The 128,461-nt window shown below is 37.5% G+C and overlaps 8 protein-coding genes and 2 pseudogenes across 12 annotated transcripts; 5 read left to right on the forward strand and 5 right to left on the reverse strand.

The window, feature by feature from the left end:
• The first annotated feature begins 20,875 nt into the window (after positions 1 to 20,875).
• Positions 20,876 to 21,302, forward strand: LOC109126327 (defensin-like protein 8 pseudogene; annotated as a pseudogene). The gene is made up of 2 exons (XR_015565613.1): positions 20,876 to 20,974; positions 21,133 to 21,302. The product of XR_015565613.1 is annotated as a defensin-like protein 8 pseudogene (transcript).
• A 2,018-nt stretch (positions 21,303 to 23,320) lies between these two features.
• LOC104714883 (asparaginyl-tRNA synthetase family) lies at positions 23,321 to 35,519 on the forward strand. Its single transcript, XM_087464254.1, has 3 exons — positions 23,321 to 23,341; positions 34,774 to 35,004; positions 35,082 to 35,519. The coding sequence occupies exons 1-3, from the start codon at positions 23,321 to 23,323 to the stop codon at positions 35,517 to 35,519; spliced, it is 690 nt and encodes a 229-aa protein (XP_087320380.1).
• A 394-nt stretch (positions 35,520 to 35,913) lies between these two features.
• LOC147937546 (uncharacterized) lies at positions 35,914 to 37,404 on the forward strand. Its single transcript, XM_087464255.1, has one exon. The coding sequence runs from the start codon at positions 35,914 to 35,916 to the stop codon at positions 37,402 to 37,404; it is 1,491 nt and encodes a 496-aa protein (XP_087320381.1).
• A 9,688-nt stretch (positions 37,405 to 47,092) lies between these two features.
• LOC147937547 (asparagine--tRNA ligase, cytoplasmic 1 pseudogene) lies at positions 47,093 to 47,826 on the forward strand (annotated as a pseudogene).
• A 4,235-nt stretch (positions 47,827 to 52,061) lies between these two features.
• On the reverse strand, positions 52,062 to 54,648 carry LOC104710111 (protein RGF1 INDUCIBLE TRANSCRIPTION FACTOR 1-like). The gene is made up of 4 exons (XM_010426651.3): positions 54,309 to 54,648; positions 53,469 to 53,732; positions 53,110 to 53,268; positions 52,062 to 52,542 (listed from the first exon to the last, which is right to left on the reverse strand). Exons 1-4 carry the CDS (start codon positions 54,315 to 54,317, stop codon positions 52,306 to 52,308), a joined length of 669 nt encoding a protein of 222 aa, XP_010424953.1. The 5' UTR covers positions 54,318 to 54,648; the 3' UTR covers positions 52,062 to 52,305.
• Positions 54,649 to 72,508: 17,860 nt separating this feature from the next.
• On the reverse strand, positions 72,509 to 76,163 carry LOC104710112 (receptor-like kinase TMK3). The gene is made up of 2 exons (XM_087464826.1): positions 73,471 to 76,163; positions 72,509 to 73,316 (listed from the first exon to the last, which is right to left on the reverse strand). Exons 1-2 carry the CDS (start codon positions 75,770 to 75,772, stop codon positions 72,772 to 72,774), a joined length of 2,847 nt encoding a protein of 948 aa, XP_087320952.1. The 5' UTR covers positions 75,773 to 76,163; the 3' UTR covers positions 72,509 to 72,771.
• A 2,131-nt stretch (positions 76,164 to 78,294) lies between these two features.
• LOC104710113 (histidine kinase 4) lies at positions 78,295 to 83,810 on the reverse strand. Of its 4 annotated transcripts, none has more exons than XM_010426653.3 (11): positions 83,484 to 83,810; positions 82,276 to 82,814; positions 81,818 to 82,054; positions 81,560 to 81,729; positions 81,204 to 81,422; positions 80,884 to 81,122; positions 80,551 to 80,780; positions 80,374 to 80,472; positions 79,580 to 80,289; positions 78,949 to 79,458; positions 78,295 to 78,846 (listed from the first exon to the last, which is right to left on the reverse strand). In XM_010426653.3, exons 1-11 carry the CDS (start codon positions 83,515 to 83,517, stop codon positions 78,606 to 78,608), a joined length of 3,228 nt encoding a protein of 1,075 aa, XP_010424955.1. In that variant the 5' UTR covers positions 83,518 to 83,810; the 3' UTR covers positions 78,295 to 78,605. The 4 variants fall into 4 exon arrangements, with proteins under 4 accessions (XP_010424955.1, XP_010424956.1, XP_010424958.1 ...); XM_010426654.3 differs by having other exon boundaries at positions 82,276 to 82,819; positions 83,484 to 83,806; XM_010426656.3 differs by lacking the exon at positions 83,484 to 83,810 and adding an exon at positions 82,954 to 83,461 and having other exon boundaries at positions 82,276 to 82,819.
• A 19,491-nt stretch (positions 83,811 to 103,301) lies between these two features.
• LOC104710114 (putative xyloglucan endotransglucosylase/hydrolase protein 27) lies at positions 103,302 to 105,865 on the forward strand. The gene is made up of 4 exons (XM_010426658.3): positions 103,302 to 103,979; positions 104,080 to 104,180; positions 104,351 to 104,559; positions 105,168 to 105,865. Exons 1-4 carry the CDS (start codon positions 103,796 to 103,798, stop codon positions 105,673 to 105,675), a joined length of 1,002 nt encoding a protein of 333 aa, XP_010424960.1. The 5' UTR covers positions 103,302 to 103,795; the 3' UTR covers positions 105,676 to 105,865.
• A 2,710-nt stretch (positions 105,866 to 108,575) lies between these two features.
• Positions 108,576 to 117,860, reverse strand: LOC147937548 (uncharacterized). The gene is made up of 13 exons (XM_087464658.1): positions 117,723 to 117,860; positions 117,402 to 117,524; positions 117,149 to 117,286; positions 116,809 to 117,006; positions 116,560 to 116,697; positions 116,352 to 116,461; positions 116,125 to 116,251; positions 115,899 to 116,022; positions 115,614 to 115,826; positions 115,259 to 115,522; positions 112,246 to 112,475; positions 111,743 to 112,155; positions 108,576 to 108,629 (listed from the first exon to the last, which is right to left on the reverse strand). The coding sequence occupies exons 3-12, from the start codon at positions 117,191 to 117,193 to the stop codon at positions 111,919 to 111,921; spliced, it is 1,686 nt and encodes a 561-aa protein (XP_087320784.1). The 5' UTR covers positions 117,194 to 117,286; positions 117,402 to 117,524; positions 117,723 to 117,860; the 3' UTR covers positions 108,576 to 108,629; positions 111,743 to 111,918.
• Positions 117,861 to 124,875: 7,015 nt separating this feature from the next.
• On the reverse strand, positions 124,876 to 125,403 carry LOC147937549 (serine/threonine-protein kinase/endoribonuclease IRE1a-like). Its single transcript, XM_087464264.1, has 2 exons — positions 125,219 to 125,403; positions 124,876 to 125,119 (listed from the first exon to the last, which is right to left on the reverse strand). The coding sequence occupies exons 1-2, from the start codon at positions 125,401 to 125,403 to the stop codon at positions 124,876 to 124,878; spliced, it is 429 nt and encodes a 142-aa protein (XP_087320390.1).
• Positions 125,404 to 128,461: the final 3,058 nt, after the last annotated feature.

Below are 128,461 nucleotides of genomic sequence, written 5' to 3' on the forward strand. Positions count from 1 at the left end.
AGAGGTAGAGGTAGAGGTAAAGGTAGAGGTAGAGGTAGAGGTAGGGCGCCTAAAAATCCTACTGCTGCTGTTGTTGCTGCTGGTGTTAAGCCGTTGAAATTTGTACTACCTGGAGAAGCTGGTGGAGAAGCTGGTGCAGAAGATGGTGCAGAAGATATTTCAGACGAGTTTATTGTTGAAGCCAACTCACTTGAACCTGAATTTGAGGATGATGAGGAGGAAAAGATTAGGCTTGATAGAATTAAAGCTTTAAGGCTGGAGAGTGTTAAGCTGTCAGCGGATGGGAGTGCATTGAATACACAACAAGATCATCCAAGCTGGATTTTCCCTAATATTGGAGACAACGGACTGACGTGCATGAGGAAGAACTGTTCACCTGGACCTGGAATATATGATCCTCTGGCACCTGTTGATCCGGTCAAGTTGCAGAAACTTTTGGAGTACCTAAAGAAAGCCGAGTATGACCCTTTAGACCCTTTTGCTTAACAAGTTAATAACAGCTTGTTAACATTATATTAACTTGTGTTTATTTGTTTGTTAGGAATATTCCGTTAGGCGAAGGCGGAATCAAAATTGAATTCTATAAGGAGCTAATCACCAAACGAAAGGACTGGCCAGTGAGGCCAGAAGAATATGGTAAATATGGGTGGCTTACTGATGAAGTAAGTTTATCTTAATGTCTTAGTTATTGTTGTTGTTGTCTGAATTATATTACATTATGGCTGCGTTGTTGTTTACTACTCAGTTTTCTATTGTACAGCACATGGGCGCGTTTATGAGAGTCCTTAGGTGTAGGTACAAACGAGATCCCTTTCCATTCCACAACAAACACATTGCGTTTGTAGGCCCGTGGTTCACCAATGAAATGGTTCAGCGTCATTATCCGATGTTCTTGATGAGTCCCAAGTTTTTTACAATGACTGGCAATGGTTATGAAGAATTAGTTAAAGGTTTGATTCCATCAGATGAACAAACTAATTTGAAGTGGATAGAAGATGTGGATCACCTGTATATTGCTCCACAAATTGGAGGCGATCACTGGGTGGCGCTGCACGTGGATCTCAACAGAAGGCATATTGATTGCTATGATAGCATCGTGGGACAAGTAACCAATGACAGTGAGCTTAGAATGCTGAATGCTTGTAGGGCGTTTACGCGGATGATTCCAGCAATGATGAACGCGAACGTTCCTCACGAAATTCTTAAACCTACTTTCAAACAGTTTACCTTCAAGAGGAGGACAGTCTCCAAGGTCTCGCAAAACGTACAGATTGGTGACTGTGGCATGTACGCTTTAAAGTTTATAGAATGTCTAGCTCTTGGTGTGTCTTTCGATGGAATCTGTGATCAAAACATCCAGGGTATACGTGTTAAAATGGCAGCAAAAATCTACGATGAGTCACCTGATTTTATGAATCAGTTCACGTAGAAAACATTTGTATTTCTTTTGGTAGGTAGGACTTGTACTTGGATATGTAAAAAAACATTTGGATTTCTTTTGGTAGGAATTGTACTTGGATATTGGAAAATTTTGGATTTCTTTTGGTAGGAATTGTACTTGGATATTGGAAAAATTTGGATTTCTTTTGGTAGGAATTGTACTTGGATAAGAAAGTCCTTTGTTTAGTATCTTTTCAATGTTACGGCTGAGTTATGTACTTCACACGGCTGAGTTATAATTAAATATTAAATAAACATATATGTTATGGCTGAGTTATATATTTCGAACGGCTGAGTTATATACTTCGTACGGATGAGTGAGTTATGGCTGAGTTATGTACTTGGTACGGCTTCGTTTAGTCTTTCGTGCCATGCCTCGATATTACTAAAAGTGTTGTTGGGGAAGCCCAAACAATAATTCTGTGCCTGCTCAGATCCACAGGCGTAATCAATTTATAAAGTTAGCTTTTTCACAATATATTATACAAAATAATTAAAAAATTGAACTCAAAATTCGAATAAAAAATCTTAAAATTCCAATAAAGTGACTAAGTGATTGCTGAGTTATTGACTTACACGACTGACTTATAAAATATTCGTAAATTTACATTATTATAACTCAACATTTAAATGTAAAATTGAATTATGAATATTACAATTATTATAACCAATAAAAAGTAATAATTATAGAGAAAGATTGATTTTTACACATTCTCACCAAGGATGTGTAAAACATACAACACATGACGTTTAGGGGTTAGGGTTAGGCTTAGGCTTAGGGTTGGAGTTTAGGGTTTGAGATGTAGGGTTCAGATTATTTGATTTTTGGATTTGGTTCTAATGTGTTTTAATGTGTATGGTTTAAGGTGGTAATATGGATATAATACTATTATTACCATTTGAATATTTTTTTAAAAAATCAAAAAATCAAAAAAAAATTTGGTTATTTCCGGTTATGGGTCGGATATATTAATATCTAACAATAAATAACCCAAAATATATTGTAATTAAGTAGATTAGCCTAATATAACTGAAATTAAGCCGAATATATCCGAAATAAACCAAACATACCAATTTAAAAATATCAAATTGGAAAATTTATTTTATCGGTCGGTTCGGTTTAGTCGGTTATTTAGTCATTCTAATTTGAGGGTTGGCTGAGATATCGTCTATTGACGGCTGAGTTATAATTAATAAGCGAGATTCTCGGGACGCAGCGAAAATCTCGCTGCACTCTGATTGGTGGATTCAGCGGCGGTTACTTCCCATGATCCCGTATAAATAGGTTTGAGAGCCTGAGAGATTGAAATATTCCAACCTCCACTACTTTCCAAGATATAGAGAGAAAGAGATGGTGACTACCCGATCTGCGTGGCTGAGACGGGCTCGAGAAAGGATAGCCGCTTCGGCGAGCGGTTCCAGCCGAAATGAAATGTCGAATAATCCCTCCGCCCAAGAGGGCGTGGAAACGTTCCGCGTTCGCACACCTGTTCCGCATGTCGATATGACGGGTGCAGAAGGGAGCCTCGTATGTCAGGAACTCCGAAGGTATCGAGCTCGCCGCTATAGGGTGGGGGCTCACCTTATGGCGAGACGCCGTAGATTGGTCGAAGTTTGTCGGCTTTATCGTTTGGACGGGACTATTCGGGTCCTGAACGAAATAATCGCCAAAGGTTTCTTCTTAGAGAAGTGGCGTATGACCGGGCTGCTCGCCGCGCATGCGGCATGCCAAGAGCTGGTGGCGAGTATGGAGGTGCCTGTCCTTTTTGAGGCCGACTGTCAACCTCTCGAAGATACCGCGCTCCCGTTTACTGTGGATATCTGGGCCTACCGGGCTTCCATAGAGAGATTAAGGCGGTACGCCAATTTCCTGGAGTCGGCCGGCCCAATTTTCCGTGAGAGGCACTTGGTCGAGGGCCCGTGTTCCTCTTTGGAAGACTTGGCGTCAAGAGGCGTCGAAGTTCCGAGGGAGAGACTGGAGAACCTAAGGCAAGCTCGTCAGTTCTGGCGAACCGAACTGGACAAGGTAACGGTGGAGGAACCGCTGGCAGACGATCTATCAGGTCCACGGCCTCCACTTCGTCTGCAGGACCAACCCAGACGGTGATGGTGAAACCCCGACCGTTCCGGACTTAGAATTCGGACGGTTTTTTCTTTTTCTCATCTAGGACCCTGAGTCGTCGAAGGGGTTTTATTTTATCGGTCGGTTCGGTTTAGTTAATTAAACATACCAATTCAAAAATATCAAATTGGAAAATTTATTTTATCGGTCGGTTCGGTTTAGTCGGTTATTTAGTCATTCTAATTTGAGGGTTGGCTGAGATATCGTTTATGACGGCTGAGTTATAATTAATCATGACTTAGTTATAATTAATCATGACTGAGTTATTAAAATAGATTGATAAAACACCACAACATAGAAAGTTCATATCAATTCCAAAAAAAAAAAAAAAAAAAACAACGGAGCTTGACTAATCTCACAGATACTTGTTCAAGCTCTCAAACTTCTTCTCCAGCGCGTCATATTTCTTTTCCAAATACAAGATCATTTCTTCTTGAATCTCGATGCGCTTCTTGGATGCATCCAAGTCCTGCTTCATCTCATTCTTCTCCTCCTGAATAACCCTAAACTCTTCACGCACTGCATCAGTCCACCACTTCCTGAAACCGCAGCCTTGACCGGACCCTTACAAATAGTACATAATTCATATTAGACTAAAAAAAAAAGTCAGAAACAGAACACAAAACTCAAAAATAAGAGTACAAAAATCTTTACATCTGTGATGTCATATGGACAACTGAAATAATGTTATCCTCTCGTGGTAGGATCATTAGAAGTGGCAACGAGAAGCACCACACCGCAATTACACCCAATTGGAACGCCCTTGTCTCGCCTCCGGATTTCGCCGTACCTCATTTTCATATTTATTTCATTACGATTCAGCTCCTACAGTTCCACAAACACAATATAAAGATAATGCTTTGAGATTTCAGATAGTCCAGAGATCTACCTCAGCTAGTGCTTCAGAAGCAGTTTTCTCATCAGCCCTGGAGTTGCCGTCGTAGATATCTCTATTTGCCATCATCTTGACTCGATCTCGATTACTGAAGCAATAAATCACAACAAATCCCTTAATTAATACTAAAACAATATATCGAACGACGTCATTTGACAGTAATATACTTGAAGGCTGAGTTGTGTTCTTTACACGACTGACTTAGGATAGTCAGTTAAATTAACAACTTTGTTATGGCTGACTTATGCAACGGCCATAATAATGGTGTTACGGCTGAGTTATCCGACGGCCACCCTATTAATTTATTATATACCCGCTCGGAAATGCAAAAAGGGTTGTTGGGGAGACGCAAACAATAATTATGTTTCTTGTTATTATCCATACGCTTAATAAAAATATTTTAAACGATTTATTATTAAAAATAAATTCAAAAATTTGAATTCAAATTTTTTATGTATTTTTATTTATTATTAAAGAAGGGGCCAGTAATTTGACTAAGTAGTGGCTGGGTTATTGACTTAAACGGCTGAGTTATGAGATATTTGTAAAATATGGTTATTATAACTCAAAATTAAAATTTAGAATGGCAAAATGAATATTACTATTATTATAACCAATAAAAATAATAATTATAGACAAAAAGAGTGATTTTTACACATTCTGATCAAAATGTGTCAAACATACCAAAACATGTTGTTTAAGGGTTAGGGTTAGGGTTAGGGTTTAGGGTTTAGGGTTAGATGAGGTAACATTATTTGTTTTTAATATAACAGTTTGGTTTTGGATATAATGTGTTTGGATTAAGGTGGTAATATGGATATACTAATATGAGTACCATTTTGAAATTAATTTTTTAAAATTTTTTTTAAAATTTTGAAATTAATTTTTGGTTATTTTCGGTTATAGGTCGGTTAGATGAATATCTAACAATAAATAACCCAAAATATATTGTAATTAGGTAGATTAGCATAATATAACCGAAATAAGCCGAATATAAGAAAACTAGGCAAACATACCAATACAAAAATACCAAATTGGGAAAAATTATTTTTTCGGTTCGGTTCGGTTTAGTCGGTTATTTAATCATTCTAATTTGACGGTTGGCTGAGATACCGTTTATGACTGCTGAGTTATCTTTCCAGCATCAACAGTTACAATGAGAGGGAAAGTGAACGGTTTTTAAACTCTCTGTCCTTATCGTCGGCGAAATCTAACCCAAATTCTGCCGGCGATAATCTGTCTTTTTCTACTCTCCCACCGTCATCTTCGGATGCTATTGTAACCGGTAATGATTTTATGTTTGAGTTATCTCGTTATAAGACGGCCCGGAAATACTCATACACAGCCTCCCTTCGCTATCCTGACAGCCCGCTACTCCCTTCACCCGCTTGTGCTGTGATGTGTTATATAGATAACGGTCTCCATCTTCTCAACGGTTATCAAATAATGTGCTAAAACTGTTACCTTTGGTGGTTGTCCCTCAAAGTCGCTGAGATCCTTTAGGGTTTCCAGTAGTGAATTCCAGTTTTACCTTATCAACTCGTGACTCTAAATTCTGTTTATTTTAAAATAATTATTATCCATTTCTTAGGCGAGTATCTTTTTTCATGTATTAAAGGTCCCTACACTATTTTCCACATTTTAGTATCTCCTCTCATTTATCGGCTGAGTTATAGTAAAGTTATGGCTGAGGTATCACAACAAACCATCTGAAAGCAAACGACTGATTTATACGAATTTATAGCTGAGTTATGGTATTTAATGGAAAACGAAAGGTCTCGTCGACTCATATAACGGCTGAGTTATAATGATTTATAAATCCGTAATGGCTGAGATATCTTAATACCGGCTAAATTATAAATCCGTAATGTAGGATTTTTATAGACTTATAGTGATTTTTACACGTTCTATTATTTGGTTAACTTATGGTTTCCCGCCAAAATATCGCTTTACGGCTGAGTTATAATTTACGGAAAAACGAAAGGTCATGTTACGACTGAGTTATATTGAGTAATGGCATGAGTTATCGAAAGAACAATATGAAAGTAAATGGCTGATATTTACGGGAAAACGAAATTCATCTTCCCAATAATTTTCTTGTAATCTGGTCCAACCAAATAATATACTATTATTCCATCTCTGTATATATACAAGTATTCCCGTTACTTTAGTCTATTACCTCTCAACTACAAACTAGAATAAAATTATATTTTACAACACTATGTCCGCTTTAGCACCCAAGATGCCGGAGCTCCCCGACGATGTTTTCATAAAAATCGTTTCCCTTGTTGCAGAAGATGCTGCAGAAGATCGATGGTCCTCACTTGGTTCTATTTTAAGGGCTGGTCATAGGGGGAAAAATGCAGTATACAGTGATGAAGTTCTAAAGACAGCTTCTATATATTGGCTTTGTACTGATCCATCAGAAATCAACACATCCAATGCCCCTGATGGTGGCCTCCAAAATGAAGGGCGGCACAGGCCTTTCTTCGTCAAATGCTTTGAGGCCGGCAACCCCATTGCCATTTACTACGAAGGGCTAAGGGTTGTGGCTGAGGATAGAGATATCCAGCGTGGGATTGATATTCTCAGTCGTATTGTACCGGCCGATGCTTATGCCACCTTAGCATGTGGGGTACTAAGTATTTGTCAAGGGAATGAGGTTATGGCCGTCCATTACCTCCAGCTGTTTGATGCAAATCATTATCCTCTGATGTCTTTGGATGCCATGGTAACCGGTAATGGTTTTATGTTTGAGTTATCTCGTTATAAGACAGCCCAGAAATACTCATACATAGCGTCCCTTTGTTATCCTAACATCCCGCCACTCCCTTCACCCGCTTGTGCTGTGAGGTGTTTACAGATAACGGTATCCGAAATCTCGACGGTTATCAAATAATGTGCAAAAACTGTTACCTTTGGTGGTTGTCCCTCAAAGTCGCTGAGATCCTTTAGGGTTTCCAGCAGTGAATTCCAGTTTTACCTTATCAACTCGTGACTCTAAATTCTGTTTATTTTAAAATAATTATTTTTCATTTCTTAGGCGAGTATCTTTTTCATGTCTTAAAGGTCCCTATTTTCCACATTTTAGTATTTCCTCTCATTTATCGGCTGAGTTATAGTAAAGTTATGGCTGAGGTATCACAACAAACAATCTGAAAGCAAACGACTGATTTATACGAATTTATGGCTGAGTTATGGTATTTAATGGAAAACGAAAGGTCTCGTCGACTCATATAATGGCTGAGTTATAATGATTTATAAATCCGTAATGGCTGAGATATCGTAATATCGGCTAAATTATAAATCCGCAATGTAGAATTCTTATAGTGATTTTTACACGTTCTATTATTAGGTTAACTTATGGTTTCCCGCCAAAATATTGCTTTACGGCTGAGTTATAATATTTACGGTATAACGAAAGGTTATGTGATGGCTGAGTTATGATATTGAGTGATGGCTTTGATGGATGAGTTATGATATTGAGTGATGGCTGAGTTATCACTAGAAACAATATGAAAGAAACAATCTGATATATATGACTTTATGGCTGAGTTATAATATTTACGGGAAAACGAAAGGTCTTGTCGATTCATGTGACAGCTAAGGTATAGTGATTTATAAATCCGTAATGGCTGAGATATCGTAATACCGGCTAAATTATAAATCCGTAATGTATGATTTTTATAGACTTATAGTGATTTTTACACGTTCTATTATTTGGTTAACTTATGGTTTCCCGCCTATTATTAGGTTAACTTATGGTTTCCTGGCAGTAGAATCAATGGGGGTTGCGTTCCAAGTTTTAGTATAAATAGGGAAAGGGTTGGAAATGTTCAGAGCATTCCAAACTAGAATGAAACTAGCAAAGATGCCAATGACTACCCGATCTGCATGGTTGAAACGGGCCCGAGAACTGACAGCCGCTGGAACTAGCGGTTTCGATCCGAAAGCGTCGCATAATTCCCCCCTCAAGAGTCTCCGTCTCGATCCCGTTACTTTAATCCTTTGCAAAAGGAACTCCGGATGTACCGAGCTCGCCGCAAGAGACTTGGCGCTTATATTAAAGCATTTCGTCTTAAATACGAGCAAGTCTTTCGGCTCTGCCGATTGGAAGAACTATCCGAGTCCTGGATGAGCTCATCGCCGAAGGTTTTTTTTCTGGCGAAGTGGCGCATGACTCGTCTACTTGCTGAGCATGTCTCTTGCGTAGAACAGGTCTCCCGTATGGTGGTGCCCAACTTACCCGAAGGTGATTACGAACCTTTGGGAGATTCTGACTTCCCGCACAATACGGAAGTCTGGGCCTACCGAGCTTGCCTGGAGAGGCTGAGGCGGTACGTCAACCACTTGGTGTCAACGGACCATTTCTACCGTGAAAGCCATGACGTAGAAGGTCCATGTGCCTTCTTGGAGGAGATGGTGTCCAAGGGCTCCGAAGTGCTGATGGAAAGGCTTGAATCCTTAAGGCGGGATTGTCAAATCTGGCGATCTGAACTGAGCAAGCTGGTGGTGGAAGAACCGTTGGAGTCCGATCTATCCGGTCCGCTCCCATCCTGAGAATTCAGGACCGTCCAGAATGCTAGAGACGATAGCCTTCCCATGGGAACTAGTTCGCTAATATGATGCTTGTCGCTTTTTTGTATTTTTTTTGTATTTTTGGCGAATTGTAGAACTGAATTTAATCAATTCGAATTTAATGGAAAACGAAAGTTGAGTTATAGTGAGTTACGAAAGCCATGTGACGGCTGAGTTATGATTTAGTTATCACAAGAAACAATTTGAAAGTAAATGAGTGATATATATGACTTGACGGCTGAGTTATAATATTTACGGGAAAACGAAAGGTCATTTGACGGCTGAGTTATAGTGAGCTAAGGTATCTATTTTTGATTATACTCCTTTTTATTTTAGCAACTCAATATTAGGACTCCTTTTTTTGCAGCAACTCAATAGTTTTTTAAATAAATTTTCTTGATAATGCAGGTTGTTTTCATCACAAGAATTTGCCACCCAAATGTATCAGATAGGGGAGGCATTCACCTAAAAGTTTTGAAGCGCGACCGTTGGACGCCCATGCCCATTGTTAAGCTTTTCAAGGAATTAGTGGAGAAGTTGAATGAACCAGAGGTCAATGATGAGGAACAGACCATTGAATATCTTGCCAACCTCTACAAATCTGATAGGAGAAGGTTTGAAGCCATGGCTAGAGAGATGACTAATCAATACGCTGGGAGAGGAAACTGAAATATGAACTGAAATAGTTCATATCTATTTTTAAGAACTCTTGAATAATTTATCTTGTTTTTGTTCTTTTTAACAAAATATTTCAGTCTCTGGTGTTGTAAGGTGTTGTAAACTCCATTTTAAAATAATATTTTATTCAGATTTTACTGTTTTAAAACATTAGAAACAACTTGTAAAGCTTTTAGAAAAGCAAATCAAATTGATATATATCATTATAAACAATTTGTAAAACCTTTTAAAACTTTCTAAAAACCAGATATACTCTTGTAAATGAATGATATATATAACTTGACGTCTGAGTTATAATTTTTACGGGAAAACGAAAGGTCATGTGACGGCTGAGTTATAGTGAGTTATGGATGAGTTATCACAACAAACAATTTGAAAGTAAATAAGTGAATAAGTGATATATATGACTTGACGGCTGAGTTATAATATTTACGGGAAAACGAAAGGTCAGGTGACGGTTGAGTTATAGTGAGTTATGGCTGAGTTATAGTAAATTTTATTGCTGAGTTATTTAAAGAGATTGATTAAACACCACTAACAACACAACATTAGTTTGCTTGGAATCCATAACCATTAACAACAACATTATGGAAACATAATCCCATCATACACTAGCTCATCCTGCTATCTTAATTAGACCAAACATGATCATATAACCAAAAACTATCACAACTATCATCATCTTCATCCTTGCTTTCAATTCTGATTTTGCATCTTCAACCCTCTCAAATAGCTCTTTCTCAAGCTCCGTTTGCATCTTCTTCTCAATCTCCATTTCCATTTGTAGTTTTACAGTTTGAAGAGAGAAAGACTCTACCTCATCCAACAGTGCCTCATCGACCCACTTGAAGACGTGGTCATCATTCATAAGCTATCAAGGTGATGGAGACAACAATTGGAACAAGAACAGATTCAACATAAACCAACAAGAACAGATTCAACATAACCAAGAACAGACTCTACCTTCTTTGCAGCTGCATACCTACAAAGGAAGTATCGTTGACAAGGATTTGACTCCGATTTCGAATTTTTGGCCACGATTGCTTCTCCACACCAACATCTCTTAGGTACGCCAACAACTGTACCTCGTCCTCTCTCTCGGACATTTGATGCACAACTCGAATCTCCAGATACATTGCTCATGATTTACGAGAATTTGATTTTTTAGGGTTTAAGCATTCGACATTTGGGGATTTTCGTTTTGAAGAAGAAGAACATCACTCGGGTAACCAATTGAATATTAATATTATTAGGTTAACTTATGGTTTCCCGCCAACAATTTGAATATTAACATTATTAGGTTAACTTATGGTTTCCCGCCAAAATATCGCTTTACGGCTGAGTTATAACCATTACTGGAAAACGAAAGGTCACGTAACGGCTGAGTTATAGTGACTTATGGCTGAGTTATTATCACAAGAAACAATTTGAAAGTAAATGAATGATATATATGATTTGGCGGATGAGTTATCATATTTACGGAAATTCGAAATGTCTCACCGATTCATTTTACGGCTGAGTTATAGTGAGTATGGCTGAGTTATCAAAAGAAACAATATGAAAGTAAATGGCTGATATATATGACTTTACGGCTGAGTTATAATATTTACGGTTAAACGAAAAGTCACGTCGATTCATGTGACGGCAGATTTATCATCATACCGGCTGAGTTATATTCATATGAAACATTACAAAAAGAAATAAAAATAAAACAAGTTCAGAGTTCTTAAAGAAGAAGATACGACATTATAAGGGAATTCACTTCTAAAAACCGATTAAGAGGAGGAGGAACCATGAGCTTTTAGTTAATCCCAATCAACAGGAGGAGGAACCACACACAGGTCAGCATCGGCCTCCGCAATCTCTCTCATCTCCTCTAACTTCTTGTTCTCCGTCCATAGCTCGGCTATCAAAATAAAAACAACCGTCACCAACTGATAGGTGCAATGATCGGAAAATATGCAATAGATTGAGAGGGGATGGAGAGGAGACTTACATATGCAATGATCGAAGGATATATTGATATTGGTTGTAGAGGAGATTTGTAGGTGCAATATATTGTGAGCGGAGAAGAAGGAAACGATACAATGAGTAAGAAACCAAAACGATACAATTAATTAAGAGAATTTAAAGGAAAAACAATAGGTTAACTTTTGGAAAAACGAAAGGTCACGTCGATTATTAGGTTAACTTATGGTTTCCCGCCAAAATATTGCTTTACGGCTGAGTTATAGTTTTACGGATTCATGTGATGGCTGAGTTCTAGTTATCAAAAGAAAGGTCGCGTCTATTCATAGGTTAACTTACTGTTTCCCGCCAAAATATTGCTTAACGGTTGAGTTATAGTTTTACGGGAAAACGAAAGGTCACGTATATTCATGTGATGGCTGAGTTATAGTAAAGAAGGCTGAAATATATATATGACTTGACGGCTGAGTTATCACTAGGATTATTAGTCTATTACAGGAATAACTTATGGTTTCCCGCCAAAATATTGCTTAACCCTAAAAATATTAGTCTATTTATTACCTATCAACTACAAATAGACCCTCGTGACTGAGTTATAATATTCCAGTTTTTAGTCTATTACCTCTCAACTACAAACTAGAAAAAAATTACTTTTTACAACACTATGTCCGCTCCACCCAAGATGCCGGATCTCCCCGACGACGTTTTCATAAAAATCGTTTCCCTTGTTGCAGAATATGGTGCAGATTATGATCGATGGTCCTCACTTGGTTCTATTTTAAGGGCTGGTCATAGGGGGAAAAATGCAGTATACAGTGATGAAGTTCTAAAGACAGCTGCTATAAATTGGCTTTGTACTGATCCATCAGAAATCAACACATCCAATGCCCCTGATGGTGGCCTCCAAAATGAAGGGCGGCACAGGCCTTTCTTCGTCAAATGCTTTGAGGCCGGCAACCCCATTGCCATTTACTACGAAGGGCTAAGGGTTGTGGCTGAGGATAGAGATATCCAGCGTGGGATTGATATTCTCAGTCGTATTGTACCGGCCGATGATTATGCCACCTTAGCATGTGGGGTACTAAGTATTTGTCAAGGGAATGAGGATATGACCGTCCATTACCTCCAGCTGTTTGATGCAAATCATTATCCTTTGATGTCTTCAGATGCCATTGTAAGCGGTAATTATTTTTTGGATGATTTATCTCGTTTTGATACGGCCCGGAAAAAATCATACTCAGCCTCCCATCGCTATCCTGACCGTCCGCCACTCCCTTCACCCACTTGTGCTGTGAAGTGTTCCCGTTCTCTCCGCTACGGAGACTTTGAAATCAAGTGCAAAAACTGTTACCTTTGGTGGTTGTCCCTCAAAGTCTCTAAGATCCTTTAGGGTTTGTAGCAGTGATTTCCAGTTTTACCTTATCAATTTGTGACTCTAATTTCTGTTATTTTAAAATAATTGTTTTCCATTTCTTCGTATAGTTTCCCATCTTTTTCATGTACTAAACGTCCCTTTTTTCTTCGGCTAATTCTATGTATCCACCTTTCATGCTTCCACATTTTAGTATCTACTCTCACTTTGAGGCTGAGTTATAGTTTTACGGGAACACGAAAGGTCACGTCGATTCATGTGACGGCTGAGTTATAGTGAATAATGGATGAGTTATCAAAATGAACAATCTATATGGCTGAGTTATCAAAAGAAAGGTCGCGTCTATTATTAGGTTAACTTGCCAAATATTTCTTAACGGCTGAGTTATAGTGAGTTATGACTGAGTTATCGAAAGAAACAATATGAAAACAAACGTCTGATTTATACGACTAATCTATATGGCTGAGTTACAGGTCATGTGACGGCTGAGTTATAGAGAATTATGACTGAGTTATCATTATAAACTATTTGAAGAAATGACCTTCGTTTCTAATGATAACTCATCCATAATTCTCATCGATTCATGTAAGTAATGGCTGAGTTATCAGTAGGAATAATCTGAAAAGGTCTCGTCGATACGTCTATCACAGGAATAACTTATGGTTTCCCGCCAAAATATTGCTTACCAATAAAATTAGGTTAACTTAACTTAATTTTATTGTTTAGTTTCCCGCCAAAATATTGCTTTACGGCTGAGTTATAGTTTTACGGGAAAGCGAAAGGTCACGTCGATTCATGTTATAGCTGAGTTATAGTTTTACGGGAAAGCGAAAGATCACGTCGATTCATGTCATGTTATCAGTAGGAATAATCTGGAAAGGTCTCGTCGATGCGTCTATTACAGGAATAACTTATGGTTTCCCGCCAAAATATTGCTTAACCCTAAAATTATTAGTCTATTTATTACCTCTCAACTACAAACTAGAAAAAAATTATTTTTTACAACACTATGTCCGCTCCACCCAAGATGTCGGAGCTCCCCGACGACGTTTTCATAAAAATCGTTTCCCTTGTTGCAGAAGATGCTGCAGAAGATGCTGCAGAAGATCGATGGTCCTCACTTGGTTCTATTTTAAGGGCTGGTCATAGGGGGAAAAATGCAGTATACAGTGATGAAGTTCTAAAGACAGCTGCTATAAATTGGCTTTGTACAGATCCATCAGAAATCAACACATCCAATGCCCCTGATGGTGGCCTCCAAAATGAAGGGCGGCACAGGCCTTTCTTCGTCAAATGCTTTGAGGCCAGCAACCCCATTGCCATTTACTTCGAAGGGCTAAGGGTTGTGGCTGAGGATAGAGATATCCAGCGTGGGATTGATATTCTCAGTCGTATTGTACCGGCCAATCCTTATGCCACCTTAGCATGTGGGGTACTAAGTATTTGTCAAGGGAGTGAGGCTATGGCCGTCCATTACCTCCAGCTGTTTGATGCAAATCATTCTCCTCTGATGTCTTCAGGTGCCATGTTAACCGGTAATTATTTTCTGGATGATTTATCTCGTTATAATACGGCCCGCAAAAACTCATACTCAGCCACCCATCGCTATCCTGACATCCCGCCACTCCCTTCACCCGCTTGTGCTGTGATGTGTTGTTTGAATTATGGTTTCCATTCTCTCCGCTACAGAGACTATGAAATCATGTGCAACAAGTGTTACCTTCTGTGGTTGTCCCTCAAAGTCTCTGAGATCTTTTAGGTTTTCTAGCAGTGATTTCCAGTTTTACCTTATCAATTCGTGACTCTAATTTCTGTTTATTTTAAAATAATTATTTTCCATTTCTGAGTTAAACGTCCCTTTTTCTTCGCCTAATTCTATGTATCCACTTTCCATGCTTCCACATTTTAGTATCTACTCTCACTTTGAGATTGAGTTATAGTTTTACGGGAACACGAAAGGTCACGTCGATTCATGTGACGGCTGAGTTATAGTGAATAACGGATGAGTTATCAAAATGAACAGTCTATATGGCTGAGTTATCAAAAGAAAGGTCGCGTTTATTATTAGGTTAACTTGCCAAAATATTGCTTAACGGCTGAGTTATAGCTTTACGGGAAAACGTAAGATATAGTCGATTCATGTCATGGTCGAGTTATAGTGAGTTATGACTGAGTTATCGAAAGAAACAATATGAAAACAAACAACTGATTTATACGACTGATTATATGGCTGAGTTATATTTTCTGACGGCTGAGTTAGGAAAACAAAAGACGCGTTTCATTAAATGTGTTGCACGGTCTTTTATAGTTATTCTCGGGACACAGCAGAAATTTCGCTGCAGTCTGATTGGTGGACTCAGCGGCGGTTACATCCTATGACTCTATATAAATAGGGTAGAAAGTTGGGGGAATAAATCATTCTAACTTCCACCAGCGTAAGAAATAGAAGGATGCCATCAACAACTCGATCCGCCGCATCCGGCAATCGGGAGCCGGAAAATCCCATCCCACAGGAGGTCGGAGAGACGTCCTGATCTCGTGAGGTCGCTCCAAACTCAAATACTGTCGACCCTTGTGTGTCTCCCCTTCAGCTAGAACTCCGAGAGTACCGAGCTCGGCGAAAGAGGATGGGCGCGTATATTCGGGCGCTTCGGCTGAAACTTGACCAGCTCCATCGTTTTTACCATTTAGAGGGAACCATTCTAGTCCTGGAAGACCTTATCGTCGAAGGTTACTTCTTGGCACACTGGCGAATGGTCCGTCTACTTGATGAGCACAAGGCGTGCAAGGAACTGGTCGATCAGATGGATGTACCTGATCTCCCGAAAGGCGATTGCGAACCCCTGGGGGAAACCGCCTTCCCATTCGTGACGGATGTCTGGGCCTATCAAGCTTGCTTGACTAGGTTAATCCGATACGTCAATTTCCTGGAGTCATCGGGTTAAGCCTTCCGCGAGCGCCATCTTCTTGAAGGCCCATGTGCCTTCATAGAGGACATGATGTCCAGAGGCTCCGGATTGCCAATCGAAAGGCTAGAGGCCTTACAACGGGTACGAGATTTCTGTCGAATTGTGGTGAATAAACTCGCAGTGGAGGAACCATTGGAGACTGACATATCTGGCCCAGCTCCCGTCCTGCGATTGCAGGACCGTCCAGAACGCTAGAGGGTTGGTGGCGAAACTTTTCGATCGGGCTCCCCCGCCCAGAGATCTGCCGTTTAGGCGTTGTTATTATATATATTTTTTTTTTGTTGTTGTTTGGATGAAGTGTAATGGAAACTAATCAAAACGATTTTAGCAATTTTAGCGATTTTAGCGAAGTGTAATGTCATAGCTGAGTTATAATATTTACGGCTGAGTTATAGCTTTTACTGGAAAACGAAATATATAGTCGATTCATGTCATGACTGAGTTATCAAAGAAATAATATGAAAACAAACGACTGATTTATACGACTGATTATATATATGGCTGAGTTATATTTTATGACGGCTGAGTTATCGGAATACGGCACAAAATGTCTCGTCGATTCATGTGATGGCTGAGTTATAGTGATTAATAGCTGAGTTATAGTGAGTTATAGCTGAGTTATAGTGCGTTATGGCTGAGTTATAATACTTGACAGATGAGTAATAATACAAAATAAAGTTATAATACTTGACAGTTGAGTAATAACACAAAATAAAATAAATCTCCCTAACTATAGAGCACAAGTTTTCGCATTGTGCCCAACTTGCTTACATCGCGAACATGTGTGTTGCTTCCTAGGGCGTTTATTTTCAGTGGCAACTTCGAAAGATGATTTAATCCTACGCTTCTTTGGTCTTCCTGGCTGGTTCACAACAATTGGAGGCAAGCACTTCTGATTATCCACAACTTCAGGAGCAGGGAATGATTCATCTGGAGGCATGATTGAACCAGCCCATCCGTTAACCAAATCGACACTCCTAAATTTCGGATCGCACAAGGAGATACGACAGACATGCATATGCTCTGCAGCTGCGATTGCATGGATGCATGGTATTTTCTCGTGGTCGAAACGACGGCATGTGCAACTTTTTATTTCTAAATTTAAAACATGCAAAGATGATCCATATTTCACTTGCACACGTACAGCATCAATCGTTTGTACCTCCATAAGTTTTGCTGCAGTGACACAGTCCTATTATGAAAACAATTACGTTTTAGACACGGTCCTATTAAAAAAAAACGGTTTAGGCTGTCCCGTTATGAAAACAATTACGGCTGATTTATTGAAACAACAATGGCTGAGTTATGAAAACTATAATGGTAATGGCTGAGATAAGGAGACAATAACGGCTGAGATATTATAACTGTTATGACTGAGTTATCAACATTGACGACTAACTTATGTAAACTTACCTGTAACAGTTTCTCAACACCTCGAGTGAGCGTTGTTAGCTGCGATTTTGCATCCTCTCTCCGTTCAGAAAATCATCTGGTCATCATATCCCGTATCGATTCTAGAAGTCGAACTATGGGAAGACTTCTAGCATTTGACAGTGCATTGTTCATTGATTCTGCAATATTCGTTGTCATTAAATTGTACCTTTCACCCAGGAAATGAACACGCGCCCACATTCAGACACCAGCTCGTTGGAGGTATCCATGTAGTTCGGGATGACGTGCTTCAATCTCATTGAAAGCCTCATTAAAATCAGTTAGCCTAAAACACTTTGCCGCTTTTTTCTCCAGAGGGAACAAATGTTTTCCTTTGAACTTCACCAAGATGTTCTTATACAAATGGTAAGTGCAAATTCCACGCGAAGCCAACGGATACACTTGACCAATCGCTTTCCCTATTGACTTATGTCTGTCGGAGATTATCGCAAGATCCTTTTCGTCTGGAATGGCAACTTTGAGTTGTGTAAAGAACCAACGCCAAGACTCATCATTTTCAGTGTCAACAACAGCGAAAGCTAATGGAAAATTTTGAAAGTTACCATCCTGAGCTAGGGCTGTTAGAAGTGTCCCTTTGTAACTACCATGGAGAAACGTTCCGTCGACAACAACAACTTTGCGCATGAAAGCAAACCCAGCAATACTCGCACCAAAAGCAATAAAAACATTTTTGAATCTATCTTCATCACCTATTTGAAGACGCGTGACTGTACCCGGATTTTCCCTTTTTAACTTGTATATGTAAGAAGGTAATTCGCTAAAACTTTCCTCAGGAGTTCCCTGGTCGATCTGCCTTGCATTCAGCAGCGTTCGATATGCCTTCCAATAACCCAACTGTCGACACCAACAAATTAATAAATCAGCCATAATATATAAATAACTCAGCCGATACATTCGAATAAGTCAGCCTTAAATAATCAATAAATGAGCCGTAAAATGTAAATAACTCAGCCTATACATACCTATAACTCATCCATTGTTATCAATAAGTAACTCAGCCTATACATACCTATAACTCAGCCATTATTATCAATAAGTCAGTCGAAACATAGTAATTACCTTTAGACTAAATTGCTTATTAAAAATGACTCCGACACTTTTAGGTTTAACATCCGGACCAAGATCACCAAGATAGTCCCTGTAAAGACCTGCCAGTACATCAGCTGTTGATTGGCGGCATCTAGTAGAACGTTCCGTCACAGAACATGTGTGTTCCGAATCGTATACACGAACATGAAAATCCGGGTCATCCCCTTGTACAGATGCACAAACTCTCCAAAGACATCCTTTAACCCAACACCTAAAAACCACTTGTCTTGGATTTGAGAATGGTACATTAAAATCAAATCCATCCCTAACCGAAATAAGTTTCACGTGATTCCTGAACTGCTTTTTGCTACTGTATCGTTGTCCTACAGCAATTTTTAGCTTTGCACCTCCAACCTAATAGCCTCCGGATTCATCTTCGATCCGGCAAAGTTATCATCTCTATGAGCTTTCTTCTGAGGAGGTGGAGTAGGTGGGTCTTCCACTTTACTCTGAGGCTCGCCCAATACAGAAAACTTCTCGTCATCAGACGACTCACCATCGGAGTCGTCGAAAACATCAAATCGGGTTGAAAATTCATCGTCTTCTTCTTCGTCAGATGCTACTTCGACAGCTTCTTCTTCGTTTTCTTTGTCAACGATCTTACCATAATCAAAACAAGTGCCTTCAAATCCCCCACCGCACACTTCGTATGTAGATGCTGCTTTCGAGTCTCTGCTTCGCCGAATCATACTTCCTCTAGCTCCACTAGTTTCTGTAGACTCTTTCGCCGAAAATTCTACACATAGACGTAGCTGATCGGTTTTCCATAGCCCCAAAAAACATTGCAACTGTCGATCATTGGAGACAAAAACTGGTGGAGTATCATGCGCCATATGTTTCATTGCCTTGTTCGAGAACATGTAGCTCAGCTTTAGCTCATGTCTAAACGAGTCCAATCCGTAGTCTTCAAGAACAAGCTTGTCGTGTGTTGTGCCTCCATCTATCTGCACAACTATACACCCTCTATCATCGGAGTTAAATACATATCTCTGTGTCTTTATCCACTTACCGGACACAACTAGTACCGGCACTGGATCCATGAAAGATAATGAAGAACAAGGTGGAGAAGAAGTAGAAGAACAAGGTGTGAAGAAGAAAGTGAAGAAGAAGTAGCAGAACAAGGTGAATAAGAAGGTAAATAGTTCACTTATTAACCAGTTGAAGAACCAGAGTCGAACGACGTTTCGTATTTCCAGAGAAAAAAGATGATGACATGGAATGCTGACATGGATGCTGCGTCCGACGTGGCAAGTCAGCCATGAAACAATACCATAACTCAGCCTAACTAAAACTCAGCCACAACATGAAAAACATTACAGTAATTAAAAAGCAAAAAAAAAATGCTGCCAAACTCAGCCGCTTCATTAACTGAAAATATGTAACTCAGCCGTATCGTTTGATAAGTCAGCCGTAACTGAAAAACATTCTAGTAATTAATCTTTTGCTAATAAGTCAGCCGTCAAACGGCTGACTTGTCGATAAGTCAGCCTATGACGGCTGAGTTATAATTTTTTTTACCATAACTCAGCCATAACAACATCTCATAAGTCAGCCGTTTTTCATAACTCAGCCGCTCGGAAAATGGTAACTCAGCCGTGTCGTTGTAATAACTCAGCCAAAATTTTGACAACTCAGCCGTGTCATTGTAATAACTCATCCAGAAGTTTGACAACTCAACCATCAGGTGATAACTCAGTCGTCACTAAAACTGAGTTATGCGCATAACTCAGCCAAATTTAATAAGTCAGCTGTAACGCTTGGCTGACTTATGAGCATAACTCAGCCAGATTTTAATAAGTCAGCCGTCCGCTCTTACTCAAATGTTTTTCCGATAACTCAGCCTCAACATACCAATAACTCAGCCGCAACATACTATGTATCGCGTTACTGCTGAGTTATGGTTACACGTCAGTGATTTCTGACGTGGCGTCTGACGTGGCAATGACATTTTTGTAATTACGTTTTTTCCGGTAACATAAAACAGGGGCACGCTGGGTATTTTGAAAATACCCGAAACATTCTAATAATAAAAAAGTTTTTTTGTAGATTCTGGTAATATTACCTAAAATGAGTAACGTTTGAGTAATTCACCCTAAAGATATATTACATGTTCTTTTTAGAAAAGACATGTCAAAAGGAGGTATACATATATATATATATATAATAGGATAATTTTTATGAGTTGGTTATCAACAAATTTAAAATATTATGCAAGATATTAAATCATTGTTGCCTATATATATATATAGTGCCACCAACAACAGTTCTTGTTCCTACACAACAACTAATTAATTCCAACTATCTCGCGAGAATATTCATTCCCTCTCTCTCTCAAAAAAAAATGAAACTCTCAAACCGTGTTCTTTCATCCCTTCTCCTGATCTTTTTTATCTTTCTTGCTGCCACTACAGGTTCAATACTCATGTCATTATATAGTATCTAAATTATAATACATTCCAGTATGTGAATTTAGTTGTTATATCACAAATAGTATACATCTTTTATTATAGACATTAATTTCTAAGTAACACGAATATGCTCAAATGTGTATATATATATATATATATAGAGATGGGTTTGGCGGATAAAATATGCAAGACACGGAGCTACCGTTTCTCAGGTGTGTGTTTGAAGAAAAACAATTGTGCAATCATCTGTAGACAATTCGAGAAATTTGAAAGCGGTCACTGCGAATTCGTCGGAGCCTTCCTTCGTTGTTTATGCACCAAAGCCTCTTAAAGACTATCATAATATTATCAAGGACCAGTTGTATTTTTAATTTTTTCTATGTGGTTGTTGTAGAATATATCTATATATATATATTGAGTTATAGACACTCTTTGTTAAATTTATGTTTTTATCTTCTCTTTTTGGATTTATTTGTTCTTGAAAATAACTAAAAATAATGTAAATTTACTATTAATTAAATAATATAGTCATTTAAACATTAAAATAAAATTTTCTTTTAATTTTAATCAATGTTATATTCAAAACAAAAGCTTATATAGATGCTTTCTTAGACTAACTTGTTGTGTTAAAATTATTACAAAGTAAAAACTGAGGATCGATCTAACGTCCATGATAAATATATAGAAAATTTGGTGATACCACATTTTATAATATCTTTTGCAATTCTTCAAAATATAATTCAATGACACATCATATTCTAATAATCATATACTGATTCCGCATAATATATATTTTATTTTTTGGTTATAAACATATTACATAGCCAAAAGCATATATAAGTGTAACGCATCTGCATTAATCAAAATTAGGAACATAATTAGGCTAACCACTTTTGTGTCAAGTGAACTGGCTCAGACTTCACCAATCTGACGTAAAATTTGTGCCTCAAAAGAGATTCCAACCCGGGAAATCAAGCAAAAAAATTTATATCTCCACTATATCTCGAGTCTCTTAGAACCATACTCTGAACATAAGTTGGATGTCTCTCTTAAATACTGAGCTCCATATTGGTCAAAACATTTTGCTGGACTAGTTGGCTGCAAAAAGACAGATAAGTAAATAAGGACAATAATGGAGATCGAAATGAGAGTGTGGATATATATATATATATATATATATATGGAAGATTTGTACCATTATATGGTGTGACATCCTGATTTGAGGGACATGTGGGGAGGTTTAAATAAATTGATTTGGTTACCTATATCACCAAAGTGCCAATTATCTTTTTGGTCAAGGGTCCTAAAGATAACTCTAGAGTTAAAGCGTGCTTGAGCTGGAGTAGTTTCAAGATGGGTGACTTTCCGAGAAGTGATTGTCGGAATTGTACGAGTGAGGACAAAACACAGAGAAAAATCATGTGGTTATTTGTATGGACGGTAAACAAGTCTTTAAAGCCTCCCAGACGTAGCAAACCAACCGTCGGATATGGGTGGACCTGCAGGCTTAGCGAGAGAATTTAAGGCCTATTTAAGAAAAGTAGATCCATGAGCCGGGAATAGACATGGGGCCCACTAAACAAGGTGTCGGTCGAGACGTTACACATGACCTCCAATAAGGGGCTGCAAGCAATCCCTAGCTCAAAATTTATTATCTAAACTTTTATGAGTACATCATATTTAACTTTTTTATTTAAATGAAGGGAATTTGGCAGCAATAACTAAAAAAAATCTATAATTCACTCCATAACTACACTAACCATTAAAAATTTATATTAGCTGTATTTTATATAATAATTACCAAAGTAACCCTGTTGCATCATCTACAGTTGCACAATCAAATGACATCCCTCTCTCCTCTTCTTGCACACGTACACACGTCTATACACATGTGTGTTCTTTCCATTTTTTCTTCTGTTTTTTTTAACTAGAACTCTATTTTTATCATATTTGCTTTGAATATTTTTTAAAAAATAAATATTCAATGTTATCATTTATACTTGTTCGGTGTTAAGTTTGACAGTTTGGGTTGTCAATGTTATGTCTTCAAGGGTTTAGTGTTCCTTCTTCATCAAGCGATTAATATGAACCATTCTCTTGTTCACATTCAATTTGGGTATTTTTTTTGTATCTTATGGTTTTAATTTGTCTTGTCTTGCATAAATTATAAGTTGCAAAAATTAATGAGTAATTAAAAATAGTAATTAGAAGTTAAACAAATTACTAAGTATACATATTTCTATTCTATTTTCAAAATTTTTAAAATAATTGGACATGTTGTTACTATAAAACCTACCAAGATAGACTTCCCACGTCATCACATCACAACTCCTGGCTAGCAGCGCGTACATGTCACGCTGGGCTCCTTTGGTAATTTTGCAATGGGCTTTGGTTACTGACTTAATTTTCATCATTAATATGCTATATTCTTCGTTTCATTTGTAGAATTGGTCATGTGGCAAATTGCCCCTTAAATGAAAAGAAAAAAAAAAGAGAAATAAATCAGGTTAAATAAATATGTAAAGGAAACACTATTTCAAAGCAATATGTAATAGAGGAATCTGCTTTGATTAGAATAATATCATAAAATAATATCTAATTATAATTTCATATGAATTATGTTTATTAAAATACAGAAATACATTTTAAGAATATATGGCATATGTGATAAAAAGACAAAAAAAAATATTGGAATGATTTCTATCTTACAGCTATTTTTAGTTTAAGATAATTTGCTTTCAAAAGAATATGTTTTTTAGATATAGTAACATACTTCAATCAAATCAAATAGATAAAGATGTATTAAAAGTTCTTTTTAGAAAATACATGTCAAAAAGAAGTATATATATATATATTATAGGTTAATTTTTATAAGGTGGTTATCAACAAAATTAAAATAATATGTAAGATATTGAGTCTTTGTTGCCTATATATATATATATATAGTGCCACCAACAATAATTTATGTTCCTACACAACAATTAATTAATTCCAACAATCTCTCGAGAATATTCATTCCTTCTCTCTCAAAAAAAAAAATGAAGCTCTCAAACTGTGTTCTTTCATCTCTTCTCCTCAGGGGCGGACTCAAAAAAAATTATTAGTGGTGGCAGATTGTCACAGGTGGAGTCGAACTATCTAACTTAAACAGATTTTAGCTTGTTCTCAAGCTATTTTGCCACTAAACTTCTTTTGCATAGTGTAAAAATTGTAGGTTTTTAAATATTACTGATGACAGCTGCCACCACAAACCATAACATGGGTCCACCACTGCTTCTCTTTATCTTTTTTATCTTTCTTGCTGCCACTACATGTACAATACTCATGTCATTATATAGTAACTAAATTATCATACATTCCAATATGTGAATTTAGGTGTTATATCATAATTAGTATGCCTTTTTATTATAGACATTAATTTTTAAGTAACACACATATGCTCAAATGTGTTTTTGTATATGTAGAGACGGGTTTGGCGGATAAAATATGCAAGACACGGAGCAACCGTTTCTCAGGTGTGTGTTTAAGCAATAACAATTGTGCCATCATCTATAGACAATTCGAAAAATGTGAAAACAGCCACTGCAAATTCGACGGAGCCTTCCGTCATTGTTTATGTACCAAAGCCAGTTAAAGACGTGTAACACCCGCAACCCAATTTTTGGTATTTTGGTAAGTGTGTCGATCGACACCTTCTAGTGAGGCATCGATCGACACCAGTTGTGGCCGGTTTGGTCGGTTCAATTTTAATTGTCCGGTTTGCGTGGTTGGTTTAGGAAACCCCTAAATCGAGTGTAAAAGAGGGGAAACGACCTAGGGTCGTGTTTTTGGGGTTATTTGGCCGCTTTTAGAGAAAAAGAAGGAGAGAAAAGTGTTCTTGAGCTTTTGGGAAGAGATTGAGAGATTCCTTGCTGTTCTTGGGAGATCTAAGGCTGGGAAGGTGATAGAAGCTTGCTAGGAGTGAGGGAATTCGTTCTTGTTGGTCAGAATCTTCTTGAAAGAGGTGAGTGCATGACCATGGCTTATCTAAGCTAAGATCTCTAGATTCTATGTGATTTGGTGCTTATGTGGTTGTTTCTTTGAGTTTCCTATGGTATTTCGTCGCTGTTGTGGCTGGGTTTGGCTTCTGGGAGTGCAAGGAGCGGATTGGAGAAGATTGGAGGCGAGATTCGGAGTTTCTGATCGAAGGAAATCGCTGCTCGGCAACGGTGTCGGTCGACACCAGTTGGGGTGTCGGTCGACACCAACGCGAGGACGGCTCGGGACTTTGGCGAGTGTCGATCGATGCCATGTGGAGGTGTCGGTCAACACAAACTAGGGTTTTCGGGAGTGTCGGGCAGGGTGTCGGTCGACACCAGATTGTCAGTGTCGATCGACACCATCTGGTGTCGGTCGACACCCTTCTTTCAGCTACGATGGATCGTTGTATACTTTGTATATTGCCTGGTTTGTTTTATTGATTGTTGTTTGTGGCATGTAGAGATCTTATTGCTTGTGTGTATAGCCCAGTAGATGGGAGGATTGCCTCACTGAGTGTTTATCAAATACTCATGCATCTCAATTTGTGTTTGTGGTGCAGGTAAAGGCAAAGTGTGATCGTGGAATCAAAGGCAATGAAGAGGAGGATGTTCTAGGGACTTGATTGTATGGTTACCTGGCATTGTTAGGTTGCTAGAATTGAGTCTTAGAGCATTGTTAGGATTGCTGGTTATTTGATTTATGATGTTTGGAATTAATGCTGGATATTATTTATTTGGTTATTGGTTATTGTTTTATTGGATAATTATTGGTATGTTGTTCCGCTGTTGGATTGTGAATGTGGTTAGGTGGCTAGTGGGTATGGGACCACTAGTTGTAGTTAACTATTATATTATTATTTATTATTTATTTATTAAAAAAAAAAAGGTCGGTCGTTTCATTTTGGTATCAGAGCCCTTATGGTTCTAAGTTTGGGTTCACTAGGTTTCTGTTGTGATATTTGGGATTGCATGTCTTGATTGATTATGTGAGTTAGTCAATTGTTTGTGGCATGGAGTCCTAGAACATCCTCTTCGACCCTTCAATGAGATTCCACGGTGAGTTATTGTTATGTTTCTTTGTGTGGTATTGATTTGTTTTATGCTTGTTAGCCTCTGTTCTTGGAAGATCAGTGGTTAAGGTGTTTGAGTTGTTTGTCGTGGACGGGGACGTGGTCGTGGTCATTGTCGGGTGGGTCTCGAGGCCAGCGAGTGTGTGGTCTAGAGTTCCACGAGGAGGTACGTCAGAGGGTCGCAAGCGTATCAGGAGGGACCAGAGGGGGTTAGCCGGTGAGCGTGTCGGTGGTGCTGGGAACCCATGTGTGGGGTTGCAGCAGGTGGAGCCCAGGGTCGAGATGATCGCTTGGCGGATCGGTTGGCGTGCTGTTGGAGCGGTTACCGAGAGGGGTACCAGTGTAGGCTTTAGTTGTGTCGCATGTGGCGTGGTGCAGCCGAAGGCTGCGGATGTTGAGGACTTTCCACCTTATGTTAACAGGATGGAGCGGTTATAGATGACCGGTATGAGATTATTCTCAAGGGGTATCGGACCTAGAGAGGCGGATAGGTGGACATTTACAGTTGGAGCAGATATTTCTCTGTTTGGGGGTTAATCCAGTTGGATATTAGAATTTTAGTGGGCAGGTGTAACATTGCAATGTTATACTCGGACCACAGGAGGTACTTTGTGTCGAGAGATGTTTATAGTCGTTAAGGATTGTTGCTCCTAAGGGGATGGTGATTCCCCTGAATACCGATAGCTCGAGGGGCTGAGGGCTCCGAGAGTGGCAGAGGGGATGATTTTCCCCTGAGGGGATGAGTAGTTCCCCTGATACCGAGATCTTGAGAATTGTGGTCCAAGAGTGAGATGGTATAACTCAAAGATGCTGGTCTGAGAGTGAGATCGGTATGGCTCAAAGGTTGCGACCTAAGAGAGGAAGAGTTGGGAGCAAGCAATGTATAGAACGTGAGTATGAACATAACGACGGAATGTAGACCTCGAGAGTGATGATGGTTTAATGTTGGATTTTTGGATTATGTTGGCCGGTGGGCCAGGGTTTTATGACCGGAGCGGTCAAGAATGTGTGGCTGATGTGCCATGATTGAGTGGCCGGTGGTGCTAGAGTCCCGAGAAGGAGAGCTGTAGTAGATACGAGCCGGAAAGGGCATGGTTGCCAGGTACATAAGATTCACGAGAAGCCTTCATGGCAGGATAAACTAATCGTTGCGATGATGTTGGATGAAGTTCATTGGAGATGGACAGGATTGCTAGATTCAAGGTTTTGGTAAGCTGGTTGGAGGGAATAAGTCAAGTGGTTTGAGTTAGCGGCCTGCAAAGCATTTGAAGCGGTGAATCAGAATATGCGAGCGTATGGTACTTGTTTGTTTTATTACGTTCGTATTGATGATTTGCTGTGGAGAATTGCCAAGCGGAAAGCTATCTTTGGAATAAGCTAACTTGTGGAAGTTTTCCTAACTGGCAAATTACTAGAGGTTTTTGGAGGAACAAGAGGGTTGATATTCAGGTGGCGGCGAGTTGATGTCGGCATACTTGAGTGTTTGTTTAGTTGAGCTGAAGAAGTAACTAGAGGATTTATGGAGCAAGGGATTCATACGTTCTAGTGTATCACCGTGGAGAGCACCGGTGTTGTTTGTTAAAAAGAAGGACGGAAGTCTCCGCTTGTGTATAGATTAATGGGGTTTGAACCGGGTTACTGTGAAGAACAAGTACCCTCTTCCTAGGATTGATGAGTTGTTGGATCATTTGAGGGGTGCTACTTGGTTCTCTAAGGTAGATCTGGCGTCGGGTTACTATCAGATGCCGATAGATGAGGCAGATGTGAGGAAGACTGCTTTCAGGACGAGGTATGGGCATTGTGAGTTTGTGGTGATGCCTTTCGGGTTGACTAACGCGCCAGCAGCGTTTATGAGATTGATGAACAATGTGTTTCAGGAGTTTCTAGATGTATTTGTCATCATTTTCATCGACGATATCCTGGTATTTTCTAAGAGTCCTGAAGAGCATGCAGTGCATTTGAGAGCAGTTCTGGAGAAGCTGCGGGAGCAGAAGTTGTTTGCTAAGTTGAGCAAGTGTAGTTTTTGGCAGCGTGAGATGGAATCTCTAGGTCACATTGTTTCTGCAGAGTGAGTTTCTGTAGATTTGGAGAAGATTCAGGCTATCAGGGATTGGCCTAGTCAACAGAATGTCACTAAGATCAGGAGTTTCCTTGGTTTGGCAGGTTACTACAGGACCATGAGATGAAGTCTCTGGTAGGAGAGATCAGTGCGTTGAGCTTGTGTGTGGTTTCTCGAGAACCATTAGGTTAGGTGGCGGCTTATGGAGCGGATCTTCTGAGCAGGGTGTGGTTGGCTCAGGAGAAGGATTTGGGGCTGGTGAATATCTCTAAGGATATTGATTCAGGGTATCAGGTCTCAGCTAATGGTACTATCTTGGTGCGCGGTCGGATTTGTGTGCCCAAGGATGAGGATTTGATATGGGTGATCTTGAGGAAGGCTCATGCGAGCATGTTTTCTATTCATTCAGGAGCGACTAAGACGTACCGTGATCTCAAGAGGTACTATCATTAGGTCCGGATGAAGAAGGTTGTAGCTAGTTGGGTCGCGAGGTGCGACGTGTGTCAGCTGGTGAAGGCTGAGCATCAGGTTCCAAGCGGATTACTAAAGAGTCTATCCATTACAGAGTGGAAGTGGGATATGATCACGATGGATTTTGTAGTAGGATTGCCAGTGTCACGGACCTTTGATGCTATCTGGGTCATTGTGGACTGGTTGACTAAGTCAGCACATTTTCTGGCCATTAAGAAGACTGATGGAGCAGCGGTCTTGGCTAAGAAGTATGTGAGGGAGATAGTCAGATTGCATGGGGTGCCAGCAAGCATTGTGTATGACAGAGATTCTAAGTTCACTTCGGTGTTCTGGAAGGCAATTCAGGCAGAGATGGGCACTAAGGTGCATATGAGTACAGCTTATCATCCCTAGACAGATGGACAGTCTGAGAGGACAATCCAGACGCTGAAAGATTTGCTAAGGATGTGTGTGTTGTATTGGGGTGGCCATTGGGCAGATCATCTGAACCTGGTAGAGTTTGCTTACAACAACAGCTATCAGGCAAGTATTAAGATGGCTCCTTATGAGGCTTTGTATGGAAGGCCATGTCGTACACCATTATGCTGGACTCAGGTGGGGGAGAGGAGCATGTTTGGTGCTAGTTTTGTTCAGGAGACCTCTGAGAAGATTCGGGTTCTCAAGCTGAACATGAAGGAGGCTCAGGATAGGCAGTGGAGTTATGCAGATAGGAGGAGGAGAGATCTTGAGTTTCAGGTAGGAGACAGAGTGTACCTCAAGATGGCCATGTTGCGGGGTCCGAACAGGTCATTGTCAGAGACTAAGTTGAGTCCGAGGTATATGGGTCCATTCAGAGTGATTGAGCGGGTCGGACCAGTGGCATATAGATTGGAGTTACCTGAGGTGATGCGTGCATTCCATAAGGTTTTCCATGTGTCTATGTTGCGGAAGTGTCTCCGTGAGGAAGAGGAGGTGTTGGCTAAGATTCCTGAGGATCTTCAGCCTAACATGACTTTGGAGGCGAGACCAGTGAGGGTTCTCGAGAGGAGGATCAAGGAACTTCGGAAGAAGAAGATTCCTTTGATGAGAGTCTTGTGGGACTGTGATGGTGTTGAGGAGCAGACTTGGGAGCCTGAGGCAAAGATGAAGGCAAGGTTCAAGAAGTGGTATGAGAAGCAAGCCGCGACTTGAGCTTGTTTAGCCTGGGCCCATCTGTAATCCGTGGCTGGAGCGGGAATGGAGTATTCCAGCCCATCTCTCTTGTTACTCGGTCGCTTGGGGTGGTTGGTTGTGCGACTCAGTAACAAGCTGAGGTGGTGTTCGGGGTACAAAGTTTTCCGTGAGGCGGGGTTTTGGAAGAAAGTTTCCTGAAATAGAAGTTTCCAAAAGTGGAAAGTTTTCCAAAAATGGAAAGTGCTAAATATGGAAAGTTTTCCGGGAGTTGGAATTTGTCCATTTTAGCGGTGGAGAGCCTTAAAGGGGGCTTGTGTGTGGCCTTAGTGGCGGACTTTTGAGTCAGTGTGCCGTGTGTGGCGGTCTTTTTAGACAATGTGTGGTCTTTGTGACGGGCTTTCTAGCCAGAGTGTCTTTGTGACGGTCCTCTTTAGGACATTTGTGTGGCCTTGGTGGTGGTCCTTTTTAGGACATTTGTTTGGCCTTTGTGGCGGGCTGTTTAGCCAGAGTGTCTTTGTGACGGTCCTTCGGGACAGATGGCCTTTGTGGCGGGCTGTTTAGCCAGAGTGTCTTTGTGACGGTCCTTCGGGACAGATGGTCTTTGTGACGGTCCTTCGGGGCCTTTGTGGCGGGCTGTTTAGCCAGAGTGCCTTGGTGCCGGTCCTCTTTAGGACATTTGTTTGGCCTTGGTGGCGGTCCTGTTTAGGACATTTGTTTGGCCTTGGTGGCGGTCCTCTTTAGGATATTTGTTTGGCCTTGGTGGCGGTCCTCTTTAGGACATTTTGTTGGCCTTTGTGGCGGCCCTTGTGGCGTGTATATGATCCTTGTGTGGTCATGAGGTATTCCAGTGAGGGAATATGTGGTTGGTAGGACATTGAGATGTTTTTACGCGAACCACGGGAAGGAAACCTGGATAGGGATAGGACTCAGACGTGTTCAGAATCGTTTGCTCGCGACTCTTGGGGGACTTAGGTTCTCCTAGTACTGCCATATTCAGAGACTTTGTGGCTCGGGAGTATGGTTGGTATATCGACTTTGGATGACGATCCGGGGGCGCGCTGTAGGGTGGCAACCCGAGAGACGAGTTTGGACTTTTCCTTATATATTATGGCATGCAGGCATCGGCCTAATGAGGAGCCAACATTTGGCATGCAGACTTAGGTCTGATGAGGAGCCAATAAAAACTCAAGGTTTAGGCCTATGAGTAAAGGAAAGTCCAAAAAGTCAAGAGCAAATGACGCCTGGAGCGTGAGTCTATCGCCTAGAGGTGACCTTCTGTAGATCGGTCGGAGGAGTGCGGGCCGTGGAGACGGTTGCACGGGAGTCCTTGGCTGATGTTTGTCCGAGATTCGAGGACGAATCTAGATTGGTGGGGGAGAATTGTAACACCCGCAAACCAATTTTTGGTATTTTGGTAAGGGTGTCGATCGACACCTTCTAGTGAGGCATCGATCGACACCAGTTGTGGCCGGTTTGGTCGGTTCAATTTTAATTGTCCGGTTTGCGTGGTTAGTTTAGGGAACCCCTAAATCGAGTGTAAAAGAGGGGAAACGACCTAGGGTCGTGTTTTTTTGGGTTATTTGGCCGCTTTTAGAGAAAAAGAAGGAGAGAAAAGTGTTCTTGAGCTTTTGGGAAGAGATTGAGAGATTCCTTGCCGTTCTTGGGAGATCTAAGGCTGGGAAGGTGATAGAAGCTTGCTAGGAGTGAGGGAATTCGTTCTTGTTGGTCAGAATCTTCTTGAAAGAGGTGAGTGCATGACCATGGCTTATCTAAGCTAAAATCTCTAGATTCTATGTGATTTGGTGCTTATGTGGTTGTTTCTTTGAGTTCCCTATGGTATTCCGTCGCTGTTGTGGCTGGGTTTGGCTTCTGGGAGTGCAAGGAGCGGATTGGAGAAGATTGGAGGCGAGATTCGGAGTTTCTGATCGAAGGAAATCGCTGCTCGGCAACGGTGTCGGTCGACACCAACGCGAGGACGGCTCGGGACTTTGGCGAGTGTCGATCGATGCCATGTGGAGGTGTCGGTCGACACAAACTAGGATTGTCGGGAGTGTCGGGCAGGGTGTCGGTCGACACCAGTATGGTGTCGGTCGACACCAGATTGTCAGTGTCGATCGACACCATCTGGTGTCGGTCGACACCCTTATTTCAGCTACGATGGATCGTTGTATACTTTGTATATTGCCTGGTTTGTTTTATTGATTGTTGTTTGTGGCATGTAGAGATCTTATTGCTTGTGTGTATAGCCCAGTAGATGGGAGGATTGCCTCACTGAGTGTTTATCAAATACTCATGCATCTCAATTTGTGTTTGTGGTGCAGGTAAAGGCAAAGTGTGATCATGGAATCAAAGGCAATGAAGAGGAGGATGTTCTAGGGACTTGATTGTATGGTTACCTGGCATTGTTAGGTTGCTAGAATTGAGTCTTAGAGCATTGTTAGGATTGCTGGTTATTTGATTTATGATGTTTGGAATTAATGCTGGATATTATTTATTTGGTTATTGGTTATTGTTTTATTGGATAATTATTGGTATGTTGTTCCGCTGTTGGATTGTGAATGTGGTTAGGTGGCTAGTGGGTATGGGACCACTAGTTGTAGTTAACTATTATATTATTATTTATTATTTATTTATTAAAAAAAAAAAAAAAAGGTCGGTCGTTTCAAGACGATCATAATATTATCAAGAACTAGTTGTATTTTTGACTTCTCTCTTTAGTATTTTCTATGTGGTTGTTATAGAATATATATATATATATATATATATATATATATATATATATATATATATATATATATATTGAATTATAGACACTCTTTGTTAAATTTATGTTTTTATCTTCTATTTTTGGATTTATTTGTTCCTGACTATAACCTCGTTATTAGCTGTTTGATGCTTGTTGTTTGAGTTTGAAAAGTAGAATTGAACCACACCTTGAATACTTATATACCTGCATTTGAAACCTAGTTTGAAAAGTATAAATGAGTAAATTAGCATTCATCCATAAATATTTCATAGCTCGTTAAGAAAAATAAGTTAATATTGAATTTAGTTTATGTACATACATGAAAATTAGCATATATCTAAATATATTTTACTTTTATTTTTTTTAGTTTTTCTTTTGATATTAAAGAAACTAAAACTTTAAAAAAATAATATATATATATATATATGTAAATTAGAGTTGACAAAAAAATGTAAATTCGTAAAGATAAATAATTCTTATTTAGCTTTGAAATACATAATTTATATATATATACATATATATATATATCTTATTATATAAAGCTTGATGTCAAAATTACTAATTAACAAGATTGTGACATGTGTCAATTGTATTATTCAGATGTTGACACATGTCAATTCTACATTTATTAAAAATTTTAAAAATAAAAATATAAAAATTCAAAACTTACTAAAAAAAAATTTATATAAAAGTAAAATAGAGAAAAAATACCTAATAAATAGAAATTTGAAATTCGAAATTATAATCGTCTCATATTTTTTTCACCAATCAAATAATTTATTCAAAAAGACTGTTATTGTATGAGTATGTAAGATTAATGTATGTGTTTTTGTAACTATAAAAATATTAAAGTAAAGAGATATATAGTAGGTTATTTAATGTGTTCATAAATAAAATCTGTTGGTTGTAGTAAAGACTAAAGAGTATATTTTACAAGTAAAATATTTTTGCATGTACAAATACTTTTTAGTGGTAATGTTGATAGTATATTTGTAAATGGATATACATTAGTGTATTATAGCAAACAAAAAACAACTATTTTCTATAACTAAAAGTTTATCTCTTTACTTTTATACATAGCTTTTACTTACGAAAAGAATTAAATACATAATATTTGTTAAATTTCATTTTATTTTAATAACTTTGAACTCATCTACAACTATTTTCTTTAACTAAATGTGTATCTATTTACTTTTTTTTTTCAACCAAACAATAAATTAAAAGGAAATTCCTCAGTTAGTTGCCCAAGCCGGAGAGAAGGGGTTTATTAAAGAAACTTCAGAGATAAGAGAACGTGAAACACATGTAAGATACTCCGCCTTCGTATTTGCTGCACGCGGGATCCAGGAGATGAAGAATAGTAGGAAGGACTCCAGCGAGTTAAACTCATCGAGCAGGTTGGAGAAAGACGGGTAATCTTGGACTGCACCATAGTGAGTAACTCAGCACAATCAGTCTCAAAATATTGACAAGTGATTCCTACAGCACGTATCCGCTCTGTGGCCCACAACAACTTTTCTAACTCCAAACACAGGGGGAGAGGCTCCGTCTTAGACACGAGGTGAAAAACATGGACTTGCGAAGATGGAGATGGAGCTGAAATGACTACCATAAAAGAGAGCGCCTCTTCCTAGGCTAACTTATCGCCCAAAGCCTTAGCAATTATATCATTTGCCTCAATCTCTAAACCTTGAAAAACTTTTTTGTTTATGGCTTTTCAGATTGCCCATAAAATTCATGGTAATTGAAGAAATTGATCAGGATCACCCTTTTGAGAGGCACCCTTCCAGAAGAAAAAAAAATCCAAAAATTCGATTACACCGACTCATATGTAAAACCCTCTGACGAGACTAGAGTCGGAGATAAATCCCAAACTTCACACGAGCGAGGACATTCAAAGAAAACATGATTAATAGTCTCAACCGCATAGTCGCACTTTTTACACCAAATGTCACATTGGATACCTCGGTGTATCTATTTACTTTTATAGTATGATTACTAAAATATTTACTTTATATTCTTTTAAATTTAATTTTATTTTTAAAAATCTAAACCCGCACATCGGGCGGGTCCTAATCTAGTATAATATATTTGTCGACATCATCTTTTTAAGATTTTTTCACTTTATAAATTAATTTTATTATACATCGTAATCGTAGTATCGTACTAAGAGGAATTTTCTAAAATCCATTTTCTTCTTCTCGTAGCGAAGGAAGGAGAAAAACCTAAATCTTCTTACTACCTTAACCTCTTTAGGGCTTACGAACAATGAGTGATATTGATAGGGTACCTTCCCGGACAAAGATGGAGCCTCTTCATCGACGGTGCAGAAATCCCCCTTTTCGAGTCGGACCCGTATTCGATGGATTGTGGATCGACCCGACGACGGAGCTGGACTTGCAGGTCAGAAGGTCCAAATCAGTGGATGGGTTAAATCGGGAAGGGAGCAAGGAAAAGGGACTTTTGCTTTTCTTGAAGTGAACAATGGAACCTGCACAGCGAATCTTCAGGTCAAGGTTGATGTTTCTGTATACTCACATCCCTCCAAGTTGGTTGCGACGGGACTAGTCTGACCGTTGATGGGTGTTTGAAGCTTCCTCCACAAGGCAAAGATACGAAGCAGAAGATTGAGCTCAGCGCCGAGAAGGTGACTGATGTTGGAACGGTGGATCCGGTGAAGTACCTGATTCATAAGAAGAAGCTGACTCTAGAGCATCTGAGAGACCATACTAACTTTCGTGCAAGGACCACCACGATGGCAGCAGTTACAAGAATCCGACGTGAGATTACTCTTGCAGCCCACCGTGTCTGTTATGAACATGATATATGTCACATTCACACTCCTATCATCACAACAAGTGATTGTGAAGGTGCTGGTGAATTGTTCCAAGTGACTACCTTGATGAAACAATCTGACAAGTTGGAGAGGGAAGCTGCCAATTGCTCATTGTCAAGGAGGAAGCTGAAAGCTTGCCAAGCAAGCAAGCAATGTTGGATAATTCCAACTTGTGGAAGAAGCTATCTCCTATGAAGTTGCCAAAAGAGATAGAATAGGAAAAAGGAAAAGTTCCTAAGATTAATAAGTTGTAATATGTTAATTCTAATAGGTTTAAGAAAAGTTAAAACCTATAAATATAAGAGTCTATGGAGAGGTGTTCCATAAGACTTGAGAGAGAGATTTAGTTTTTGAGAGAGTTTTCTAAATCAATAATATAAGAGAGGTGTTCTTATTCTTCAAATTTGTTCTTAGATTTGGTAGTAGAGCTAAGGTTGTAGCTCCGATCAAAGGTTGTGGAAGGAGAAGCTGTTCATAACCAAGTATGGGGGACAAATCAAACCCATCGCCGCGAACCAAGGACCTTGGATCACCGTCCATCCAATGTCCGATGTTAACATCGACAAACTATACTGTTTGGTCGATACGTATGAGAATTACACTTCAAGTTAGCGAGGTGTGGGAGACTATTGATCCTGGATCCACCGATCATAAGATGAACGACGTGGCGACTGCTCTTCTGTTTCAATCCATCCCCGAGTCACTCATCCTGCAAGTTGGAGATCAAGGTTCGGCTAAAACCCTATGGGAAGCCATACGAGCACGTCACCAAGGTGCGGAACGTGTGAAGGAAGCGAGGCTTCAAACCCTACTTGCAGATATTGATCGGGTGATGATGAACGATACCGACTTTGTTGATGATTTTGCTGGCAAGATCTCAGGCCTAGCATCGCAATCAGCTTCTTTGGGAGAGATCATTGACGAATCAAAGTTGGTAAAGAAGTTCTTACAAGAACTTCCAAGACACAAATATATTCATATCGTTGCATCGTTGGAACAAGTCTTAGACTTAAAGAAAACCGGATTTGGAGACATAGTTGGTCAAATAAAAGCCTATGAAGAGTGTGTAGGGGAGGAGACCCGGAGTGAAGACCAAGCAAAACTTATGTTTTCAAATTCAAACAATCAAGGAAACTATGGTGGATATCAAGGAAACAGAGGAGGCTATAACAAAGGAGGTTATGGTCGAAGAGGAAGCAGTCGAGGAGGATATGGTTGCGGTGGATATGGTCGAGGTGGTTTTGGTCGTGGTAACTACAGTGGAGATATTTCTGGCAAAGGCAGGGGACGAGGAAGGTTCAATGGCCAGAATCGTGGAGGAGACACTACAGATCAAGTACAAAACAAGAATCAAAACCAGAACCAGAAGAAAGATCTATCTAAAATAATTTGTTGGAGATGTGATAAACTGGGTCACTACGCATCTTCATGTCAAGCGAAAGAAGTTTCACATCAAGAGACAAATCTGAATGAAACTCATGAAGCTGATGCACTTTACGTTCATGAGGTGGTGTTCTTGAATGAGAATAAGGTGTTTCCCAAGAACTATGATACTAACAACGAAAGTATATGGTATCTTGACAACGGTGCTAGCAACCACATGACGGGAAAGAAAGAATTCTTTTCTAGCCTAGATATGAGCATCACAAGGAAGGTTAAGTTTGGTGATGGTTTGTTTGTCAACATTGTTGGAAAGGGATCGATTGTATTTGTGGGAAAAACAGGTGAGAGGCGATCACTCAAGGAGATTTACTACATTTCGGACCTGAAGCACAACATTATCAGTCTAGGACAAGTGACTGAATTTGGATGTGAAGTGAACATGAAGGGAGACATCTTAACTTTAAGCGATCCTGCTGGGCAGTTGTTAGTAAGAGTCACAAGATCATCGAACCGCTTGTACAAGACGCCAATGGAGGTTGAGTATCCTAAGTGTCTTTATATCCAAGACAACGACACTACTCTAACATGGCATGCACGGCTGGGACATGTAAGCATTGGAGTAATGAACAACATGGTAAGACAAGGTATGGAATGCCACAATCTGTTCATGAGAAGAATGTGTGCACTGCGTATTTAGTCGGAAAACAGACGAGAGCTGTGTTTCCTACTACAACATCTTTTCGAGCAGCTCAAGCTTTGGAGCTGATTCATAGTGATTTGTGTGGACCGGTCTCTCCACCAACACCAGCTAACAACCGGTATGTCTTTGTCCTTATTGATGACTGTAACATCCGTGAACCGAAATCCTGGTTTGGGAGTTGCATCGGTCGATGCAGATGTTGTATCGGTCGATGCAAGGTCGAGTTCCTGCGTTTTGACTTAAGTCAAACGCTACGTTTTGGGTAAAGGAAAACCCTTAAGCTCGTGTTTTGTCTCATTAGGCATGTTAAGCCGCTTTTGAGAGAAACGAAAGAGAAATAGAAGTGTTCTTGGTGTTCTTGGTGATTTCTGGAGATTTGAGGCTGTTCCTGTAGAGATTTGTAGCTGGGATCGTTGTAGGAGCTTCCTAGAAGCGTTTTCTTCTTGTATTTGGGTTCAGATTTGTCTTGGCAAAGGTAAGTGCAGGACCATGGCTGATCTAAGTTAGAGAACTCTTTAATCTACTTGTTGTATGATGTTAGACTTGTTAGATTGATGCTATGGACGTTATGAAGCTTTCTTGTGGCTCGGGATCGAGTTTTGTGGTTGTAGGAACGAAGATCCAGCGAGAAGCTTCCGAGAAAACACGATGCTCGGCATTGCGTCGGTCGATGCATATCTTGCGTCAGTTGATGCAAGGGCGAGGACGGCACGTAAAACTCTAGGGTTTTCGTGTTATGTCGAGCATGCGTCGGTCGATGCAGATTGGGTGTTGGTCGATGCAAGTGTAACATGCATCGGTCGATGCAGCTTCTGTGTTGGTCGATGCATCCCCATGTGGTATCGGTCGATGCATGTTGGTGTCGGTCGATGCAGAGTCCTGGTTTGTTATTTGTTGTTTGTCGATTGTTGTGTGATGGCTAAAGATACTCTATTGCTTGTGTGTATAGCCCAGTAGATGGGAGGATTGCCTTACTGAGTGTTTTTAAAATACTCATGCATTGCAATATGTGTTTGTGGTGCAGGTAAAGGCAAAGTGTGATCGTGGAATCAAGGTAATGAAGAGGAGGATATTCTAGGGACTCGATTGGATGTTGTCTGGCATTGCTAGGTTGCTAGAGTTGAGTCAATAGAAACATTGCTAGGTTGTTGGTTTCATGTTTTCTGATATTGGTTATTACTGGATATTTATTGGTATTATTATTCCGCTGTTGGTTGTGATTGTGGTTAGGTGGGTAGTGTGTATGGGACCACTAGTTGTAGTTTATTTATATATTTATTATTTATTATTTATTATTATAAAAAAAAAGATCGGTCCTTTCATTTTGGTATCAGAGCCCTTACGGTTCTAGGTTTGGGTTCACTAGGTTTCTGTTGTGATGTTTGGGATTGCATGTCTTGATTGATTATGTGAGTTAGTCAATTGTGTGTGGCATTGAGTCCTAGAACATCATCTTCGAGCCGATTGTGTGATTCCACGGTGAGTTTATGTTTCTGTGTTTAAATAGTAATTGTTTGCTTAGTCTTCTGTTCATGGTAGTGCAGATGGCTAGAGAGGATGCTGTTGCTGGTCGTGGTCGTAGACACGGACGTGGTCGTCGACACGGACGTGGTCGTCGACACGGACGTGGTCATGGTAGGGGCAGAGTCCCAGAGGTTAGTGAGACCGAGGACCAGAGTGTGACAGCTGAGGGTGTTGGCGAGTCGCAGGGTGTTCTGGGGGATTCAGTGAGTGTGGCCGGAGGGGGCGGTGTTGATGCTCCAGTGGCCGGCGATGCTAGGGTCTTGGGTGTGGGAGTCCCAGCGGGTGGAGTCCCTGGTGCTGACTTTGTGGCTATGCTAGCACAGGTGTTAGAGCGGTTACCACCAGTGGTACCAGCTCAGGCTCAGGTAGTGCCACAAGTGGTGGCGGAGGAGCGGCAGCCAGTGGCTGTGGATACAGGAGCACATGGACGTTATTTGTCCATGCTCAAGGAGATGAAGGGTCTTTTCACTGAGAGGTTTTCGAGTGGTACAGACCCTACTGTTGCGGATGCGTGTGGAACGTAACTTCCATACTCTGAGATGTCCTGAGGAGTTTTGGGTGGACATAGGGGTCTACTATTTGAGTGGTGATGCTGAGTTGTGCTGGAGATCAGTGGCTGCTAGGAGAGTGCAGCTGGAGATGACTTGGGCTGACTTTGTCTTGGAGTTCAACCGTAAGTATTTTCCTAGAGAGGCATTGGATCGGTTGGAGGTGCAGTTCCTTCATTTGTCTCAGGGGACACGGTCAGTGCGGGAGCTGGACTTGGAGTTCAGTCGACTTCTATGTTATGGGGGTCGGGCTATGGAGTCTGAGGAGGCTCAGATCAGGAGGTTCTTGAGGGCTCTACGTGATGATTTGAGAGTTTACTGTAGAGGGCGGAGTTATGCTACGCGTGCAGAGCTGGTTGAGACTGCCGCAAAGATTGAGGAGGATATCCGGGCACAGACAGTGGCGGCTAGTCCAGCAGTTCAGCCTAGTAAGGCTCAGCAGCAGGGTGGTTCTAGCAGGGGTGGTAGGCCTGCAGAGGGAACCAAGAGGAGGTGGGAGGCTACGCAGAGGCCGAGTGGTGCGAGTTGCTTCAGTTGTGGGAGCAAGGATCACAAGGTTGCTAGTTTTCCCAAGAGGAGTGCTCCGACGGCAGGGCCTCGAGTATGTTATCATTGTAGGGGACAGGGCACATCAAGCCTTTTTGTCCCAAGTTGCAGATGCTCTGAGTCGAAAGAGGGTAGTTTTGGCTCAGGAGCAGGAGATGGAGTCTCTGGTAGGAGAGATCAGTGCTTTGAGCTTGTGTGTTGTTTCACAAAAACCGTTGGGTTTTGAAGCAGTAGATAGAGCAGATCTTCTGAGTAGGGTGCGGTTGGCTCAGGAGAAGGATTTGGGGCTGGTGAATGCCTCTAAGGATGTGGATTCAGAGTATCAGGTCTCAGATAATGGAACTATCTTGGTGCACGGTCGGGTTTGTGTGCCCAAGGATGAGGAGTTGAGGCAGGAGTTTCTGAGAGAGGCTCATGCGAGCAAGTTTTCTATTCATCCAGGAGCGACTAAGATGTACCGTGACCTCAAGAGGTACTATCACTGGATCGGGATGAAGAAGGATGTGGCTAGTTGGGTTTCGAGGTGCGATGTGTGTCAGCTAGTGAAGGCTGAGCATCAGGTTCCGGGCGGTTTACTGAAGAGTTTACCCATTCCTGAGTGGAAGTGGGATATGATCACTATGGATTTTGTTGTAGGATTGCTAGTGTCACGGACCTTTGATGCTATTTGGGTCATTGTGGACCGGTTGACTAAGTCAACACATTTTCTGGCCAATAAGAAGACTGATGGAGCAGCGGTCTTGGCTAAAAAGTATGTGAGAGAGATAGTCAGATTGCATGGGGTGCCAGCGAGGATTGTGTCTGACAGGGATTCTAAGTTCACTTCGGTGTTTTGGAAGGCATTTCAGGAAGAGATGGGCACTAAGGTGCATATGAGTACAGCTTATCATCCCCAGACAGATGGACAGTCTGAGAGGACGAACCAGACACTGGAGGATTTGCTGAGGATGTGTGTGTTGGATTGGGATGGCCATTGGGTGGATCACCTGAACCTGGTAGAGTTTGCTTACAACAACAGTTATCAGGCGAGTATTAAGATGGCTCCTTATGGGGCTTTGTATGGGAGACCATGTCGTACACTGTTATGTTGGACTCAGGTGGGGGAGAGGAGCATGTTTGGTGCTAGTTTTGTTCATGAGACCCCAGAGAAGATTCGGGTTCTCAAGCTGAACATGAAGGAGGCTCAGGATAGACAGAGGAGTTATGCTGATAAGAGGAGGAGAGATCTTGAGTTTCAGGTAGGAGAATAGTGTACCTCAAGATGGCCATGTTGCGGGGACCAAACAGGTCATTGTCAGAGACTAAGTTGAGTCCGAGGTATATGGGTCCATTCAGAGTGATTGAGCGGATTGGACCAGTGGCATATAGACTGGAGTTACCTGAGGTTATGCGTGCATTCCATAAGGTTTTCCATGTGTCTATGTTGCAGAAGTGTCTTCGTGAGGGTGAGCAGGTGTTGGCTAAGATTCCTGAGGATCTACAGCCTAACATGACGTTGTAGGCGAGACCAGTGAGGGTTCTCGAGAGGAGGATCAAGGAACTTCGAAAGAAGAAGATTCATTTGATGAGAGTCATGTGGGACTGTGATGGTGTTGAGGAGCAGATTTGGGAGCCTGAAGCGAAGATGAAGGCAAGGTTTAAGAAGTGGTATGAGAAGCAAGCCGCAACTTGAACTTGTCTAGCTTGGTCCCATCTGTAATCCGTGGCTGGAGCGGGAATGGAGTATTCCAGCCCATCTCTCTTGTTTACTCGGTCGCTTGGGGTGGTTGGTTGTGCGACTCAGTAACAAGATGAGGTGGTGCTCGTGGTACAAAGTTTCCGTGAGGCGGGGTTTTTGGAGAAAAATTTTCTGAAATAGAAGTTTCCAAAAGTGGAAAGTTTCCTAAAATGGAAAGTGCTAAATATGGAAAGTTTTACGGGAGTTAGAATTTGTCCATTTTGGCGGTGGAGAGCCTTGGAGGGCTTGTGTGGCCTTAGTGGCGGACTTCTGATTCATTGTGCCCGTGTGTGGCGGTCTTAGACATTGTGTGGCCTTTGTGGCGGGCTGTTTAGCCGTGTGTGGCCTTTGTGGCGGATTGTTTAGCCGTATGTGGCCTTTGTGGCGGGCTGTTTAGCCAATTGTGTGGCCTTTGTGGCGGGCTGTTTAGCCAATTGCATGGCCTTTGTGGCGGGCTGTTTAGCCAGAGTGTCTTTGTGACGGTCCTTCGGGACAGATGGTCTTTGTGACGGTCCTTCGGGACGAGTGGCCTTTGTGGCGGTCCTGTTTAGGACATTTGTTTGGCCTTGGTGGCGGCCCTGTTTAGGAAATTTGTTTGGCCTTGGTGGCGGTCCTGTTTAGGACATTTGTTTGGCCTTGGTGGCGGTCCTCTTTAGGACATTTTGTTTGGCCTTGGTGGCGGTCCTCTTTAGGACATTTTGTTTGGCCTTTGTGGCGGCCCTTGGGGCATGTATATGATCCTTGTGTGGTCATGAGGTATTCCAGTGAGGGGATATGTGGTTGGTAGGACATTGAGATATTTTACGCGAGCCACGGGAAGGAAACCTAGATAGGGACAGGACTCAGATGTGTTCAGAATTGTTTGCTTGCGGCTCTTGGGGACTTAGGTTCTCCTAGTACTGCCATATTCAGAGACTTTGTGGCTTGGGAATATGGTTGGTATATCGATTTCGGATGACGATCCGGGGGCGCGCTGTAGGGTGGCAACCCCCGAGAGACGAGTTTTGGGTTCTTCCTTATATATATTAAGGCCCGATGAGGAGCCAACATTGGCATGAAGACTTAGGTCTGATGAGGAGCCAATGAAAACTCAAGGTTTAGGCCTATGAGTAAAGGAAATTCCAAAAAGTCTAGAGCAAATAATGCCTGGAGCGTGAGTCTATCGCCTAGAGGTGACCTTCTGTAGATCGGTCGAAGGAGTGCGGGCCGTGGAGACGGTTGCACGGGAGTCCTTGGGTGATGATTGTTCGAGATTCGAGGACGAATCTAGATTGGTGGGGGAGAATTGTAACATCCGTGAACCGAAGTCCCGGTTTGGGAGTTGCATCGGTCGATGCAAGGTCGAGTTCCTGCGTTTTGACTTAAGTCAAACGCTGCGTTTTGGGTAAAGGAAAATCCTTAAGCTCGTGTTTTGTCTCATTAGGCGTGTTTAGCCGCTTTTGAAAGAAACAAAAGAGAAAGAGAAGTGTTCTTGGTGTTCTTGGTGATTTCTGGAGATTTGAGGTTGTTCTTGTAGATATTTGTAGCTGGGATCGTTGTAGGAGCTTCCTAAAGGCGTTTTCTTCTTGTGTTTGGCTTCAGATTCGTCTTGGCAAAAGCAAGTGCAGGACCATGGCTGATCTAAGCTAGAGAACTCTTTAATCTGCTTGTTGTGTGATGTTAGACTTGTTAGATTGATGCTATGGACGTTAGGAAGCTTTCTTGTGGCTTGGGATCGAGTTTTGTCGTTGTAGGAACGAAGATCCAGCGAGAAGCTTCGGGGAAAACATGATGCTCGGCATTGCGTCGGTCGATGCATATCTTGCGTCGGTCGATGAATATCTTACGTCGGTCGATGCAAGTGCGAGGACGGCGCGTAAAACTCTAGGATTTTTGTGTTATGTCGAGCATGCGTCGGTCGATGCAGATTGGGTGTCAGTCGATGCATCCCCATGTGGTATCGGTCGATGCATGTTGGTGTCGGTCGATGCAGAGTCCTGGTTTGTTATTTGTTGTTTGTTGATTTTTGTGTGATGGTTAGAGATACTCTATTGCTTGTGTGTATAGCCCAGTAGATGGGAGGATTGCCTTACTGAGTGTTTTAAAAATACTCATGCATTGCAATATGTGTTTGTGGTGCAGGTAAAGGCAAAGTGTGATCGTGGAATCAAGGCAATGAAGAGGAGGATGTTCTAGGGACTCGATTGGATGTTGTCTGGCATTGCTAGGTTGCTAGAGTTGAGTCAATAGAAACATTGCTAGGTTGCTGGTTTCATGTTTTCTGATATTGGTTATTATTGGATATTTATTGGTATTGTTATTCTGCTGTTGGTTGTGATTGTGGTTAGGTGGCTAGTGGGTATGGGACCACTAGTTGTAGTTTATTTATATATTTATTATTTATTATTTATTATTAAAAAAAAAGAAGGTCGGTCCTTTCAATGACTTTTCGAGATACATGTGGACAATGCTATTGAAGGAGAAAAGCGAGGCTTTCGATCGGTTTAAAAGGTTTAAAGAAGGAATTGAGAAGCAGACAGGATTGTCTATCAAAACCTTTCGCACCGATAGGGGAGGAGAGTTTACCTCGCTTGAGTTTAACCGGTTATGTGAAGGAAGTGGCGTCTCTAGACATCTAACTGCACCATATACTCCTCAACAGAATGGTGTAGTTGAAAGAAGAAACCGCACATTAATGGAGATGACAAGAAGCTTGCTTAAGGCTATGAAACTGCCGAATGAACTATGGGGAGAGGCCGTACGTCATTCAACATATCTGATTAATCGAGTTCCTACCAAAGCTTTAGTGGGTAAGACTCCATATGAAAGTTTCACGAAGAGAAAGCCTAACATCAAGCATCTACGAGTGTTTGGCTGTGTTGCTTATGCTAAGATCATTGGACCACATCTTAGAAGTTGGATGATAGGTCGAGAACTTTGATCAATCTAGGGACAGAACCAGGTTCGAAAGCTTATAGGCTATATGATCCAGTTACAAGAAAGGTGTTTGTAAGCAGAGATGTTGTGTTTGATGAGACAAAAGTTTGGGATTGGTCGGCTGTAGAAAACCAAGCCAATGGAGAACTAGGAAGGTTTAAATTATCTCATGGTGGGTTTGTAGAAGAAGGAAACGAATTTGAGAACAGTCAAGATGACAATGTTGAGCATCAAGAACCGGATCAAGAACCTGCAAACCAAGAAGAAGAGATAGAAGATGAACAAAATGAAGAAAACGTGGATAAAGAAGGCGAAAAGCAGCAAGTTGTCACCAGATATGGACGTGTTATCAACAAACCTTGATACCTCAATGATTATGTTTTACTAGCTGAACTAGAGAGTGAACGACTTCTACTTAGCATAGATGGTGAACCAGAGTCTGTTTCTGAAGCATTAAGTTTACAAGAATGTGTTAAAGCGATGAAGGCTGAGCTGGAGTCTATCGCTAGAAATAAAATGTGGGAGCTAGTTGAGAAGCTGGATGGTGTTAAACCAATAGGGTTGAAGTGGGTGTATAAAATCAAGAAGAAAGCGGATGGATCATTGAACAAGTTCAAAGCAAGACTTGTGGCAAAAGGTTATGTACAACAATAAGGAGTGGACTTTGAAGAAGCGTTTGCACCTGTAGCTCGAATGGAAACTATTCGACTACTCATTGCTATCGCAGCTTTGAAGGGATAGGAGATACATCACCTTGATGTGAAAACCGCATTCTTGAATGGTGACTTAAACGAGTTGGTTTATGTGTGCCAACCCGAAGGCTTTGTTAAGAGAGGACAAGAGGATCGATTGTACAGACTACATAAGGCGTTGTATGGTCTACGTCAAGCTCCAAGAGTTTGGAATGTGAAGCTTGATCATGTTCTGACGAAGATGAATTTTAAAAGATGCATAAAGGAGCCTACCGTGTATCTCAAGAGTGACAAGAAAGACAGACTGGTAGTGGCAATCTACGTTGATGACTTGTTTGTGACAGGAACTTCACAAAGAATCATTGATCAGTTCAAAAGGGATATGTCAAGAGAGTTTGAGATGTCAGACCTCGGAAAATTGACATATTATCTTGGTATTGAAGTAGTACAAGGAGCAGATGGGATAAGAATAAAACAAGAAGGTTATGCTCAAGGTATTCCTATCGACACTAAGATGGATCCGTGTAACTCAGCGCACATACCAATGGAGCCTGGTATGGAGATATCAAAGGCTGAGAAACAACCTGAAATTGATGCTACAAGATATAGAAGAAGGATTGGATGTTTAAGGTATCTGCTTCACACACGACCCAACTTGGTGTTTGCAGTAGGAGTCTTAAGTCGGTAATGCAGAGTCCAAGAGAGGTACACGGACAAGCTCTTAAACACTTGTTAAGGTACGTGAAAGGAACCACCAACTTAGGCTTGTTTTACAAGCGTGATGGGTTGAGTAACATTGTTGGATACAGCGACAGCAGTTACAAAGCTGATATCGATGATGGAAGATGTACGGGAGGTCATGTGTTCTATCTTGGTTCATCATTAATCACTTGGACCTCACAGAAACAACACACAGTGGCGATGTCATCATGTGAAGCGGAATTTATGGCAGCTACAGAAGCGGCAAAGCAAGCAATATGGTTGAAGGAGTTGCTAAGAGAAATACTTAGTCTAGATGAGAAGATCTTACTAAGGATTGACAAAAACTCAGCCATATCTCTAAGTAAGAATCCAGTGTTTCATGGAAGGAGTAAGCACATACTCACAAAGTATCATTTCATTCGTGAGAGTGTGGAGAATGATCAGATAGAAGTGGAGCATGTTCCTGGTGAGGAACAGAAGGCGGACATCCTTACTAAGCCACTGGCGAGAATAAAGTTCAGAGAAATGAGGAATTTGATTGGAGTACAAGAGATCGAAGCACCTGGAGTTCAAGTTGGAATTAAGGGGGAGAATGTTGGATAATTGCAACTTGTGGAAGAAACTATCTCCTAGGAAGTTGCCAGAAGAGATAGAATAGGAAAAAGGAAAAGTTCCTAAGATTAATAAATTGTAATATGTTAATTCTAATAGGTTTAGGAAAAGTTAAAACCTATAAATATAAGAGTCTATGGAGAGGTGTTCCATAAGACTTGAGAGAGAGATTTAGTTTTTGAGAAAGTTTTCTAAATCAATAATATAAGAGAGGTGTTCTTATTCTTCAATTTCTTTGTTCTTAGAAGCAAGAGATCACTGAAGAAAAGGAGGAGACTTTAGCTAAGGTTGAAGAGAGGTCAATGCTTAAGTCTGGAGGATTAAAATTTTATTATTCCCAAGATTTCTTTGGTCGGCAGGCTTTCTTGACAGTTTCTGGTCAGCTACACGCGGAAACCTATGCTTGCAGTATGGAAGATGTGTATACCTTTGGCCCCATATTCAGGGCAGAGAAGTCTCACACCACAAGGCATCTTGCTGAGTTCTGGATGGTTGAGGTTGAATTAGTTTTTGCCTGTGTAGAGGAGGCTATGAACTGCACAGAGGCACTTGTCAAAGACATGTGCAATTCGTTGCTTGATAAGAGTGGTGATGACATGCAACTTATGGCCAACAATGTCGACGAAGACTGCATTATAAGGCTAGAATCGGTTGCCTCTACTAACAAGTTTGATCAAGTAACATACACGGAAGCGATAGCCTTACTTGAGGAAGTTGTGGCTCAAGTAATGAAGTTTGAGAACCAAGTGAAGTGGGGAATCGACTTAGCATCTGAGCATGAGAGATACTTGACAGAGGTCTTGTTTCATCAAAACCCTCTTATTGTCTATAACTACCCGAATGAGATCAAAGCTTTCTACATGAGGCTCAACGATGATGGAAAGACAGTGGCTGCATTTGATGTCCTCATTCCAAAGGTTGGAGAACTCATTGGTGGAAGCCAAAGGGAAGAACGGGTGGAGGTCCTCATGGAAAGAAGGGAGAAGATGGGTCTACCGCTCGAGCAATACAAGTGGTACATTGACTTGAGACGTCATGGAACAGTGAAGCATTCTGGATTCAGACTCGGCTTGGAGCGTATGCTTCTCTTCGCTACAGGAATGGACAATATTAGAGACGTTATTCCCTTCCCTCGCTATCCTGGAAGAGCTCAGGTTTGATAGGAGGCGTATGTCAACCAGTCGAACCAAGAGTGTACCAAATCGCAAATACGTGACGTGACAAGATCGGTTTTATTGAATTGTTTCAGCTTATTAAGAAGACTTGGTCTGTATCTTTTTCAGTTTTTTTTTGTTAGCTGGTCTGGTCTTGGATTTTTTTAACTTTGGTTTATCTGTATATATGAATCTTGTTTTATGCAGTAAAAAAAAATGTTGATTGTGACACTGATATCGATTATGGCTTTCACTCCTATATATGCAGGTACAAATAAATATTTCATTCGATTCTTATCAAAAAATTTCATCGTTTGGTCTAGGCCTGGGCATTTGGGTGTTTGGGTCGGGTTCAGGTTCGGGTAATTCGGGTTCGGGTTTTTTGGGTTTACTAATATAGGATCCGAACAGGTGTTTATATAATTTCGGGTCAGGTTCATGTTCGGTTCCTATCGGGTTTGGGTTATTTGGGTACTGACTTTAAGAAACCTGTAATGTATCCAAATTATATTCGGTTATGGATAGTACCTACTCGAACATATCCAAAGTACCCACAAAAACCTGAAATGTACCCACAAAACCTGAAAAACCTGAAATATAATTGTACAACAGTTGTATAATCTAACAAATTCAACAAGAAACAATGAACTAAACCTTAAACAACTGAAACTGAGCATACCATGAAATCTTAAACAAATGAAACTGAGCATACCATGTCTCGCAAATCAATTCACAAGGATTCGAAGAGGGAGATTAAGGCAAACGGTTTTATGAAATCAAATCATATGTGATGGTATAATATCATGTATAATTGTTCTCGGGTATAAACAGGTATCTTCGGTTCCTCGGGTTCGGTTCGGGTAATACCCGATACCCGTGGTTATTTGAAAACAAAAACCTATTGGTTATTTAGACAGAAATAGTTTGGGTCGGGTTCGGGTATTTTTAGGTCGGGTTCGGATTGGTTCCTCGGGTTCGGTTTATTTGCCCAGGCCTAGTTTGGTCTATTTGGTATCTCTATTAATTTGTCTTGGAATAAATTGTACGCTTTAGTGGCTGAATTAGTCTTTTTTGGAACTGGATTTCAATTTTAAAATCCTTTAACAAGAAGTTTGTCTTAGTGATTGAAGATATGATCATTGTCATACAAGTTCTTTTAGTGGAGATTTGGCTGTGTGACAACTAAGAGGGCTGTTACCTAGAACGAACAAATCGTAATGATATCGGCCTTGCCTTTTGCAATCACTAATGTGTTCCGAATGTTAACGCTAGATAGGATGCCGACATTATCTATTTATAATTGAGTTCTATTTAATCCAAAAAGAAATCTTAAGATCAACATTGTGCATAATTGTGACTAGCTCACTCGTTCTACATGCAATGGTTCAAAGAACTGTGTAGAGATCCATTATGTTATGTTAAATGTATGTTCAAAGAAGCAATTATAAAACGATATGACATTAAATATTTCAAAGACATATATGTATAAACAACTCTGGACTGTTGACTGCAACTGCAAGACTTTGAGTTCACGACGACTGTCTATCATTATAAAAGAGATCTTGACAACGATTGAAACTATTTTCTTACATCACGGTAGATAGCTTTACCCTTGCACCACAATAAATGGACTTCCGATAAACTTATCTCTCTATGAATTTACAATAATTTACGTATTCTACGACTAGAATTCTAAACCTTATGAGAAAACACTAGTTATAACCTTTGTTCACTATTTTTTATATATTCTTTTGACATTTAACATTGCTAACCACTAATTTGGGACGACAGCTTATATACACACGTATAGTTACATTTTATTGAGCGTTTTATCTAGTTTTTATACGAAATTATTTAGAATATTTTAATTTTTTGTCTCGAATGAAATTTGTTTTGGATCCGCCTTCGATAGAATAGTGAGAATATTTTTAGAGAGATGTGAGATTACATGACATGTGGAACATGCATAAGATTGAGATTAAAGAAGCACATGCATTATTCTCTACTGCTCAAATCTCTCGTCTCCTTCTTCAGTTAAATCTGTCATATCCTCTCCAATTGGCTCACAACATTCCTCTTTTATTCTTTACTTTTTGTCTGCCATAATCATACCCATTTAATTGTTTTTTTTTTTGCATTACTTTTACTTCTATTTTGATATTCTAATTTTCGAAAGTGGATTTTGCTGCCAAAAACATTATGACCATCATTCTTCTTTTTTCTATCATTAATTTTTTTTTTTTTTTTTGAGAATAAGGCGAGTCAATAATTAACAATAACAGTGATCCAACCATAAGACGAGGAAAATATTTTTATTTTGTTGAGTTGGTTTAGAATATTGTTGTAGTTTTGATTTTGTTTAGTCTTATTTTTGTTCGAGACAAAGATCGCGACAAAGGTCTTTGGCCCAATAAACGCGCCATGTTGTTGACTAGTGAGCCCCAGGTGGTCAATTTTTTTTTTTTTTTTTTCTTTATTTGTTTTCTAAAGTTTTTTGTTATTTCTAACTGACATAATAAGAAAATTTATAATTCAATAAACTTTTAGGAGTTTCACAAAAATGAAACTAGTATATATATTCAAATTTCAACTTACAGTATATATAAAATTTCATCTATCAACTTAGAGAGTTTAAGTTTTGTAATTTATATTTATTATGTTGCCCTTAAATTTTAGATATTTTATAAATTGTAGCATGCCAAAAAATATTTGAGTTAAATCAATATTATGTATCACAATCGTGCTTCCTCTTTTTGTCATTCGGTTCTGTATATCTCTTTAGTTATGAATTATTAGCATTACTATATACTATATTATATAATAAAGAGAAGAAATGATAATGATGGGTAATACTATTTTAATTTAGAAAGAAAGTTGTCTGATATAATCATATAACAACAAGTTGCCGTAGACCCATTTTATCAATGATCAATATTTGTTATACATCTTCGTAAGCTTGCATATACCACCAATGAATTTGTAAATACTTTCTCTTATCTATTTGATAGACAGGGAACCGTGTCTAGAGATATAGAGGCTGGAGGCTGTACTAAAAATATGTCTTCAAAAAAACTAATTTCGTTATCTTACAAACAAATACTAAAGTATTACAAGTCTAGAATTTTAAACTGATTCTAATCTATAATAACTATCGGTGTATCATTTATAAATTTTAAATAATGTTTTGTTTATTATGAAAGAATAATAATACTAGATGAAACCATTTATAGTGAATTGTATACTTACCAATTGATTATGCATTTGTTTTATTAGTTTTTAATTTTTTATATAATAAAAACAGAAGAACCAAAATGTAAGACTTAAATTACATATATTCCAATTAAGAAGAGGTGAAGAGATTAGTGTGTAGTCATCCTAATTTATCTTCCATATTTTTTGTTTAGCTACCATTTTGCAAATCTTCATTAAGTCTCTCTACTCTTATAAAATTAAAAATATGCATCTGACTGCATTTATGTTTCTTACAAAAATATAAAGTCGGAGGCGAATGTTTCATTTTAATACACATAGGCACGGCTTTGGATAGACACGATTACGACTCTTCAATCGTTTTCCTACCCAAAAAACGGACTCTTAGATACAAAAAAAAAAAAAGAACTTTAAACTTGCAAAAATAAAATATTATGTGATTTGGGTAGTTATAAGTTTGCGCCATCAAAATCGTTGAACACTTCAAATAAGATTTTTGGAGATGTTAGATTTTTTTGTTTTATTATTTTGGGGTGATATTTTTCTATATATTGGAACAAAATAATGATTATGCGCCAAGAGTTTCCAACTTTCATCGTGCTCAGTTATTTGTAAATGATAGACAATATACGTATGTAACACCTTTGTGGACGGTGGTTGACTGGTTGTGGATGATGGCTGACTATTAATCTATTATATACATAGTAGGCGATGTGGACATTAAGACAAGTTAAAACGGTCGTAAAAATGTGTCTTGAGTATTTGATGCATCAAAATCTGTTTAATTTTGTGAATGTGTATCGGAAGAACTATTATGTGCAACTTTCATAGTTTTTATGTTGGTGCTATAAAATGACAAATCCGTAGAAAATTGTATGACTCAAGAGTCTCTACGAGGAATGGATTCCAGCATACATATTTGTCATCAGAACCTGTATCTATCAATTTATCCCCCCAAAAAGTGTTAAGAATATTGCATATTATATTCACTTTTTCTTATTTTATGTTAGTTAAATTTGTGGGTTCCAGTGAATCAACACAATCTCATGAACACCAAAACTTTTTGGGCCCATATCTCTCTTTTCTCCATGATGAATAATAAAATAAATCCCTCATACACCATTACACATCACTATTATTATTTTTCTTTGATCTCCTCACTATTTTTTCTCTTTAAAAACTTATTAGCTTTTAAACATAATATTGATACCCGATATTCAAATATAAAATACACAAAATGTATAGTTTTGATGAAAAAAAATCCATTAAAAACAAAGTCAATAGAGAGGAGATCTTCGAGAAATTCCTTTTCTCTTGAGTATCCTCATGAGTGGTCTCAATGAAAAATTACTCAATAAAACTTCAGAATCTTCGGAAACATCAGTGAGGGACGATGATGCGCACGATTTTTTTTCTTCTATGCTTCCTTCTTGATTAGAGTTTTCCTTCTCCAAAACACCTTGTTCCAGTCTTGGAGAAAAACAAAATTTATGCTTTTTTGAAGGAGCTGAAATCTGCAACAATAAAAAAAAGTATTAAAGCATTCTCTAAACTCAAAACAAAAACAAAAATTCCTGTATTCGATTTCAAACGATATAATGCCAAATGTAACGTTTTAAAGCGTGCTTGACGTTTGTTACAACTCACATAATAGATAAATTTCAAAACTAATTTTACTAATAAATGATACTTGTTAATGTAGGTTACGTGTCAAAACAGTTTAAAAGTGTCAATAAAATTATTTCAAAAATATAGTATATATTAAAATAAAACACTTCATAATAAACATTTAGCATCTTCCAACTTGAAATAAATGACTACATATATTAAAATGTAGTACTGGTGAAGATGTGTACAAATCAAATCATGCATAGTTCTCCTATATGTTATGTCAACAATGTATGACTCCTTCATCTACTAAAGGCTAACTTTTTCTAGTATTTCAAGACCACTGTAAAACATTGTTTACCTTTCATAGATAACAGTTCCAATGTATAATAATAAAAAATTAGAGAAATATATAGATAACTACCAAATATTTTGGGGAATATAAACTGAAAAAAAAAGAGAGCATAATTTACCTTGCAGGAGATAGAGCAAAATCGATTAGGACGATCTTGAATATATCTTTTACAAGTCACACATGATGCTCCATTCTTGGATTTTGTAGAAGGTCTTGCATCTTTTGCTTGTGGCCTTGAATTCAAATGTATTGCCTTTTCTCCATTTATTTTATATGTCTTTTCCCATACAAAAAAATTTATTGTCATTCAATGCCATAAACCAGAAAAAGAAAAGCAATATTTTTAAAAAATAATTAGGAATTTATGGACTCTAAAACAAGAATTAAAGACTCAGCTGGCATCAAATGATTTTTTTTTTTTGAAAAATAATAATTATTGAAAATGATTTCTTAGATAAATAAAAAATTAAAAGAAACCTGAATCTCGGAACAGTCGAAGTAGTGTTGGATATCGAGGAGACGAAGAACATCTTGATAAACGTATTTGCAGATCTGAAGACGACGATGGAGGACATGAGCAGCTTCTGTACTACAACAATGTCTACAGATTTCGACATTACAGTCAATGCAAAACACATTCTTCTCGTTCTTTCTAAGATACTTATGATTCATACATATCCCAAAGAACTCTGAGTTCAGTAGTGTATCAATCCAATCTTCATCACTTCTTCTCTTCTCACCCTACAACAATCATTATTATTGAAAATTTATACTTGCAAAAATTTAATAGAGATTTGTAATGAATTCATCATCATACATGAGTTATATGAAGAAATGAAACAAAAAAAAAAAAAACATGAATTAAAAGGAATATAATCCGAAAAAAAAAAATCTGTAGAAATTTGAAACTTTATTGACTTTTATTTGTAGGTTTTATATAGGAAATGAAGAAAATTTGAATTACTTATTTAAAACTAATATTACTTTTTTGAAAGATTATGAATCTGCAGAAATTTGACTCTTTATATCAAAATTTATAATGAATTTATATATGTGTTCTATGTAGAAATCATAAATTTGTATTTTAAAAGGATAAATTCTTCTGAAATTTTCTTGTTTCTTATAAATTTTGGTTGAAACCAAAAACTTTAATCTAATGGATATTTTTGCAATTTTACATTAAAAAAAAAAAGACACAAACTGCAGAAATTATTAAACTTATCTGAATTTTATGATAAAACTGATATGAACAAATTAAAAACAGGGGATACATACACATGAAATATATCAGAAACCATATAAAAGAAAGGATTGTACCAGATTCATTTGGCTATGAGAAACCGAGTTCCTTTGATCGATCAGATGAGCAGATTTCAAATTTCTCTGATCAAAATCATCAAAAAAATCAGAAAATGTATTTAGGGTTCTTGGGAGAGAAGAAGAAGAAGGCGAAAAGCAAAAAGAAGAAGAGAAGAAGAGATTGTGTAGTGTGTGAATAAATAGTAGAACAAGGCAAATGAAATAAAATAAAATAAACGATATTAGGAATGTATCAATTAATTGTATATCATGTTTTGTGAGGAATAATAAATTAAAAAAGGAAAACAAATAGCAATTTTTGTTAAATAGTAAAAATAAAATAAGGGAAAAATCAAAAGTCCACAGAGTCAACAATAACTGTGGCTCTTTTATACCTAAAATGGACTTCGCAGGCGGGAATATGAAACATGTGTGACTCTCTATTATTATCTCTTTAACTTTTTCTTATAACCTTCGATTTTTTTTTCATTTTTATTGTTTTTTTCTAGATAAATAAATAAATATACAACTATGTAGCTATGTTTTTGATACAAATGATATCCACTAATGAGGTCATTAATATGAAATTATTATTATAATAATTTAATTTGGAGTGGACATATAATTTGACTTTGAGGTGCTAAAAGGTAGTCTTTACAATTTTTAGATGGTGCGATAAAGGTAAGCAAAGCTTCCTATATTTACTCCGAAATTTCCAAGGAAACTAGCTTCTCATTTTTAGAATTATATCATAATATCATAAGCCTAATTCAAACCCAGCACATACACTATGCTTAATTAAGTGATTGGTGAAATTATTACTTTATGTCCCGCATAGAAAATTGGAATTTAAAAAGATTGGTAAAATTTGTTGCAGATTTAGTTAAAACAATAGGATTTGCTAAGATATCCTAAGAAATATATTATTGTTTGTATAGGAGAATGCTGAATTGAAGTCAATGATACAGATTACAGAGTATATATACAGCTAAATAGTAGGGTTTAGCTTAATACTAATTGCAAGTATATCCTCATTATATACATATCATAATACCCCTCAAAATGGAGGGAGAATCTTCACTCCAATCTTGTATAACAAGTCTTCAAACTGTGGTCTTGGCAACAACTTTGTGAGAGCATCGGCGGGAGGGAGAATCTTCACTCCAATCTTGTATAACAAGTCTTCAAACTGTGGTCTTGGCAACAACTTTGTGAGAGCATCGGCGAGCTGGTCCTTGGTGGAAATGTGTGTGACAATAACACACCTGATTGTATAAACTCACGAACGAAGTGGTAGTCGAGAGCCATATACTTCATCTTCGAGTGGAAAACCGGATTTGCACAGATATACGTTGCACCGACATTGTCACAGTAAAGAACCAGCGCTACCGGTAACTAAACACCCAATTCAGTCAACAAGGAACAGATCCAGCGGAGTTCAAAGATTGTATTGGCTACATCCCGATATTTCGCTTCGGTGGACGAACGAGAAACACTTCATTGTTTCTTTGAAGACCAGGAAATGGGACGACCGCCAAAGTAGATGATACAGGCATTGCTCGACGTGTATGTGTTCTTATCACGGCCCCAGTCTGCGTCCGAGAATGCATGAATCGTTAGTGGATCATCAGCTTTAAGAAAAATTCCATGTGACCTCATTCCAGCTAGATAACGCAAGACATGCTTAGCAGCCTGCCAATTCTTGTCTGTCAGCTGATGCATGAACTGTGATAACTTGTTGACAGCAAAGGCGATATCAGGGGGTGTGAAGGAAAGATATTGAAGACTTTTGATCACAACGCGGGATTCCTTGGGATCAGGAAGCGGTGAACCAGACTCAAGAGTGATATTAGGCGATGACGCCATAGGAGTGAAAACAGGCTTCACATTAATCATACCGGTCTTGAGCAGAAGATCCGTGATGTACTTGCGTTGTATCAAGTGTAAGCCTCGCGGAGAACGGGTGGCTTCAATCCCCAAAAATTATTGTAGCGGACCAAGATCCTTCAGCGAGAACCGAGTTGAAAGTACAACATTGAAGGCTTTGACCAATGCAGGATCTCCGAAAATGTTTATATCATCCACATAGACCAAGACATAGATGAAGTCGGAGCGGCACTGATTTATGAATAGCGATGTATCTGCAAGAGAATTCTTAAAACCAGTCTGTAAAAGAAAAATTTTTAGTTCCTGGTACTACGTTCTCGCTGCTTGTTTGAGACCGTAGAGTGCTTTGTTTAGACGACAAAACATTGTGAGGATGATTTTTGTCAACAAAGCCGGGGGACTGCGTGACATAGACCTCATCCGTAAAGGTACCCTGCAAAAATGCTTTATTGATGTCAACTTGATAGATATGCCAGTTTTTCTTCACCGCAATTTCAAGGACAATCTGAACCGTTATTGATTTTATAACCGGATTGAAGGTTTCTGAACTGTTGTTGATTTTATAACCGGATTGAAGGTCATGCCTTTTTTAAAAAAACGAATACTAAACACACATAAATAATAAAGGTATTTTTCATAATCAAGGACAAAGATAGCATTTATATATTATAAAACTATAAATAAAAGACGACAATAACAAATAAAGAAATAGGCCTACTCTTTTAAGATCGATTGCCAAGAGCTTATTTAGATGACAGTTATTTCTAAGTGGTCTGTTTTTACTGCAGTCTTGCTAAAAAAATACGATCACGAGGTTCTATCTTTATTTCTTTACCCGTATAAGCTCTTTTACACTAGGCTAGTTCTCCCTAAGAGAAACCGTTTCTTTATGGTAAAAAAACAAATAAAAAAATAAAATTAAAATTCTAAAGAAATAAAATTAAAATTCTAATCTTAGGGAAATATTTCTATAGTATTTTTTCCTATTCGAGGTAATACGTACAGCCCACACATGAATTATACATAAAAATGGGATGGGGAAACTCTGATCTCATCAACTCTTCTCATCCAACGCATAGATAAACAAGTTTGAAATAGGATATCTTCCATTTGTGACCAAGACAATATTCTTTATATTGTTAGGCTAATTCTATGTTAAGAACTTTCAAATGCTGCATTTGATGTAAAAAATATTTTGGATAAATTTTACATTTTATTTGAAAAAAGACTAGATTAGGACTCGTGCTAGAGCACGAGTTGAAATTCCTTTTATTTATACTGTAATTTTTATATAAAATATAATTTATGTGATTGTTTTTAAAAATTGTTGTGAATAAAACATTATGCAATAAAATCATATGCTAAATATGAGGACTTGATTTTGTTGCTAGTATAATCGAAAATTACTCTTAATCCGTGGAAAAATGATTAATTTTTGAGATTTTTTTGCCAATATATGATTAATTAAATATTTTAGATTTTATTTTATTTTTTTGGAATATTTTTTTAAGAGGATTTGAAATATGGTTACAACTCATATAACCTATACCTATCCAATCAGATAATTAATCTTATAACTCATATTATATAGTTTACAAAAAAAAATTGTGTACTTTCGTTTTATCATATAGGAGATATATTATACATAAAAGTAGTATTGAACGTTATACTGATTTTTATGTTTTAACGTTTTGGAGACGTGATTTCACCGAATATTCTATTAATTATATGGTCCAAAGCCACATCGTAAATTGGAGTGTGACAAGAACTCTTTAACGCGTTTTCAAATGTGAGAATAGTCTAGAAAAAACAATGGTACACAAAGCAACAATGGTGAATGAGCGATGGCATGAATATGATCATCCTCTTATTGCTCAACTATATAGCCATGTAATCCTCTTACTGCTCAAACTATATAACCATGAGTCATTACAGCCATAAACAAGACATAGAAACTAGTTTAGAGAACTGTCAACTGTGTGACATAATGGCTCTGATACTGTGTGTGTATGAGTACATGAGGAAGGTTTTCTATATCATTTAGAGAACTTTCATCATGTTATGACTCATGATTGTATAATTTAAACCAAGAGAAATCAATCTCAACCATAAACAATAATCTCATGTGGCTCTGATACTGTGTGAGTATAATTTAAACTAAGAGGAATCAATCTCATTACAAGCTTTAATTTATTGGATAGAAAATGAGATTGAAAATAAGTTAATATTTTTTTTTATGATGAGCTTTATTAAGGTGCAAAAAACTAAAAGATATGAATTCTTGTATAGAACAGTAAACATGATTCGATTGATATTTCATATAAGATATCATACAATCTTTGCAAAACCTTTTTAAACCGGTAGAATCATGATACTAGTACCAAATATTTTCCAATAAATATTAAACATGTATGCTACATAACGATCTTAAAAAGAAATATCTAGGAGGAATCCCAAAATGTCCATTTTGTCAATACTAATTTTCAAAAATGCTCCCTCTCTAAAATCTTATCAAAAATGTCTCTAAAAAATGATTTGAATACGTATACGACTTTATAAAAGTATACAAAAATTATATCTATATGTAAAATCTTCTGAATTTATAAATACTTTATAAATACCTTACAAATACCTTGTAAACTCTTATAGAATCTTTGTAAGACCTTATATATATCTTGCAAAACGTTTTTTTTACATTTTCTTGTAGAGTTTTAGGCTGAGAAGAGAGAAGAGACCAGGCAGAGACAAGGAGATAGTTCGGAGGAGTTTGATTTTGAGGAGTATGCATGCTCTCAAAAGCAACCAGTAGGAGTGAGGGAAGCTCACAAGAGAATTGGCTGGCTGAAGAAAATGACCAAGTTTGATATGAGCACCGGATCGGACATCCGACCAGGAACACTCGCACAAGACCCGGACACCATTGGAACACTCGGACCACCCGCAGGACAACTCCGGACCAGCATGCCTAGGATAACTCCCGGTGCAACCACTCGATCGAAGAGCTCGGCCAGAACATCCAAGCACAAGATTAACCACTTCGTCCAAGCTTTCGTCCAAGAAGACCAAGAGATCGACTCGGACAAGGCAACCATCAGCGAGACCGTCCGTACAGCCTTCGTCCTTAGTCAAGGATGAGGGCGCCAAGACGTCAGGATCATGACTCATACTCTTTTCCCTTACTTCGGGTTTTTCCCATGAGGTTTACAGGAGAAGGTTTTAACGAGGCGACGAGTCCTGACGCACAACGCCGCGTTTTGAAGCCAGTGACGCGGTTCCCGCGTTCAGCCTAAGGACGTGGCCTATTTTGTCTTTTTCTTTAAGCTTTGCGTTTTGAACCTTTTCTAGATCCTTCCCTTGTGAACGTTGGAATAGTGTGACGTGTTCACCGTCTGTGGAGACGCGTCAAGGGCTACGTGTGCGGTCCATTATGAGTCCGCGTGCCCTAGTTCCCTTTAAACCCTTACGCTATTTAAGCGTCCAACGCCACTAGCTTAGGGGCAGACTTGAATAAAATATAACTTTTCCCAAAGAGAGATTCTTTGTGTTCTTGTCTCCCCTCTCTTTCACGCATCTTAGTCCGGGACTGGCTTGAAAGAAACCCTAGAAAGACCGATCCGGGATCGATCTCTCTAGACGGCGTACGACGCTTTCCACCGCTCGTGTACACCGCCGTTCGAACCATATCGTCTCTATCGCACCGCGGTCAAACCGATCGTTGGTTGTGTTTCCCTTTCACCCCCATCTCTTCCTAGTCAACCGAGGTCGAGTTTCTTACTCGGTTCGCTAGCCATCGTTCGTCCCCGACCGTCCGTCCGTAGTGTCCGTCCATCCGTGCGACTCGGCAGACGACCGCGTCCGGTGTTCACATCAGCTGGTATCAGAGCTCTAAAAGCTCCTGACTCAAAGGTTGTGTCTTTCTAACCCAGAAACTCCTTCCTTTGTTTAAAGCTTCGATCTTTAGCCTTTGTCTTAGTCTAGATCGCTTAATCTTGTTTCCGCTTGCTGAGTTAGTCTTTAGTTTTATTTTGGTGTTTGTGTTGTGTTATTAGACGTGTGCTTAGGTTGTTTCGTGTTCTTCCTGTTCTTCTTTTTGTTCGTCGTTGTTCTTGTCTAGGACTCCTTAGATCCATAAAGTAGCGCGTTTGCTTTTGGGTTTGTGTTGTGGTCCCAAAAAGTTTTGCTTTTTGTGCGTGAGTTTGCTTTTAGGCGCGTGTAGGTTTCTTTTTGTTTAGTCATAGGTTGTATAGCTTTGCTGTCTTCAATCATTGACTGTCCCAAATAAATATCTCATCCGCCAGTTTTAGACGCATTATACTCACGAATATTCGTTTTGGTTTGGACGAGGTACGTGACTCTTTCGGCCAGCGCATCGCGTACGGACGAAGTCCACGTCATCGTTTGAGAATCATCTCCCGACCGTGATATCTACCGTTCTTGACCCGAAGTCTGTCCGAGATATCAACCGTTCGAGTTTCCTGTCAATCCCTCGGCTCCAAGTACCGTATCTCCGTCAATCCGTACGACCACCATCCGTACCACGGACGCTATGGCTGCACAACAACAACCGGAGATTCCATTACCCCCGCCGGAGATCGGTGCCACCTTAACGGCTCTTCGTAACGGCATAGAACATCTAGCCGAACGTTTAGCCCGACTTGAACTTGCCAATCCTCCGAGAGAAGATCCGCCGCCCGTGCGACGACGTAGGCAAGAACCAGAACCGAGTGACCAGTCCGACGACGAGTATGAACCGCGTCTAAGACAACGATACCGACGCGATGACCGGTACGAACCAGGGCACAAGTTGTCACCTCCGACCTTTGCCGGCAAGTCCGACCCCGAAGCGTACCTCGATTGGGAAAGCCGGATGGACCACATCTACTCGTGCTACAACTATCCAGAGTTACGCAAAGTTTCTTACGCCGTGGCCCAACTCACCGACCATGCACTCACATGGTGGGATCGTTTGGTCGCTGATGAGCGTCGCAATCATGACCGACCGATCACCACTTGGGAAGTCATGAAAACCGTCATGAGACGTCGTTATGTTCCACCACTTTACCATCGCGAGCTCCAAAAGAGATTTAGGAGACTCACGCAAGGTTCGCGATCCGTGGAGGAATATTACGAGGAGTTCGAGCACCTAAGCAACCGACTCCAAGTAGAAGACTCCGAGGAGTCTCTCATGGCTCAGTTCCTTGATGGATTACAGGACCGGATTGCGCGTAAGGTCGAACGCCAACCATACCAGGGGTTCAAAGAGCTGCTGCACTTAGCAGTGCAAATCGAAGCCCAAGTCAAGAAGAAGATCGCCACCACAAGCCGGACCAGAGCCCAAGGTGTTCCCAACTGGTCGCCAAGCGCATCACCGTCCAACCGGCCACAAGAGAAGTCCCAAACGGCCGTCGTCGACTCGCGATTCAAGTCAAGAGAAACCACCAAGGACAGCCGACAAGATCCTCGCAAGACAACCAGCGACGCGCGCAGTCGGGACATCATCTGTTTCAAATGCCAAGGCCGAGGCCATTATGCCCGCGACTGAATGCCCGCACCATGATCATTACCGAGTCTGGAGAACTCGAGTCCGAAGGAGAAAGGTCCGAGGCAAATGACCAAGACAATGCGGACTTGGAGGAAGCCGTAGCTGAGCCCGAAGTTGGAGAGCTGTTGATGATCCGAAGAATCCTCAATGCCAGCCAAGAGCCGGACGACTCCAACCAACGAGACAACATCTTCCATACGCGATGCACGGTAAGCGGGAAGGTGTGTGGCTTGATCATTGATGGAGGCTCTTGCACGAATGTAGCGAGCTCCTACATGGTCAAGAAACTTTCCTTGCCCACCACATGCCATCCCAAGCCCTATAAGCTGAAGTGGTTAGACGATAAGACCGTGATACGCGTAAAGGACCAAGTCCTCGTCCCATTTAGTGTCGGACCGTACAAGGACCAAGTCCTATGTGATGTAGTACCGATGCAAGCTAGTCACCTCCTACTGGGGAGACCATGGCAGTTTGATAAGGGAACGTCACATTGCAGACGCACCAACCAGTATACGTTTGTACACGATAACAAACGTATCAGTTTAAAGCCTTTAACACCGACGCAAGTCCGCGAAATGCAATCCAAGCTGTCTAAGGATTCGGACTCTAAAATGAACTTCCTGATCCAGTCAAGTGACGTTAGAAAGTCCCTTAAGGACTCCAACCAAGTGTTATTGATGGTTTTTAGAGATTTGTTGGTTGAAGGAACAGGAGACTTGGGGGATACACTCCCGGACGATATCAAGGACGTGCTTAAGCGATACTCAGACGTGTTCCCAGATGAATTGCCCGAAGGTCTACCACCTCTTCGAGGAATCGAGCATCAGATCGACTTGCTTCCTGGAGCCCAACTGCCGAACCGTCCCGCATACCGAGTAAACCCGGAGGAGGCTAAGGAACTGGAGCGGCAAGTATCCGAGCTCATGTCGCAAGGATATGTCCGAGAGAGTCTTAGCCCCTGCGCCGTCCCTGTCCTACTTGTTCCGAAGAAAGACGGATCTTGGCGCATGTGTGTCGATTGCCGGGCCGTAAACAACATCACGATCAAGTACCGGCATCTGATTCCGCGTCTTGACGACATGTTAGACGAGCTCAGCGGATCAACCATCTTCTCTAAGATCGACCTCAAAAGTGGATACCATCAAGTGAGGATGAAAGAAGGAGATGAATGGAAGACCGCGTTCAAAACCAAGCAAGGTTTGTACGAATGGTTGGTTATGCCATTCGGTCTATCTAATGCACCTTCGACTTTTATGCGTCTAATGAACCATGTGCTTAGAGCTTTTATCAACAAGTTCGTTGTGGTCTATTTCGATGATATCCTCGTTTATAGCTCTTGCCTATCTGACCATGTCGAGCATTTGGAACTTGTTTTAAACACTCTCCGCGAAGAGCAATTGTACGCTAACTTGAAAAAGTGCGTCTTTGCTGCTAATGAACTTGTCTTCTTAGGTTTTGTTGTCAGTGAACAGGGGCTTAAGGTGGACGGCGAGAAGGTCCGAGCCATAGAGGAATGGCCAACACCTACCAGCGTCTCCCAAGTCCGATCGTTCCACGGGCTAGCCAGTTTCTACCGATGGTTCGTGAGAGACTTTAGCACGGTCGCCGCACCCCTTACCGCGGTGATCAAGAAGAATCAGGAGTTCAAGTGGGGAGCCGAACAAGAACGATCCTTCCTGGAACTCAAGAAGCATCTCACTCAAGCTCCTCTCCTTGTCTTGCCCGACTTAAACAAGACCTTCGAGGTGGAATGCGACGCATCCGGCGTCGGCATCGGAGCCGTTCTCACGCAAGGCGGCAAACCGGTGGCCTATTTCAGCGAGAAGCTCAGCGGGGCCACTCTTAATTATCCCACTTATGACAAAGAGCTATACGCGTTGGTCCGAGCCATGGAGACTTGGCAGCACTACTTGTTAGCTCGGGAGTGCGTAATCCACACGGACCACGAGACTTTGAAGTATTTGCGCGGCCAAACGAATCTCAAGAAGAGGCATGCGAAATGGCTGGAGTTCATCGAATCCTTTCCATACGTTATCAAGTATAAGAAAGGAAAGGAGAACGTTGTCGCTGATGCCCTATCCCGAAGACACGCCTTAATCACCACCATGGACGCCAAGGTTTTGGGGTTCGAGAGCATCAAGGATGCGTACGCAAAAGACGCTGAGTTTGGGGAATGTTTCAAGAATTTCGGTAAAGGCAATTATGCGGAGTTCTATGTGTATGAGGGCTACTTATTCAGAGGTCGGCGCCTTTGCATCCCAGCCGGCTCTATCCGCGACCTATTAATCCGAGAAGCGCATAGTGGAGGTCTGACCGGACATTTTGGCGTGGCTAAAACTTTAACCATGCTTCAAGAACACTTCTTCTGGCCAAAGATGCGGAGCATGGTCGAGAAGCATTGCGGCCAGTGTGTGGTGTGTCGAGCCTCAAAGTCAACCACTCATCCCCACGGACTCTACACACCGCTACCAGTCTCGACAGGTCCTTGGGTCGACTTGTCCATGGACTTTGTCCTCGGACTACCGCCTATACATCGGAATGATACTATTTTTGTGGTGGTCGATCATTTTTCCAAGATGGCGCACTTCATCCCATGCCATAAGAGCAACGACGCAGTGCGCTTAGCCAATCTGTTCTTTAGCCATGTAGTCCGTCTTCATGGCCTTCCGCGGACGATCATCTCGGACCGGGAACCGAGATTCCTTGGTCACTTCTGGCGTACCTTGTGGAAAAAGCTGGGCACGAAGTTACTCTATTCCACTGTCGCGCATCCTCAGACCGACGGACAGACCGAAGTCGTCAACCGGACACTTGGCGCATTACTCCGAACGGCCATTGCAAGCAACAAAGGAACCTGGTTAGAATGCATTCCTCTCATCGAGTTTGCCTACAACCAAGCGGTTCACTCGGCCACCAAGAAGTCACCATTCGAAGTCGCCTACGGATTTAAACCTTTAACACCGATGGACTTGCTACCATTGCCACCGGACGAGACCGTTTGTCAAAATGGAGCCACTAAGGCCGAAATGGTTAAGCGTTTGCACGAAGAGGTCCGAGCCAACATCGAGAGGAAAAACGAGCAATACGCACGCTTTGCCAACAAGGGCTGAAAGCCAATGCTCTTTCAACCTGGCGATTGGGTCTGGTTGCACCTACGGCCGGAGCGGTTCACGCAAAAACGGAAAGACAAACTAAGCCCCCGAGGCGACGGACCATTCCGGATCGTCGAGAAGATCAACGACAATGCCTACCGCCTCGAGCTGCCCGGTGAGTACAATACGTCCACATCGTTTAACGTTGCTGATCTTGTTCCGTTTGATGCAGGTGATGACGAAGATGTTTTGGGGACAAAACCTTCGCAAGGGGGAGGGAATGATATGAGCACCGGATCGGACATCCGACCAGGAACACTCGCACAAGACCCGGACACCATTGGAACACTCGGACCACCCGCAGGACAACTCCGGACCAGCATGCCTAGGATAACTCCCGATGCAACCACTCGATCGAAGAGCTCGGCCAGAACATCCAAGCACAAGATTAACCACTTCGTCCAAGCTTTCGTCCAAGAAGACCAAGAGATCGACTCGGACAAGGCAACCATCAGCGAGACCGTCCGTACAGCCTTCGTCCTTAGCCAAGGATGAGGGCGCCAAGACGTCAGGATCATGACTCATACTCTTTTCCCTTACTTCGGGTTTTTCCCATGAGGTTTACCGGAGAAGGTTTTAACGAGGCGACGAGTCCTGACGCACAACGCCGCGTTTTGAAGCCAGTGACGCGGTTCCCGCGTTCAGCCTAAGGACGTGGCCTATTTTGTCTTTTTCTTTAAGCTTTGCGTTTTGAACCTTTTCTAGATCCTTCCCTTGTGAACGTTGGAATAGTGTGACGTGTTCACCGTCTATGGAGACGCGTCAAGGGCTACGTGTGCGGTCCATTATGAGTCCGCGTGCCCTAGTTCCCTTTAAACCCTTACGCTATTTAAGCGTCCAACGCCACTAGCTTAGGGGCAGACTTGAATAAAATATAACTTTTCCCAAAGAGAGATTCTTTGTGTTCTTGTCTCCCCTCTCTTTCACGCATCTTAGTCCGGGACTGGGCTTGAAAGAAACCCTAGAAAGACCGATCCGGGATCGATCTCTCTAGACGGCGTACGACGCTTTCCACCGCTCGTGTACACCGCCGTTCGAACCATATCGTCTCTATCGCACCGCGGTCAAACCGATTGTTGGTTGTGTTTCCCTTTCACCCCCATCTCTTCCTAGTCAACCGAGGTCGAGTTTCTTACTCGGTTCGCTAGCCATCGTTCGTCCCCGACCGTCCGTCCGTAGTGTCCGTCCGTCCGTGCGACTCGGCAGACGACCGCGTCCGGCGTTCACATCAAAGTTCCTGGTGAAAAAGGTGAAGGATCTTGCCGGTTCAGTGAAGGTAATGGGAGGTCAGATCAAGGAGTTGCAAGACAAGGCAAGCTGTGCCTCAGCTCCTACCTCGGCACAAGCACCTACATGGATGGGGAGAAACGGACCACTAGGAGGAACTCGAGGACTGCCACCTCTGGAACCTCAAAGAGCATCATCATACGAGCCCCAAGCTGAGGAGGATATCACCCGAACAGAAGCATCGAGGAAAAGCCACTCTGACGCTTACCCGACACTCAATCCGATGGGGTACACGATGCACTATCCGATGCACCCATCGAGCACCCAATCGAGTGATTATGCTAGAATTTTTCCTCCACCGTACCAGATGCAATACACGATGCCGTACACGATGCACCCTGCGAGTGGATACACCGGTGATCATTCTGGGCCTCTTCCACCATTTCCATCCTACTACCCGATGCCCTACCCGATGAGCTACGCGATCCCACCCTCGATCAACACCTCGGATGCTGGTCCAAGCAAGTCGTCTGTACGCATATCTGAGCTCTCTGACGAGCAAACACCGGCACCTGCTGAAGCCGGAGATGACCCTGGCTATACGTTGGCAAGCATGGAGGCTGCTGCAACCTCCTTCTTCACCAACCCATGAGGTACCAATTTCATCCAACACTTGTATATAACATTGCATTTAGTTTCATCTTATTTTGTGTGCTTCTTGGATTCTTTTCCAACTTTTATTTACACAGGGACTGTGTAATTTAAGTTTGGGGGAGGGTCCTAGAATGTATTTAACATTGTGTTTTATTTTCTTATTTTTATTATTTCAAATTTTTGCATGGTAGTTTTATTCATTTGAGTTTGCATCTATGTGCATTAAAAAACCCAAAAAAATTGAAAAAATTCGAAAAGAAAAAAAAAATAATAATAAAAGAGTGTTCATGTAGTTGCATTTACATATTAGGATTGAGTCTAGTTTGTTTCATATAGGATTGTTGCATATGCATCTTAGGGGACAAGGATTAAAACCACCTTGTTTAAAATCAAACCTTAGGATTGAAGCTATAGCCCTTAATCACAGTTCATTGTTGCTAGATCAGTCTTTGGAAAAAAATGAAAAATCTTTTCTTAGACCCTTTGTGTCGATTGAATGCTTCCTCCACTTGCTTGAACATTAGAACATCTCTATATTATTGGATTTAATTTGAACTTTAATTTTCTTGCTTATGGAACTTGAATACTTGCTCATGGTAACTCTAAACTCGGGTTAGCACTCCACTTTCTACCAATCTTTTCGTTGAGTGAGGCCTTTTTCATTGTGCTATAGGTTGTGAAACCTTGAGAGTATTGAGAACGACAAAGAACTGCCTCTTGATTTAGCTAAGTTAGATTTGAACTAGCTAATAGATTCGGTTTTGAAAGATAGGTGGTTAGAATGTTTATTTGGGGATGGGTTGTGGAATATAAAAAAAAAAAGAGAAAAGTCCCTAAGGTTAGAATTAATTAGCTCTAAGTCTCTAAGTTAAAAAAAAAAAAAAAAAAAAAAAAAAAAAAAAAAAAAAAAAAAAATTCTTGCTATAGTCTCCTAGAAAGAAAGAAAAAAAATATATATGTATATTAGGAGTTTAGCAAAGAAACAAAAAAAAAAAAAAAATAAAAAATAAAATAAGAGAGATTAAGAGGTAGAATTTTAAAGTCTAAAAGTCTAAACCTTAGGGAGTAAAAAAAAAAAGAGTTAAAATCAAGGGTGTGGGTAGTTAAATTCTAGGAGGTGTAAAAAAAAAATTCATTATGAATGTATGAGAAAAGGGTAGATCATCAAGAGTTAAGCTTTGTATGCCCAAATTGTTCTCAGTCTTAGATAGTTTTCACGACTGTCTAGCATTCCACTTTTTGAGAGAAACCACCTAAAGAATTTGTTTGAAACCACCTTATCAAAAAGCCTTACCCTTGAAACCGATTGAGCTTGATTCACCTTCCATTTGCAAGAATTTGCCAAACACTTAATTGAATGTGAAAGAGATGTTCCTTATCTTTACTTGGAGGTTGAGCTAGATCGATACATGGCAATAAGCATAGAAAAATATTTGTAAGTATGTTGAATGATCTTAGCACCATTAAACTATCTTTAAGTACTATAGCTTGCATCCTTCGGTTAGCATCTTAAGGTTATGAGTCCCCACTTTCAAACTGTACCTTCTTACTTACTTGCTAGAGGACTAGCAAGATTTAAGTTTGGGTGTCTGATAACACTCTAATTTACATGTTTTTAGCATCCCTTTTTGTCCATATTTTGCATTGTTCATACCTCTAACTTAGCATTTTTAGACCATTTACTGTAGGAATCAAGTTTTAGAGCATTTAGGATGTTGCATTTCTGCATTTGCATATATTGGATGAATACATGTGCTAAAGAGCCAAAAATGGGAGAAAACAAGGACAACTCGAGTATGTACCCGAAAGAGCCATCGAGCTACAAGAACAAGTCTGAACCCCAACACTTTGTTCGAATCTTATAAATACTTATAAATACTTATAAATACTTTGTTCGAATCTTATAAATACTTATAAAATCTTATAAATACTTATAAATACTTTGTTCGAATCTCCATAGTTTTAATTACCATCCAAAAGTATCTTATAACTTTATCAAACTTAATAAACTATCCATATGTAATGAAAATATTTTTAAGACATTTTTTTTAAAAGCACTAGATATGATCTACGTAGTACAACACAGAGAAATATTTACGTAAGTTTGGTTTTATTAGTTACAAAATAATAGTATAAATTTATTTATTTTATATATTTTATAATGTTAGATATTTAGTTTCCTTAGTTTCATACGTCGATTTAGACACATAGTCAATACCACTATTTTGCTTTGGGTACATTATCAAATTCGGTAAAATCTATAAAAAAAACCCCCCAACAAAATATGTATTGTCCTGTGATTCAGTATTACAAATTGATGTGATCGTGTTTAGAACTTTAGAGATCTTAATATACCAAATTTACAATAGTGATTGGTGTTAATATTAACCTCATTGCAGTTATTGATATAACATGTTAGTATATATTAAATTTTTACACCAAATTTACAATTAGATTATATATATGTATTGTCAAAAAATTATTTATAGGTTAAAATTCTCTGTCTAAGATCAATACATTCTTTTATTCATAGTGTAAAGATTAACACACTCCAATAATCTTTAATTGTCCTACACCAATCTCAATTCAGTAAACTCATATTTATATTGATTCAAATATCTGAAAGATTTTGTTGGATTTGATGTTATTTGCTTCTTTATTTTGTATGAACCCAAAACCCTTTCGAAAACATTGGGCTCCATGTTGAATCTGGGCAATATATATTTGTAGAACCAAAAATAAGAAAAAGGAACAAGGTAAATTTGCTCTCTTTTTTTTTTTAATTGTCTTTGTAGATGTAGAATCTGTTAAATAATTTCATTAGTATTATTTTATTATTTTATAAATCAATATAAATTTTTCTTTTGTTAGTTATTAAATTAATTAAAATGCAATGATATTTTTTTCATAATATACTACATCAAAACTGGATAAAGTTCTATCAAGCTTAAATAAGTATTTAAATATACCAAAAGAGACATTTCATGAAAACCTTCCAAAACTCTGACCCAAATGATTTTAGTTTTCATGAGATTTTAAATAATTTTGATGATTTTAGGGAAATTGATATGATTTATTGTAAATTTTTTTAAAATCCCACCTAAAATAATGAGATTTGGATTTCTGTATTTTTAACTTAAAAAATCTTCTCAAATCCTCAATCCAAAAAAACTATTAAAATCCATATTTACAAACTGTTTAATTTAAACTGGATTTTAAATTAAAATTTTTAATCATTAATTCAATAATAGTAAATTTTATGAGATTTTTAATAGCTAAATAATTTCATAAGTATTATTTTATTATTTTATAAATCAATATAAACTTTTCTTTTGTTAGTTATTAAATTAATTAAAATGCAATGATATTTTTCATAATATACTACATCAAAACTGGATAAAGTTCTATCAAGCTTAAATAAGTATTTAAAGATACCAGAAGAGACATTTCATGAAAACCTTCCAAAACTCTGACCCAAATGATTTTAGTTTTCATGAGATTTTAAATAATTTTGATGATTTTAGGGACATTGATATGATTTATTGTAAAATTCTTTAAAATCTCATCTAAAATAAGATTTAGATTTCTGTATTTTTAACTTAAAAAATCTTTTCAAATCCTCAATCCAAAAAAACTATTAAAATCCAAATTTACAACTGTTTTGAATAACACTGGATTTTAAATTAAATTTTTAAATCATTAATTCAAACATAATAAATTTTATGAGATTTTTTAAGATCTATAATTAAATAACATAAGATTTATAAATTTTTCAAAAATTACTTAAATTCAAATTGAATACACGCCCACAATTTGTATGAGTCTATTGGATTAGATTTGACTCTCCAACCTAAATTGACCACTCTACATGAAGTAAATATTCAAAACACACAAAATTACACAAACATCTATGTTTATTACTAATTCGAGTTAAAATAATGCAATCGGATTTTCCGTTAATTTTTATATAAACGCAATGAATTTAGAATATTGTTTGTATCAGCTTTTACCATTTAGGAGTAGAGGAAATTGATTTTATTAATAGTTAAAAAGTTTGAATACATTAAAATATTAAACAGAAAACTAAAAGTTTTTTTTTTTTTTTATCAAACAGTTGTTATCATTCCATTAATATAGAAGGTAACAAACAAAGCAGAGAATGTTTTCAAGGTACAACATAAGAGGGTCTTGCCCAAAGCATAAAACAGTAAAAGAGATACAAGTAGATAGAAACAATCGATGGTAGGAGCTTGAGAGCTATGAACCACATGCTGGGGAGCAAACTGGAACCTGTGAAGTCAAGGCAAATCGATGTTGACTCCATCAGCAGGTCAGTGGAGGCGTAGGTGGCCATTGTCTTGGATCGAAGACTATGTGGCGATGAAGATAGCAAAGCTGGGTGCCTCACGGGAGTGAGGGGAACTACTCTGGGTAGAGCTTTGACAAACGGTTGAGCAAGGATAGAGCTCTGGAAGCTGATCACTACAAAGGTAGTTACGGTTCCATGGTTGGGTGAAGAGAGCTTAAAGAGATTGTGGTAATCACTACTACTTTGAGTAGAGGCCATAATGCCACTAGTCTTCAAGTTTACATAAGAGGGCTTCATAAAGTAGATAACTTGCGGTTTGGAGGTCTTTGTAATCAGGCGAGGTGAAGGTAGGAGACTGGTTAAGCATCGGTAACCCCAATTCTGTATAGGTGGGATCATAATGCCAAGCTTCACCAAGATTTCTCCATCGAAGAAAACATCCCTAGGAGATCCGACAAACACGGTTTTCAAAGGACTCTTATACCATTCTAATAATATCGGTGGCTTAAGGATCATAAGCAGTCTTCAAACTAATGATACCACTAAGCAAACCAAACGTTGACTAGGGTGGGAGAGAGTGGAATTTAGGTCAAACCAGGATTCACACTGAACTCGACACAAGATGTTCTCAAGCAAAGTAGAAGATACCAATATTCTGCTATCGAGGAAACCTCGTCTTGACCAAGCAGAAGACAACAATACTATCCAAATTGACTTTGATATAAGGCAGTTATAATCGGGTCTGAGTAACTTCTAGTGTAGGGATGAATCATAGTCTAAATAAGATAGACTATCTACTAGGGTTCTGTCATAAGAATGGGGATCAAACCTGGGCCAAAGGGGTATCAAGGTTGGGACAGAGCAAGCTGGGGTTATGGTTTTCTTCGTCAAGATCTTCAATGGCTCCGGCGTCAACACAGAGCTCCCGTCCAGCTGCAACCAAGCAAAGCACTTGGAGAGAGGATATGAATCCGAGGAGCGGAGAGATGTATAGGTTGACTGTGGAGAGGACCAGATCGAGAGATAGACGCCATTGATACCGGGTCTATCGTGGGGTTGAGGGTTAAACTCAAGCGGCTGGAGACTCATGAGAGCAGCCTCGCCGAGAGAGGGAGACGGAAGTGGAGGCGAGAGGTTAAGGAGATGAAGCTAATGCATTAGCGGATTTGAGATCTGGGCTCTCAGGGAGCCTTCGGTGGAACTAAGAGCGTACACGAACGAGGTTTGCAGACAGAGGAGAGAACAGAGATGGCAAAACCAGAGCCCAGCGACGCCGATCGGCCTCGGCACCGCCGGGAGATAAGACCTCGGTGGTTGTGCCAGAGAGAGTTCGGTTAGGGCGAACTTGGTGGTGTGAAACTAGAAGTACTAGGATCGATTTTTCAGCTACAATTTGGTTAAATATTGAAACGTTTGAACAAAAAAAAAACGTGTAAGACGCTCAAAAGATAGAAAGAAAGAGCTTCATATGTAAGAGACCTCTCAAAGATCGTTATCTTTGCATAAACACTACAAAGTAGATAGATAGATAGATAAATACACTAACCAAAAGCTTGCAGTAAATAAAAACGAAGTCATAAGTAAATGCTTCAGAGAAAATAAAAGAAGACAAAAAAAAGAGAGAGAGAGAGAGATTTATCACACAATGCTTCTTCTACTAAAACGTTTTTAACAGTTCCAAGGTAATCAGAAAACGCAATCTTGACTTCTTCAACGTCCATCCACAGAAGTGAACGAATCAGCAAATCCAGATGGACGAGTTGGGATACTTGTCTGCGTATTGTCTTTGCTTCCATAAACCGAAGAGGAAGATCCCGAGTCATCCGCAGTCTGGCTAAGTCCTTCGAAGGCTTGCCATTTCTTGAGCACCTGTGGAAGTGGCATATCGTAGTCTATCCCATAGACGTCATCGGGGTCAGTCTCAGTGGGTTTCCATTGGACGGTGAGTGAAGAAAGAACGTTGACAATGTGAGCCATGTCTGGTCTTTGGTAAGGCTCACGGGCACAGCAATGACCAGCAAGCTCCCAGACTTTTTCAATACTGGCTACAGTTTCGTCATCTAGGCTGATGTTTGGATCGATTGCGTTTTTGAAGGCATTTTCGTCCTTGCTGGCTGCTACCCGACGGAACCATGTGACTAGATGGACGCTGTCTTCCGGTTGTGTCTCGTCTAGGGCTTTACGACCAGTGATTAGCTCCATAAGTATGACCCCAAGGCTGAAAATGTCTACTTTAGTTGTCACTCTTCCCGTCACTGCCAAAACCAGAGTATAGAGCAGTTACAAAACGATCAAAGGATGAAACTTTAACACTTGGGTAAATACAAAACGATCAAATCATGAAACTTTAACACTCGGCCTAAGTATGAAACTGTAACATATTTGGGTAAGTTCAAAGAGATTGCAAACCTGCGTATTCTGGGGCAAGATATCCGAAAGTCCCAGCGACACGAGTCTCAATGGAGTATTTGCCATCAGGAGCTAAACGTACTAACCCAAAGTCAGAGACTTTAGCGCGCATATCATCACCAAGAAGGATGTTTGATGGCTTTAGATCCCTATGGATGAAGCTCTGATGCGCAAGTGTGTGCAGATACTCAACACCTCGAGCTACATCCAAAGCAATCGCCAACCGTCTAGTCCAGTCTAGAGGTTTTAGCCCTCGCTCTTTCCATTGAAACAAATGCTCACTCAGTGTCCCCTGCGGCATGTATTCATAGACAAGAAGCCTCTCATTCCCATCAAGGCAGTACCCGAGAAGCGCAACGAGATGACGATGACGCATTTTAGTCAGAACAGTGATCTCAGATTTAAACTCAGCAAGTCCCTTGTCACTCACAACCGAAGACTCCATTCTCTTCACAGCTATTTTTGTTCCATCGTGAAGTTCACCTTTGTAAACTGTCCCAAAACCACCTCTCCCAAGAATATTCTCTTCGCTGAAGTTATTCGTCACATTCCTCAAAACCTGAATCGATATAACCAAGTTCCCAGCTTCCACAACGTGAATATCACTCCCCCCACTTCCGCTGTGACTGTAGCTATCACTTCCTCCGCCGCTGTTAAGACTAGAAGCTGCAACAGTGAGTTTAATGTCATCGTTGTCACCCGAATGATGCGGATGAATCACCATGTTGCTAGATGGACTCTGAACTCTAGCAGGTCGCTTCCTTTTCTTCGCGTACAGACACACGCCGAGCCCAACCAGACACAATGCACCAACAACTCCACCGACCACAGGAACAATAATTTTGACATTGCTTGATTTCTTAGAAGTTTCACTGCCACCACTTCCTCCTGAAGGTTTATTACCTCCTGGTGAAGCTCCAGGAGTACCACTCGGTCTGCTAGGTCCATCCTTCCCGATGTTAGCATTCCCTGTAATCACCACATTCACAGTCTCCCTAAACTTTGGCGGTGTTCCAAAGATATCGTTGTTAGACACATCAAGTGTCCTAAGCTTAGGCAACGTTGTAAGCTCAGCCGGTATAGGCCCGGAGAGATCATTATCAGAAAGATTGATGGTCTCCAATGAAGTAAGATTGGCTAAACTCGGGGAAATTGTACCAGAGAGTCCCTGTTTCCTCAGATTAACCACCGTAATGTTACTTCCAGAACAAGTAATCCCAACCCAATTAACACACGGATCGTTTCCTTTCCAACTGTCAGCAAGCTTCACTGGATATCCAAATGATTCGGCTACAGAGAGCAAAATATCGACACGAGTATCACACGGACCACCAGGTGCATCAGTACAAAAACTATTCGTCTTCTTAAATATATCAACACCAACGGATTTACCAAATAACGGAGTAGGTCCTTGAAAATGGTTATTGGTTAGATTCACAGTAGCAAGCGTATTCATACGAATCAAAGACTGAGGGACAAGACCAGTAAGCTGATTCTCTCTAACATTAAACGAACGGAGAGATAGTAAACCAGAGAGATCAGGAATTGGACCTGAGAAGTCATTTCCTTGAAGAGAAACCTCAACGAGCGAAGTCATGTTACTCAATACCGAGATGGATCCGTTAAGCTTCGAATCACTCATTTGACCGTTCAAGAACAGAGTCTGAAGCGAAGTACCAGCAAAACTCTGAGGTAAGCCTCCCTGTAAACGGTTCTGAGACAATTTAAGATTCTTCAAGCTTGGAAGTGAGACAGAACCGAATAAATCTGGGATCTCCCCAAAAATGCTGCAATTGGAGAGTGTAAGATTCTGGAGAGAGGTAGCTTCTTTGATGGTATCCGGAATTTGCCAAGGTGATAAAGGATTGTTCTCGAGATACACTTCCTGAAGAGAGTTCATACCAGCGAAGAGGTTCTTAGGAACGGAAGTGAAGAGATTGTCGTGTAGGTTAAGCGTCTGTAAACGAGAGAGACCGGAGAGATCAGGAATGGGACCAGAGATTCGATTGAGGAAGAGCTCGAGAATAACCAATTCAGAGAGGTTTTGAAGATCAGGAGGAAGAGTACCAAGGATGCCTTTTTGTTTAAGCTGAATCTTAGTGACACGGTTACTCCCATCGCATTCAACAGAAACCCATTTACAAGGGTTAGGGTTAGACCAATCGACGTCTGATGTGAGATTCAGACTCGATTTGAGTGCTTTCATAGTCGAATCATCGACACCGTTCTGAGAAACTGAGAAATTGAGAAAACCCAGTAAAGATATGAAGAAACAGAGGATACCCAGATGAGAAGTCATCATCTTTTCAGTGAGAAAAAAAAATCAAAACTTGAGCTTAAAGCAGCCGCCTTTAAGAATTTTGATCTAGGGTTTTAAGGAGGCATTGAAGAAGAAGAAGAAGAAGAAGAAGAAGAAGAAGAAAAGGTTTTTTTTTTTTTTTTGGTAACAGAGGAGAAAGGGAAAGACAAAATTAAGACGATGGAATCGGCGGAGATCGAGGAAGATAGAAGAGAATACAGAAAAAAAAATGTAAAGTAAGTTAATGAAGAAGAAGAAAGGATCATAAAAGCATGACCTTTTGTTTTTGCTCATTCAAAAAGTAAATACAAAATATTTATTCTTCTTCTTAAGAAAAAAAAAAAAAAAAAAAAAAAAAAAGGAATGAACCATATTTATTAAAAATGCAAAATTTAAGTTTTGCCCTTTCTCTTGAGTGTTGTGTGTGTGAGAGAGAGAGTAGTATACAGCTGGCAACACGGCATAATTAAGTGGTAAAAGACTATTAGTAAAAAAAAAAAAATCAAAGAAAATGAGATTATCTACTATGTTTATAAATTATAATTATAACTTTACATACACGGCTAAGAAAATGAGATTATCTACTATGTTTATAATTTTAACAGCGTTAAGATCTGACAATATTATGCAAAATTCTATTTTAGGTAAATATATTAACAATTGATTGTGTCAAAAATCAAAATTGGTAAGAAAATTAAAAAACAATCTACTGAAGATAAAGAAAAGGATATGGTGTTTGATTTTTTTTTCTTTTTCTTACATGTATAATTGAGTCGATTTCGGCATTAATCGGCTAACTACTAATAATATCGATTTGTCTTTCCAAAAAAAAAAAAAACAATTAATTTTTGTAATAGATCTTGGATTTTTCTTCACATTATTTCCATTTACTTCTATAAAAGAAATGTATATTATTCCTTTCTTATGAAAATTGTGTGACATACACATACTCCTAGCTCCTACTACTCTTCCAAATGCGTGAAACTTATCTGTATTTACATAAAAATTGCATTTAATACGGTGACGGTGGTGGTGAGGTAATCTAAATTATTTAGTGGTCATCGTAACGTGCTAATGACAGTTTTAAGATATAGATACAGCGTTTTCATTTTTAATTAGTGTTTTTGACTACTCATGAGAGTCACGACTTCGTGATTATAAATAAAGAAAATTTAGATAATTAAAAAGAGTGATTTATGCATGGTCTTTACTCTTGTAATTTGACCAACAACAACAAGATAAATGCGAATTTGCAGTCCCGACAAAAAAAGTTTTTAACTGTTAGAGACAGACGCCGTGAAATCCGGAGCCTATTATTAGCCACACATTATCTACGATTCGGCTGATTTTTTAACGGTCGTTCTGACGCCGTATTCTTTTTTTTTTCTTTCTTTTTTTTGTCTTTTAACGCCGTTTACTTTTTTCATTATTAATGTTCGTTAGGTTCGGAGTTAGTATTAATTTATTTACTTTACTTACCAGTTTTCACACTAATCTAGAACTGTTCTTTTCTTATGGTATTGAATGTCTGTTTCGTATTCACTAATTATATATTTTTAAAAATATGAATCTAGTACGACATTTATAAAATACTAGATGAAAGTAGCTAAAGACGAGTGCGTATTATATGTGTACATACGCACCAACCATAATTTAAACTGGCACGAAATGTAGGTCGAACACTTGTATTGTATAAGGTATCAACAAACAAGATATTACGTGACAACAACAACTAGTCCACTCTCCCACATTGTGTTCGCTGCTGCTGCGGTCACACATCAACCACATTTATTTCTTCACTTCTTTTTTTCTCATTTCAATTCAATCATCTGAAATTCTCAATAAATATGTATAATCAGATATTTTTTGATTCGTACTTGGACAAGTCCTACTACGTCTTCACATCCTTATCGCACAATTGATTATAGACGATTAGTCTTTTATCAACAACAACAACAACAAAAAACAGACTAATGTGGATGTGTAATGGGTGGATCCCCACATGCTTGTCCAAATCACTTGATGCGCTCTCATGGGTACAATCTAGATTCTTCCAAATTTTCCGGTTAGATTCAATCGACATTTCCGGTTTATCCCCTTTAGATGTGTTGAAGACGTGAAGTTGGTCGTTGATTGTCTTTGGTTATCTCACTCGGTTTAGTAAGATCGGAGTACCAAGAAGTTGATTAAAACGCAGTCTGTTTCTTCGGTTTGGAATCTCAAGTCAACTGAGAGCTAATGAAGTGGCAGTCGCAATCTCTTAAAGCCGGTTAAAGGTGCCATGCGATAGCGGCTACGTCAGTTACAAGTGGGAGTGAGTATATAAGCAATGAGATTCAGGTTCTTATCAAGAGAGTGATTTGTTTCGATTTCTTGCTTAACCTCTTTCTATGTTCGTCGTTCCATCGGGATTGTGTGAGGTTTCTTGAGTGCAACTTGGTTGTTAAAGGACCTCAAAGGTGAATCGAAATCTTCTAGTCTCAGGTTACTCTACAAGATGTTATAAAGAAATAAAGAGATTATTAGAAAACTACACGAAACTGATGTTTAAACAACTAACCAAATCTGATACAGTACAGACCCATTCCTGTGGAATTAATACTTAGGCTAAGATGAACACTGAACCGTCGAAAGTTGTCATTAAACAACATACATACTGGCCATACCAAGCTACATTACTTAGAAAAAGAAGAAAAAAAACCTTACAAAATCTCTGGACTGTGAACCTATATTTACAGCAACCAAAATGCATATATAATCCCAATGAATCAGCAGAATCAGTCCATTCTCCGGCTCCAGAGAGACAAACAAAAAAAAGACTCGCCGGAAGATTGGATTATGAAGAAGAAGAAGAATCTGAGATTGGATTAGGTTTGAATGATTTGGCAACGGATTTATAAAGATTCTCTTCTTCAAAAGGTTTTGAGACGTAACCATCCATTCCACTCTTCAAACATTCTTCATAGGTTGCATGAATCACATCCGCGGTCATCGCCAGAATAGGTAAATGCCATTCGAGCTTCGTCTTCTCTTTTGCTTCCTGCTCCATCATCCTTATCTGCCGAGTCGCTTCAAATCTGATAACCAAAAAGACAAAAAAAGAAAACAACAAAATCCAAATCAAACTATAGTAACGTTATGTTTAGGCGGCAAACTAAATTCGGTTAATAGTTAGTTACCCGTCCATCTGTGGCATCTGAATATCCATGAAGCAAGCATCAAAACTGTGTGGAATCTGAAGCAAACCCAAAGCAACTTGACCACTCTCTGCACAAACCACCTCAGCTCCAAATTTCTTGAGAGCTCCTGCAGCTACTCTCCGGTTTACAATATTATCATCAACCACAAGAATCTTTTTCCCGGTAAGCAAGCTTTTGAGTGTTGCCGGAGATGATCCCTCAGGATGTTGTTGTCTCGTCTTTCTCAGCTCAAGAACTTGTTGCAGACACGCGCCGATCATGCTTGCTCTTAATGGTTTCATTATTACCGTATCTGCAAACCCTGCTGATTTAGCTCTGTCGAATTCTGAATTTGTAATGTTTGTTGCGAATAGAGCTAGTTTTGGTGACTTGTGTTGAACGTTTCCATTACTTCTTGAGTTCAATACACGCATCTCTGAGTCTATATCTTCAGTTGAAATCCATGAATCTTTCTCTACTAAGATCATATCCAGCTGCGGTTTTGTTGTTCTGTGAAAGGCAAAAAAAGAGTTATTCAAGTAGTTGGCATATATATAAACTGATATGTTACCAATTTTGTAACCCTCCAAATCAATTTAACCAAATATAAAATAAGCTTTCAATGTTTTACCCGGATGGGAGAGGAGAACCGTTTCTTCCAAAAGCAGCAGCAGCAACAACAGCAGTTTTGAGACTTGTCACGACATCGACATTGATTCCAAGTCTTTTCATATGGTATTTAGTCACGGCAGCTCTAACGGGCTTAGCATCAACAACTAAAGCTCTCATTCCTTTAAAAGTAGAAGGCAAGTGCTCAACGTTAGGTTTCTTCAAATGGTTAACCGCACTGCATTTATCGCATTTCTCTAACACAGCCGTGAACCAGAACGTGCTTCCAATGTGAGGTCGGCTTATGAAACTTATCTGACCGCGCATAAGTTCAACAAGGCACTTGCTTATACTCAAACCAATCCCAGTACCTCCATAATTTCTTGAAGTTGAACTATCCGCTTGCATAAACGGCATAAAAACACGGCCTTGCGCAGCTAAAGGGATTCCAATACCTGTGTCTTCAATCGAAACCATAAGCCTAACATTGCTGGAAATGTCAAAGTCTGATAACAACTGCTCCTCAGAGACCAAATGCTTGAATGAATCCCAGCTATTCCGACCATCAGCAGCTTCGTAACCGCTCAATGTGTTGTAACTTGACGGTTTAGAGGCAACGATCATTTCTTCTGAAACTCCTCCTCCATTCAATATTGCAGTTTTTGGTTCAGCTTCATCTTTTAATTGTTCCGCAAGATGGACTTTAACAAAGATATGTCCTTTCTCTGTGAACTGTCAATAAGAAGACAACATCTTGATCAAACAAGAATCCAATATCGATGAGAAACGAAAACACTTTATGATAAAAGAACTAACTTTAACCGAGTTTCCAACAAGGTTTATGATTATCTGTCTGAACCTCCCTGAATCTCCTTTGACTATCTCTGGTACTTTGTCCGAAACGAATACCGCAAGCTGCCAAATTTGAAATCAAGAAATCAGCAGCAACAACTCCAAAAGGATGTATCTTTTTTCCATGGATTGAAAACTCACCTCAATGCCTTTGTTCCGTGACTCCTCAGAGAACAGAGAAAGGACATCATCTAGTATTGAACGGATATCGAAAGGTACAGATTCTAGTTCCAGCTTTCCAGCTTCAATCTTGGCACGATCAAGAACTTCATTTATCAACGCAATCAATGCTTTGCCACATACTTGAGCGGTTTGAGCGTAGTCTCTCTGTGTTGAGCTAAGTTCTGTATCTAGCAGCATAGCAAGCATTCCTGCAGAAAGAAAAAAAAAAGACAAAAACCAAAATCTGTGAGTCAGTTTGAGAAACTAAAGATGAAAGGCAACAGTACTGAAACTTGTTTGACGATATGGTACCAAGAATGCCATTCATTGGTGTCCTGATTTCGTGAGACACGGTGGCAAGAAACTGCGATTTAGCGACATCAGCAGCTTCTGCTCGGACTTTAAGCTCTTGCATTTCATGGAAATCGTCTTCGACTTTTACTATGTGCATAGCTGCACCATACAGTATATAACCAACCAAGAAACCAATCGCAAAGAACAATGGCACAGTTGTGAGGACATTCAATGGTATTGGTGCCTTTTGGTGGTACCTGCACTCGAAATTGTTAAAACAAGACATCAGGTTTTATATATTAGGAAATGTTTTAGTTTAAAGATCTTATGTTTGGTACCTGCATATCATCTTATGTTTCCTGAAGGGGTCTCCGAAATCAAGCTTGCTCTCATGGGACAGAGATGTGTCACCTTCTTCATCTTGATTGCCGTACATGACAAGTGGATCTGATGCATTGGTGATATCATACACATGCACAACTATTGCTTGGTTACCAGCAAGCTGACCAAGTAAATTCTCGACTAGAGACTCCACATCAAACGCACCACCAAGGTACCTGCATTTCAAACTCAAGCATCAATCTTCACATGATCACACACATAAACTAATCTTGAAACCTCTAAATTTCTTTTTACTTGATCACAGGCAAAACCAATCTTTCAATCTCAAAAAATTTGCTTCTTATAACTTTACCCTGCAGTGGCTGCAATACGCTCTTGGACAGTTGGGTTTTCAGGAAGAGAAGACTTGTAGACAGGGAATGTCAACACAACTCCAAGATGGTGAGTTTCCAGCAACCTAAAAGGGCTAGTCAAGACAGCTTTGCCGGTTTCTCTAGCTCGCAAAATGTTCTCACGATCCTCCTGCATATCAAAAGCTAAATTTAAGAAGCTGCATGTAGGTAGATACAGAACTAAAACATCAAAACCAGAAAAATGTTTATATTATTACCTCGCCTGACATCATATCGAGTGACTCAAGGTAAGAGACACTATCTTGAGAGAATATGACAGGAGCATACTCGTCCCTAACCGGTGAAGGCTCTCCTCTGTCCATTGTCTTTATAACCCAATCGTGCTGCCTCTCAAACATCTCCCTCTCAGAATTCTCAACTTTCTCAGCGTAAGCCACTCCACTTAGCAACGGTCTCTCAAACGCTGTTCTTGCTGTATATTCCGCAAATGTCTCCTGCAAAATTTCACCACAAAACCACAGAGCAAAGATTAATAAATTTCCGTATCCTCTGACAATCAAAACAAAGAAACAAACTTTACCTTCATTTACTCAACAGCAAAACTTAAATGAGTAAATTCAAAGACAAAAAAAAGTCAACTTTGCATTAATGAATCTACCAACTCCAAAAAGTTTCCCCAAAGCTTTTGAGCTTTTTAATGAACTCACACACTAACCTGATCAATTGCAGATGGATTCTTGTGGTAATGAAAAGTGGAGACAAGAATAGCCAAAGCATGAACATGATTAACACTAACACTAAACTGATCCTGCAACATTCTAGCTCTTTGATCACACATGCCAACCAAAACCTCTTCTCTTCTAATCTTGTTAGCATCATCCATCCACTGATAAATCCCTTTGCTAATAAACCCAACAATGATGATCCACAGAATCAAAGCTTTAGGTAGCAATGCTCGATGCTCTTGTATGAAAGTTGACCCCTTTTTGTTACCCATTTGATCGTTATTACTACTATTCATCTTCACCGCCACTGAGTGCTGCTGCTGCTGCATCTTGGCAAAACCCATCAACCCAGAACGCCAAAAATCGATTTTTCTCGGCTTGTCAGTCGAATTCAGAGCACCACCCAGTTGATAAAAATCGTTGCTTTTCAATTTCTCCGGTGCTTGAGAATCAGAAACTTCAATCCTTGGTGGCTCTTCTTCTTCTGGGTTTTCTAATTCTTGATGATTGTTGAGTGCCCAGTTCATATCTGAGCTACAACAACAACAACAGAGAAAAAAAAAACGTCTTAGCCAACAACAACAAAAAAAGTTAGAGCCTTTTTGTTGCATTCATTCATATACTACTAAAAAGCATGCGTAGTGTTTGTTTATGATTAAGAATTTTACCATAAACATTGTTTTGCGTGATTCTTTTCAATAGATTACTATATAAAAACAAAAACCCTAGAAACCTGTACACGAAAAAGGACAGTTTTTTTTGCAAATTCAAGAACAAAAGAGAGAAAAAAAAAAAAATCAAAGCTTTCTCAAACGCATGGCTCTCAAAAGAAGCAAACTTTGCTCAGTTTCCGAAGGTTTCTTTCTTTCTTACAGAGAAGAATTGAATTAAAAAAATGTTTTGTCACTAATTATTGTCAGAGAAATTAATAATACTAAAACAAAACACTAATCATAAGCTCTTTACAGGCGTGAATGTTATTATTGTTGTTTCTTCTCGGAACAAAGAACACAGCTATGTTCACTGTCTCAAATCCAACAACTTTAAAATAACAATTGAAGCTTTGACCAAAGAACACAGAGAACACACAAACACCAGAAGAACAAACAACGAAGCACACAACAACAACTGAAAAAAAAAAAAAAACCGAAACTTTCGTTAAACGCACATGGAGAGAAAAAATAATAATTTTCATTACCTGTAATGAGTTGGGAAAGGATTGAACATTGCATTATTATAACCTTAAATCTCTTCTTCTCATCACTTTTTAGGAAACAAATTCAATTGTATTCAGTTTTTTTTTTCTTTCTTCAAGCTCTTTCTTCTTTCCTCTTCTGTGTGTTTTTGTTTATATTTTCTTCTTTATGTAAAATGTATAATGAGATTTTATTGCTTTTAAAAGTAAGTAAGTAAAAAATAAAATAGAAGAAAAATGAAATCGAATTTTTTAGATTTTCCCCAGATACGTTTCGCTCTCTCTGTCTATATCAGTTTTTTTGCTCTCTGATGAGCTTCCTTTTCAATTTTATTTATTTATATATACATTTTATATATATGTCTCTGTAGCTCTTTTTTTTTTATCTTTCTCTTTCTAACTTGAGTCCAACTTTGAAGAAGAAAAAGTTTTGGACTTTTTCTTAATGGCTCATGATATGATCCATCCAACAAAAAGTTACTATTTTAGCACAAATTTCCTCAATTAAATTGACCTCAATTTTTTTTTGTCTGTAATAAAGATGATTAAAGATTACCAGACTTTATTATCTCTACCAAAATTTAACGTGTTTAAGGGAGTATATTCAACTTGACATTTTAAGTGATTTGTGTAAAATTTACAAATCATATGTTATTCAATCATAGATTTTATAAAATCTATTAAAATCCTCTGTTATTGAACTGATGATTTAAAAATTTACTTTAAAATCCACTGTTATTGAGCTGATGATTTAAAAATTTATTTTAAAATCTACTGTTATTCAAAATAGATTGTGGATTTGGATTTTAATGATCTTTAGGGAGTATAGAATATTTGAGAGGATTTGTTTAGTTAAAAATACAGAAATCCAAATCTCATAGTTTTAGGTGAGATTTAAAATTTTTTTACAATAAATCATATCAACTTCCCTAAAATCATCAAAATCATTTAAAATCTCATAAAAACTCAAATCATTTGAAATATTAGATTGAATACACCCCTCTAAATTTATTAAACTTAAGTGGAGTATATTTTTGCAAAACTATTATTAGTAGTATCTATTTCTTCACCTTCTCATAAATAGAGAAGTTTTATAAAATTTTAGAAATAAAACGTTTCCATGTTTTAGAAAGAAAAAAGGATAAAAATAGGAATAGGGTGAGTGAGAGAGAGAGAGAGAGGGAGAGACTTTGTACGAAGGTCGCTATCGCATATCTTGGCCGATAATGACATCGCGACAAAGCGCAGATCTGGCCCCATTAAGGCATTTTAGTAGCCTCGTTTTTTTACGAAATTGCCCCCCCCCCCCCTGACTTTACTATGTAATATGGGCCTGACCCATAAAGCCCATGATATGTCACACGTGTAAAAAACTTGAGACTACTAGTTGCATATTTTGCATGAGTTTTGGTTGGTGCATGATGATGGATTATAGAATTCTTTTAAAACTGTGTGAATGAGTTTCTAATGTGTTATTTCCTTCCTTGGGTACCAGATTCAACTGTTGACTATTGCTAAAACAATATTTATAGGTTTGTTTTGTAGCCGCAGCATTTTTTGCAACTTTTTCATGGACAAACATCTTGTTAAAACCTTACAAAGAAAATACAAATGTGTTATTAGTCAATGCATTGAAAATTTTGTTTTGAATATTGAGAAATGTGTCGATGGACATACTTTTGTATGATATGGAATCTGACCAATCTCATTTTTAGTTTCACCTTGCATGAAACGTATTCTTCATAATTACTCTCTAATTTTATCCTTTTATTTTAAAAGTTCTCCGCCTAAATAGTTATTTTTTTTCCGCAACTTGTTTTGGATTTATGTTAATGCTGACTTGATGAAGAATGTGACCCTTTATTATGGTGTTGGCGACAATATTGCTACTCATGTATGTCTCTAGCGCAAATTAGACCACAAAGTAAATGACCGTATATATATGATACTGGAGAAAAATCAACATATTTTGGAGAAAACGACATCTTTTTCACTGGATTTGTCAATACGTTTTGGTTGTAGCGAACTCTGCGATTTTTGGAAACACGTATACATCGATATCGTTGTTGGTTCTCTAACCACGTGTGGCACATGTTTCTGCATATTTATTGACTTGTATGATCATGATCTTTTAGAAGACAAATTTATTCTTTTTAGACTTGGCAAAGTTAAACAAACTAATCCTAAATGTGCTCCAATATCTTGAACGTTACTCGGGCTCGAGACTAAGTGCGAAACGCGTTTTTTTATTAATCTAGCATTTAGCATATGAGCATAAACCAATCATTCCTATGCACTGACTAATTAATTAAAAAACCTTGAACTAAAGTGTGATAAAGATTAAATGAAATTCAAGATAATGCGGAGTTTTTGATAAAGTTATAATTTTCCGGCGTTCGATTCATATAAAGCATCTATGTTCATGTAGGACACACGATTTTTTTCGACGAGTTTTGCTAATTTTAATCCTTTATTCTCAAAGATGTAAAAAGTAGAATATGTGGGATTTTAGTAGTACACAAAGAGGGGGTAAAAAAGGTGGGTACATAAAGGAAGTGGTGCTAACAAAATGTGTGTGTGTCGGCCATGTGAGATTCATGTTAACTTTATATCATTAAAATCATTTAGTGGCTACAAAATATCCTCTTTTAATTATAGTATTTTATAAGATTTTGTAACATATTTTATTTTTTCTAGTGTTTGTATTTACTCTCTAATTATGTTTTTGGTAATCACATGCTCGACAATCACCTCATTAAACCAATTAACTAATAGTATACATAATAATACAAAAACCGACCCACATTATTTTATAAATTAATTTGGTTATATTTATTTCTTTAGTTAATTATAATCTATTTTGTACTAGTAAATGTTAATAACTTATTAGAAAATTCACACAAACGTGTTCGCTATTATGAGTCAAAAAAGCAAGACTAGTGTATTCGTCCTTTTTTTTCCAAAGGTTATATAAACAATCACGATTTAATAATTACTATCTCAATCAATCGTAATTCAAAAGTCGAATAGAATATTCTATAGAGATAAGATCAACTACATTCATTAAATATGATATCCTATGTTAAACGTCTACAATTATCACTCATAAATCAACATCGATCAATGATTCTTTGACCAAGAAAAAGCTATTGTACGTAATTAGGTGAAAAAATCCAAAGATTTCACACTCAAAATGACACACAAAATATTTCATACAGTACTTGTTTTCAAGAATCAAGATTGTTCATGTACATGAATAACAAAAAACGAACGCCTGAAGTTTCCTGCCTAAATGTATACTAGGTCGTTTACTAGTGTTGGAAGACTTATTTTAGGGTTAGGAGCTAGACAAGTGTTTGAATCCCCTATAGTAGTTGACTATTGTTGACACCTTAACTGGCAATTACTAAGCTTTAACATATGTCATATCTCATGGAATCGTCTGGGATTTTGACATGAGAAATCTTCGTAATCTCATATCTATTTCTAAAAGGTTTCATTTCACATTTTATAAAACATATATGTTATCTTTTTAGCATAAGTTTTAAGTTTTGATGATTTTTAATCTTAACTCATAATACTTAATAGTGATATATGAGTCAAAAAAAATGATTTCGAGGAAGTGATATACGATCTCTCTACCTAGAAGAATTTCTTGTGTTATCATATTGTTTTGGGCCGCTACGTTTATACTTATATGATATGTAAGTTATATCCTTAAAAATAAGACTATACGTTCTAATAATTTTTGTTACAGTTTTTTGATATATAATTTATCAAAAAAAAAATAACTTTGAGAGTTGTATTTTGCTCTCTACGACTTTAATCATTGGGTGGGCTGTACATGAGATGACCTAATTGGACGGGTTGGTTCGTAACTTCGTATTAAGGACCTTATTATAAGACACGAAAATAAATTATTGAAATATTGTAAGTATGGGCTCTACTGGGCTTAATAATGATTGAGGCCCATATTCGTGCCATGTCAGTTCTAAAATAAACGGGAACATTGCATAATAGAAAAACTTAATGTGAAACAGAGAAAAAATACAAACAGCAGAACTCAACTAATGATAACACTCTAGTAGTAGTATAATTTATCACTAAGGCACTAACCAATAGCGCAGTGCCGTGCCTTATAAGTATTAAAAAGGACATTTGTCTAAGACCACAAAATAATAAAAAATTATAATATCACATACCGTTTTAGTTAGGTTATTTATTTAGCTTGAAAATATGTTTACGTTTTTTATTTCAAATATTTATGATATTTTGTTTGTTATTAATTCTTTTTATTTTATATTTCTTAATCTTTTGTTTGTATAAATAGAATATTATATAATGTATTGGATGTTTGAAAGTAAAATGAAAAACCACATGAAAGTTGAAAATGTATATTGAAATTTTATACGAAAGCATATTTTTAATGAATTAACAAAATGCTAATATGACAATAAAAAAATAGATGGTATGATATCTAATAGTCTATTTTATGTGTTATAAAAACACATACGTACAAATATCTTAAGTATGTTTTGTTCATATTTTCCATATTTTTTGTTAATATCTATTCAACATTTCAAAGAACAAAAAAATGACTAATTTGCTGCCATATATAAACAATCACACCTATAATTTATATTTATATAGAATTTAATGTAAGCTATACTTAGAGATGTCAAAATGATTAATTCAACTTATTACCTAATGTTTAAATGAGTTAGGTTAATCCATGAACTCGTTTAATTTGATGAGTGAAATGGTTAAATGAGTTGACCATCTAAGATAATAGTGACTTCATTAAAATCAGTACTTTGTGCTACATTGTGATTTTCACCAACTCTTGTAAATCCAAAACTATTAGTAAATCCAAATGTATTAGTTGCTGGGTTTTAGCTCAATCCAAAGGTATTACTTTTACCCATTAGTAAATCCAAACGATTTATCTCAATCCAAATGTATTAGTTACATGAATCTATTAGGGTAATTTTTTTTTACTCATTAAAGTTCATGGGTTGACTTGAGTTGGATTGATCCATCAAATTTTATCCATATTGACACCCCTAGCTATACTCCATGTATCTAACAATTAAATAATTTTTATATATAGATCATTTTATCATAGCCATAAAATAATAGAAATATATAAAACAGTTAAAAATATATATCATTTTCGTATTGCATGAGTAACTATCTAATATATATATTTATCATTTTTAGTTTTTTAATAATAAAGGCTATATTTTTTTTTATTCACCCTAACCCTATATGAACCTAAGCACTGCACTAGCTAGCTGCGAGTAATAATATTTTTAATTCTAAAAAATGAATACCACCAATAATTAATGTTAATTTAGAGATATTGATTTTATAGTGAGTGGTTTATACTTTATGGTGGCTTATGGTTGTCACTGTTTTTGCTACAATTCTCAAAGCAATCTTTTTAATTGTCGGATCTAACTGGTAGCACTACATAAAATTGTAAGCTGTAGCTGTAAACTGTTATAAAATAGTGCAAAGCTGTAGAAAAGAGTTGTACATAAAAGTTTTACAAAAAAACTGAGAGTTAAGTTTTTGATAAATTTTTTGTTAACATTTTTATAATTGGTAAAAGTTAAAAGCTGTACAAGGTGAATAAATGAAAAAAATTTTACTTACATATTTTGTTTTACACAAATGAATTTTAAATCTCAAATAATAATTTTACTTATAATATTTATTTAAACAGATTTATCCCACGCATAGTGATATTGAGTATAAGTTCATATGATATTTGAGTAATCATTTAATGTTTGATCATTTTTGTTTAGGAAATCATCAACTACTGTGACAGCCACACTAATTACACTAATCTTATCATCTGTAAAACGTTGTTAAGACGAATGATATACTAAATTAAAAAATCTGCCTTAATATTTTGGTCCACAGCTGTCATGAGGTTGCACATACTTTCCTAATAACATTTGCATTGTACTTTCTCAAATTTCTAAATGAAATGGAAAATGTATTAATTAAAAGAAAATGTAATGTGTTTTTCATGTAAATATTTATCACAGAAAATCTTTCGTTTCTGTCAATTGGTAGTTCGCCCTAGCCACCCTCTCTCTGGCACAACCACCGAGGCACCCTCTCCCGGCGGCGTCGAGTCCGATCGGCGTCGCTGGGTCTTTGTTTCTTCGTCTCTGTTGCTTCCTCGTTTGCTCTAGTCCGTTTGTTTCTGCTTTCATCCCCATCAGAGACCCTTTGAGATTCCAGATCTCACCTCCGACCATGCTTCAGCTTCAACCCCCTACCTCTCCTCCGCACCCGGTCTCTCTTCTCGGTGAGCATGCTTCATCGAGACCCCAATCATCCGTTACTACCTCTGAGAGCCATGATTGCCCCACTAGTCCCGGTTTCTGTCGATCTCACCGCCTCACTTTGCTGTCAACCACAACATCTTACCGCTCCTCGGATTTTAATCCCCTCACCAAGGCTTTTACTTGGTTGCAGTTGGACGGAAGCTCTGTTCTGACGCCGGAGATGATGAAGATCTTGACAATGCAACCCACATTATCGGCATCCTCTCTTTCCCTCTTGTTACCCATTTGGCCCAGGTTGTATTCTCGCTCTTTTCTTGGAACCCTGGAAGTTAGTCATCCTCAGAGAAACCATGATTTATTTCTGATCTGGAAGTCCCATAGACCCGTTTATAACTTCATACCAAGGTCAAATTGGTTAGTGTCAGTCTACACTGCTTGGTCAAGTCGAGTCGTACTCGGTAGCAGAACAGTTGATGCACTTATTTGTCTTGAAAACCCCTTTTGTCATGGCCAGTTGTTTGGTTTGGTTTGGATGTTTTTTTGGCTGAGCTTCATCAGTATGTCTGTCCCGCTAGTCGGGCTTGTTTTAGTGCCTGCATCCTTTGCACCTTTACCGTATCTATCACCAATATTTCGACTGCCTCAGTGTCATTGTGTAACTAGGTCCGACCTGCAATCCACTCTCTCCCATTCTAGTCAACAACTTGGTAGCTTAAGGTCTCCATTAGTTCAAAGACTGCTAGTGAACCTTAAGTCATTTATGTTGCTAGATTGGTTTAAGAGTCTTCTAAAACCCATGTTACCAGAAACACATAGGACTATTTTCTCTGAAGGTAATAACTTGTTGAAACTTGGCATTATGATCCTAGCTCCACTGAGTGAGGATTACCTCTGTTTCATCCGCCTCCTCCCATTACCCTGCCTATTGACTAAGTTCTCCAATCTGCTTTTCATCAACTTCTTGAAGTTCCCTCAGATCAGCTTGAAGATTCGGGGCATTATGACCTCTGTTCATGGAAGCAAAGGTTACCCCAATCTCTTCAAGCATCTCTATCCCATCATCAGAACCGCCACTACCTTAGTAGTGACCGGTTATCAGAGCATTCTCAGACTTGCTCGAACCCCTGACAAAGATCTACCTAGAGTAGTCCTTCCCAACTTGGTGAGAATGTCAGCTTTGTCCGCTTCTTTGCCACTAAACCCTCTTTTGAAGGAAATGGCCATCTCCCCTTCCATTGGCTTGCTCTTGGAAGCAGCTTTGATATGCCTTGATCTCACATGTTCCAGTAAGCTTTTTAGCTTGTGGTCTATAGCTCTCAAGCCCTTAATATCACTTGCTCCTATCTTACTATGCTACTTTGTTGTTGTTAAATTTGGGGCATGCCCTCCTATGTTATCTTTTAAGCTACCCTACTCCTCATGTATGTTACTCTTTCGATAGTGAATGATAACATCTGTTTGCTCAAAAAAAAAAAAATCTTTCGTTTCTTAGGAAAAAAAAAGTCACTGCTTAACATATAATTTGTTTTAATAATGTCCATATCAGACTGTTAATTCATTAAACTTCAGAGAAAAACCAGTCAAAGCTACATACTATGCCTATTTGTAATCATAATTTCAAACTTTCTTTTTCCGTTGCTAGGTTGCATGGACCCATCATCGCCCTAGTTAAGAAGGTACTTCGATTTATCACGATGACATAAAATCACCATTAAATATAACGAGAAAACGATATATAATACTATAGTTTTTTTCAACTCGTTACTCGTACACACAAAATAATTTATAAGATGCATATTCGACTTTGAGGATTGATGTTTTGACTCTTAAGAACATAAAAATGGACCCATTGGTGTCTTTGGTCCACACGAGCTACATTTTCAAGCTATGGATAAGATAACAATTTTATTTTATAATTTTTTTTAATAAAGAAGCTTCATTGATTATATTTTGGAAACAGTTTGTAGGCTTCTCAATATTAATTTTTTTCTGTTCAAAATCAAAATCGTCACGAGGGTTTGGATGGAAACTTAGCATATTGCCACACAATCGTTCGAGAAGTGATGACGTGGCAAGTTGAGGTTGGGACAAAAATTCACATCCACAAAACAATATAAACAGTCTATCTACAACACGACTTCATACTTATCTTGGCCTGTCTATATCTCAACCAAAGATTTTATTTCATTTAAGTTACTTGCACGTAACTCTAGCTTACAAACAACGACATTATCATGTCAATAAACGATCCTTTTATTCATATTGGCATGAGAAACAATAAATCACTACGCTTTATAAGTATACGTCAACTTCTCTATAACAGTAATTTACAAACAAAACCTTGGTAACAGTGATTATTAACTTACAAACCATATAGAAAAATAAGTTGCGGTCAAATAAAAACATTAATGAACAGTCGAATTAGACAACTTATTTAGCTATGCTAATCCATAATCTAGATGTATAGAATTAATTAGTGGGATTATAGTGATGATAGCACGGTTGTGAACGATCAAGATTTAATTTTGGAGGTAAAAAGCTAATGATTTGTTTATGGGATCATCCGATGTGATGAACCCTACTGCTTAATCATGATTCATAACTATTCGTCCACTAGCACTCAGCCACTCACGTAAAGAAACAAAAAGGAACTACCAAAAAAGCCACTATTAATATTTCATACGTTTAATCAATATACTTGTTTTGAGAGACGTATCTCTTTTTCCAAGCTTTTGTAAATATTTCATTCTTAATTGGGTTTTAATTTGGTAACTGAACGATGCAAATTAAGAAAGATAACGCCAAAGCGGAAAGCCGTATTCGAGTTTTACACATTGTGAGTTCAAAGAATTCGTAAATCGTGTCACTTGCAATTTATGCAATATGTGAGTAAAGCTCAAACATACCGCAATTGGAGATACATTTATCAACACTCTGATTTTTAACACGTATTATATGCAGATGCAGTGGTTGTAACGAAGATTGCATTGTATGTGATGTCGGGAATATATCATTATAGACGGACCTACGAAGAAAGAACCAAAATTCTTTAGAACAAAATAAAATAGTAACAATTATTAAATAATCTCTGTGTATGTATGTGCTCTATTTGTTATTGATGAACTCGCACCCCACCACACTAGTACATAATCTTTGGTCTCATTGCCATTGGTTCGGCGGAATCTAATGATTTTTTAAATCCATCCACTTGCATACTATATTACTATATGATTTTATATCACACACAAAAGAAAATAAATGATTGTATAGAGCCTATCTTTTCTATTCAAAATTTGCAGCTCAAGTGACACGAGAAAATACTGAGTTTGTATTTGTACGCTAAATAATTATTGTTCATAATAAAATAGAAAAACAGACGAGGATGGTTTAATTTCAGTAAATTATAACATACACAATCATTAAGTACAGTTTAGAATAATACTTTGCATCATTTTGGGTATATGTTGCTTATCCTAAATTCTAGTTAATGATAATATGATATAACCGTTTGAGAGAGAAACACAAGCATCGTTTATTCATTTTCTTACGTTAATAATTATTTAAAGATATGGTACATACTAGGAACATGTTAGCTAAATACTAAGCAATAATTATTCACATAATGGACTATATAAGAATATTGATCTAAATACCACATGGTTATTAGCTTTATCATTTGTCGTTTGTGTCACGAATATTATTATTCAATTGCACACCACATTAGGAATGGTGAACCGACTATGTCGGAACTATAAAGTTCCTCGACAAATATTGCCTGATAACAATGCAAGACTCACAAAATATTAATTAACAAATTTGATTTGGATAAATTAACCCCAAAAATTACATAAATATGCCTATTGCCTCTTAGAAGGCAATGGTTTTTTCACAGAAATTGCAATTACATAAAATTCATATATGAAAAAAAAAAGAAAAAAAGAAAAAAAGAAAAAAGAGATTACTAGTATATGATTTGGTTTAGTATGGTACGCAATAAGACAAAAAAGGTTGGTTGTAAAGTAGAATCCAACGGAGACAGGTAATATGACTTCACTGACAGGGGCATTTCCGTCATGTTCGATCTTTATTGACAAAATTACAAATGGCACTCCTCGAGTACATTAAAGAAGATACAAGTGGAATAAATTTCACTCGTCAAACTAATTTTTTTTTTTTTTTTAATTTTATGTATATCCGTATTTACCTAAACAACTTGTATTTTAGTTTTATTTCCTACAACAGTTAAGATGATCGTTTTTACAATTAAGATGATCGTTTTTACAGTTAAGATGATCGTTTTTACAGTTAAGGTGATCGTTTTTACAATTAAGATGATCGTTTTTACAGTTAAGATGATCGTTTTTACAATCATGAACAAACCAACAGTTAAGATGGCTCATAATACAATTGTATTTAAGAGAAAATGTAAAGTTTAATAAGTTTGTTCATGATTAGTTACGTTCAATGAATTTTTTCTTCGTTTTGATAAAAGGTTTTTTATATATATATTTGAAAGATCTTTCTTACAATTCTAAATTTATAAAAGAAAAATTATGTTTAAATTTTTATTACTTATTACCATCAAACATACTGCAAAAAATTATACAGTATCAAAATATCTTAAGTATTGGGTAAATCTATTAACAAACTCTTTTATATCTCTTTGAGAAAATATACAACTTCACAAATAATGATCACTAGTAATTAAAACATAACACTAATGTGAACATAATGTGAACCGCCTCAAACAACTATTTTGGTGTATTAATTTTAATAATTGTGTTGGAGGTTCCTTTTACATTTACATAAAAATCCAAAATTTTGATTTGAATTGATTTTTCACCTATTAGGACAAATACATAAATAACGTTTTGATCATTCAAATTATATTAAATTTATTAAAACTGAATCATTTTTTTAAGTATTTTATTCATTTGTTTTTCTCATTTGTAGGTAGATTATTAGCCATTATTTAAATTATTTAGCTTATTGAGGTTATACATAAAAAATGTTAAAATTCTATATTCGCAAAAAAGAGCTCAAAACGTCAATATATCTCATTCTATATATAATCCTAAATTTATTTTTCAGTGTTAAGTAATGAGTTATGAGTAGTGTGTTTATGCAACATAAAATGAAATTTTGCTAGTTGCGATTTGTAACTATAAATTCATTTCTATTGATGAAACAATTACAAATTGAGCTTTCATGTTTTGTTTAAAGAATATGTGTTAGATATTATGACTAAATATTATTTGTTGATATGCATGATTTGGTGGACACCACACTCCACACATAAAAATCTGAATTTTTGGATCCCATTATGATTTGGTGGGCACAATACATGAAAATCTGAGTCTTTGAATCCGATTATGAAATTATCAATCTATGATTTTTGTTTTAATTTAAAGTTTATTTAAAAACATTTAGTTTTCCGTTGGATATTAAAAATCAACCTATCTTGAAGACTAAACATAATTCTAATTGAAAATTTGAAAACTCATTGATAGAGAATATTTTAGAAACATCCCTAGAAACAAAGGTAGTTTAGATATTGCAGAAAATACAATTATAAATGGTTCAAATTGATAATATCAACCATTGGACTCAAACAAATACTCCTACATTATTTATTTGAGAAAATAAATACAATGATTCTAGTTACCAATAATCAAAACATAACATTAATTTATGACTTTCATTTTTTTTAAAGCACATAACATTAATATGAACATAACGCGAACAATCTCAAAAAAAAAATCTATTTTGGTATATAAATTTTAATAAATGTGTTGGATTTCCTTTTGCATTTACAGAGAACCAAAATAATTGATTAATCACATATACTGTAATAAATTGTTTGCGATCATTAGAAAATAGAAAGATCTTAACATTGATTGTCTTGTTAAGTATTTTTTCTTCATTAATTACTCTTTTTGTTAATTTAATCGTTATTCAAATTATTTAGTTTATCGTGATTGTCGACTGAAAATATAAACGTTTCTATATTAATGGAAATAAAGCGAAGCTTGAACGTAAATGCACCTAGTGGCTAGTAGTTTGATACAATTCCCTAATTTTATTTCTCATTTGTTGGATGAAAGCATCTATGAGCAAACCAATTCGTTAAGCCAAAAAATATTACTATTATTTTGCCAAAAAAAAGAGAGTAAAAAGATCCCCATACAGACATCAACGGCTGTGATTCGATTTGATACGTGGGGACTAGACCCATGCAAAAAGCCACACGTGAATTCTCCTACATTGGGATCGTGTTAAGTCTTAACTACTAGATTGATGATAGCTTCACTTGTGCTTATGTACACGTTAGCATAAAACCTTATTCTTGTACTAAACTACACATGGGTATAAGATTAGTACTACAAAAAAGAAGTATTTTAATATTTTCCCATCTACTAAATCCTTTAATTATTGTAATGAAAAAGTATTAAGATCGTAATTATTATCGCTGAGAAATGATAAGCATATACATATAAACGCGTTAAGTAAAGCTACTTCGAATATATTCACCGAGTTCGCCCTAGCCGACATCCTCTCTGGCACAACCACCGAGAAAGCTTCTTCCGACGGCGTCGAGTCCGATCAGCGCCGCTGGGCACTGGATCTGTATTCCTCATCTTCTCCTCTGCTCACAAAGCTCTCTTTCGGTCCGTTTGTGCTTCACCGGAGTCCTTTCGAGATCTCATATCTCAACTCCAACCATGCGACAGCTTCAACTCCTTTCCCTCGTCCCTCCGCCCCCGACCACTTCTCTCAGTGAACGTGTTTCTCTGAACCAACAACCGCCCCCACGACCCCTTGACCGCCCCGGTACCTTTGAACTCTATCCCTCGATCTGGCGTTTCCGGTAATCAACTGCAACATCTCTCCGCTCCTCGGATCTACATCCACTCTCCAAGCATCGTACTTGGCTGCAGCTGGACGGGAGCTCTGTTTTGATGTCGCCGCCATGGAAGATCTTGACGAAGAGCTCACAATCCCTGGCGTTTCCCGTTTCCCCCTTGTCACCTCTTTGGCCCAGGTTCGCTCTACATTCTTATATCAGCCTCCTGGTAGATAGTTTACTTTGGCTAAACTATATTACATCCCCAAACTGGAACCTCCCCCGACCTGCTATTGACTTCGTTATACCAAGTTCATATCTGTTAGTTTTGATGTCTTCTGCTTGGTCAAGTCGAGTAAACCTCGATAGCAGAACATGGATTCTTTCTAGATTGCTTGAGCTCCTCTTGTGTCGAGTCCAATACTTATCCGGGTTTGATCTTAACTCTACTCTTCCCCACTCTAAACAACTTTCGATAAGCTTAATGGTCTCTCTAGTCCGAAGACTGCTAGTGAACCTCAAGCTATCTTCGTTGTTAGATTGGGTTAAGTAACTATTGAAAACCATGTTAAACGGATACTCTAGGGATATTCTCATTAAGGGAGATAGTTTGGGGAAGCTTGGCATTATGATCCCACCTCTGCGGAGTGGGGGTTACCTATGCTTCACCAACTCTCTACCTACTCCTTGCTTAAACTCAAAGAACTCTCAACCGCTACTTATCTACTTTATGAAGCACCCTCATATTAACTTGAAGACTAGTGGCATTATGATCATCATTCCAAGGAGGAATGGTTACCACAACCTCTTTAAGTCCTGTTCTAGCATCCTTGGACCACCAACTACCAATGTAGTAACCGGTCATCAGAGCCATAGCAACCCTGCTCGACCCTTTGGCAACTCAGCTTTGCCAGTTTCATATCCGCCCAGTCTTAGACGTCTCAAGACAGTGGCCCCCTACTCCTTTGACTTGCTCATGAAGTCTGTTTTGGTTTCTCTTGATCTTACAAGCTCCATATTGCTTCCAAGCAGGTGGTTCACAGCTCTCAAGTCCTCCACTCCGAATGCCTTTATCTACCTATGTATTTTTATTGCTCTATGCATTGTCTTAGCTTACCATGTTTTGTACTCTAAACTCTCCCTATCCTGTGTGTTATTCTCTATTTGAAATGGAATGATAACACCTCTTTGCTCAAAAAAAAAAAAAACGCGTTAAGTATTGGAGAACTGTCTGATACGGCAAAAAGGAATGAATTAACGGCGTTAATGTTGCAGTTATCTACATCGCAGGCAGTTATGTATATACGTGTCAGCATATATAGATATCTTAGAAAGCGTGGTAGAGATCCAACGGCTGCTATGTGCTGACGTGGAAGCATGTGTATGTTCTTGTCAGTTTTTAAAGAAAAATTAAACTATATATTAATATTATAAATGCATGTGTTAGCTATAATTTGGTTAAATTTACCTATTTAATACTGTACATACATACTGTATTAAACAAAATTGGCCATACCATTTAATGGCGGACCCAAGTAGAAGTTAGGAGAGTCAACTAACCGGATAAAATGTTCAAAAAACATTGTTTTGTATGTAAATTATTGAAGTTGTAATAGCTTAGTTGGTTTTCTTCAATGTGCCAACACCCTCAAACCCAAGTTCGAGAGTCCCATTCTACACCAATAATCTATTTTCCCTTGGGTCAGCACTTATAGTTATGAGAAATACCCTAGAATAGCACACATTTGGGTTTTTGTTCCAAAACTAGCACACATGCTGGAATGTTCCAAAACTAGCATTAGTATATTATTATTATTTTATCTCAAAATTAAATCTAAGCTTATGATTTTAATTGAAACAACAATATCCGACGAAGCTTCCGGCAAAACTAAGCTTTTAATCTCAGATCTTCTTCTTCTTCTTCTCCGGTGAAGCTTGTGGTGAAGCTTCCGATCACAGATTCCGATCAGATTTCAAAAATAGTTGAAGAAAAAAATAGATGGAAGAGGAAATCTCCAGAGTGAGACACCAATGGAGGACGTAAGAAACGATGTGTAGAAGAACGAATATAAGAAAGATCTTCAAAGAGACGAAGATGTTAGAGTGAAAAGAATAATGTTCCAGAGTAACGAACAGAAGAACGAGACCTCAGATGAATCCATGGTTGTGTATCTCCTTTTGCTCTGCTCATATGTACCAGTCTCGATTCTCATGGTAATTTTCTTTTCCCCCCTCTCTCTAAACTAGATTTGATGAGCGAAATAGATCTGTTCCCGTATAGATTTCGTATCTAAGTTTGGGTTGAGCTCCAGTTTGAATGTAAAAATCTTGAAGCTGAAATGTGTATTTGAGTTCTATTCTCTCTTATTTGGATACCAAAGTAGTTGCATATCAAGTGTTTGATATAATGTCATTGGAAACAAAGTAGTTGGTAAAGAGTAAAAAGTTTATCATTTTGATGTCTTCGGCTTATACTTCGTCTGTTATGGAGTTGACTAGTAGTGATGATGAGGCGTAGTATGATCATCTAGTTTGGTCATCACCATTACTGGGATTTTTGAATATTTAGGAAATTCTTCCTAAATATCAATGAAGTTTTCCTAAACATATGAAATCCTTCCTAAATCTAAAGAAATGAGTGTATCACATATTACTCTATTTCACCTTTGCTTTAAGAACATGGTGAGAGTTTTAAATTTGTGTAAGGCTTATATGTACTATTGAGATTAAGCTTAAACTTTATTTCTCTCCAATGACTACACTACATGTAGGAAAATTGGTAGGTATCTAGCTTGCTATGAGTTTTTGAATTGTTTTGCTAATGGTAAATATCAACTTGGTAGTGTTTCTTGGGGTTTTAAAGTTAATCAATCTGGTAGTGTTGCAGAACTAGATTAAATGTGTGGTGATATATAAGATATCTCTTGAAGTAATATGTTAAAACGAAAATTGATTTCATGGACTGATCATGTTGTTGAATAAGGTTTTCAGCTCTAAATTCAAGTGATTGATGATATACATGATGACAAATATTTCAAGAACAAAGCAGAGAGTTGATGATGAAGATGGGAAAATGGGCACTTGAGTGGAAGTTAAGTTCGTCATTATGGAAGGTCTTCCTAAAATTCAAGAACACCTTCCTAAAAGCTATGAAATCCTTCCTAATTTTTTTAAAAATGTGTTTCTAAATCTCTTTATATGTGTTTTGCTTTATTGTATCACATATTATTTCATTAGTGATGTATACTGATTTGATTATGTGCACATATTGGTGTTTTACAATAAAGGTAGCAAATAGAAATATCCAACATGATGTTTTAGGAAGATCTTCCTAAACATCAATGACTTCTTCCTAAATTTCAAAGAGTTCTTCCTAAACGTCAATGACTCCTTCCTAATGCTCTTTTTTTCTTTTCATGACGGTCTTCCTGAAATTCAAGAAATCATTCATAAATATATGAGAATCCTTCTTGAATGTTACATTCAAATCCTTCTTATATGTTTACTGGTGAAAACATAGCTATCTACAAAAATATCAAGATAATTAATACAAAACCTTCCTGAATATACTTTAAAACAAGTCTTGTGGTGAAAATCATCCAAACTATCTTTCATAACCAAAATCCTAATGCTAAAACAAAGACCATGTGAATACAAAGAATCAAACTGTAAATACTTCGATCTCATATGGCAACTGAAGCCTTCAATCTTGTATGAGCACCGTTCATCTTTGATTCTGAGTGTTATTGCAGCTCCAGTTCTTCCTAAACTTTTTATGAAAGTCATCCTGAAGATCAAAGAAACTTTCTTGAATTTTGTTCAATCCTTCCAGAATTTTCATAAGATGGAAGTAAGAACCTATATATCTTATAGCATACGTGAAAACTAAAAAAGAGCAGAACATATTAACAAACAATAGTATGTGCAAGACCATCCCAGAAAAAAGCATAAGATAATAGCAAAGAGATCAAGAATCTAAGAAAATATAAGATTATGGTACAAAAAAAAAGAGACAATATAATAAGAAAGGATGAAATTTTCTAGTACCAAGTAAGCATCAAAGCACAGAGAGAAACACAAGTCCTCAAGCAAGCAATTGCAGCCTCATGTGTTCCTTTTCTCAGCAATTCAATAAATTTCTTCACAAGAAAAAACAAAATAGAACAAGAGTTACATGGTTTAAAATAGATCCTAGCATGAAGATCCTAAATATTCAGAAATCCCAAAAATTGTGATGACCAAAACAAGAAGATCCTCCTCCATTGTATTTTGCCTTATACACTACTAACCTACCCCATAACCAACGAACTACAAGCCATAAATGATTAAACATGACTTTCAACCACCATTATTACCTCCTTGACAACAACTCCTTTTCTTCTCAACGTCTCATGTACTTCTCACCATTAACTCAATATTATTCCCTTCATCAGAGCATGAAGAGGAGTTATTCAAGGAGTTCCTTGGAAGGAAAAAATTGATGTCCCATCATCTCACTACCACCATGATTCAATTATGTAGCAATAAAGAGATAACCATCCTATTTCCAATCATTCAAATCCCACTCCAAAATTCTTTTACCTACTGACTTCAGATCCATAACAATAAGCTCATAGAAATATTGAGTCTCACCTTCAATTCTAGCTTCCATGACAGATAGTTTCCACTCTCAAGAAAAGGGATAAAATTCAGACTAACATAAGAAATACAATAAAACCCAATTGATCTTTGGTAGATGGAAAGTTAGAAAAACATAAACTTTCAAGCTTATTCCTATAGATTCTTCTCTAGAACCTTAGAAAGGAACTCAACGACAGATCCATGATTTCCAATAAACCCAGAAACATATGCAAAGGAGAAGAAGCTGAAGGATGGTCGAATGATGAGCATAGCAAATTTGTACCGTAGTTAATAGATTGGTTTCACCAATGATGAGCAGAGCAGATCTCTTCAGTGTCGCAATTATTGGTTTCACTAACTTCGACTTCATGAATCACCTTCAATTCAGATTCGATTGGGTTCGTGCGATTAGGTTTGGAATCAGTGAGAAGGAGGAGCGAGAGAGAAGACGTTGGTTGCAATTTCACGATCGACACTGTTTTAATTTTATTATCTAATATATAATTTTGTGCTAGTTTTGGAACATTTAAAAATGTATGCTAATTTTGGACTAAAAACTTAAAATTGTGCTATTTTTGTCAATTGCCCTATAGTTATAGAGTTTTATTATTTTATTTATTTGAGAAAGATCGCATCAACTAATTTGTAAAGAAAACTACTTGTAGAAAATGTCAGTTTCTCTTTCAAATATAATTGAATATTAATTATAAATCTATATAAATATTTTTGGAAGGAAGATGTTTTAGATTCAAAATTGCAATGATTTAGTGGAGGTTATTGGTTTAAGATTAGAAAAGAGTTTTAAAGATTTTAAATGTTATGTAGAATCTGTTGTTATTAGATCAAAATTTTGTTAAATTCTGTTAAAGTTTAGGGTTATTAGTTTGTGATTTGTAAAAAGTCATTTAAAATCTTAATAAATTAGGATTATTGGATTCAGACTTTTATAAAGTCATTAAAAGTTTTGTGTTATGGGACGGCTTACCCAATCTGACTTTTATTTACTCCGTTATGCGCTTTATGGGAAATTTCAATTAATTAAAAATTAAAGTATTAATTAAATATTGAAAATTCAATGATACGCCTTTTATTTTTGACTCCGAAAGTCTCAAAAATTTAAAAATAAATTAAAAAGCTCAAATGATTCACCTTTTCTTAAAATGTACCCCGTTTGTCTTCGAGGGGAGATCTATATGGTCCACAACTTTTTTATTAGACAACTCAAAAAAAAAAATGATATTCTTTTCTTTTTGGTTATGTATTATGAGTTTTCATTTGGTATTTTACACTTTATCCCTTCTCAAAGAAACCTCTAGAAAAGCCAAAAACACACAATTTGAAATACATTCATAATTTTACCATAAATGATTGTACCATGAGGCCATTTCTTAATGTTTTTTTTTTCTTTCTTTTGTGGGGGTTTATATATCATTCTTTTCAGATTTTGTGAAAATATTGTTTATAGTTTTGCTTACGGAATTTATAATTTTGCAACATGTTTGTTAAATAGTAGTATAATTTTGAAGGTGTTGGGTGAATAGAGCTGCTGACACAGCACCTGTGACTATTTGTCGGGACACATGTGTAAGAAGCAAAGCCTCTCATGCTTTCTTGCTTCTCTTTGTTTTTCTCTCGTCTTTTATATATCCATCATTTTATTTTTTATACGTATAATATTTTATTGCTATAATTTTTAAAAAGTATATATATAGGAGGTCACAGATTAGATTAGTATAGTTTTTTTTTTTTTGTTAAAAGATTAGATTAGTATAGTTTCGTCTGTAAACCAATATGTACACAAAGAAGTACTATAGTAATATGATTTACGATCATTATTCATTACTAGACTAGCAGTAAATTTAGTATATTAAATAAACCACATCTACACTCTCTATCTACACCTAATTAGAAGACGTATTTAGGTGATCGATCACTGTTATTGCAAAACTAAAATGTGGAATGAAAAATACTTCTCGTGGAATGAAAACCATTGAATACAAATATCTCGACAATGTGACAAAAATACAAATATCGCTCTAAAGAAAATCATATACTACTAAAAACGAACCATAATATAATATTAGAAAACATGAATTATTATCATTTTGCCATCAAATAATATGGTTTACGTTAAATATCTGTGTACTTTAGGAAAATATAAAAATTACAAAATTATCGGAAACTAATACCAAATTACTATATCCAAAACATGACAAATATTTATAACAAATTTATCATTTTTGATTAGAAAAATAATTTTGATTTCGTTAAAAAGATTTTGTTGCCTTGTAATATCACCACACCACCGCGTAAAATTAAAAATACATTAATCATGATTACAGAAAAAGGAAAAAAAAAATCGAAATATAAACAAACCCAAAAGACAGATGGAATCCATATTCACTCTCTCTCTCTCTTTCTTTCATTGAGCCTTTCGTCTCCTTTCTCTCTCTCTATCTAAACCTCCATAGCTTTCCTACGCAAGCTATCATCTCTGTCTCTACAAGCTCTTCAATCTACACATATACAGAAGCGTTTTAGTACAAAAGATGGAGACTTTGAGTCGTTTCTTGGTTTTCATGTCTCTGTTTTCCGGTTTAGTTTCTGGATTCGCTATTCAAAACCTTCCAATCACATCTTTTGAAGAAGGTTACACTCAGCTTTTCGGTGACAAGAACTTGTTTGTTCATAAAGATGGCAAATCTGTCCGGTTAACGCTCGATGAAAGAACCGGTACGATTCTTTTTTTTAATCTTCCTCTGTTTTTTTTTATTTGTTTTTTTTCATTGTTCTTCTCGGTTTAGTCATGATGATGATTTGGTTTATTTTACAGGTTCTGGGTTTGCTTCAAATGATCTTTACTTGCATGGGTTCTTCAGTGCTTCTATCAAATTACCTTCTGATTATTCAGCTGGTGTTGTTGTTGCCTTTTATGTAAGTTCAAAACCCTTAATTTAGCTTAGATTCACAGTTTTGTAGCTGTTGGGTATTGTTAGGATTAACCAAATAAGGATCTTTTTTCCATAAATATGATAAATTTCACTATTGATTTGGGATTAGTATTAAGTAATAATGATTTTTATTTTGGGTTGTTATGGTTTCAGATGTCCAATGGAGATATGTATGAGAAGAACCATGATGAGATTGATTTTGAGTTTCTTGGTAACATTAGAGGAAAAGAATGGAGGATTCAGACAAACATTTACGGTAATGGAAGCACTCATCTAGGAAGAGAAGAGAGATATAATCTCTGGTTTGATCCGACTGAAGATTTTCATCAATACAGTATCCTCTGGTCTGATTCTCACATCATGTAAGTAATTATGAGTCTATCTTAATCTAATTTATTTGTTATTAACATAACCTTAAGAGTTTTGAAGGGAGGTTAGGCTATAGACCCCATTTTGAATTAAAGCTTTCTGGATTCAAATAATGTCATCTTCTATTTAAGGAAACTCAAGTGGGGTTTTTAATGATGGGAGGATCTTTTTTGTTGATAAAAATTGCTACACATTTCTTGGTTGGGTATTAATTTTTTTCCTTGTTGTGGAAAGTTTTGTGATGCTTGGGACAGCATTTGCTTTTGGTTGTATTGTTCCTGTCAATTTCAAGTGTGTGTGAGCCCCCAAAATGGTTTACAGCTTTCGATTTTTTGTCATCAACAATGACCCCATAGAGAAGAGTATGTTTTTTTTCCTTTGGGGGTCCAAAATTCACAAGTTGAGAATCTTTTTACTTAGTTCATCAAAAGCTGGATATTTTTTTATGCCAAAAATGTTATCTTTCTATGCTTACAGTTTTAGGATATTGATCAAAATCAAACTTACTTAACGGACATATGTTTTTTTCTTTATAGCTAATTAAATCCTTGTCCCTGGTTATTATTTTTTATGATCAGAGTTGTTCTTTTTGGTTATGCAGATTCTTTGTAGACAATGTTCCGATCAGAGAGGTCAAACGTACAGCTTCAATGGGAGGTGACTTCCCATCAAAGCCGATGTCTCTATACACAACAATATGGGACGGTTCTAAATGGGCGACTAATGGTGGCAAGTACGGTGTAAACTACAAATATGCGCCTTACATTGCACGGTTCTCTGATCTAGTCCTTCACGGCTGTCCTGTGGACCCAATCGAGCAGTTTCCGAGGTGTGATGAAGGAGCGGCTGAGTATATCCGTGCGGCGCAGGAGATCACCCCATCACAGAGGAGTAAAATGGATGTTTTCAGGCGGAAACACATGACTTACTCTTATTGCTATGATCGGACAAGGTACAAGGTTGCATTATCAGAGTGTGTGGTAAATCCCGCTGAGGCTCAAAGGCTTAGGGTTTATGATCCAGTCACGTTTGGTGGAATCCCTAGGCGCCACCGAAATGGAAAGCACCGGAGCAAGAGAAGCAGAGTCGATGGAACAGAGTCGATATGAGAGTAACATATATAGTCAATAATATGGTGTTGGGTAAGAGATTTGGTGGGGGGTTACTATAATAAGTCCATATATTGGTTAATTTATGATTCAGTGCATTTTCACAGTTAGAGGGAGCATTTTTTGTCATTTGTTGCTTGTATATGAATATATAAAAAAGAAAATAATTAAATTTTTTTATTTTGAGAGATTTTTTCGAGTTTGAATACTACAAATTGGTTTCTTGTTTTTGTAAATACACTGTCCTTTACGAATATTTGCAATGTAATTTCAGCTGTCTTTGGATATTTTTATTTATTGATCATTTCATTTCCTTTGGCCTATTGATCCAATTGATATATATTTGTATTCAATTTTGGGTACTTTATGTGGAGAAAGCTTTGTCTCTCTTGTGTACTTGTTTTTATTCAATGGGTCCAACGAATATTGTTTTAATTTTGTGTGGTCATGTTCATGCACATATGTATATAACATACAACGACAAATATTTTATGTAAATCAATACATGGTACCTTTCGCATTCCAACAAATTTTGAGCTGTGTAAACAATTCAGTTTTGTAACACATGTACCTTATATAAGCTATAGTTTCGAATGGTTTGTTTTGAGTTTAGCCGCATAGTTTCAAATATATATATATATATATATATATATATTTTTAAATTATTTATAACATATAGATATATATGGGAAATTTAGGGACCATCTAAGGGGATAAGACTTGAAAAAAACTAGACAAAATTGGCTTTAGTTCATTCTCATTCGTGTTTAGTCGTTTTGAGGTTGATGTTTTGCTTTTTGCCAGCTATTTTCCAACTGGTAAAACACTCTACTTGTTTTCAAAGGTTCATCACACAGCTGCTGGCTTAATCTTTTATCCATAAACATAACTTTTGATTGGGTCGGGTCGGTTTGACCGAATTGGATAATTGATTATTAAGAAAAATACTGCGATAACTCAAGGCTTGAAAGACCCATTTTATCCAAAAAGGTCTTATAAATATTTCTCCATGGAAATATGCTTAAACAAATCTGTCAAAAAAAAAGCCACATAATGTAAACCACATCGACTGATATTTATGTTTTCTTTTTCTTTTTTTTTTGGTGAACTGATTGATTATTTTTAAAGATAACATTTTTGATTTTCAGAATTCTTTCTAACAAAATGATATTAAGACGGTTTTTTGTTTTAGTGATTGTGATGGAATTGAGAATAGTATTATGAACATGGTAAGACGTAAATATATTTTATTAGAACATACATAAATATAATTTAATAATTTATTATTCAAATTAATATCATATTGTTAAATATCAGTATAATATTGATTTGAGCCAATTAAGTATTCTCGTTTTAATATGATTGAGTAAAAAGGATCCTTTAACCAATTAGTATTCTCAAATTGCAAAACAAAAGGATCACACAAAATCATCTTAGGCAATATTTACCAAATCCATATAATTATCAAAAGATTCTAACCTAGACTTTTTCAAAAGGTGAAAATTCATTTGAAGAACCGTACTCTATCAAAATTTATTAGAATCTTTAGAATCTCAAACTTAATAGATAAAATCTCAGCTAAAATCATTTTCAGACAATAAAGAGGTTTTTTCCCGTAAACAATGACCATGTCTTAACGAATTCCATAACTCAACCATTTTTAAAAAATCAGTAAAACAGATTATAAAAAAGATTCAAGCAAGAAAAAGGTTTTAATATGCTACTTCGAAAAATAGAACAGAAAATGCACTCAATGCAATAGATATTGGTTGGATATGATGTTATTTTCGATTTTTTTGTTTATGTCAGTTATCTCTAAAATATCTCTACACAATCATAATTTAATTAAAATCGGATCATTTAATACAAAATTAAACCCAACACTCCATTAAAATAGGAAACAAATATGGTAATCAATAATCATTTCTGATCTCATATTCCTAAATTCGGATTGTTGGGATTAATCTGTTTCCTAATATTTCTGAGCAAATTTGGTAATCTATATTCATAATTAAAATCGGAGTCCTTCAATAACAAATTTGAGTTTTTAATGATATTACTAACCATCAATATCATAATCTATAACCATTTATGATTGTTATTTAATCTTATATTTAGTAAGAATAAAATTTTCTCTATAGGATTTGGCGAAGGTGGTGTGTCTGGTAGTTTAACTAGTTCGTCTAAGGTGAATTTCCATTGTTCTACACAGATTAAAAACTGATCTCCCAGTTTCTCAAAGTAAAAGTAACGAACTATATTGTGGTGAAAATCAGATGCAATGAGAATTTTGATCTCATTATTGATTGCATCTAGTGTTGCACCATACTTAACAACCACGTGACGATCTTGGAAAAAACCTAAAACTATCTTGCAGTCTCTATATTCTCCCATGGTCAGAATCACCTTACCTAAGGAGGGTGTCTTTCTTTAGTGTGTTGGCATTTTATTTTAGAAACTTATGGACTTATGGTTAGTTGATATCATGTATATAATAAATTCAAATAATTTAATCTATATATCTGTAATATAATCATTGTTAATCATGTTTATTTCTCAAATTTCAAATGCTTATATAGTTTATAAAATATTCTCTATCCAATTTTTATTTCGTTAAAATTGTACTATATGTTATAAAAGAATACATATACGTCTTTCCCCAAAAAAATATCAACAAACAATAAATACTAATTAAAAACATTTCAAATTTAATAGGTCACAATGGAAAATAAAATAAAATTTAAAAGTGTATTTACATATATAGAAAACGCGTTTTCTTTCACTGATTAAAATCTGAAAATCATGAACAAAATAAGAAAAAAAACTTTGAAGAATTTGTTGAACTACGACAGCTATTTCAAAGAGTATAATCAAAACACACACAAGAAAAACGTTATCTATTTTCAAAGAGTACTAACTCTAAATTTAACAATAAAATGATTGTGAGGTTAATACTACTTGTTAAATATACTTTTTTGAATAGAACAAATAGACTTACTTGGTAATGCTAAATTAAACAATTTAACAAGAGTTTTCTCAAGACTCAAGACTTGGTCTGCGGCATATCATTGTCCGTTGTAAAATTAGTTTGCCGCAACAACCATTTAAACCCTAAATAAAATCATATATATAAAAGTAAGGTTTTGGTCTCTCTTTATTGGTTGATTTTCATTTAATGATTTTTAATTTTTTTTTATATTTTTTATTTGCTTTCTAATTGTTTAATTGCTTTAAACAATATTTAAGACTCAATTAACACAATACATTTAACTCACACATTAAAATAAAATTATAACTGAAAATAAAATAAATTATGCATTAATCATATTTCACTACTCAATATAATTGTAACTCTCATAATTCTATTCTAAATGTAACTTACACTAATTCTTATCATATAAATAAGCATTCTCTCATTCTCTCATTCTCTCATTCTCTCATTCTCTCATATTTGGATTCTTTTACTTTTTCATTTTCACATTTTCTTCCACTTCTTCCATTTTCTTCCACAATACCTCAAATCATTTTTTGTTTTTTTTTTTGTTTTCGATTTCTTATTTTTGTTGTTTGAGTTACAGAAAACCAAATAAAATATCATTGTAAAAATTTAATGCTAAATTTTAATTTTAGAGATTACATGATATATATTTACATTGTTCTTATTTTAAAAGATTCATCTCCATTATCTAATTTGGATAAGATTCATCTCCATTATCTAATTTGGATTATCATTTTATAAGTAATCATTCTCTCATCCTCTCCCACCAATATCAAATATTGTTATATCTCATATGTATTGTAAGAGTTTGATTCTATATTATAATTTTGAAAGTATTATATATATTTAACATTGTTTTCAATTTTTAAAATTAAATTACTCTTTAGAATTTTTATTGCATTTCATATGATTTTATAAGGTTTCACTCTCTCCTTATTGGTCTATTTAGCATTTAATTTCAAAAAAATTATATTTATTTTTAATTAAATAAAAATATAATAATGTACATTAATCTATACTTTAAATCGACACTTTACTACTAAATTGTAACTGAAATTACATAAATTATGAATTGACTTTTTCCATTCATTTTCACTCAAACACAGTATAAATTATAATTGTAACTCTTCTAATTAAATTATTTTAGAAATGTAAATTCCACCCTTGAAATCCTATAAATAACCATTCTCACATCATCATCCACCATATCACAAATTCTAAATGTTTTCTTTGTTTTGTTTATGTTCTTGCATGAATTCAAAACTCATGGTAAGAGTGTGATTATATATTTTGCTGGATTTATCTTATATTTTGTTCATTTTTTTAATGTATTTCTTCTTTCCTTTTTTTTCTCTTCTTATTATTTTCAATTACATATGTATAATAAAATTTTTGTGGCTGTAAAAAAAAAATAATCGATGCAGATTCAGCAACACTAATTTCAACCAAAGCCCAATGAGGGAATCAAGCTAAAAAAATCATCTTCATACATGTATATATATATTTTTTATTTTCAAAGGTATGCAATGTTTTAACAAAATTAACTATTATAATAGAATTATTAAATCAAAAATTTTAATTCTCTTTTACCTCCAATTTTTTTTGAGAATTTGTATACTCATCATTATAGTTAGTTCTTGTGATCCAAAATATAATTATATAATGATCATTATAATATTTCTTTAATTCAAAATTTTGTAATTTAATGATTTTCTATATAAAAAACAATTTGATATTCCACTTCTAAAATTTTACTACAAAGAGGAAATCATTAGAATTTAACCTAGCAATATAGCTTAAATTAAGGTGAAAATAAAAGAGATTTGAATAAATAAAGTGTATTATTGACATATAGAAAATTTGTTTATTATATATGTATTTTTAAGGAGAATTTCAAAAATACATCTTTTTCAATACCATTTTCAGAAATACCATATTAAAAAACTTACACATGCTTTGTTTTTTTTTTTGTTGAAATAAACTCATACATATTTAAATTCATATTATTTTGTAAGTCAAACTAAGTTAGTTTTCGTATAACATCATATGAACTTCAATCTAAATAATTTTAAAAATTTCCAAGGAAAACTTTTATCTTTTTGGTTTTTATTTCTAAATTTTCACTCATCAATATAAATTATAGTGCTAGATTTCATACTAATGGTTTCATCTTTAGAGGGTTTAGTTAGATGGTATATTTTTAAAATTATATTCTTTTTCTATATATTACTCTATTTAAATTTGAGTGCTAGAAGAGAATAGAGAATTAGACATGAATATTTTCAACCTCATGACCTTGTGGAGTGAATATTGAAGAATATTAAAAAAATATTACTTATAAGATGATAATCTAAAATAGACAATGGAGATAAACCTTTTAAAACATCAAAAGCAATGTAATATATATATACCTTACAAACTCCAAAAATATAATTTAGAATTAAGATTTTACAATGATATTTGAATTGATGTTTTAACCCATACAACAACAACAATAAAAAAAACACAAAACAAAACAAAACAAAACAAAATAAAGATTTGAAGTATAGTAAAAGAGGATGAGAGAATGAATGAATGAGAGAATAAGAGAATGAGTATTTATAGAATAGAAGTGATGTAGAATTATATTTAGAAAAATAGGAGTTACAATTCTAAGTAATTATGTGTTTTAATAATATTATTTTTCTATATTTTACTCCATTTAAATTTGAGAAATATCATTTTAAAAAACTTTACTAAAAAAATCTTCTCAGAAAATTCTCATAGTTTGATTATTACATAAAAAATAAATTAACATAACTGATACAACAACCCGCGCATATGCGCAGGATATTACCTAGTATATAATAAAAAAAAAACTTTTAATATTTTCCTAAACATTCTCAAGTTTGTTTAATATTACTATTTATATTCCTCCTAAACATTCTCACGTTTGTCCAAGCTCTTTTTTTTATTTTTATTTTCTTCCTACCCAAAAAAAAGCTCTTTTTTATTTTCTGCTTCCGGCTGTATGTTGTAACATAATTTAACTCTGTTGTTATTATGAAAAAATAGCAGAAAAAGAAACACATAAATTATCTTGACACAATTGAAATAATCTAAAAACCGTTTACAAACTTGCGAGCTTCATAAACAGACTCCCAAATCCCAACTTTGTGGTTATAATTATGAAAAACCTCACGATAATCAGAAAATGTCTACCAAACCGTAACCAAAACTGAATTACAAATGGTTTCTATAGAATTTCAATCTTTGTACACCGAAATACACGAACCTAAACCAAACCAAAAAACCGAATGCACAAATAGGTTATGTCTACCAGCGGCTAGAATCACAACTGCAACTAGAACCATAGCAGTAATGGTTGTATCTTTGATGATGCTTCTTACACGAGATAGTCTAGACGAGATCACTTTGCAGGACTTGTCAGCTTCTTTGTAAAGAGAAGCTTTGGCTCGTCCTTCAGCGATGACATATTTATTCTAAAAACATCACAGGTTAAGGTCAGAGATGAAATGATAACTGAATGGAGGGTGAGATTAGCTAAGCTTAGAAGAGCAAGGAGCAATTACCTGTAGCATGAAGCTCTTCATAGTTTGACCAAGAGTGAGAGTATCACTAGGCGATGATGATAGTTTGAGAGAATGATCCTTCCATTCTTCTACTAGCATTTTAAGAAGAGCAACACTAGCTTCCAGATTCCCCTGATAGAGTTTGTCCCAGTTTTTCCAGCAATCAACATTTTCAGTCAAACACCAAATAGCGATTGTTGTAGCTTCCTTGGCTAAAACAGAATTACGACCTTTACCACTTCCTCAACCTCACAAGTTACGACCTTTGGGTCTTCCAACTCCAAAGAAGAACATAAGATCATCTGCATTGTCTTCTGTATCGAAGCAAGTTCATAAAGATCCGAGCTTTCTCATCGGTTTAGCTAAAGAGATCAAGAGCTTGCCTTCTTCTGATGCAGATGTCTCTCTTTTTCTCAATAAATGGGTTAGCTTCTTGCGTAAAGGTTCACTCTCTATGACCATTCGAGAATCTGTCAAAAAAAAAAAAGCCACATAATGTAAACCACATCGACTGATATTTATGTTTTTCTTTTACTTTTTTTTTTTGGGTGAATTGATTGATTATTTTTAAAGATAACATTTTTGATTTTCAGAATTCTTTCTAAAAAAAATGATATTAAGACGTTTTTTTGTTTTACAGATTGTGGTGGAATTGAGAATAGTATTATACATTATGAACATGGTTAAGACGTAAATATATTTTATTAGAACATATATAAATATAATTTAAAATTTTATTATTCAAATTAATATCACATTGTTAAATATCAGTATAATATTGATTTGAGCCAATTAAGTATTCTCTTTTTAATATGATTGAGTAAAAAGGATACTCGAACCAATTAAGGGGGGTGTATTGAAACAATAATTTTGGAGGATTTGATGGGATTTAAGAAGTTTGAAATTTTGATAGATTTTAGGGAAGTTCATATGATTTATAGTAGAATTCTTTCAAATCCCACCTAAAACCATGAGATTTGGATTTCTGTATTTTTAACTAAACAAATCTTCTCAAATCCTCAAGAATCTCTAAAATTTATTAAAATCCAAATCCCCAGACTGTTTTGAATAACAGTGGATTTTAAAGTACTTTTTAAAATCATGAATTGAATAACAGTGGATTTCAAGAGACTTTAAAAAATCCATGATTGAATAACATAGGATTTATAACTTTTACCCAAATCACTTAAAATGTCAAGTTGAATACACCCCCTAAGTATTCTCAAATTGCAAAACAAAAGGATCACACAAAATCATCAGAGGCAATATTTACTAAATCCGTATAATTATCAAAAGATTCTAACCTAGACTTTTTCAAAAGGTGAAAATTCATTTGAAGAACCGTACTCTATTAAACTTGATTAGAATCTTTAGAATCTCAAGCTTAATAGATAAATCTCAGCCAAAATCATTTTCAGACAATAAAGATGTTTTTTCCGTAAACAATGACTATGTCTTAACGAATTCCAAATCTCGACCATTTTTTAAAAATCAGTAAAACAGATTATAAAAAAGATTCAAGCAAGAAAAAAGTTTTAATATGCTACTTCCAAAAATAGAACAGAAAATGCACTCAAGCAATAGATATTGGTTGGATGTTATTTTCGATTTTTTTTTTTAATGTCAGTTATCTCTATAATATCTCTACACAATCATAATTTAATTAAAATCGGATAATTTAATACAAAATTAAACCCAATAGTCCATTAAAATAGGAAACAAATATGGTAATCAATATTCATTTCTGATCTCATATTCCTAAAATCGGATTGTTGGGATTAATCTGTTTCCTAATATTTCTGAGCAAATTTGGTAATTTATATTCATAATTAAAATTGGAGTCTTTCGGTAACAAATTTGAGCTTTCAGTGCTATCACTAACCATCAATATTGTATTCTATAACCATTTATAATTGTTATCTAATCTTATATTTAGTGTTGACAAAAAAAAAAAAAAAAAAATAATCTTATATTTAGTAACAATATAATATCTGCAGCATAACTCAAGGGTTTTTCTTGTTCATTTTGAAGCCAAGCTATCCTCATGTCAGCAATCTTCGCAGTTACTATATTCCCCTGGGTCATGATTACTATGCTCTTTGGCATCAAAACTCTGTGGACTATATAAAGTCCATGCAAATGTTGAAGTCCCACTACAACATCCCTACATCATGCTAATTTACTTACCAAAAAAAAAAAAAAACATGCTATTTTAAATCGATGGTAAGAATGTAACAGTTGAGTCATGGAGATTCTAATACCTTGACTTTGCTATCATCAGCAGCAGGTGGCAAGAACTGGAAATAGGGTAAATAAGTGACACAATTGACATCAAAATAGTGTCCTCTTTGGCTTTTAGATTGCCACTGCAAGACTAACAATTGAACCGAGTTGGTCAGCTAAGTTCCACGCTCATTAAAAACAGTTGTTGTTAGCTTCTCCCTCCAAATAGATAGCAGATGGACAAAAATAAAATCTAGCATCTGATAAAGCCCAAAAACACCATCCGAGAACCCCAAATTAACCATGTCGAGCCCCTTAATTAGTATAAGAAGCGAACAAAAATAAAATGCCTTAGTTTAAATAAATAAAAATGTCCACAAAAGTTAATCACATCTTCGTATTACAAAACTAAATAAAAAACAAACTAAAAAAATATAAGTTCTTAAACATTTTGTTTTCTTTTTTATTACATTGCAATTTTTGGAAAAAAACATTTAACCAAACAGAATAAATAGAAAAAATATATATATATATATATATATCTTATTATATAAAGTTGAGTTTTGAAAGTTAGTCATTAACAATATTTTTACATGTGTCAAGTTATCAATCTCAGATTTTGACATGTGTAAAAGTTAATATTTAATAGGAGTAATTTAATTACAATAAATATAAAATATTAATAATGTAAGAAGATAATTATCAAAAATTACAGAATTTACAAAATTGTCTTAAACTATTAGAACTCTATTTGGACAAGTTTCGAGGTTTTGGGATGTTAGTAAAATACCTTCTCCAGCTAATTTCAAAGAGAGAGTAAAAATCTTTCGAGTGATTTGTTTCCATGCCTTGCTTCCTGGTGAAGTTGCAAGAGTATCACTCGGTGAGGATGATAGATTGAGGGAATGATCCATACATCTCTCGGCAAGATGTTCAAGAAGAGCAACACAAGCTTTTAGATTATCCACAGAGATATTGCCCCTCTGCTTCCAGCAATCAAGGATTATGTTAAGAGACCAGATAGCGACTGCGGTAGCTTGCTGGGGTAAATTTCCTGCAACAAAGTTAAACGTATTAGAACTCTATTTGGAGAAGAGAGAGAGGGAAGCAGAAAAGTGAAGGATTGGATTGTTGTTACAAAATACCTCGTGCAGCTAAGTACAAAGAAAAAAAGAATATCTGGTCATTCATTGCCTCAAGTGCACCGTCTTGGAATTTCCCTACAAGTGTTTTAAGAATATCAAGACTCACTTTTACATTTCTATAGTAGAGATTCTCCCAGATCTTCCAGCATTCCTTGTTAACGGTCAGAGACCAGATAGCGATTGATCTAGCTTCCTCGGCTAAAGCAGTATTTTCTGCAACAAAGATAACAACAGATAAGAAAACCCAACAAGGATTCAAGGTTTGGTTTTGTTACTAATACCTACCTTCTCCAGATAATCTCAAAGAAAAAGTGAATATATTTTCTTCTATTGGCTGGCTATTTCTTGTACGGAGAAGGGCCAATTTTTTCAGCAAGGGGTAAATTGCCTTAAACCTACTTGTAGTAGGCTGTGTGCACAAAAAATTAAAGACCACAGTCGTGATCAGAATCGACAGACACGCATTAAGTAAGGGTTTTTGTTTTGTAAGTTGCAAAATAGTAAAAAGTACCTCGGATGAAGCAGGGAATGCAAGCCGAAGCAAGATCTCAAGTGAATGAGGTGGAATAAGCCGCTGCTTTCCCTCCCAAAGAGGAGCTTTTAAAAATCTGGCATGATCATCTGGTTTGGCCAAAATCCTGAAAAGGAAATGAACAAACAAAGATCTCTCAGATGATGTTTTTTTGTAAGTAATATAGCAAAAAGGGAAGTCAAAAGAAAACAAAACTTTGGACTCACTTCTCGACAAAGTCGAGGATGGCATCTTTTGACTGAGGATGGCTGTCGACTAGAGGTAACAAGTTATGCGCCCATGAAAGCAAGCCTAGAGATAAATCATCTTTGGAGGCCTGTCCCACATCATTTTTACAGTTGAATAATTAGAGCTATACAAAATAAAAATAAAATAATTACAACACACTTGGTCCTAGTACGCACACATACGAACCTGAGTTATCAACCAGAGTGTAAGCTGAAACTGGCCCTGTCCTTTATACATACGCCTCAACCTCAGAGAGGGCAAAACCCTAGCCAAGAGATGAGGTTTGCTACGCAATATCATTGCTAATGTAACAAACATTGCCATCTAATCGTAAAACAAAATAGTGGATTTAGTGAAAACAAAGGTAAGTGGGATACAGAATTCCAATTCCAATCACGCAGACATTATTAGTGAAAGCGACAAGAGTTTTTTTACCTTAGACCTGTGAGGACCGATCTTGGCACCTTGTGGAACAAAACCCTCGGGAAGTCCTCCTGGTGGTGTAACCAAATAAGAGAGAATATAATTAAATGTCGACAATACAAAGAGATAGCGTAATCTCTCTGGAACTTGTTGGTTGAGCCATTCGACTGATGTTCGGATGACAGGTTCAGGAATATGACATAACGGAACCTGTTTTATTTATTTATTTATACATAAAAAAAAAAAAAATTCATCATCAGCCTCTCTCTCGCGATGATAAATCTAACCTAAGGTAAGAAGAGAATATTGATTGCTTGATTAACACACAAGACAGAAAGGTAAAAAAGCTCACATCGATCAGATCCATTAGCGTGGCCAAATTAGAGTCGTTGAACATCTCACGCCATGGACATGATACTCCGGAAAGTGCAGCGCCGTAGTAATCGAGAAATCTTGATATCCGAAACTCTGGCAAAGGCGGATACTTGTCCTATTAATTAACAACCAAACCAAAAACATTTTTGAAATTTTTATAGAGAAGAGCCCAACAGACTCAAACAAAAGCAAAGCCTAGGCCCATCAACAGAGTTTCTCTTTTGCACAACCAAAGCTTCAACGGTCGAAACAGAGCAACAAGGTTGGCCGTACGGAGGAGAAGACGACAAGCTTCTCTCATCCAAACCGGTTCAAGCTTCTGGAATCCTCCTCCGATGACTCAGCCAATACAGCTGTCGATTAGGATAAGATTTACTTTTGTGAATTCTAGATTGTTCTGTATATTGTGTATATAAAACAAGATGTAAAACCCTAATGAATCAATCAATAAAGTTATCAGTTCACAATAAGTCTCTTCTTCGTTTCTAAAACCGTTCATGGTATCAGAGCCACTGTAAATCTTAACAGGTGAAACAATGGCGACCACTTACCCATTTCCCGACAACGTCCATGTCACCAGCTCCGTTACTCTCAAGCTGACTGACAACAATTACCTTCTCTGGAAAACGCAGTTCGAATCTCTCTTGTCAAGTCAGAAGCTTATCGGCTTCGTCAATGGTGCCGTCACTACACCATCCCAGACTCGCCTTGTTGTTAACGGTGAAGTCACTACTGAAGTCCCAAATCCGCTGTAAGAGTCTTGGTTCTGTACCGATCAACTGGTTCACTCTTGGTTGTTTGGTACCTTGTCCGAAGAGGTGCTTGGTCATGTCCACAGTCTTCAGACCTCTCGCGAGATCTGGATATCTCTTGCCGAGAACTTCAACAAAAGCAGTGTTGCTCGTGAGTTCTCCCTCCGTCGCAGTCTTCAGCTTTTGTCCAAGAAAGATAAGTCTCTTTCAACCTACTGTCGTGAGTTCAAGTCAATCTGTGATTCCCTGAGTTCGATTGGAAAACCAATAGACGAGTCTATGAAGATTTTTGGCTTTCTGAATGGTTTAGGCCGTGAATACGATCCCATTACCACCGTAATACAGAGCTCCTTGAGTAAGCTTCCCCCACCAACCTTCAATGATGTCATAGCTGATGTTCAAGGGTTTGATAGCAAGCTGCAGTTGTATGAGGACACCAACTCTGTTACGCCACACATGGCGTTCATGACTGAGAAAACCAATCCGTGTGCTCCTCAATATGATCCAAATCAGAGGGGTCGTGGACGCAACAGAGGCAGAGGTGGCTACACATCACGTGGTCGAGGGTTTCCTCAACATCAGACTACTTCACAGTTGCAAGGGCAAAGACCAGTTTGTCAGATTTGTGGGAGAGTTGGTCACACAGCGATCAAATGCTACAACCGCTTTGACAACAACTATCAGAGTGAGGTATCTGCACAGGCCTTCTCCACACTCTGTGTGTCTGATGAAAGAGAATGGCACCCAGATTCTGGTGCAACTGCTCATGTCACAACATCAACCTCTGGTCTTCAAGATGCAAAGGTTTATGAGGGGAATGATGCTGTCATGGTTGGAGACGGAGCCTATCTTCCAATCACACATATAGGATCTGCCACCATTTCTACTCCCAAAGGTAACATTCCCTTAAACGAAGTGCTAGTGTGTCCTGAAATGCATAAATCTCTTCTGTCTGTGTCGAAACTATGCGATGATTATCCCTGTGGTGTGTTTTTGACTCTAATATGGTTTACATCATCGACTTAACCACTCAGAAAGTGGTGTCAAAGGGTCCTCGTAAGGGAGGACTATATGGGCTGCAGAATCAGGAGAGTGTGGTGTTCTACTCAAATAGACAATGTGGAGCAGACATGGATACATGGCATCACCGCTTAGGACACACAAACTCTAAGATTCTTCAGCATCTTCAAAGCAGCAAGGAAATAGAAGTTAATAAGAACAGAACATCTCCCATTTGTGAGCCTTGCCAGATGGGAAAGAGTACTAGGTTGCAGTTTTTTTCTTCAGATTCTAGAGCTATGAAGCCCCTAGATTGAATCCATTGTGATCTTTGGGGTCCTTCACCAGTTGTATCAAACCAAGAGTTCAAATACTATGCAGTTTTCATTGATGATCATTCCAGATTCTCTTGGTTCTATCCTCTCAAATATAAATCAGAGTTCATGTCAGTATTCCTTGCCTTTCAAAAGCTTGTCGAGAACCAACTTGATGCAAAGATAAAAACTTTCTAGAGTGATGGTGGTGGTGAGTTTACAAGTACTGCATTCAAGACACACCTTGCAAAGCATGGCATTCGACACCAAATTTCCTGCCCATACACACCCCAACAGAATGGGGTTGCCGAGAGGAAGCACAGACATTTGGTCGAACTAGGTCTATCCATGCTATATCACAGCCACACTCCTCTCAAATACTGGGTAGAGGCATTTTTCACTGCTAATTACCTGATCAATCTTCTCCCATCAACAGTTCTCAACAATGCCAGTCTGTTTACAACTCTACTCAAACAAAAGGTGGATTATTCGTCTCTACGAGTCTTTGGATCAGCCTGCTACCCCTGCTTGAGACCACAAACGCAAAACAAATTTGATCCACGATCGCTGCAGTGTGTATTTCTGGGATATAGCACTCAATACAAGGGGTACAAATGTCTTTATCCACCCACTGGTAAGGTATATATCTCTCGACACGTTCTATTTGACGAAGGTCAGTTCCCATTTCAAGACAAATACAAGCATTTCATTCCTCAGTATCAGACAACTCTACTTCAAGCTTGGCAACACTCAGAGTCATCACCTGCAACAAAGAATCCAACTACTCCTCAAGTTTTGGTAAAAACGCCTGCAGAAATCACAACAGAGCAAGTTACAGAGCCTATTGCAGAAACCACACCTGAAGTAGATTCAGAGAGTAATCATGATGATTCTGATATGGAGACTGAACTTGAAGAAGAAAATGAAGTAGAGATGGCTGAGGAACCTGCTCCACCAGTAACAAACAACGATCACCCGATGACAACAAGGTCAAAATCTGGAATTCAGAAGCCAAATCCTCGATATGTGCTTCTGGCCTCTAAGTCTACAACAGAGGAACCAAAGAGCATCACTTCTGCAATGCAACACCCAGGCTGGAACGGAGCAGTCATGGAAGAGATTGGTCGTATACACATGCTTCATACGTGGTCTTTAGAAGAACCTACTGAAGACATGAATATCTTATCTTCTAAGTGGGTCTTCAAAACAAAACTCAAACCTGATGGTACTGTCGATAAGCTAAAAGCCAGACTAGTCGCAAAAGGATATGAGCAAGAGGAAGGACTCGACTACCTCGAAACCTTCAGCCCCGTTGTAAGAACAACAACAATACGTCTTGTTCTTGACACTGCCACAAACAGGAACTGGCCGATCAAGCAACTCGACGTATCAAATGCTTTCTTACACGGTGAACTGCAAGAACCGGTCTTTATGTATCAACCAACCGGATTTGTTGATCCTGAGAAGCCAGACCACGTTTGTCGTCTCACCAAAGCCCTGTATGGACTCAAACAAGCTCCACGGGCTTGGTTTGACACCTTTAGCAACTTCTTGATCGACTTTGGCTTCGAGTGTAGCACATCTGATCCGTCACTCTTTGTTTTCAATCAAAACAAGATGCTGGTGCTTCTCCTGTATGTCGATGATATTCTCCTCACAGGAAGCGACACCGACCTGCTAGAACAGCTTCTTGCAGCCTTAAACAAAAGATTCGACATGAAAGATTTAGGGCCTCCTCGCTATTTCCTTGGGATTGAGATTGAAGACTACAAAGATGGTGGTTTGTTCCTACACCAAAAAGGTTATGCTTCTGATATACTTCACCAAGCTGGGATGACAGACTGCAACCCAATGCCCACACCTCTGCCCCAACAGCTTGAAAAACTTGACACCACACCGTTTGCAGAGCCCACATACTTCAGGAGTCTTGCAGGCAAGTTGCAGTATCTGACAATCACCAGACTAGACCTGCAATACGCAGTAAACTTCATTTGCCAACGGATGCATGCTCCAACCAATTCTGATTTCACTCTGCTCAAACGAATCCTCAGGTATGTAAAAGGGACTCTCAATCTCGGGATGCCAATACGCAAGCATAACAATCCCTCTCTCTCAGCCTTCTGCGACAGTGACTACGCCGGATGTATGGATACAAGGAGGTCCACAACTGGTTTCTGTATCTTACTCGGATCAACTTTGGTGTCTTGGTCTGCCAAAAGACAATCAACGGTCTCCAACTCTTCCACAGAATCCGAATATAGGGCTCTATCCATCGTAGCAAAGGAACTTACATGGATCTCTTCTCTACTTCGAGACATTGGCATCGCTCAACATCACCCCACTCGAGTGTTCTGTGATAACTTGTCTGCAGTTTACTTGTCTGCCAATCCTGCCTTGCACAATCGAACGAAGCACTTTGATAAAGACTTCCACTATATCAGAGAACGAGTAGGATTGGGGCTGATCGAAACACATCATATTCCGGCAACACTCCAGCTCGCCGATATCTTCACAAAACCTCTGCCCCGACCCTCTTTTTTTGATCTTCGCGGCAAACTTGGTGTGTCAGCTCCTTTGGTCACCTCCACGCCAAGTTTGAGGGAGAGTATAGAGAAGAGCCCAACAGACTCAAACAAAAGCAAAGCCCAGGCCCATCAACAGAGTTTGTCTTTTGCACAACCAAAGCTTCAACGGTCGAAACAGAGCAACAAGGTTGGCCGTACGGAGGAGAAGACGACAAGCTTCTCTCACCCAAACCGGTTCAAGCTTCTGGAATCCTCTTCCGATGACTCAGCCAATACAGCTGTCGATTAGGATAAGATTTACTTTTGTGAATTCTAGATTGTTCTGTATATTGTGTATATAAAACAAGATGTAAAACCCTAATGAATCAATCAATAAAGTTATCAGTTCACAATAAGTCTCTTCTTCGTTTCTAAAACCGTTCAATTTTGACTGAGAGAGATTTTAGAATATGAAAGATGGTTTCACAGGATGGATTGCACGAACGTACCAGAACTTTGTCGAGGAAATCCGCAAGATCTGAAGGACCTATCTTTGCCGCAACATTGGCAAAAGACACTTCCCAATCACTGAGCTTCTTCTTCTGGGGCACGACTTGGTTACTACATCCATGATGGTCGTCCTCGAGTAAATGGAACATATTACCGTCGTCTGCTAGGTTTCGACTCAACTTCTTCTGGGGCACGACGAATCCATCATCATGGTCGTCGTCGACGCAACTGTACTCCACAGATTCTTCTATCGCATCCATCATTACACCTTTTTTTTTTCTTTTTCTAATAGAGTTTCTAGCTAATGTTCTCTCCGCCTTGAACAGCAAGGAGACCTACAGATTTTAAATTAGAGTTTCTCTGCCCAATTTGAATTATAAGAAATAATAGATACAATATCAATGTTTTTCAAAAGAAAATACTTAGTGGAAGTTATTGATTTGAGATTTGAATAGAGTTTTAAAGACTTTAAATGTTATTAAATTCTGTTAAGTTTAGTGTTATTAGTTTGTGATTTGTAAAAAGTTTTTTAAAGTTTTAACAAATTTGGATTATTGGATTAAAGGTAATTAAAAGTTTTGTGTTAAAAGTAATTAAAACAAAAAAATCTAGTATTGATAATAAATTTAATTATTATGTTATTGGTTCATGATTTTATACATTTTCTTCACAAAATAAAGTCATGGAAAGTATCACAAAAATACATATATTGTTTGGAGCATTTTACAAGATTTTAGAAAACTAATTAACAAAACTATATAATACTTTCTAGCATTACTTAAAAATCTTTCACTTATTCATTTTTGTTGACTTGTTGACGTATTAAAATTTTTTTATAAACTGGTAGCAACATTTTTTCTAAAAATTATAATAAAATAATAAAATTATTGTTATATTTGTTTTAAAATGTTATTTGTTTGAGATAGTATGTACTTTCACTATTGCAATTATTTGGTAAATCTACATATATCTTTTTAAATACTAATTATTTTAGAATATTATAATATCTTAATTTGTTTGATGTCTATTAATATTTTATATTGTTTATTTGTTGTATTTGCATTATTATTTTAAAATTTTTTAAAGTAGTAATTATTATATTCTAATTGCGAGCAAATAAAATTTATTAGTTTATCAACTACATAAATATAGATTTACCAACCCGACAATGTGGAACATTAAAACATACATTTTTTCTTCATAGATTGAGTAATATATATTCGTTTTATCTTATGTATTATATGATATTTCAAATCACAACATATGCAGAAAAAATCTACATATTTATTTATCATATGTATTATATAATATTTTAAAACAATTTGAAATGAAATCAAAAGAAAAGATGATAGGGGGTTCACCTCATTTTTCACCAACCAATCACATTATGCCACCTAATAAAAAGAATAATTTTTTAAAGTACTAATAATATATTATTGAATTATAATTTACAAGTTTATATGACGGTTTAGGTTTACAAATAAATTTTAAAATTTACAGTTACAAAATTATATATCAGTTTGGGTTGACAAATAAGAATTAAGATTTAGATTTTACAATTAAACGAAATTATATGTCCACCATACAGCTACACTGCTTAATCCTTATTTGCAACCCCAACTGTTTTTAATATATTAAAAAGTTTTCTCAAAAGTTGGGCCTTTGTAAAGTATTAATGTGATATTCAAGGATTGAAAGCCCCATTTGGTCCAAAAAGTGTAATTAGTATTATAAAAATTCTCCATCGAATTATGCTTAAACATCAACCGATTGATCATTTTTTAAGATTAACATTTTCTATTTTCAGAATTCTTTCTCAAAAAAATGAAATATAATTTATTAAGACGTAAACAAATATGATTTATTATCCAAATCAATATCGTATTATTACATATTAGTATAATTAATATTGATTTGGACCAAAAGTATTCTCATTTTACTATGATTGAGTATTGTTAAATTTCGATATCACCAAACCTCAAATAAACAATAAATTTTAACATTCGAGTGATAATGGCTCCATCGACATAAATTCTCAAGATAATCCCAGTTTGGACTTCTACCCATGTTGTTTTCAACAACCAAAAGAGAAATTTTTGTAACTGAATAACACTCAAATGATGTTTTTCTTTCAACACTTCAAATGATGTAATTTCTTCATTCATTCAGCTTCACCTTAAGATCTCTTGAAATGGTTAAATAAATTTTAACTTAAACACACATCAAATGCTTATAATTGCAAAATAAAAGGATCACCAGAGACAAGATTGACTAAATCCATAAAATCATCTAAAGATACATGGACTTTTCCAAAAGGTGTGAATTCATTGAAAGTTTGTTCAAAGTCTAAACATGGACTTCTTAAAAACTCTCTGTTAAAACTCTACTTCTAAAAATAGAACATATAATGCACTCAAGCAACTAATAATAATAAAAAATAATATGATCTTCATCCGAGTTTTAGTTTCACAAAAACCAAAGTCAAGTAGACAAAAGACCTAATGGATCTTTGTTGCATGTTATTTCTAAAGGGAAAAACTTGAGATTCTAACCTCGACTTTTTCAAAACTATTTGTGTCGCTTGCATATATAAGGTGTACGAATACACAATAACAAAACAATACTTCATATCGAGGTTTTCGAATTCACTTTCACTTTCACTTTCACATTGATATCATTGAGGAAGTCAGCATCTAGCTTAGTTTCCCAACTTGGAACTCCTACTCCCATAAACTTTACAAATCTATTCTTGAGACCGTTTTGCAGATGGAAACGACCATAAGCATGGCCACTGACCTCTATTATAAACTTAAGCTTCAGTTGAGAATCCCAGAAAAATGGATGCCTTAGAACATCACTTGCGCTAGGGCTACAAAAAAAGAATTAGCGAATAGTTTAAGTCAGAATTTAAGAAGTAAGTGGATATATAGTTTCAAGGGTCAGAACTTAACGAGATTGCAATACCTACCATTCAACAGGATTTAAGTCCACCAAAAGTGGGATCAAGTCAGCGGTTTTTGGATAGTCTGAGATTGCATCTAAATTCTTATGGTTGTTCATGATGTTTTGTTCAATAGTGGCAGTCCCTCCACATAATAATGGATACTCACCCCGAATAATAATGTAGAACATCAGAATTCCAAAGGCGAACATGTACTACAAAAAAAAGATAATTTTACATCACTTATGTTATATATTTGTATCATTTTAAAATGATGTTAAAATAATTTGCATCATTTAATATAAATGATTTACATTTTGTTGATGTAAATAATTTGCATTGGTTGAAAAACATATTTACTTCAATTAGCGGAATCGATGTAGAATGGCTGCTAGGGTTAGCGAGGGTGCGACTACAGGTGCGGGAGATCTGGATGCTCACATGAGCGAGGTTGGTGTGAAGGACCGTCCGCCGGGTGATCCTCCGGATACTGGTGGGACATGGGTGAGGAGGGTTGATGTGATCACAGGATCAGTCCCTCGGCCAAGAACCCTCGCATCCCTCGGACACTACCCGGTCACCATTCGAACGCCTCTCGAACTCTCGGACAACCAGCACTAGCGACCAGGAACTAGCGTAGGCGACAAGTATTTGACCCAGAATACCAACAAGGCTTCATTCAATCCCCAAGGATCATCAATAGTGTAGGATAAACTTCGATGGCTATCACCAATGGACAAGTCACCAATGGACATTTCAAGCCAAGCTCAAACCCTCACACCAATGGCTCATGGCTATCATCACCATTGAAGAGCCTTGAGTTGCGACCAACTTTGGGAAGCTTGATTCGCGTGTCTTCACCATCACACTAGAGTGAAGACACCTCTAAGCCATTAGAAGGGAGCTGTACTCTTTTTCCTACTTTGGGTTTTTTCCAAAGGGTTTACCGAAGAGATTTTAACGAGGCAGCGACTCTAGTGCATCTCTACTTCGTTTCCACTTGGCTCGTGACTTGGAAACACTCAATGACATGCTTAGGAGCCAAGGAAGTGAAGATTCTATCACCCACGTCCCACCAATGACGTGGCCTATCCCCTTCTTTCCTTATCTTATTTCTTCTTGAATCTTCTATGACCGTTTGTTTGGTCTTTGTTTGTATTGCCTTTACTTTTTCTTTTAGGGATATGTGTCTTCTTTAGCTTAGGCCACGTTCCTACCTGGTCTCCAAGTGCGCCCACTCATAAACAGACTTCACGGCGCCAGTACCATGAGCCACTCTCTACACCGGCTCCGCGATCAAGGCACCACTCGGCCTGTGTTGAGCGACCAAGCAAGACGTATGTGCGCCCAGTCTAGTGCCGTTAACGGACAACACGATACAAGGAACCAATACAGGAAGCAGTAAGTGCCGCGACCACACCAAGTCTGGGAATATCGAGGACTTATGCGCCTCCAGTTCAGTACCGTGAGCCACTCTCTACACCGGCTCCGAAATCAAGGCACCACTCGGCCTATGTTGAGAGGTCAAAGACTTGTGCACCCCCAGTTCAGCACCGTGAGCTACCCACACCGTACAAGGAACCGGCCCAAGGAAGAGTTCGTGCTGAGGACAAACCAAGCCCGGAAATGCCAAGAACGAGTATTAGGCCGTGTACCAAGCTAGAAGAAGACGCCTCACCAATGGAGCAATCTGAGCATGAACCGGACTATAAGGAGCACGTCTATGGGATAGGCGGATTCATAAAGATGCCAGCCGAACTTCCCGATCACCAATCTCATACAGCCGGAGGAACTAGTACCGATAGTCACGCTGACAAAGATCAAGTCGTCACCATTTCCGACCAAGACCGGCTTGGCGCTCGACCGCCATACTTAGAGCAGGACTGGTGCAAGAGTCCTCTCTCGAAATGCGTGACAACTCTCTGGGCAAGGCCAATGAAAAGTCAGGCCGCGCGTTCAACTCCACAACCAGCGAAAGCTTGTTAAAAGAAGGGTTCAAACAAGTCGAGCCAATGAAGACGGCCACTGAAGGAATTAACCACTCGGTCCCGATCCAGGTGAAAAGCAAAGTTTTGAGGTCAACTTCTATAAGAGGTAGGGAATGATGTGATCACGGGATCAGTCCCTCGGCCAAGAACCCTCGCATCCCTCGGACACTACCCGGTCACCATTCGGACGCCTCTCGAACTCTCGGACAACCACCACTAGCGACCAGGAACTAGCGTAGGCGACAAGTATTTGACCCAGAATACCAACGAGGCTTCATTCAATCCCCAAGGATCATCAAGGCGGAGCAAGACAAGTCACCAATGGACATTTCAAGCCAAGCTCAAACCCTCACACCAATGGCTCATGGCTATCATCACCATTGAAGAGCCTTGAGTTGCGACCAGCTTTGGGAAGCTTGATTCGCGTGTCTTCACCATCACACTAGAGTGAAGACACCTCTAAGCCATTAGAAGGGAGCTGTACTCTTTTTCCTACTTTGGGTTTTTTCCAAAGGGTTTACCGAAGAGGTTTTAACGAGGCAGCGACTCTAGTGCATCTCCACTTCGTTCCCACTTGGCTCGTGACTTGGAAACACTCAATGACATGCTTAGGAGCCAAGGAAGTGAAGATTCTATCACCCACGTCCCACCAATGATGTGGCGACCCTATCCCCTTCCTTCCTTATCTTATTTCTTCTTGAATCTTCTATGACCGTTTGTTTGGTCTTTGTTTGAATTGCCTTTGCTTTTGCTTTTAGGGATATGTGTCTTCTTTAGCTTAGGCCACGTTTCTAGGGTTAAGAGTCTCCTTATGTAAGCCTTCCTATTTAAAGGCCTCAACCCTCATTGTAAATACTTAGACTTGTATGAAAATAAAACTTTTCCTCAAGAGAGATTCTTGAACTCGTCTCCATCCTTTCATTAGTCAATCCGGGATTGTCTAAGGGAAAGAACCCTAGCAAACGTTGAACCGGGTTCAACATTTGTTAGCGACCGTATCAAGAGGAGAATCAAGCCTCTTGTGTCGTCACTCGATCCACTTCTATTCCATCGTTCATCTCCTTCGCTCCATCTTCACAACCTCGAGTTCTCTACCACAAGTTCTCGAGTTCACCATCGCCCATCCTCGCAATCTCGAGTTCTCTACCACAAGCTCTCGAGTTCACCATCGCTCCATCATTGCAACCTCGAGTTCCTTGCCGCAAGCCTCGAGACCACCTTCGCTCCATCTTCATAACCTCGAGTTTTCAACCACAAGTTCTCGAGTTCTCCATCGTTCCAT

Source organism: Camelina sativa, chromosome 9 (assembly GCF_030686135.1).
Source record: "Camelina sativa cultivar CO46 ecotype springtype chromosome 9, ASM3068613v1".
In the NCBI taxonomy this organism is placed as follows: domain Eukaryota; kingdom Viridiplantae; phylum Streptophyta; class Magnoliopsida; order Brassicales; family Brassicaceae; genus Camelina; species Camelina sativa.

Excerpts from the sequence above, each read along its gene's own strand:
- LOC104710114 (XM_010426658.3), top strand. The coding sequence starts at position 103,796 with ATGGAGACTTTGAGTCGTTTCTTGGTTTTCATGTCTCTGTTTTCCGGT. Across the intron at positions 104,181-104,350 it reads GTGTTGTTGTTGCCTTTTAT|ATGTCCAATGGAGATATGTA; the intron begins GTAAGTTCAAAA and ends TTATGGTTTCAG. Across the intron at positions 104,560-105,167 it reads TGGTCTGATTCTCACATCAT|ATTCTTTGTAGACAATGTTC; the intron begins GTAAGTAATTAT and ends TTGGTTATGCAG.
- LOC104710111 (XM_010426651.3), bottom strand. Across the intron at positions 53,269-53,468 it reads TCGACTGTTCCGAGATTCAG|ACATATAAAATAAATGGAGA; the intron begins GTTTCTTTTAAT and ends GTATGGGAAAAG. Across the intron at positions 52,543-53,109 it reads TTTGCTCTATCTCCTGCAAG|ATTTCAGCTCCTTCAAAAAA; the intron begins GTAAATTATGCT and ends TTATTGTTGCAG.
- LOC104714883 (XM_087464254.1), top strand. The coding sequence starts at position 23,321 with ATGTCACGCTGGGCTCCTTTG. Across the intron at positions 23,342-34,773 it reads TGTCACGCTGGGCTCCTTTG|GGTACCTTCCCGGACAAAGA; the intron begins GTAATTTTGCAA and ends TGATATTGATAG. Across the intron at positions 35,005-35,081 it reads CAGCGAATCTTCAGGTCAAG|CTTCCTCCACAAGGCAAAGA; the intron begins GTTGATGTTTCT and ends GGGTGTTTGAAG.
- LOC104710112 (XM_087464826.1), bottom strand. The coding sequence starts at position 75,772 with ATGATGACTTCTCATCTGGGTATCCTCTGTTTCTTCATATCTTTACTG. Across the intron at positions 73,317-73,470 it reads TCTTGCCCCAGAATACGCAG|TGACGGGAAGAGTGACAACT; the intron begins GTTTGCAATCTC and ends TGGTTTTGGCAG.
- LOC147937549 (XM_087464264.1), bottom strand. The coding sequence starts at position 125,403 with ATGTTCGCCTTTGGAATTCTGATGTTCTACATTATTATTCGGGGTGAG. Across the intron at positions 125,120-125,218 it reads GACTTAAATCCTGTTGAATG|CCCTAGCGCAAGTGATGTTC; the intron begins GTAGGTATTGCA and ends CTTTTTTTGTAG.
- LOC147937548 (XM_087464658.1), bottom strand. The coding sequence starts at position 117,193 with ATGTTCAACGACTCTAATTTGGCCACGCTAATGGATCTGATCGAT. Across the intron at positions 116,462-116,559 it reads CACTCTGGTTGATAACTCAG|GCCTCCAAAGATGATTTATC; the intron begins GTTCGTATGTGT and ends GATGTGGGACAG. Across the intron at positions 116,252-116,351 it reads ATCCTCGACTTTGTCGAGAA|GATTTTGGCCAAACCAGATG; the intron begins GTGAGTCCAAAG and ends TTTCCTTTTCAG.
- LOC147937546 (XM_087464255.1), top strand. The coding sequence starts at position 35,914 with ATGAGAATTACACTTCAAGTTAGCGAGGTGTGGGAGACTATTGATCCT.
- LOC104710113 (XM_010426653.3), bottom strand. The coding sequence starts at position 83,517 with ATGCAATGTTCAATCCTTTCCCAACTCATTACAG. Across the intron at positions 82,815-83,483 it reads CCTTTCCCAACTCATTACAG|ATATGAACTGGGCACTCAAC; the intron begins GTAATGAAAATT and ends GTTGTAGCTCAG. Across the intron at positions 81,423-81,559 it reads CGTATTGCAGCCACTGCAGG|GTACCTTGGTGGTGCGTTTG; the intron begins GTAAAGTTATAA and ends TTTGAAATGCAG.